The 144,179-nt window shown below is 36.6% G+C and overlaps 1 non-coding gene across 1 annotated transcript; it reads right to left on the bottom strand.

The window, feature by feature from the left end:
• Nucleotides 1-8,441: 8,441 nt before the first annotated feature.
• TRNAC-ACA (transfer RNA cysteine (anticodon ACA)) lies at nucleotides 8,442-8,514 on the bottom strand. Its single transcript has one exon. It is a non-coding gene; the product is annotated as a tRNA-Cys (tRNA).
• Nucleotides 8,515-144,179: the final 135,665 nt, after the last annotated feature.

Below are 144,179 nucleotides of genomic sequence, written 5' to 3'. Positions count from 1 at the left end.
TGTAATAAACTGCACTCCACTATCTGCATTGTCCTTCTGAGTGGGTTTGTTTCCCAGAAGTCATGACTACAACATTTGGTGCATTGGCCAGAAAGCTCCTCACTTTGAAGAGAAAAGTCCCACTTGGGACTACTCTGAGGTCTTGTGGCTTGAATCTTCTAGAGCGGGGAAGGCGCCTTGCCCTTCTGGAAGGATTCTGCTTCTCAGTGCTTGGACCTTTCACATTAGCAGGTAGTGGATGGCAGCAGGGGAATTGAGTGCTCAGGTGAGGAGGAACTCACCCATCAGGGGAGTTCAGGGGGGGTTCAGGGTCAGAGGGGGCCTGATCACCCCCCTGGGAGGCACTAGAAGGGGCATGGACCCACAGGAGCCTGGAATAGGCAGGTGGTGGCGATTTCTTGGTACACAGATTGACGAGCATTTTAGGGCTTTGGAAGGAAATTTGTGAATGCCATTTAGGAGGTGGTGTCCACGCCGTCTTGAGGAAAATTATTACCAAGCAGTTGTCAGGGGATTGTTAGGAGAAGAAACTTAGTCTTTGTGTGCTCATATTCTGCCCTCCCCAAGGAGATGTCCCATGTGCTGTGAAATTCTTGACCCCCTTGGAATTGTCAGGCTAGAAGCAGGGGGATACATAAGTGAGTACAAATTGGCTTTTCCCGAGATGGCCTGGGATGTGGGATATTTAACCTATCTGTGTTTTCATCTGCACCCGATCAAGCTCACCAAGACAGAATGGATTTTAAAAGTTAAGGGAGAAACAGTCTTGGAGCACGTGGTGTTCTGGTTGGGCCATGCCAACTGGCAGGTGAAGACACGCCAATCCCCTTTATCCCTCTGGGATCTGGCAGGTTAAGGCTCTTCTCATCCTAATTAGGAAGGAAGTGGAATGGCAATGTAAGTATTTCATTGAGTGAAAATATCAGAAGTACATAGGGTACGGAGAACTTTGTAGACAGAACGAAATGGAAAAGTAGAAGAAGGTCCGAGAAGGTAAGCAAGATGGGAGGAAATGAATCTAAGGCAACTGTATTGGAGTGCATGATTAAAAATTTAAAGAAGGGATTTGGAGGAGACTATTGGTTGAAGATGATGCCTAACAGCCTCCACATACTCTCTGAGATCAAATGGCCCCCTATGGGAGTAGGATGGCCACCAGAGGACACCATGAACTGGAAAACAGTGGAAGCAGTCTATACAGTAGTCACAAAAGAGCCAGGACACCTGGATCAATATTCATATATTGACTCATGGCTAGGGTTAGCTCAAGACCCCCTTCTTTGGGTGAGGTTCTGTATCCAGAAAGTTAAGGGAAAAATATTAATGGCACAAAAATTGAAATGATAAAAAGAAATTCTACAGTATTAGGATGGGGGTGACCTGCACCCTTCTCCATAACGATGACACACCCGCTGCCCAGTACTCCACCAGGACTGGAGGCCGCCTTAATGCCTAATCCAGGGCCAGGTGAAGTTCATGTAGCAGCTGCTGCTCCTCAGGCAGCTCTTTCAGAGATCGTAGAGCCACAGTTTTGGCAGGCTCCAATCCCAGGGATGGAGACCTCTGGTCAATGCCCCCAGGATTCCACCTCAACGGGATCTCCTAGACTGTATCCACCTCTCCCAGTGAGTATTGATGGGAAGGGGGAAGAAAACACAGGAATTAGAGGCTGTGCTCTGCCAAGGAACAGGGGGAAAGAACCCCACTACAGATGCCCCTCAGAGAACTACAACAGCCTCCAATTCAGGACGCATGTGGGCACTACCATCAGCCCCCTGTAGCCTATTATTGCCAGCCATTTTCCTCTATGGATATATTAAACTAGAGAGACACACACTATACTCAGGGGAGCCACAAGCCATGATTAAGCTAATGGAGATTATTTTTCAAACCCACTGCCCTACATGGGATGACATAATCCAACTACTGGTCTCCCTTTTCAGCACTGAGGAAAGACATAGGACCCTAACTGAGGCCAGAAAATGGTTAAGAGAAATGGCACCTGAGGGTACTGCAAACCTTCAGTGGTGGGCAGAACTAGCCACCCCAGATGAGAGGCCCAAATGGTACTGTAACACAGAGGAAGGGAGGGGCCTCCTGGAGAGATTTTGGACAGCTATTTTACAAGGACTCAAGAGGGGGGGCCCGAAAACCTATGAGTATGGCAAAACCCTCCAAAGTGATTCAAAGGGAAAGCGAATCACCCTCTGACTTCTATGAAAGACTGTGTGAGACCTCTAGAGTTTATATGCCAATAGATCCAGAGGCTACTGGGTCTCGGATGGTGATAAATGCAGCTTTGTGTCTCAATCCTACCCCGAAAATGTCAGAAGGGGGGACACCAAGTGATTCATGGATTTTTACATATCCCTGAATACCCAGTACCTTTGTTTGGAAGAGACTTTCTGTCTAAATTGGGGGCACGAGTGACTTTTCCCCCATGAAAGACCCATTCTTTGAATGGACTCAACCACCTATTTACTCCTCCTCTTGGTAACCTCTCAAGATTAATGGCAGAGAAGGCAATGGCACCCGACTTCAGTACTCTTTCTTGGAAAATCCCATGGATGGAGGAGCCTGGTGGGCTGCAGTCCATGGGGTCGCTAAGAGTTGGACACGACTGAGCGACTTCACACTCACTTTTCATTTTCATGCATTGGAGAGGGAAATAGCAACCCACTCCAGTGTTATTGTCTGGAGAATCCCAGGGATGGGGGAGCCTGGTGGACGGGGAAGCTTACTACAAAGCCGCAGTCATCAAGACAGTATGGTACTGGCACAAAGACAGAAATATTGATCAATGGAAAAAAATAGAAAGCCCAGAGATAAATCCACACACCTATGGACACCTTATCTTTGACAAAGCAGGCAAGAATACATAATGGAGAAAAGACAATCTCTTTAACAAGTGGTGCTGGGAAAACCGGTCAGCCACTCATAAAAGAATGAAACTAGAACACTTTCTAACACCATACACAAAAATAAACACAAAATGGATTAAAGATCTAAACATAAGACCAGAAACTATAAAACTCCTAGAGGAGAACATAGGCAAAACACTCTCTGACATAAATCACAGCAGGATCCTCTATGACCCACCTCCCAGACTACTGGGAATAAAAGCAAAAATAAACAAAGGGACCTAATTAAAATTAAAAGCTTCTGCACAACAAAGAAAACTCTAAGCAAGGTGAAAAGACAGCCTTCAGAATGGGAGAAAATAATAGCAAATGAAGCAACTGACAAAGCACTAATCTCAAAAATATACAAGCAACACCTGCAGCTCAATTCCAGAAAAATAAACCAGCCAATCAAAAAATGAGCCAAAGAACTAAACAGACATTTCTCCAAAGAAGACATACAGATGGCTAACAAACACATGAAAAGATGCTCAACATCACTCATTATCAGAGAAATGCAAATCAATACCACAGTGAGGTACCATTTCAAGCCAGTCAGAATGACTGCTATTCAAAAGTTTATAAGCAATAAATTCTGGAGAGGGTGTGGAGAAAAGGCAACCCTCTTATACTGTTGGTGGGAATGCAAACTAGTTCAGCCACTATGGAGAACAGTGTGGAGATTCCTTAAAACACTGCCTTATGACCCAGCAATCCCACTACTGGGCATACACACCAAGTAAATCAGAATTGAAAGAGACACATGTACCCCAATGTTCATCGCAGCACTGTTTATAATAGCCAGGACATGGAAGCAACCTAGATGTCCATCAGCAGATGAATGGATAAGAAAGCTGTAGTACATATACACAATGGAGTAGTACTCAGCCATTAAAAAGAATACATTTGAATCAGTTCTAATGAGGCGGATGAAACTGGAGCCTCTTATACAGAGTGAAGTAAGCCAGAAAGAAAAATACCAATACAGTATACTAAAGCATATATATGAAATTTAGAAAGATGGTAACGATAACCCTGTATGCGAGACAGCAAAAGAGACACTGATGTATAGAACAGTCCTTTGGACTCTGTGGGAGAGGGCGAGGGTGGGATGATTTGGGAGGATGACATGGAAACATGTATAATATCATATATGAAATGAATCGCCAGTCCAGATTCAATGCAGGATACAGGATGCTTGGGGCTGGTACACTGGGATGACCCAGAGGGATGGTATGGGAAGGGAGTTGGGAGAGGCGTTCAGGATGGGGAACACATGTAAACCCATGGCTAATTCATATCAATGTATGGAAAAAATGACTACAATATTGTAAACTAATTAGCCTCCAACTAAAATAAATAAATTAAAATAAAAAGAAAACTAAGATCATGGTATCCAGTCCCATCACTTCGTGACAAATAGATGGGGAAACAGAGGAAACAGTTGCTGACTTTATTTTTTGGGGCTCCAAAATCACTGCATATTTTGATTGCAGCCATGAAATTAAAAGACACTTACTCCTTGGAAGGAAAGTTATGATCAACTTAGACAGCATATTAAAAAGCAGAGACATTACTTTGCCAACAAAGGTCCGTCTAGTCAAGGCTATGTTTTTTCCAGTGGTCATGTATGTATGTGAGAGTTGGACTATAATAAAGAAAGCTGAACACAGAAGATTGATACTTTTGAACTGTGGTGTTGGAGAACACTCTTGAGAGTCCCTTGGACTGCAAGGAGATCCAACCAGTCCATCCTAAAGGAGATCAGTCCTGGGTATTCATTGGAAGGACTGATATTGAAGCTAAAACTCCAATACTTTGGCCACCTGATGCGAAGAGCTCCCTCATTTGAAAAGACCCTGATGCTGGGAAAGATTGAGGGCAAGAAGAGAAGGGAACGATGGAGGATGAGATGGTTGGACGGCATCACTGACACAATGGACATGGGTTTGGGTGGACTCCGGGAGTTGGTAGTGGACAGGGAGGCCTGGCGTGCTGCAGCTCATGGGATTGAAAAGAGTTGGACAGAACTGAGCATTTGAATTGAGCTGAATTATCTGTGTAACCAAATAGAATAATAAATTCTATTGTGCTTATTGGAGTTGACCACAGGCCTGTTGATAATTGTCCACTGTTAACTACCTAGGCTTAAGGCATATGAGTCATGGGTTAACTTTGATTGTATCTTTGTTTCCTTTCTTCAGACTAGTTTCAGGGAATTTGGGGAGGTGGGTTTGAGCACATACACTTAGGGTATATGCTGTGACTGCTGCTAAGTAGCTTCAGTCTTGTCCGACTCTGTGCGACCCCATAGATGGCAGCCTAGCAGGCTCCCCCGTCTCTGGGATTCTCCAGGCAAGAACACTGGAATGGGTTGCCATTTCCTTCTCCAATGCATGAAAGTGAAAAAATAAAGTGAAGTCGCTCAGTCGTGTCTGACTTGTAGCGACCCCATGGACTGCAGCCCACCACGCCCCTCCATTCATGGGATTTTCCAGGCAAGAGTACTGAAGTGGGTTGCCATTGCCTTCTCTGTAGGATATATAAGGTTTTCACAAAAACTGGCCGGGGTCCTTGGCTAAGAGGAGACTCTGCCTTGGGCCCACCAATGTAATAAACTGTACTCCACTATCTGCATTGTCCTTCTGAGTGAGTTTGTTTCCTGGAACATGTGGCTACAAGACTATAAATTCCAGACATTTTTCTTCAATTTTCATTATTTTAAGAGTCACTGCAGCCTTCAGGATTTTTGTAAGAATTTTAAGTGCTTTCATTCTACTTGGGATTCATACTTTTCACAAAATAAATTTCAAATTATTTTGTAAAAAATTTTTGTTCTGTATTTGTGAATTTTTATCTTTAAAATAATAGGAAAATAAGTCAATCTGAATTCTCCTCACAATTCATTTATCAATGGTTTATAATCTGTCCTTGAAACAAATGAAGACTCAATGGGTAAAAAGTAAGTGGTGGTGGTGGCTGGTGAGAAGTGTTAGAGTATGCCAAAAACAAAACAAATATTAAGTAGGACCACTAAATATAGAACATTTTGAAAATTATACATGTGTGTGTACACATAAATAAAAGTTATTCAAGAGATTGTAATTACATACAAGCCTTGTGCTGTTCTTAGTCATTCAGTCATACCCTACTCTTTGAAACCCCATAGACTATAGCCTGCCCGGCTCCTTTGTCCATGGGGATTTGCCAGACAAGAATACTGGAATGGGTTGCCATGTCCTCCTCCAGGGGATCTTCCCAACCCAGGGATCAAACCCAGGTCTCCTGCATTGCGGGTGGATTCTTTACCAGCTAAGCCACCAGGGAAGCCCAAGAATACTGGAGTGGGTAGCCCATCCTATCTTTAAGGGAACTTTCCCACTCAGGAATTGAACTGGGGTCTCCTGATTTTGAGGCAGATTCTTTACTGGCTTAGGTACCTGGAAAGTCCATACAACCCTTATGTATCATATAAAAACATGTATTGCAAAAAACTGGCTCAGTTCTAAAAAACTGTTCTGTTTTCTTTGAATGCCACACTAAAATTCAGGAATTCAACTCAAAAAATGACTATTACATTTATGCTTTAAATACATCAAGATATTTCTAAAACTTAAATGGACAAGCCTCAAAGGATAAAAATTTATTTGGCTACATGATTACAAATTTAAATGGCCCTATCATTCAACTGATTTGTAAGTTTTACTGTCTATTAGAAAATAAACCACGTTCAAAGTGAGAGGGTTTTAGATCATCTAAATTCTGGATTCTAGCCCCAAAGAAGCTTTTGTAATGAAATCAGAACGTGCTACTGTCTACATGCTGAGTTTTAACCTCTGCACTTTAATAGCTGTTGCTGCTGCTAAGTCGCTTCAGTTGTGTCTGTCTCTGTGCAACCCCATAGATGGCAGCCCACCAGGTTCTCTGTCCACAGGATTCTCTAGGCAAGAATACTGGAGTGGGTTGCCATTTCCTTCTCTGACTTTAATAGCTAGGTGCATTATTTGTACCAGAACTACTCCAAAGGAAAGCACAGGGTACAATGTCTCAAACTAAGCTTTAATTAAGAATCACTTAAGTCACTTAGTTTACAGTTTAAAACAACTGACAGTTACAGTGAGGATTGTGACTCCCCATTCTCCCACTCTTCAAAAAACTATGGAAAACTATTCCAAGGTCTGTGGTATATGCCCTAGAGAACATTTAAAAATATGGCAGAAGCTATAAACTGAAGCAGAGATATTGTAATATCTTCATGTATATAATTTTTCTCTTCTTCTACTCTCATGTAAAAGTAGTAGCTTGAATTATAGAACTGCATATGGTTTTATAAGCAAAGATATAAAGGTTAACTTTCAAAACTGACAAATATTCTGCATGTTGAATCTGAATCTAATTCTTGAAACAATGTTCCCTGCTATATTGCACATTGAACGACTATATGCGTTGGCAGGTGTTGTAGGAATTGAAGGAAGTTAAACTTGGAAGATAAAGGAAGCTTTACTTTTCAAGCAACTCAGCACATTGCCTGAAAATATCTACAAGCCTGTGATTTGACTAATCCATTAAATTCCTGTGGCATTTTCAGTGAGGATTTTAAAGCTCTAGTGAAATCCATTACAATGAATAAAAAGAATCAAGTCAAAATCTTTAAATCTATTCATTTTTGTTTAGACCCAATCTGAAAAATCATCTCCTATGTACATCCAAACTTGGGAAACCAAGGTAACATTTCAATGATGAACCATATGTTGGCTGTGCTTGTTCATTCTGCTTCTTCCAGTGAACTTGTAGTGTAATGGTGTGTCACAGTGAAAAGGAGTACATAAAAAATCAGTTTAGATTCAGTTTTATCCGGCCACTTTTTTCTTTTTTGCCACACCAGCATGTGGAACTTCCCCCACGAGGGATTGAACTCATGCTCCCTGCCTTGGAAGCATGGAGTTCTAATCACTAAAGCACCAGAAAAATCTGCCACCTCTTTTCCTATAATTTTAAGACAGTTACTTTGACTGTTAAATAGAAAGATTACAATGTTTTAACTAAAAAAGGAAACCAATCTAAATAATTTCCCTCATGGAGTTGTAAATTGGAAAGTTCTTATTTGAGGGATTTTAGCTTATCAAAAAGGAACATAAATACATGCATATTTTTTTGTACTTGTGTGTATTTTTCAGGGAGAATATCTTCTTCAGTTATGCATAATTCATATGTGCTTCAAAAAGTTAGAAATTTTAGGTAAAGGTGCCTAAAATTTGAATCCTTTTTGTCTGAGCATACACACACACACACACACGTATATGTGTGTGTGTGTGTGTGTGTGTGTGTGTATATATATATATATATATATAAAAATACATATGCAAATCTATTATTTTTTAGTTCTTTTCCATTATAGGTTATTGAAGAAGTGCAGTGAAGTCACTCAGTCGTGTCCAACTCTTTGTGACCGCATGGACTGTAGCTTACCAGGCTCCTCCATCCATGGGATTTTCCAGGCAATAGTACTGGAGTGGGTTGCCATTTCCTTCTCCAGGGAATCTTCCTGACCCAGGGATCGAACCTGGGTCTCCTGCATTGTAGACAGACGCTTTACCATCTGAGCCACCAGGGAAGTCTCTATTATATGTTATTACAGGATATCAAATATACTGCTGTGTGCTATACAGTAGGTTGTTGGTTATCTAACATTTGAATATTATAGACCCACTAGGAACATTGAATTAATCACCCAAAAGTATGGTTTATTCTTCATGACTTTCTTGCAAAATCAGATTTCCACACCCCCCCGCCCACAACAAGTATATTGAACTGTATGCTAGGCTGTATGAGCTTCCAGGATGGCTCAGTGGTAAAGAATCTGGCCACAGTGTGGGAGACCCAGGTTCAATCCCTGGGTCGAGATGATCCCCTGGAGAAGGAAATGGCCACCCACACCAGTGTCCTTGTCTGAAAAATCCCATGGAAGAGTTGGACATGACTTAGCAACTAAACAATGGCAACAATGCTAGGCTGTAGTAGTTTTGCAGGGAAGCTGCATATTTACAATGTCTACCTTTCTTTTCCTTGAACGATTAAAGGACACTGTTTTCAAGCAGTGGAAACATCTTTGGTGGTCTCCATTCCAATAATGTTAACTCAAATCCAAGAAAGACTCTAGCAAAATCATATTCTCTTCCAAGTCAACCTGTAACATCTTTACCTTTTGCTCTGTTATTCACCTTTGCTTACTTACAACTGGGTATAATAGGTTTATTATCTGTTTGTACTACTAATTTTAATCACTCTTTTATATAATCTCCTATTTTTAGGATCACCTTTGACACTAAAAATAAAAGTAACTTCTCCTTTGTCCCAATTTCCATCCAAGATTCTGTGGACTATTTCATTTGTTTTTTTCCTTAATGGATTTGCTCTTATCTTTATTCTCATTTATCAAAGTTTCTTGTTTAGGTGAACAATTGTGTTCCTGATTTATGCTTCTCATTACATGGTTTAAATTATTTTTTTAATTGAGGCAATGTTGATTATATAAGTTTCACATGTGCAACATTATATTTTTACTTTGGTATACACTACAGAATTACAAATATATTTGGAAGTCAGATTTGAAAATCAGATTTTCCAGGAAAAATTATTTGTGCCAATTAAGTAGAAAAGCAAGATTCCTTTGTACTCTTTTTTCTACATGTCTACTTTCCTGGTTAATATTGAAGTCATCATGAATATATGACCTAATCAATTTTGGCTGTTTGTCTTCAAGAAGGAGCTAAATGATAGTCTTTGACTTGTCAGATTATGTCATTATAACTTCTATTATATCTAGAAGAAGCTTAGAGAATCAATTGCCTCAAACAATGCAGGACTTCCCTGGTGATCCAGTGGTAGGAATTCGCTGCCAATGCAGAGGACATAAGTTCAATCCCTGCTGCTGGAAGAGTTCATATACTGTGGGGCAACTAAACCCATGCACCTCAACTACTGAAGCTGGGCTCCCTAGAGCCATATGCTCCACAACAAGAAAAGCCAGGTGATGAGAAGTTTTCACACCAAACTAGAGAGTAGCCCCGCTTGCTGCAACTAGAGAAAGCCCATGCACAGCAACAAAAATTCAGTGCAAGCAAAATTAAATACATAAATCAATAAAAACAGCTAAACAAACAAAATTAAAGGCTCTTTTCATCTTCTTTATTCTGAAAAATCACATAGTAAGAGTTATTTCATGGTTGAGCAAGACTTTAGCAGTGAATTCAGTACAGACCTACCTGCAGTAAGTCCTAGACTATTAGAATATATCATCAGAAAGAAATGTAATCTCAAAGTCAATAGCCTGCATTGGTTAATGTTTTGGGACCCCCAGAAAGAAAGGTTAATGCCTTTCCTGGCATTATTTGGGTAAAATAGTCCTTCAATTACAACCTGGTCATAGAAGATTAAGATAATGAAATAATTTCTTATAAAGATATATTAAAAAAAAAACTGTAAACAATTTCAATATACTGAGGCAATTTTCTGGATAATTCAAATATAAATCTGTTAATCAATTGGATATTTTATTTCCTCAAGAAAATTGTCTTGAGAAAGAAGTCAATGACCATAATTATATGTGCAACTGTCTTAAATATTTTTTGAATAGACATGTCTAGTGAGCGCTATTCTTCCAAACATATAAAGAGAAGATTCATTCATTTAAAGAAACCTGTATTCACAGAAAGAAACCTGTATCACCTTAAGAAAAATCTCATTTTCTAAACAACTGATTTTATTTTGAATTCATCCACTCCTCAGATCTATGTTCTTCACCTAAGCCAGCTACATAGCTAGCTTACAACACTACCTGCTGAGATGTATATGGATTAAACATTTTGCCCACAAGTTTTTTTTTTTTTTTTTCTTTTGTTTGGTTTTGCTGCTCCTCTACTGAATTACTGAGCAGTGGACATAGAGTTTCACCAGTAATCGAAAGTGAAATAGTTTTTTTAACTATAATCTCCATGAAGCCAACACACTTTTGGTGATAAAAAGATAAACAAGAACTGTAAGGAAACTCCTGTAACCTAACAAAGGACAACTGTAAAATAACCGCAGCTATCATCATACTAAATGCTGAAAGACTGATGATGCTGCTAAGTCGCTTCAGTCGTGTCCGACCTTGTGCGACCCCAGAGATGGCAGCCCACCAGGCTCTTCTGTCCCTGGGATTCTCCAAGCAAGAATACTGGAGTGGGTTGCCATTTCCTTCTCCAATGCATGCATGCATGCTAAGTCACTTCAGTCATGTCCGACTCTGTGCGACCCCATGGACAGCAGCCCACCAGGCTCCTCTGTCCACAGGATTCTCCAGGCAAGAATTCTGGAGTGGGTTGCCATTTCCTACTCCAGGTGAAAGACTAAATGTTTCTTTACTTAGATCTAGGGTATCTGGCCTCCCACTGCAATCCAACATTGTACTAGAGATTCTAGCTAGAACAATTAGTCAAGAAAAAGTAATAGATGGCATCTAGATTGGAAAGGAAGAAGTACAGCTACTTCTATATGAGAATGACATATAAAAAATCTTGTATATAGTCTTGTATATAGAAAATCCTAACTGAACTACTTTATGGTAGCAATTCTTATCAATAATGAAATTAAAATAATTCCACTTACAATAGTATCTAAAAGATAAAATATTTAATAAATTTAGCCCAAAAAAGTGCAAGTTATTTGTACAGTGAAGATTCAAAATACTGTTGACATAAATCAAAGAAATATTAAATAAATAGAGAGATATTAAATATTTATGGAACAGAACACTTAATATTGTTAAGATGACAAAACTTTTCAGATGGATCTATAGATTCAACATAATCTCTATCATAATTCCAACTGCATTATTTTGAAGAACTTGACAAGCTGATCTTAAAATGTATGCTATGGTATGCTATGCTAAGTCACTTCAGTTGTGTCCGACTCTGTGCGACCCCATAAAATGTATAGGGAAATACATAGAACTTATTCAAACAATAAACAATATTGAGAAAGAAATAAAACAACATTGGAGAACTCATACATCTCAATTTCCAAATGTACTACAATGCAAGAAAGAGCAGTACTAAAAATAAGAGACATATAGGTCAATGGAGCATAACTGAGTCCATAAATAAACCTTCACATTTTAAATCCGTTTCTTTTGTACAGGGTTATACTAAGACAGGCTTCCCAGGTGACACTAGTGGTAAAGAATCTACCTGCCAATGTAGGAGACACAAGAGACGTGGGTTCAATCCCTGGTTTGGGAAAATCTCATGGAATAGAAAATGGCAACACATTCCAATATTCTTTCCTGGAGAATCTCATGGACAGAGGAATCTGGAGGTCCATAGGGTCATAAAGAATCAGATATGACTGAAGTGACTTAGCACACAGCACATACTAAACACAATGGGGAAAAAGGGTCTTCTCAACAGATGTTCCTAGAAAGAATGGATACCTACATTAAAAAAATAATAATAACATTTTGGAATCCTTTCTCACATTGTATGAAAAATTAAATCAAAATGGCTCATAGATCTAAATTTATGAGCTAAGACTTTAAACTCTGATAAAAAAAAATATAGGAGGAAATTTTCACTACTTTGGGTTAAGCTAGCAGCACAAACATCAGTAGAAAAATAAGTAATATTGGAATTAATCAAAATTTAAAACTTTTGTGCTTTAAATTATGCCATAATAAAAGTGAAAAGACAAACCACAGAATCGGGGAAAAATTTGTAAATAGTGTATCTGATGATAGACTATGTCTATAATGCATGCATAAAAAACCCTTAAAAGTTCATTAAAAAGGATAAATAAGAATAGAAATTTTTTCAGAGATTATGCACAAATGAACAAAAAGTGCATGAAAAGATGATGAATGCTGTTAGTCATCAGGTAAATGCAAATTAACACTGCTATAAGTTACCATTTTACACCTACTACAGGATTAGTTGTTTTTGTTTAGTTTCTAAGTCATGTCCAACTCTTTGCAACCCCAGGGACTGTAGCCCAGCAGGCTCCTCTGTCCATGGAATTTTCCAGGCAAGAATACTGGAATGGGTTGCTATTTCCTTCTCCAAGGTATCTTACCAACCCAGTGATCGAACCTGCATCTCTTGCATTGGCAGGCATTGGCCAGCAGATTATTTACCACTGAGCCATCAGAGAAGCCCCATACTATAGGATGGCTACAACCAAAAAGACAAACAATAGCATGTTTTGAGGATATAGAGAAGTTGGAACTCTCAAATATTGCTGATGGGAATGTAAAGTGGTACAGGTGCTTTAGAAAATAGTTTTGCTCAAAATGTTAAGCATATCACTGACCCAACAATTCCACATCTAGAGAATTGAAAACATGTCCATACAAAAGTTGTACACAAATAAATGCTCACAGAGCACTATTCATAACAGTCATAAAGTGAAAATAATCCAAATGACCATCAACTGATGAATGGATTTAAAAAAGAAAAAGTTATATATACATATGATGGGCTTCCCAGGTGCTACTAGTAGTAAAGAACTTGCCTCCCAATGCAGAAGACATAAGAGACACAAGTTCAATCCCTGGGTCAGGAAGATTCCCTAGATGACAGCATGGCAACCCACTTCAGTATTCTTGCTTAGAGAATACCCTGGACAGAGGGTCCTGGAGGACTACAGTCCATAGGGTCACACAGAGGCAGACACAACTGAAGTGACTTAGAACGCATGCACACATATATAAAATGGAATATTATTCAGCCATAAAAAGGAAGAAGTACTAGATACATGCCAAAATATGGATAAACCGTGAGGACATTATGTTAAAGGAAAGAATTTAGATGCAAAAGACCACTTATTATTTGGTTACACTTATGTAAAATGTCCAGAAGAAGTACATCTTATAGAGATAGAAAGTCCATTAGTGGTTGCCTTGGCTTACAGGGATTTGGTGATTGAAAGCTAATCTACACTGGGTTTCCTTGCTCTAAATTTTTTGTGTTGGTGGTTGCAAACTTTGAATACATTAAAAATCATTGAATTGTACACTTTAAAAAATGGATTTTTACAGTATGTGATTTGTATCTCAAAAATGCTGTTGTAAAAAGCGATTGAAAAAATTACTCTGCATTCATTTGTCAACCGATTTTTGAACACCTACTTTGAGTTTCTCAAACTTTAGTGTGCATTAGAGGAGCTGCTCCACCTTCAAGGTCAGGAGGGGCGACCGTTAGGAGATACCCCTCATCCAAGTTAAGGAGCAGCAGCTGCGCTTTGCTGGAGCAGCGGTGAAGACATACCCCACGTCCAAGGTAAGACAAACCCAAGTAAGACGGTAGGTGTTGCCAGAGGGCATCAGAGGGCAGACACAAGAAAACCACAATCACAGAAAACTAGCTAGTCTGATCACATGGACCACAGCCTTGTCTAACTCAATGAAACTAAGCCATACCGTGTGGGGCCACCCAAGATAGGAGGGTCATGGTGGAGAGGTCTGACAGAATGTGTTCCACTGGAGAAGGGAATGGCAAACCACTTCAGTATTCTTGCCTTGAAAACCCCATGGACAGTACAAAAAGGCAAAATGATAGGATACTGAAAGGGGAACTCCCTGGGTTGGTATGTGCCCAATATGCTACGGGAGATCAGTGGAGAAATAACTCCAGAAAGAATGAAGGGATGGAGCCAAAGCAAACACGATACCCAGTTGTGGATGTGAGTAGTGACAGAACCGAGGTCTGATGCTGTAAAGAGCAATAATGCATAGGAACCTGGAATGTCAGGTCCATGCATCAAGAAAAATTGGAAGTGATCAAACAGGAGATGGCGAGAGTGACTGTCAACATTCTAGAAATCAGTGAAATAAAATGGACTGGAATGGGTGAATTTAACTCAGATGAACATTATATCTACTACTGTGGGCAGGAATCCTTTAGAAGAAATGTAGTAGCCAGCATGGTCAACAAAAGACTTCAAAATGCAGTACTTGGATGCAATCTCAAAAAAGACAGAATGATCTCTGTTCATTTCCAAGGCAAACCATTCAATATCATGGTAATCCAAGCCTATGCTCCAACCAGTAAGGCTGAAGAAGCTGAAGTTGAATGGCTCTATGAAGACCTACAAGACTTTTTAGAACTAACACCCCAAAAAGATGACCTTTTCATTATAGGGGACTGGAATGCAAAACTAGGGAGTCAAGAAACACTTGGAGTAACAGGCAAATTTGGCCTTGGAGTACGGAATGAAGCAGGGCAAAGGCTAATAGAGTTTAGCCAAGAGAACACACTGATCATAGCAAATGTTCTCTTCCAACAACACAAGAGAAGACTCTACACATGGACATCACCAGATGGTCAACACCAGAATCAGATCGATAATATTCTTTGCAGCCAAAGATGGAGAAGCTCTATATAGCCAGTAAAAACAAGACCAGGAGCTGACTATGGCTCAGATCATGAACTCCTTATTACCAAATTCAGACTTATATTGAAGAAAGTGGGGAAAACCACTAGACCATTCAGGTATGACCTAAATCAAATCCCTAATGATTATACCGTGGAAGTAAGAAATAGATTTAAGGGACTAGATCTGATAGACAGAGTGCCTGGTGAACTATGGACGGAGGGTTGTGACACTGTACGGGAGACAGGGATCAAGACTATCCCCATGGAAAAGAAATGCAAAAAAGCAAAATAGCTGTCTGAAGAGGTCTTAGAAATAGCTATGAAAAGAAGAGAAGCAAAAAGTAAAGGAGAAAAGGAAAGATATAAGAATCTGAATGCAGAGTTCCAAAGAATAGCAAGGAGAGATAAGGAAAACTTCCTCAGCGAACAATGCAAAGAAATAGAGGAAAGCAATAGAATGGGAAAGACTAGAGATCTCTTCAAGAAAATTAGAGATACCAAGGGAATATTTCATGCAAAGATGGGCTTAATAAAGGACAGAAATGGTATGGACCTGACAGAAGCAGAAGATATTAAGAAGAGGTGTCAAGAATACACAGAAAAACTGTACAAAAAAAAAATCTGCACGACCAAGATAATCACGATGATGTGATGACTCACCTAGAGCCAGACATCCTGTAATGTGAAGTCAAGAGGGCCTTAGAAAGCATCACTACAAACCAAAGCTAGTGGAGGTGATGAAATTCCAGTTGAGCTATTTCAAATCCTGAAAGATGATGCTGTGAAAGTGCTGCACTCAATAGGGCAGCAAATTTGGAAAACTCAGCAGTGGTTACAGGACTAGGAAAGGTCAGTTTTCATTCCAATTCCAAAGAAAGGCAATGCCAAAGAATGCTCAAACTACTGCACAATTGCACTCATCTCACAGGCTAGTAAAGTAATACTCAAAATTCTCCAAGCCAGGCTTCAGCAGTATGTGAAACACGAATTCCCAGATGTCCAAGCTGGTTTTCAAAAAGGCAGAGGAACCAGAGATCAAATTGCCAACATCTGCTGAATCATCAAAAAAGCAAGAGATTTAAAGAAAAAAAAACATCTATTTCTGCTTTATTGACTATCCCAAAGCCTTTGACTGTGTGGATCACAGTACTCTGTTGAAAATTTTGAAAGAGATGGGAATACCAGACCACCTGACCTGCCTCTTGAGAAACCTATATGCAGGTCAGGAAGCAACAGTTAGAACTGGACATGAAACAACAGACTGGTTCCAAATAGGAAAAGGAGTATGTCCATGCTGTATATTGTCACCCTGCTTATTTAACTTATATGCAGAATACATCATGAGAAACGCTGGGCTGGAAAAAACACAAGCTGGAATCAAGATTGCCGGGAGAAATATCAATAACCTCAGATATGCAGATGACACCACCCTTCTGGCAGAAAGTGAAGAGGAACTTAAAAGGCTTTTGATAAAAGTGAAAGAGGAGAGTGAAAAAGTTGGCTTAAAGCGCAACATTCAGAAAACTAAGATCATGGCATCTGGTCCCATCACTTCATGGGAAATAAATGGGGAAACAGTGTAAACAGTGTCAGACTTTACTTTTTGGGGCTCCAAAATCACTGCGGATGGTAATTGCAGCCATAAAATTAAAAGACTCTTACTCCTTGGAAGGAAAGTCATGACCAACATATATAGCATATTAAAAAGCAGAGACATTACTTTGCCAACAAAGGTCCGTCTAGTCAAGGCTATTGTTTTTCCAGTGGTCATGCATGGATGTGAGTGTTGGACTGTGAAGAAAGCTGAGCACTGAAGAATTGATGCTTTTGAACTGTGATGTTGGAGAAGACTCTTGAGAGTCCCTTGGACTACAAGGAGATCAAACCAGTCTATCCTAAAGGAGATCAATCCTGGGTGTTCATTGGAAGGACTGATGCTGAAACTGAAACTCCCATACTTTGGCTACCTCATGCAAAGAGTTGACTCATTGTAAAAGACCGTGATGCTCTGAGGGAATAGGGGCAGGTGGAGAAGGGGACGACAGAGGATATGATGACTGGATGGCACCACTGACTCGAAGGGAATGAGACTGAGTAAACTCCGGGAGTTGGTGATGGACAGGGAGGCCTGGCGTGCTGCAGTCCATGGAGTCACAAACAGTTGTACATGACTGAGCGACTGAACCAAACTTAAGTTAAAAGCTTCCACTGTTTCAATCCATAAAGTATCTGCCCACAATGTGGGAGCCTCAAGTTCAATCCCTGAGTCAGGAAGATCCCCTGAAGGAGGAAATGGCAATCTACTCAATATTCTTGCCTAGAGACTCCTATGGACAGAGAAGCCTGGTGTGTTCCAGTCCATAAGTCACAAAGAGCTGGCCACACCTGAAGCACACACTGGGTCTATACTGCTCTCTGTTCATACTCCACACTGTAAAACGTTCTTGTAATTAATATTTTTTATATGTGTCTCCTCCACTAGATTGTGAGATCCTTGAAGGCAGGAACTGTATCTTATTAGTCATTTTATCACCCTTCCAAAACTTTTTTCTCAGTGTTTATTTTCAATCAAATACAATGGCAGTTGGTAGAAATTCAATGAAGTTAATGTTTAGCACACTCCATAGCTTACAGTGAGCAGTGAAAAAAATTTTATGGACATAGAAGAGGGAATAGATACAATAATATATTCCAGTGTATCAAAAATACAAAATACTGAAGAGGTTATATTAAGAACCATCCAATCAATTGTTCATGAAGTTGGCTAAATTAATTACAAAGAATAGATATGCAGTCTCTTTCTAAAGTTACTGGCCCAGAAATATATGGGGTTGGTGCAATTAATATAATAATAGTTGGCATTTGCCATTTGGATTAAAACCTAAATGTAAGTTCACTAACTCTTTTCCTATGAAATTGAATCTCTGTGCTTCAGTCTCCATCTGTTGTGAGCAGTACTTTGGATGAAAACTTTCAGAAGAGTAAGAATGTTTCTGAAATTCATTCTTAGCTCTAATTTTGTCGTATAAATTTATAAATTTTTTTTTTATATCTCTGAAAGCATTGTACTATAGCCCCTTTTCTCTCACAAGAGTTAGAAGACTCACCTGAAGTCTATAATTTTCACAATGCTTCAAGGCATTGAACCAAATTTAGACCTGCATTGGAAATGAATGTAACTGACTTCCACAGTACATGAATTGTGAACTTCCAGATGTTCAAGTTGGATTTAGAAAAGGCAGAGGAACCAGAAATCAAATTGTCAATATCCGCTGGATCATTGAAAAGCAAGAGAGTCCCAGAAAATCATCTACTTTTGCTTTATTGACTATGTCAAAGCCTTTGACTGTGTGGATCACAAGAAACTGTGGAAAAATCTTAAAGAGAGGAATACCAGACCACCTTACCTGCCTCCTGAGAACTCTGCATGCAGGTCAAGAAGCAACAGTTGGAACTGAACATGCAGCAACAGATTGGTTCCAAATTAGGAAAGGAATACCTCAAGTATATTGTCAAGTCAAGTACATCTTGTATATTACCAAGTGTGTTGTCAAGGAGTATGTCAAGCATATTGTCACCCTGCTTATTTAACTTTTATGCAGAGTACATCATGAGAAATGCTGGACTGGATGAAGCACAAGCTGAAATCAAGATTGCTGGGAGAAATATTAATAACCTCATATATGCAGATGACACCACACTTATGGCAGAATGCAAAGAAGAACTAAAGAGCCTCTTGAAAGTGAAAGAGGAAAGTGAAAAAGTTGTCTTAAAACTCAACATTCAGAAAACTAAGATCAGGGGGAGGAGCTAAGATGGCTGAGGAATAGGACGGGGAGAACACTTTCTCCCCCACAAATTCATCAAAAGAACATTTAAACGCCAAGTAAATTCCACAAAACAACTTCTGAATGCTGGCAGAGGACATCAGGCACCCAGAAAAGCAACCCATTGTCTTCGAAAGGAGGTAGGAAAAAATATAAAAGACAAAAAAAGAGACAAAAGAGGGAGGGACGGAGCTCTGTCCCAGGAAGGGAGTCTTAAAAAGAGAGAAGTTTCCAAACACCAGGAAACATTCTCACTGCCGAGTCTGTGCCGAGCCTTGGAAACACAGAGGGCAACATAACAGGGAGGAAAAATAAATAACCAATTAAAACCCACAGATTACGAGTACTATGGTAACTCCCCCAGCGGAGAAACAGCGCAGACACCTGCATCCGCCATTAGCAAGCCGGAGCTGGGCAGGGAGGCACGGTGCAGGCTGCATCACTTAGAGTAAGGATCTGGCCTGAATACCCTGAGTGCTACCTGAGTGAAATAATTTGGGCTAGCAAACCAGACCTTGGGATATCTAAAACGCAAAAAGCCAGCTGTAGCCTAAGACACCGCCAGGCCCACGCACGGAACAAAGGACTGTACAGAGATAGCCAGCTGCAGACCATCCCCCTCCGGTGACAGGGAGCCAGAGCCTGAAGGGGGCAATCGCAGCCCCAGAAAGACATTATCTACAAAACTGAAAGCAGGCTTCTTTGCTAACTAAAACTTCTTGGGGTTCTGGATAGTCAACATCCTCCTAAGAAGGTGCACTGGTTGTACACACAGATAACCGAGTGGCAGGGAGGCAATAAGTCGCAGCAACCACACTCACCAAACACCTCATCATTGAAAGACAAGTATATGTCTTGTCTTTCTTGTCTGAGCTGCTTGGATCTGGGAAGGGTCTGTGAAGGGTCTGGGAAGGCACAGATCCGAGTCTGTGCCTCTGACGACTACCTGAGTGCCTGAACCTGAGTGGCTTAGACCTGGGAGTGCAAGCAGCCCAGGGCCGGCCGCAGATGATTCCCAGAGGAGCAATGTAGAGCCTGAGCAGTGTGGCAGGGAGGCTACACGTGCCATGAGCAGGGGCAGGCCCAGTGTGGCTGAGGCACTGCGAGCACACACCAGTCTTATTTATTTGCAGCATCCCTCCCTCCCCACAGCACGACTGAACAAGTGAGCCTTAAAAAAAAAAAAAAAAGGTGTCCACCACTGCCCCTTTTGTATCAGGGCGGAAATCAGACACTGAAGAGACCAGCAAACAGAAGAAGCTATAACAGAGGGAACCACCTTGGAAGCACCAGGCAATAGATTAAAACCCCGTGGTTAGTACCGACTACGTAGGAAGCGGCCTAGATCTTGAGAAATATAAGCCGGAACAAGGAACTAGCTGAAAATGAACTGAACCCACAATACCCACAACAACATCAGAGAAAGTCCTATATATATTTTTACTATTTTTACAATCATTCTTTCTTTTTTTTTTTTTTAAATTTTTAAAAAAATTTTAAGTCCACTATTACTCCTTTAATTTTCACTTTTATAACCTACTATTACTTTGCAAAAAACAAAAGACCTTTTAAAAAAAAAAAAAAAAAAGCTAACTTCATATATATATATTTTTATAACTTTTGTGACCTTTTTTTTTTTTTTTTCTTCTTCTTCTTTTCTTCAACATTGTATTTTTGAAATTCCAAACTCTGCTCTACATTTTTAATTGTAGCTTTTTGGTATTTGTCAATTTTGTACCTATATTTTATAACTTTTGTGACTTTTTCCCCCCTCTCTTTCTTTCTCTTCATCTTTTCTTTAACATTGTATTCCTGAAATTCCAAACTCTACTCTAAATTTTTAATTTATGCTTTTTGGTATTTGTTATCAATTTTGTACCTATATCTTGTTTATAATTTTTGTGACTTTGTTTGTTTTTGTTTTTTTTTTCTCTTTCTTTTTCTTCTTCTTTTCTTTAACATTGTATTCTTGAAATTCCAAACTCTAGATTTTTAATTTTTGCTTTTAGATATTTGTTACCAATTTTGTACCTTTAAGAACTCAATCTTCAGTACCCATTTTTTTACTAGGGAGCGAGATTACTGGCTTGACTGCTCTCTCTCCCTTTGGACTCTCCTTTTTTTTCCACCAGGTCACCTGTGTCTCCTCCCTAACCCTTCTCTACTCTACCCAACTATGTGAATTTCTGTGTGTTCCAGACAGTAGAGAACACTTAGGGAACTGATTACTGGCTGGATCTGTCTCTCTCCTTTTCATTCCCTCCTTTTATCCTCCTAGCAACCTCTGTCTCTTTCCTCCCTCTTCTCTTCTCCGTATAACTCTGTGAACATCTCAGAGTGGTCCAGTTGTAGAGTGCACCTAAGGAAGTGATTACTGGTTAGCCCACTCTCTCCTCTATTGATTCCACCTCATCTCATTTGGGTCATCTCTAACTCCCTCCTCCCTCTTCTCTTCTCCATGTAATGCTGGGAACCTCTCTGGGTGACCCTCACGGTGGAGAAACTTTTCATCTTTAACCTAGATGTTTTATCAGTGGTTCTGTATAGAAGGAGAAGTTTTGAGACTACTGTAAAAATAAGACTGATAACTGGAAGCAAGAGGCTTAAGTCCAAACCTTGACTCCAGGGAATATTAACTGACAGGAGCTCATCAAACGCCTCCATACCTACACTGAAACCAAGCACCACACAAGGGCCAACAAGTTCCAGGGCAAGACATACCAAGCAAATTCTCCAACAACACAAGAACACAGCCGTGAGCTCCAAGATACAGGCTGCCCAAAGTCACCCCAAAACCATAGACATCTTACAACTCATTACTGGACACTTCATTGCACTCCAGAGAGAAGAAATCCAGCTCCCCCCACCAGAACACCGACACAAGCTTCCCTAAACAAGAAACCTTGACAAGCCACCTGTACAAACCCACACACAGTGAGGAAATGCCACAATAAAGAGAACTCCACAAACTGCCAGAATACAGAAAGGACACCCCAAACTCAGCAATTTAAACAAGATGAAGAGACAGAGGAATACCCAGCAGGTAAAGGAACAGGATAAATGCCCACCAAACCAAACAAAAGAGGAAGAGATAGGGAATCTACCTGATAAAGAATTCTGAATAACGATAGTGAAATTGATCCAAAATCTTGAAATCAAAATGAAATCATAGATAAATAGCCTGGAGACAAGGATTGAGAAGATGCAAGAAAGGTTTAACGAGGATCTAAAAGAAATAAAAAAGAGTCAATATATAATGAATAATGCAATAAATGAGATCAAAAACACTCTGGAGGTGACAAATAGTAGAATAACAGAGGCAGAAGATAAGATTAGTGAATTAGAAGATAGAATGGTAGAAATAAATGAAGCAGAGAAGAAAAAAGAAAAACGAATTAAAAGAAGTGAGGACAATCTCAGAGACCTCCAGGACAATATTAAACCCTACAACATTCGAATCATAGGGGTCCCAGAAGAAGAAGACAAAAAGAAAGACCATGAGAAAATACTTGAGGAGATAATAGTTGAAAACTTCCCTAAAATGGGGAAGGAAATAATCACTCAAGTGCAAGAAACCCAGAGGGTCCCAAACAGGATAAACCCAAGGTGAAACACCCCAAGACACATATTAATCAAATTAACAAAGATCAAACACAAAGAACAAATATTAAAAGCAGAAAGGGAAAAACAACAACACACAAGGGAATTCCCATAAGGATAACAGCTGATCTTTCAATAGAAACTCTTCAAGCCAGGAGGGAATGGCAAGACATACTTAAAATGAAGAAAGAAAATAAACTACAGCCCAGATTATTGTACCCAGCAAGGATCTCATTCAAATATGAAGGAGAAATCAAAAGCTTTCAGACAAGCAAAAGATGAGAGAATTCAGCACCACCAAACCAGCTCTCCAACAAATACTAAAGGATATTCTCTAGACAGGAAACACAAAAACGGTGTATAAATTCGAACCCAAAACAATAGAGTAAATGGCAATGGGATCATACTTCTCAATAATTACCTTAAACGTAAATGGGTTGAATGCCCCAACGAAAAGACAAAGACTGGCTGAATGGATACAAAAACAAGACCCCTACATATGTTGTCTACAGGAGACCCACCTCAAAACAGGGGACGCATACGACTGAAACTGAAGGGCTTGAAAAAGATTGTCCATGCAAATAGGGACCAAAAGAAAGCAAGAATAGCAATACTCATATCAGATAAAATAGACTTTAAAACAAAGGATGTGAAAAGAGACAAAGAAGATCACTACATAATGATCAAAGTATCAATCCAAGAAGAAGATATAACAATTATATAAATATATATGCACCCAACATAGGAGCACTGCAATATGTAAGACAAATACTAACAAGTATGAAAGGAGAAATTAATAATAACACAATAATAGTCAGAGACTTTAATACCCCACTCACACCTATGGATAGATCAACTAAACAGAAAATTAACAAGGAAACACAAACTTTAAATGATACAATAGACCAGTTGACCTAATTGATATCTATAGGACATTTCATCCCAAAACAATGAATTTCACCTTTTTCTCAAGCGCACACGGAACCTTCTTCAGGATAGATCACAACCTGGGCCATAAATCTAGCCTTGGTAAATTCAGAAAAATTGAAATCATTCCAAGCATCTTTTCTGACCACAATGCACTAAGATTAGATCTCAATTACAGGAGAAAAACTATTAAAAATTCCAACATATGGAGGCTGAACAACACGCTGCTGAATAACCAACAAATCACAGAAGAAATCAAAAAAGAAATAAAAATTTGCAAAGAAAGGAATGAAAATGAAAACACAACAACACAAAACCTGTGGGACACTGTAAAAGCAGTCCTAAGGGGAAAGTTCGTAGCAATACAAGCATACTTCAAGAAACAAGAAAAAAGTCAAATAAATAATCTAACTCTAAACCTAAAGCAACTAGAGAAGGAAGAAATGAAGAACCCAAGGGTTAGTAGAAGGAAAGAAATGTTAAAAATTAGGGCAAAAATAAATGCAACAGAAACAAAAGAGACCATAGCAAAAATCAACAAAGTTAAAAGCTGGTTCTTTGAAAGGATAAATAAAATTGACAAACCATTAGCCGGACTCATCAAGAAACAAAGGGAGAAAAGTAAAATCAATAAAATTAGAAACGAAAATGGAGAGATCACAACAGACAACACAGAAATAGAAAGGATGATAAGAGACTACTATCAGCAATTATATGCCAATAAAATGGACAACATGGACGAAACGGACAAATTCTTAGAAAAGTACAACTTTCCAAAACTGAACCAGGAAGAAATAGAAAATCTTAACAGGCCCATCACAAGCACAGAAATTGAAACTGTAATCAGAAATCTTCCAGCAAACAAAAGCCCAGGTCCAGACAGCTTCACAGCTGAATTCTACCAAAAATTTAGAGAAGAGCTAACACCTATCCTACTCAAAATCTTCCAGAAAATTGCAGAGTAAGGTAAACTTCCAAACTCATTCTATGAGGCCACCATCACCCTAATACCAAAACCTGACAAAGATGCCACAAAAAAAGAAAACTACAGGCCAATATCACTGATGAACATAGATGCAAAAATCCTTAACAAAATTCTAGCAATCAGAATCCAACAACACATTACCAAAGATCATACACCATGACCAAGTGGGCTTTATCCCAGGGATGCAAGGATTCTTCAATATCCGCAAATCAATCAATGTAATACACCACATTAACAAACTGAAAAATAAAAGGCATATGATTATCTCAATAGATTCAGAGAAAGCCTTTGACAAAATCCAACATCCATTTATGATAAAAACTCTCCAGAAAGCAGGAATAGAAGGAACATACCTCAACATAATAAAAGCTATATATGACAAACTCACAGCAAACATTATCCTCAATGGTGAAAAATTGAAAGCATTTCCTCTAAAGTCAGGAACAAGACAAGGGTGCCCACTTTCACCATTACTATTCAAGATGGTTTTGGGAGTTTTGGCCACAGCAATCAGAGCAGAAAAAGAGATAAAAGGAATCCAAATTGGAAAAGAAGAAGTAAAACTCTCACTGTTTGCAGATGACATGATCCTCTACATAGAAAAACCTAAAGACTCCACCAGAAAATTACTAGAACAAATCAATGAATATAGTAAAGTTGCAGGATATAAAATCAGCACAGAGAAATCCCTTGCACTCCTATACACTAATAATAAGAAAATAGAAAGAGAAATTAAGGAAACAATTCCATTCACCATTGCAAAGAAAAGAATAAAATACTTAGGAATATATCTACCTAAAGAAACTAAAGACCTATATATAGAAAACTATAAAACACTGCTGAAAGAAATCAAAGAGGACACTAATAGATGGAGAAATATACCATGTCCATGGATTGGAAGAATCAATATAGTGAAAATGAGTGTACTACCCAAAGCAATTTATAGATTCAATGCAATCCCTATCAAGCTACCAACAGTATTCTTCACAGAGCTAGAACAAATAATTTCACAATTTGTATGCAAATAAAAAAAACCTCAAATAGCCAAAGCAATCTTGAGAAAAAAGAATGGAACTGGAGGAATCAACCTGCCTGACTTCAGGCTCTACTACAAAGCCACAGTCATCAAGACAGTATGGTACTGGCACAAAGACAGAAATATAGATCAATGGAACAAAATAGAAAGCCCAGAAATAAATCCATGCACATATGGACACCTTATCTTTGACAAAGGAGGCAAGAATATACAATGGATTAAAGACAATCTCTTAAGTGGTGCTGGGAAAACTGGTCAACCACTTGTAAAAGAATGAAACTAGAGCATTTTCTAACACCATACACAAAAAGAAACTCAAAATGGATTAAAGATCTAAATGTAAGACCAGAAACTATAAAACTCCTAGAGGAGAACATAGGCAAAACACTCTCTGACATACATCACAGCAGGATCCTCTGTGACCCACCTCTCAGAATATTGGAAATAAAAACAAAAATAAACAAAGGGACCTAATTAAAATTAAAAGCTGCACAACAAACGAAACTATAAGCAAGGTGAAAGGACAGCCTTCAGAATGGGAGAAAATAATAGCAAATGAAGCAACTGATAAACAACTAATCTCAAAAATATACAAGCAACACCTACAGCTCACTTCCAGAAAAATAAATGATCCAATAAAAAAATGGGCCAAAGAACTAAATAGACATTTCTCCAAACAAGACATACAGATGGCTAACAAACACATGAAAAGATGCTCAACATCACTCATTATCAGAGAAATGCAAATCAAAACCACTATGAGGTACATTTCATGCCAGTCAAAATGGCTGTGATCCAAAAGTCTACAAGTAATAAATGCTGGAGAGGGTGTGGAGAAAAGGGAACCCTCTTACACTGTTGGTAGGAATGCAAACTAGTACAGCCACTATGGAGAACAGTGTGGAGATTCCTTAAAAAACTGGAAATAGAACTGCCTTATGATCCAGCAATCCCACTGCTGGGCATACACACTGAGGAAACCAGAAGGGAAGGAGACACGTGTACCCCAATGTTCATCGCAGCACTGTTTATAATAGCCAGGACATGGAAGCAACCTAGATGTCCATCAGCAGATGAATGGATAAGAAAGCTGTGGTACATATACACAATGGAGTATTACTCAGCCATCAAAAAGAATACACTTGAATCAGTTCTAATGAGGTGGATGAAACTGGAGCCTATTATACAGAGTGAAGTAAGCCAGAAAGTAAAACACCAATACAGTATACTAACGCATATATATGGAATTTAGAAAGATGGTAACAATAACCCTGTATACGAGATAGCAAAAGAGACACTGATGTATAGAACAGTCTTTTGGACTCTGGGAGAGGGAGAGGGTGGGATGAATTGGGAGAATGGCATTGAAATATGTATAATATCATATATGAAACGAGTCGCCAGTCCAGGTTTGGTGTACGATACTGGATGCTTGGGGCTGGTGCACTGGGACGACCCAGAGGGATGGTATGGGGAGGCAGGAGGGAGGAGGGTTCAGGGTGGGGAACACATGTATGCCTGTGGCAGAATCATTTTGATATATGGCAAAACCAATGCAATATTGTAAAGTTAAATAAAATAAAATTTAAAAAAAAGAAAACTAAGATCATGACATCAAGTCCCATCACGCCATGGAAAATAGATGGGGAAATAATAGAAACAGTGACAGTCTTTATTTGCTTGGGCTCCAAAATCACTGCAGATGTGACTGCAGCCATGAAACGAAAAGACACTTGTTCCTTGGAAGAAAATCTATGACCAACCTAGACAGCATATTAAAAAGCAGAGACTGTACTTTGCCAACAAAATTCCATCTAGTCAACTTTGGCTCTTCCAATAGTCATGTATGGATGTGAGAGTTGAAATATAAGGAAAACTGAGAGCCAAAGAATTGATGCTTTTGAACTGTGGTGTTGGAGAATACTCTCGAGAGTCCCTCAGACTGCAAGGAGATCCAACCTGTCCATCCTAAAGGAACTCAGTCCTGAATATTCATTGGAAGGACTGATGTTGAAGCTGAAACTCCAATACTTTGGCCACCTGATGCGAAGAACTGACTCATTTGAAAAGACCCTGATGCTGGGAAAGATAGAAGGTGGGAGGAGAAGGGGACGACAGAGCATGAAATGGATGGCATCACCCACTCAATGGACATGAATTTGAGTAAGCTCTGGAAGTTGGTGATGGACAAGGAGGACTGGAGTGCTGCAGTCCATGGGGTCACAAAGAGTTGGACATGACTGAGAGACTGAACTGAGCTGAACTGACTTCCCCTAATTGAGTGAAGATAGAAAGGGGAGAGATTAAAGTAAGGAAGAAAGAATACAATGATGCATTCCTAATTCTGCTACTGTATACTCTAGCTGCCTTACATTCCTCCAAGTGGATTTAAACATTCTCAGTTTTTGTCCCTATAGTTCATTTCCCAGAAATGAAGACTGACTTGCATTTCCCAATTTATTTTCCTTCCATTCAACTTGAGAAAGTATTTTTATAGATACTGTCTTCAGTCTGAAGAAAAGAATCAAGAATGTAGTTTTCTAGTCTTTCGTTAGCAAAATAATCCTTCAATGGTTTGCCATAGAATCTAACAACAATTTCATAAAACACACACATAACATGTTTTAAATAAGGCACTATTACCCAGCTTTGAAAATTTGAAGGAAAATTGTCATGTCACCAACCTAGATCCAGAGCTGACCTATTAACCAGAAAATATATGGAACTTGATAGAACTGTGATTCAACTTCTAGTTTGCCTTTGCCCAAGGATGTGAACTTAGGAAATTCACTCTGTCTCTCTGAACCTAATTTTTCTCTTCTTTTAAATGAGATTATCGGACAGATGATATGTTAAATTACTTTCAATGGTAAAGCTCAATGATTTTATGGTAAAAAAAAAAAAAAAAAGGAAAACTGGTCATTTGTCCTCAAAACTACAGAGAATAGGCACCCTCACAAGTTTATTTTCTGTCCTAATTTTGGAACTTATATAGTTTAAGAGATTATTGTGTACTCCAAATTTGTTGCAAATAAGGCAACAATGTTAACCTCTGAGTCACAGGTTGATCTAGTCCTCATCCTAGCAAGCTATAACTTTTCTCAATAATCTCAATCAGAACTCATCAGATATGTACTTACCCATTTTGTATTATAAAATGAATAATTTTATTTAAATATAAATTTATAAACAGATTGTAGTGATATCACACTCTCTAATTTTTTCCAACTGACTTATTTTTAGGCGAGGAAGAAAACAGATGACCAACAATTATGATAAGAAATCACTAAATAACATAACAGGTAGCAAGATCTTTCCAGGAATTTAACTAGTCAAAGTCATCTATCATTAAAAATCAAGGAAATACCTATAACCATTTTCTATGATAAGAATTTTGTTTTCATCCTAAGGCAACAAAGGAAATTAGTAGTTACAAAGAACATGAATAAAAAGCAGACTTTGGAAAATGAGATTTGATTTTGACTGTTTCAAGAACAACACAATTCCCTGAAATTAAATATCATTAGATGTTGTCTTATAAAATAGACAGCATATATTTTACTGAAATAAATTATTACTATATTTACATTTTCCACTGAAATGTAAATAAATATTTCTCTTCATGATTCTATGGCTGAGAGTCTCTAGATTGCTTATTTTCTGATTTAGACTTAAAATTACTCATCTACAGTGCTATTCAATGCTTATTTTAAAACTTCAGAGAAGTTTCATTTTCAGCCATATAACTCCAGTTTTTATAGTTTTTTGGAGAATCCTTTTAATAAATATTTTAATGTTTAATATGGCACTTCATATTGAATGAGTAAAAAGAAACAAAAATTAGCAGGTAAAACTACAATATACAATTGAGGTTAAGATGTTTCAGCAAAAAGAAATGCAGGTGCAGGTTTAAATGACAGGAAAGTGATCATTTTAATGTTCATAATAAGAAGAGTTGCCAACATGATAATGAATAGAATCATTGATTTACAACCATTGGTGATATTTCCTGTTGTCATTCCTCAAACTAATTGACTCCTTTGTCAGATGAATTTCTTAGAAATATTGCAAGAAATTCTGTTTGGGCAAAAGAAGTTCTGAAATTTAAAATTTTCTGCTTAGGCAATTTTTTATATATATATAAGTAGTGTTCAGATGATCAAGGTGGCATTTATCAGCAAGAGTTCCATGTGAAATGTTATACAAAGTATAGAATTGTGAAGTTTGTGGAAACCCATACTTTAAATAGTTTATAAAATTAAAATTATTTTCTTTTACTAAAAGCAGTCATATCTACTCAAAATAATTATGGATCAGAAGTAACATCAAATTAAAAGTAGAACATCATTAAAAATAAGATTGATATAATAATTACACTAATTGAATATAGTACAGTGTGTACATTGTCTGAACACCTAATCTCATAAGTACTAATATATACCAGTGATAGCTTTTTTCCCTTTAAAATATTGAAAATATATTTCATTATTATATGATGAAATAAAGCAATGCAGTGGTTAGCTTCAGAGTTTTAATAAGAGCAACAGATAGTATATAAAGAAATACTTGGAAACTCAATTTATATTTAAATATTTATATTATTGTATACTATATTTAGCTATACATTGTTTTAACACATATTTTCATAAGTTTACAGGACAGAAGTAATTTCATTCACACATGCTATCCTCACAGTAACTAAAAGAATCAGGTAAACGTCCTTGAGTTAATGTTGGGCATTCAAGTATTTTTCCAATGCAAATGATATAACTTTATTAGTTTGTCTTTTTTGGCCAAATTCCCTTTGCAAATTCTGTGTGTCTAGTGATAGTCACACAATCCTTTTAGGAATTTCATGAAAATTACTTCCTGTTATGGAAGATGCATTTGTAACAGGAAGTACTAGAAATGCAAAAGTGCAAACAATGATTTTTCACTAGCTGGAAAGCCATCCTTAAGCATTTAAATATAACACGAGACACATTACCAAAGCAATTACCAGGCATATAACTACTCAAATCTGAGCATGGACCAGTTCTAAATTGCTTTAAAATCAATAATATATATCACTGGTCATAATTATAGAACATCAGTAGCAATGTAGGGTTATATATAATTATGGTACCTCCATGGCACTTTACAACAAAGCCAATAGCCCCTTGGACTGAATCTCTTTCACTTGTGCTGCCTAATTCTATTTAAATGGGGCATTACATATGTAATAGAGCAAGAAAAAGATAGATGTTATGACAAATACCCTGTATAGACATCAAAATCCCATAGGCAAGATGATTTGAGAATACATTAAGGGTAGTACAGAGGATGCTTTATTTGAGGGAGTCCATGTTCATTGTTAACAATATCAACCAAATACAAAATAAGATTGTGATCTCAACTCATTTTCATCTTTCAAAATATACATAGAGATTGGTGCTTATCAGAGCATATTTAAATTATAGAGATTTTACACTGAGTCTGCAATGCAACTCTTTTTGTGTTCTTATATATTTGGAACTCTTTGTTACATCTAGTCATGATATTTTAAAATTACTTTTTTTCAATACTTAAATATTCAATCTGATACTCAATACTCAATCTTAAAATACTATCATGAGGATAGTAACTCTACATCATACTGTAAATCGAGTTCTTGCATCAAGAATGCTGTGTTTTTTAACCCAAGAATTCATGGTCAGATGGATGTGTTAATATTTATTTGAAGCAACTGACTTTGTTTTTAGTCTTTTTCACATTTTCATTGCTTTTTTATGTATGTTCATACTTCGCTTCAAAGCTTCCACTCAAAAACATTCATAAATACGTCATTCACTCCTGGCATATCTCAGACTACTTCTAATAAGATAATACACAGCAAAATTTAGTTACTTATAATTAGTAAGAAAAATGAAGAAAAATATTTATTGGTACATTCCTCCCTAAACAATTTTCTACTTTGTCCTCTTTATATGGGCTAAATGTTACTTTTCTAACATTCTGACTCCATAATAAAGTCCTTCTAGTTAGTAAACCAAAATAAAACAAAACAAAACTAGGGGGAAAAAAAAGCAGTGTAATGGATATATGTATATGTATAACTGAACAACTTCACTGTACACCTGAAACAGCACTACTTTTTGCAAATCAATTATGTGCTAAGTCACTTCAGTCCTGTCCAACTCTTTGTGACCATATGGACTGTAGCCCACCAGGCTCGTCTGTCCATGGGAATCTCCAGGCAAGAGTACTGGTTGTGTTGCCATTTCCTCCTCCTGGGTATCTTGCTGCCCCAGGGATCAAACTGCAGTTACTTAGGTCTCCTGCATTGGCAGGCAGATTCTTTACCATTTGCAACACCTGGGAAGCCAGGTGGAACTAGTGGTATACTCTAATATAAAACAAAACTTAAAAAGCCCAGCAATCAGACTTTTAATTAGTATATGTCAGTAACTGGAAGGTGGTGCTATAAATATTATTTATAAGTTTCTCAAAGGTACAGGATACTTGAACACTAGATAATAATACTAATTAAAAACTATCTCATAAAATTATTGATTTAAAATTGGAAAACAGAACTTATTACTTAATTTAAGAGGACTGTAAAGATAGTGGAGGTGATAGAATTCCAGTTGAGCTATTTCAAATCCTGAAAGATGATGCTGTGAAAGTGCTGCACTCAATAAGCCAGCAAATTTGGAAAACTCAGCAGTGGCCACAGGACTGGAAGAGGTCAGTTTTCATTCCAATCCCAAAGAAAGGCAATGCCAAAGAATGCTCAAACTATTGCACAATTGCAATCATCTCACACGCTAGTACAGTAATGCTCAAAATTCTCCAAGTCAGGCTTCAGCAGTATGTGAACTGTGAAATTCCAGATGCTCAAGCTGGTTTTAGAAAAGGCAGAGGAACCAGAGATCAAATTGCCAAAATCCGCTGGATCATGGAAAAAGCAAGAGAGTTCCAGAAAAACATCTATTTCTGCTTTATTGACTATGCCAAAGCCTTTGACTGTGTGGATCACAATAAACTGTTGAAAATTCTGAAAGAGATGGGAATACCAGACCACCTGACCTGCCTCTTGAGAAACCTGTATGCAGGTCAGGAAGCAACAGTTAGAACTGGACATGAAACAACAGACTGGTTCCAAATAGGAAAAGGAGTACATCCAGGCTATATATTGTCACCCTGCTTATTTAACTTCTATGTGGAGTACATCATGAGAAACGCTGGGCTGGAAGAAGCACAAGCTGGAATCAAGATTGCTGGGAGAAATATCAATAACCTCAGATATGCAGATGACAACACCCTTCTGGCAGAAAGTGAAGAGGAACTAAAAAGGCTTTTGACGGAAGTGAAAGAGGAGAGTGAAAAAGTTAGCTTAAAGCTCAACATTCAGAAAGCTAAGATCATGGCATCTGGTCCCAACATTTCATGGGAAATAGATGAGGAAACAGTGGAAACAGTGTCAAACTTTATTTTTGGGGGCTCCAAAATCACTGCAGATGGTGATTGCAACCATGAAATTAAAAGACGCCTACTCCTTGGAAGGAAAGTTATGAGCAACCTAGATAGCATATTAAAAAGCAGAGACATTACTTTGTCAACAAAGGTCCATCTAGTCAAGGCTCTAGTTTTTCCAGTGGTCATGTATGGATGTGAGAGTTGGACTGTGAAGAAAGCTGAGCACCAAAGAATTGATGCTTTTGAACTGTGGTGTTGGAGAAGACTCTTGAGAGTCTCTTGGACTGCAAGGAGATCCAACCAGTCTATCCTAAAGGAGATCAGTCCTGGGTGTTCATTGGAAGGACTGATGCTGAAGCTGAAACTCCAGTACTTTGGCGACCTCATGGGAAGAGTTGACTCATTGGAAAAGACCCTGATGCTGGGAGGGTTTGGGGGCAGGAAGAGAAGTGGACGATGGAGGATGAGATGGCTGGATGGCATCACCAACTTGATGGATATGAGTTTGAATGAACTCGGGGAGTTGGTGCTGGACAGGGAGGCCTGACGTGCTGTGACTCATGGGGTCGCAAAGAGTCAGATATGACTGAGTGACTGAACTGAACTGATGCAAATAAAGCACCTGTCTTATTTAACTTAAGTGAAGTGAAAGTTTCTCAGTCGTGTCTGACTCTTTGAGACCCATGGACTACAGTCAGAATACTAGAGTCAGAATACTGGAGTGGGTAGCCTATCCCTTTTCCAGGGGTTCTTCACAACCCAGGGATCAAACCCAGGTCTCCCACATTGCAGGTGGATTCTTTACAGCTAAGCCACAAGGGAAGCCCAAGAATACTGGAGTAGGTAGCCTATCCCTTCTCCAGCAGATCTTCTCAACCCATGAGTTGAACCGGGTCTCCTGCATTGCAAGTGATTCTTTACCAGATGAGCTATCAGGGAAGCAGCTACTAACCAAAAGTATTTTAAAATATGGTATGCATGTCATGTAAAACTCATCCAAGTAGTTAAATTCAAGTACCATTGCTATCTTTTGATTTCTTATGCAACAGGAAGTCAGGATATTAATTTCATGATTGTGAACTTATTCTTTGTGGATGATTTTGAAGCAGTAAAGTTCACCTATGTACAAAGAAACAGAGTGACTTCTCAAGCCAAAGTTTTTGACTTGAGCAACTGAAAAGACAGTATTGACATTTGCTGATTACAAGATTACTGAAAGACCAGGTTTGAAAGTAAAATGCTAACTTGGATTCATTCTAGAAATATTTCTCCTTGATTTAGCCTAGAGTTACAGCTTGACATGGTAGACCTTTGTCTATCATGCACAGTCCTCCCATGAAATATTTTGTTATGAGAAAGTAATAGATAAAGAGAACATATGATTGATCATTAAACCAGTAAACTCTTGAAAGTGAAAGGCAATGTAAATATATTATACTGCAGCAACAGACATAAACTGCACCATCCCAGAAAAAGACGCAAAAGTAGATTAAGACAAAGACTACTTGAAATTTAATTTGTCATGTACTAAATGGAATCCTTCTTCATGACACAGAAGAGATTTTATATAGGAACTCCTTAAATATCTTTTCCTGAAGTTTCTCCTGTTGTATCTTAAATCATTTAAACTATTTTAATACCATTATATAACAGGTTTAATCAAAAATGGAATGAATCTTGAGAAAACTGATGGTCAGCTTTCCTACTTCCCAATCAATATATAGGCAGATGAATTTCCATCTACAAATACATGGCTAGTCACAGCAGATTTTATTCATTAAAGTTGAATAACAAATTTATGGTATAGATCTTACATGGTTTTTATAACCTAAATATGCTGACGCTTCATTTGTAGTGATGCTGCTCATTTATGTCTTACTTTTTAAAAAATTTCCACAGCCATTAATTTTTGGTATTTTCCTCATTGTATAACTACCTTTATTGTTGTTTGTTTTTATGGTGCTTTTATCCTCTTAATAAAGAAATCTTCAATAAATCAGGTTTATTTACAGAAAAGAATATTTTGTTCTTATTACTTCTGTTATGTCTGTTGATTCTTGTAAAATTAGTGTTGATATTAAACGTATATAGTCCTTATAAAAATCTTAGATTTATTTAGTGATAGAATTCTTTATAGTCCCTGCCATATTCACCACCCCAATACCTATGTCTTTTGTAAGCCTCTCACTTATAGTGAATGGGGAAAATCCTTTAACTAATAAAAGCAATACAAATTTTAAATACAAACTGCCTACAAAAGAAGTGTCTGGGATTTCAATACACCCCTAATTGTTCTTAAATTTGCTCTTACATTATCTAAATTTTCAACCTGATCAAAATAAGCCACAACAAATCACTGAAAAAAAAAATGATTGTTTTCAAGCTGCATACAAAGTCTAAAGAGGCTCTGTTTCATAGGATTATATTCCTTGCATAGGCCACCATATAAGATGGCATCACAGTCTAAGATAGGAATGACATTTTATTCCAATTGTATTTGCTTCATAAAAATGAAAGAGAAGATTCCATATAAGGAAACTGTACAGATGCACCTTATTGTGTGTCAAATATCAGACTTTGCGATATAGATTTTAATGTGTCCCCCAAGTACACCTTCTGGCAGAAAATCGTATTCTCAAAAGATTTTCACTGTATCTCATTAGTAATAATAATATGACTATTATCAAAAAGGATGAAGTGAATCTTTACATGTTTTTAGACTTTTGTTCATGAAGCTTGAAGAAAGCTTTGCTGTTCTGAGGTGGACTTCATAAAATTATCCATCAGTATTTTGTGGCTGTGTATATAGATAAACTCATAAAAACATTCATCTACTTTAAATAAGCAAAGGCTCTTGAAATAAAAGTTTAAAGTACAATTCTAAAGCACATTTTCTTTATGACTTCCTTTCCACCATTCTAAACATTTTAGTGTTCCAAGTACTCATAAAGTGAAGTGTAACTGAAACTAAACAAGCGAATATCAGTCTTTCAGTATATAAGCTTTTGGGAGTGTCCTATGTTGAATTACAACTGAAAAGGACATAAAATTCAAGTATTTTTACTAGATTATTTGACTAATGTTAAAAACAAACCAAAAAATAAGTGATATCTTAATCATTTTCTCCTGTGCTGTGGTTTTGTATTGGATGGAACTATTCAAATATAAAAATGTGTTCATTGATGTTTGTAAAAGCAGTTCCACACTGCAGTGAAGTAGTCTTAATCATCAGCACAAATTCTTTCCAGTTTTAAGCACATTCTGTTTCATTGACAGGTATACACAATTAACACATCTGTTAGCATGACATGATGCCCATCCAGAAGTTGTAATGTCAGAGTGAAAAGATACAGGTGCAAAACAAACATAGGTGAGGTTTTAAACCCCATCTACCTTTGCTTTCATCACCTTATACTTTTCTTACTTCTTGTAATGCATTTGTGGTATCTAATGCTATTTGTCTCCTGAAATTTTAGATCTAGAATGTTAAAAGCACATAGCCATATGTAAACTGTCTCAAGTTTTCAGAGATATAGTTCTACAGAAATGTATTGGATTGATATAATATCTATTAATATTCATATGTAAATGAACTCTATAAGATTTGCTCATAAGGGTGAAAAACCTTTTCATCTAGTCATGTCTACAATTATGGTGAGATAAACTAAATGTAATAATAATAAATAATAACTCTTCAGTTCAGTTCAGTTCAGTCACTCAGTCGTGTCCAACTCTTTGTGACCCCATGAATCGCAGCACGCCAGACCTCCCTGTCCCTCACCAATTCCCAAAGTCCGCCCAAACCCATGTGCATTGAGTCGGTGATGCCATCCAACCATCTCATCCTCTGTCGTCCCCTTCTCCTCCTGCCCTCAATCTTTCCCAGCAGATACCAAAATGTAGCTTTGTTCAGATTTTATCTCTAAAACAGAAGCAAAAGATTATAGATCAATAACTTGTTTCACAAGCAAATTACACTAAAAAAATAAATATAATATACCATGTTAACAAAATAAAGAATATTATTTCAGTAAATACAGAAAAAGCATTTAAAATTTAAGATCCAATCATATTAATATTTGCATATATGTCAAATTATGCAAGTTGAATTCCTGAAATTATTCTTGTAGATGACCTTATAAAGGAAAAAGGTTTTTAAGTGGCTGAAGAACATGTTTGTGAAATAAAATAATTTCCTAATGTATATTTTATGTAAATCTAGATGTGCTTGCAATAGGTGTGCTAAGTAAGTGGTTGTATTGTAGTCTATCATAAATGTTATTCCTGTACACCAAGAAGAATTTCAGTAAGTGAGAAATATAGCTGCATAGAAGGAAAAAAGAAAATTTTTAGATTTATGTTAGGGCAACATATACCATTTTTGAAACAAATTTTGTATTTTTTAACACAAACAATAACATACCATAGTCTATTATGTACTAATGAAAAACTATGGCCTATTCTAAAGAGAATTAAATAGGTAAAGCTCCCAAACAAGTTGCTGTCTTCTGAAGCTAAAAAGAAAACAAGAACATAAAATCTTGTTTACTTAATACATAAAGGAGTAAAAATAGGGTAAAGGTATAGTTTAAAATGTCAAATTCAAATTACATAATACTGTATCTTTTATTACAATTTGGGTACTTAGGTGACCTAGTTGAACAGCTGTTAGAATTAAGATTGTATAATTTTAAGGTTAATTTAATTTCTTAGATTTATATTTCTAAAATTGCTTCTACATAAGTAACCTTTTTGAGATGAATATTTTGTTCTGTCAGTAAGGATTGCCACAAAGCTATTACCTGCTTCCATTTTTGCTTGCTCATTTTTATTACCTCTTCCCTTCTCCTTGGACCTTGCCTGTGACTACTATGTTTCTAATTGACAAAGTACAAAAGAAGCTTCTGATACTCAAGATTGCCCTACTAACCTTCCCTTCATTAGAAGTTTTTCCACCTTAGAAAAGTAACTTTGCTTCTACCTTTTGACTAGCATTATTCAATAGAAATATAAGGCAAATCTCAAATGAAAGACATGTATTCAGTTTTAAAATTTCTATTAGCCACACTATAAAAAGTAAAAAGAAATGGGTGAAATTAATTTTAACAATATAGTTTATTGAACCCAATACACAAAAATTATTTCAAAATATCATCAATATGAAAATTATTCATGAGGTTGTTTTTCACACTAAATCCTTACTATCTGATATATATATATATATATATATATATATATATATATATCACATATATATATATATATATACACACACATATATATATATATTATACTCAGCACATCTCAATTCAGACCATTATCATTTCAAATGCTCAATAAACATATGTGGCTGAAGTTTCAGTACTGCCAAGATTTCAAAGATTTTAGAAAGTTTTCCTGGCCTAAGACCCTGAAATATATTAGAGTGCTAACTATGTACAAGTCTAGACAGAGTCTATAATTTAATAGAAAATATTACAGAAATATATTATTCTGCCACTAATTTATAAATAGTTGCACTTGCTTGTATTTATCTCAAATCTATGCTGCACTGAATACAACAAAAATTTTTAAATTCAGGTTTTTTTTTTTTTGCCTGATAATAAGAGTAGAAAATGAGTTACTGTCTTTTATCACAGCTCTGATACTTCTCCAGTGTTCTGTTCCAAAGTTGTCAACGAGTCTGGCAATTTTGGTAATTTCCCTCTTGATACATAGGTGTGTAGTAAATTAAGAAATTCAATTAACTTTAAGTAAATTATTTATCACTAAAAGAAGTCAAACTGTCATCAAGTTCTCTGCTGGATTTTAGAAAAACCTCTGAACATCTCGCCAATAGGCTAAACAAGCAAACAAGATTTACAAGAAACATTCTTCCTTTTCCCCCTACCATGTCATTATTTGTCATTGTCAAACCAAGCTTTGTTGGCCCAAAGCCCAATCAATACCCACAGTCTTCTTTTTTAATACACATTAAAGTAGAATCTAAACATAAGTCCTCTAGAAATTAAATTTGAAAAGGTTTCCAAAAAATCTGAAGACATAAAGTTATCCAGAAAATGTTGCAATTAGAGACTATGATCAAATAAGAGTATTAAATTTATCAGGTTTTATTGTCATTTAAAAAGATAATTCTGTATAATCGGTGGATTCATGTTGATATATGGCAAAACCAATACAATATTGTAAAGTTAAAAAATAAAAAAAAAAAATGGATAACAAAAAAAATAAATAAATAAAAATAAAAAGATAATTCTTTTAGACCTAAAGTAGTTCAATAGTCCCAGTCACAATTTTATTTCTGCTGATGGTTTTAAAAATATATATTATCTCAAACTCCAATTTCTTCCTCCTCAAATTAAAATAATAATAGGCCCTCAAATAATAGTTATCTCTTTCCCATTTAAGAGAAATCAATATATACCCCTATATCATATCAGAGAAGGCAATGGCACCCTACTCCAGTACTCTTGCCTGGCAAATCCCATGGACGGAGGAGCCTGGTAGGTGGCAGTCCATGGGGTCACACAGAGTTGGACACGACTGAGCAACTCACTTTCACTTTTCACTTTCATGCACTGGAGAAGGAAATGGCAACTCACTCCAGTGTTTTTGCCTGGAGAATCCCAGGGACGGGGAAGCCTGGTGGGCTGCCGTCTATGGAGTCGCACAGAGTCAGACACGACTGAAGTGACTTAGCAGCATGAGTATATATTACTAAAGTATAGATTAACCTCCAAATTATCCACACTGCAAATTCTATGTGGCATTTATGCTATATTAACAGGTCTTCTACAATTTTAAGAGTGTACTTAGACTAAGAATTACCAGAAGAATTCTGCAATGTGGGCTTGCTCATAGATACCTCAAAAGTCCACCCCAAAATGCTTAATGAAGAGAAAGAAGAAAAAAAAGAAAAAAGAAATAAGCATTTGAAATAATAAAGACCTTAATTAATGGAGAAAAAGCCAGTATTGTCTATTGTTCCTTTCTGTGATATATTTTGACTTTTAGCTACAACACAAGCTGCTCATATATAAGGGATCTACATTGCCCTTGCCATCTCCAAAAAGCAAGCAGTTGTACACAGCAACATTTTCCAGTTTAATAGACTCCCAGAGTGAAAGAAAAGATTGTTGTCCCTGACTGGAATGTCTTTGGGGATTCTCAGTTGTCAAAATTAAATTTCAAAATAATAGTTCAGTTTTTATTGGCTTATTCTTCAGCATAGGCAGGAAGAAAAGAAGAGTATACTAAAATACCCACTAATTGTGATGTTTATGAAAAAACCTAGGTCTTAGGATTTTGACGATGAAAAAATATATATTCAGGGGTTGTCTGTTATGTACAAAGCACATTTACAAGGCACTAGACCAGAGGCAATGGAACATTTTAATGCTTTTGCATCCTCCAAATAGATACATTATACATTTTTTAAAAAAGCAAAAACTTTGAAAAAGCTTGACATTTTTATTTGAAAAATAGTTTCTAAGCATGTGGAACTGAACCATCTTTCAAGAGATTATAAAACTGCTAAAAAAACAAAATTAAGTCATCATAGAATGTATTCAAAAATCCAGTGGTGTAAGGGAATTCTGGAGCTATACAAAATTAAATCTGACTTCCAAGTCTCTATTTTTCAAGGAAATTAGTAAAGTTTTATAATGATAGTTTAGTGTATAAGACCATTTCAGTCATCTATTTATTTACAAATTTCAAGTACCTGCCTGTCAGGCACTGATAAAACTTGGTTCTGTGTTATTGTTTTGCTTTAACTGATAATATTGAATAGGAGTTTCAGTCTGCTACCTCTAATTAAAATGCAGACTTTAAAAAAAATTTAGCCACAATTATATATTTTTAAAATAAAATAACTTGGGCATTTTCTACATGTGTCATTTATAGAGCAAAAAGATATTATTTGATACAAGAGTCTTTTGCTAATACAGTTTTAAGTCTTTGGGAAATGTAGACTTTACATGCAAAGTCAGATAATTTCCATGAAGTCTAAATTCTGTTCTACAATTTCCTGCAAAACAGTTTTCTGTTTCTACAGTTTCATCACAAAAAGCAAGATAAATTATAAAAGATAAACAAATAACAGCTGCAGATATTTAGATTGATAAATATTCATCAAGTGACTATAACAACACTTCTCCAAAAGTTCCAATTCTTTTTCATCTGTTCAAGGGTTGTCTTCACACTTTCCTGATTCCCTTTGTTTATATTTAATGAATATAAAATTTGAGCCATTGTATATGTATTTGAATTAAATACAAGCAGTCATTTACTTTGCACAATCATCTCACTGTCAACAGGTAATGTTCATGTGAAAGCCAAGCTTATTGCCCAAACTGACACTATGGTGATTATGCAATTATTTTAAACAGATAAAGCAATCAAAATAGCCAAATAAATGTTGGGTAGAATGGTAGCACTGTTTGGCAGTTCCTCAAAGATGTTATATATAATCAGTGGCATGATGTCACTTAGATTTTCTATATGCATCAAGCAATACTGTAGCTCCAGTTCAAAGTTTAGAAGTTTAAATCAATGGCCAAAGTCAAGGTAGAAAATTATCAACACATATTTTTAACACATCAGTAATATCAAGTCATCCCTCTCCACTGATATCACGAAAAATAAAGAAAAATTCAGATGTAAAGAATGAAGTCCATGAAATCCTAGTAATAGTGACATTAGGATGGCTGGCTATCCAGGATTATACAATAAGAGGAGAACAAATCTGAAAGTGTTTGGGTGATACTGTCTGAAAATGTCAAAGTATAAAACTGCCAAATAACCAAGAGAAAACAGCAAAAGATAACTAAATGTGTAATGGTACTTTAAAATATAATATTTATTTACATGTAGAACTAATAGAACAACAGCATTTCTTGAAATGAGCTTTGTAAAGTACATATTCCATCCTTTTTTTTTCCCTTCTCTTCAATTAACTGGACTTGTTTGAATATGACTTACTCTCTATTACTCTCTCTATGACTGGCTGAAAGTGAAAGTCGTTCAGTGGAGTCTGACTCTTTGCCACCCCATGGACTATACAATCCATGGCATTCTCCAGGCCAGAATACCAGAGTGGGTAACCTTTCCCTTCTCTAGGGGATCTTCCTAGCCAGGGATCAACCCCAAGTCTCCTGTATTCCAGGCGGATTCTTCACCAGCTGAGCCACAAGGGAAGCCCAAGAATACTGGAGTGGGTAGCCTATCCCTTCTCCAGGGGATCTTCCTGACCCAGGAATTGAACCAGAGTCTCCTGCATTGAAGGCAGATTCTTTACCAACTGAGCTATCAGGGAAGCCCTATGACTGGCTGAAATAACCACAACTTTCAGGACTTTAGTGTAATTGACCATGAGAAGCAGAACACTAATGTATGAGTTCTGTGTTGTCACATCAGAATGATGCTCAGGTTATGTCCTGGAAAAAAAAAAAAAAAAAAAAGTTTCCTGAGTAGATTCAAATTCTATTGTCTTCTGAGAGAATGATAATTCTAGGAAATTGGCTTCTATCTCCTCTTATAGAAAGAAAGGGACTTCCCTGGGGGATCAGACGATAAAGACTCTGTCTGCTATGCAAGAGACGCAGGTTCAATTCCTGGGTTAGAAAGATCCCCTGGAGAAGGGAATGGCTACCCACTCCAGTATTCTTAGTTTCCTGGATGGTAAAAAGCAGAACAGAAACCTATGTGTTATCACATCAAGATGATGTTCAGATTATGTTCTGGAAAAGAAAAAAAAAAAGTTTTTGAAATAGATTTAAAATCTTTTGTCTTCTGAAAGACAGTGAAGATCCTAGGAAATTGGTTTCCATCTCCTACTATAGAAAAGAAAAACTTGGCAATTGAAATGATCTCTCTGGAGTTTTCTCATGAATCTACAGGTATCACTGTTAAAACACTTACACCAAAATAGAAATTTACTAACATAAGAATATTCAGGGTATTCACTCATTTGCATTGTCAGTATATATTCTGCATGTTGAGATCAGTGTGCAATCCATGCACACAGCAATCCTCTTTCTTGATTTTAAAATTTCTACAATGCCAATGAAAAAAATTTCTCCTTTGACCAGAATAATACTTTTTTAGAAATTTTATAATATTGAAAGGCATTTTTTGGATGAGTTTTTTAAAAAGATAAGTGACCTGGGAGGTCCTAAGATGTCAGAAGAATAGGACAGGGAGACCACTTTTCCTCCCACAAATTCATCAAAAGAACATTTGAACACTGAGCAAATTCCACAAAACAACTTCTGAACGCTAGGAGAGGACATCAGGCACCCAGAAAGACAGCCCATTGTCTTCAAAAGGAGGTAGGACAAAATATAAAAGATAAAAAGAGAGACAAAAGAGGTAGGGATGGAGATCCATCCCAGGAACGGAGTCTTAAAAACGAGAGAACTTTCAAAACACCAGGAAACACTCTCACCGGCAGTTCTGTGGTGAGCCTTGGAATCTCAGAGGGCAACATAACCAGGAGGAAAAACAAATAAATACTTAAAACCCACAGATTACGTGCCTAATGGCAACTCCCAGCGGAGAAGTAGCATAGAAGCTCGCATCTTCCACTACCAAGCGGGGGATGGACAGGAAGGCGCGGGCTGTATTGTTTAGGGTAAGGACCGGGCCTGAATGCCCTGAGGGCAATCTGAGGGAACTAACTTGAGATAGCAACCCAGACTGTGGGATAGCTGTCCCGTGAAAAGCCATAACCTAAGACACCCCCAGGCCCACTCACAGAAGAGAGGACTGAACAGAGCTAGCCAGCTGCGGACCAGCCCATCTCCCAACGGAGACAGGCAGGTGAGGGCAGCCAGAGCTGGAAGGGGGCAACAGCAGCCCCAGGGAGGCATCCTCTACCAAACTGCAAGCAGGCTTCGTTGCTAACCAAGACTTCTAGAGATTCTGGATGATTGACATCTGCTAGTAGGGTTGCAGCCAGAGATCAGCTCCCCAGAAGAGACACATGGCACACCTGAGAAGGCACGAACATTGTACACCCAGAAAACCTAGCAACTGGGATGGGGAAGGCAATAAGACACAGCCTCAAACTGGGGGCAACTGCGCTCACCAAGCACTTGGTCATCTGAGCTGCTTGGACCTGGGAAGGGCACAAAACGCAGGCCCAACAAAGTCTGCACCTTTGTGGAGTACCCAAGAACCTGAACCAGAGTGGCTTAGACTTGGGAAGTGTACGCAACCCAGGGCCCGCCTCAGACAGTTCCCCTGCAGAGCTACCTAGAGCCTGAGCAGTGTAGACTGGGAAAGCACACACACCGTGAGCGGGGGCAAACTCAGTGTGGACAAAACACTGCAAGCACTCCCCACACAAGCCAGTGATATTTGTTTGCAGTGTTCCTCCCTCCCCACAGTACGACTGAACAAGTAAGTGAGCCTTAAAAAAGTGACCACCACCACCCCCTTGTGTTAGGGCAGAAATTAGACACTGAAGTGACCAGCAAATAGAAGATGCTAAAATAAACAGAGGGAACCACTTTGGAAGTGACAGGTGCAATAGATTAAAACCCTGTAGTTAGCACCAACTAAATAGGAAGGGGCCTATAGATCTTGAGAAGTATAAGCTGGATCAAGGAACTATCTGAAAATGAACTGACCCCACACTGTCCATAACAACACCAGAAAAAGCCCTAGATATATTTTTACTATTATCTTTTTTTTTAATCCTCTATTACTCCTTTAATTTTCATTTTTATAACCTACTGTTGCCTTGCAAAAAAAAAAAAAAAGACCCTATTTTAAAGCAAACTTCATATAATAGATTTTATAAGTTTTGTAACTTTGTTTTTTTACTATTGTATTTTTGAGAATCCAACCTCTACTCTAGGTTTTTAATCTTTGCTTTTTGGTATTTGTTATCAATTTTGTACCTTTAAGAACCCAATCGTCAGTACTCATTTTTACTTGGGAGCGAGATTACTGGCTTGACTGCTCTCTCCCCCTTTTAACTCTCTTTTTTTTCACCAGGTTGCCTCAATCTCTTCCCTCCCCCTTCTCTTCTCTACCCAACATGGTGAATCTCTTTGTGTGTTCCAGGCTGTGGAGAACACTTAGGTAAATGATTACTGGCTGGATCTGTCTCGCTCCTTTTGATTCCCCCTTTTACCCTCCTGGCCACCTCTGTCTCCTTCCTCTCTCTTCTCTTCTCTGTGTAACTCTGTGAACATCTCTGAGCGATCCAGACTGTGGAGAGCACATAAGGAAGTGATTATTGGCTAGCTTGCTCTCTCCCCTTTTGATTCCCACTCTTCTCCTCATCACCTCTATCTCCGTCCTACCTCTTCTCGTCTCCATGTAACTCTGTGTACCTCTCTGGGTGTCCCTCACTGTGGAGAAACCTTTCATCATTAACTTTAACATTTTATCACTGGTGCTTTAAAGATGAATAAGTCTTGAGGCTACTGCAAGACTAAGATTGAAAACCAGAGGCAGGAGGCTTAAGTCCAAATTCTGAGAACACCAGAGAACTCCTGACTTCAGGGAACATTAATCCATAGGTGCTCATTAAAAGCCTCCATACCTATACTGAAACCAAGCACCACCCAAGGGCCAACAAGTTCCAGACCAAGGCATACCATGCAAATTCTCCAGCAACACAGGAACATAGACCTGAACGTCAATATACTGGCTGCCCAAAGTCACAACAAACACTGATATCTCAAAACTGACTACTGGAGACTTCATTGTACTCCAAAGAGAAGAAATCCAGCTCCAGCCACCAGAACACCAACACAAACTTTCCTAACCAGAAAACCTTGACAAGCCACCCGTCCAAATCCACCCACAGCAAGGAGCCTCCATACAAAAGAGGAACCATAAACTGCCACAATACGGAAAGGCCACCCAAAACACAGCAATATAAACAAGATGATAAAGCAGAGAGATACTCCACAGGTAAAGGAAAGGATAAATGCCCACCAAACCAAACAAAAGAGGAAGAGATAAGGAATCTACCTGATAATTCCAAATAATATGATCCAAAATCTTGAAAGCAAAATGGAGTTACAGATAAATAGCCTAGAGACAAGGATTGAGGGGATGCAAGAAATGTTTAACAAGGACCTAGAAGAAATAAAAAGAGTCAATATATAACTAATGATGCAATAAATGAGATTAAAAAAAAAAAAAACTCTGGAGGGAACCAACAGTAGAATAATTGGAGGCAGAAGATAGGATAAGTGAGATAGAAGATAGAATGGTAGAAATAAATGAAGCAGAGAGGAAAAAAGAAGAAAAGTGTTAAAAGAAATGAGGATAACCTGAGAGACCTCTGGAACAATGTGAAACTCCCCAACATTCGAATCATAGGAGTCCCAGAAGAAGAAGACAAAAAGAAAGACCATGAGAAAATACTTCAGGAGATAATAGTTGAAAATTTCCCTAAAATGGGGAAGGAAATAGTCACCCAAGTCCAAGAAACCCAGAGAGTCCCAAACAGGATAAACCCAAGGTGAAACACCCCAAGACTCATATTAATCAAATTAACAAAGATCAAACACACACACAAAAATATTAAAAGCAGAAAGGGAAAAACAACAAATAACACACAAGGGGATTCTCATAAAGATAATAGCTGATCTTTCAATAGAAACTCTTCAGATCAGAAGGGAATGACAGGATATACTTAAAATGATGAAGGAGAAAAAACTACAGCCCAGATTACTGTACCCACCAAGAATCTCATTCAAATATGAAGGAGAAATCAAAAGCTTTATAGGCAGGCAAAAGCTGAGAGACTTCACACCACCAAACCAGCTCTCCAACAAATGCCAAAGGATCTTCTCTGAGACAGGAAACACAGAAAGGGTGTATAAACTCAAACCCAAAACAACAAAGTAAATGGCAACAGGATCAAACTTATCATTATTTACCTTAAATGTAAATGGGTTAAATTCTCCAACCAAAAGACAAAGTCTGGCTAAATGGATACAAAAACAAGATCCCTATATATGTTGTCTGCAAGAGACCCACCTCGAAACAAGGGACACATACAGACTGAAAGTGAAGGGCTGGAAAAAGATATCCAACGCAAATAGAGACCAAAAGAAAGCAGGAGTAACAATACTCTTATCAGATAAAATAGACTTTAAAGCAAAGGCTGTGAAAAGAGACAAAGGACACTACATAATGATCAAACAATTATATATATGCCTCCAACATAGAAGCACCACAATATGTAAGACAAATGCTAACAAGTATGAAAGGGGAAATTAACAATAACACAGTAATAGTGGGAGACTTTAATACCCCACTCATACCTATGGATAGATCAACTAAACAGAAAATTAACAAGGAAACACAAACTTTAAATGATACAATAGACTAGTTAGACTTAATTGATATCTATAGGACATTTTATCCCAAAACAATGAATTTCACCTTTTTCTCAAGTGCACACGGATCCTTCTCTAGGATAGATCATATTCTGGGCCATAAATCTCACCTTAGTAAATTCAAAAAAAAAAAAAAATTGAAATCATTCCAAGAAACTTTTCTGACCACAATGCAATAAGAATAGATACCAATTATAAGAGAAAAACTATTAAAAATTCCAACATATGGAGGCTGCACAACACGCTGCTAAATAACCAACAAATCACAGAAGAAATCAAAATATGCATAGAAACGAATGAAAATGAAAACACAACCCAAAATCTATGGGACACTGTAAAAGCAGTGCTAAGGGGAAGATTCATAGCAACACGGACATACCTCAAGAAACAAGAAAAAAGTCAAATAAATAACTCTACACCTAAAGCAACTAGAAAAGGAAGAAATGAAGAACCCCAGGGTTAGTAGAAGGAAAGAAATCTTAAAAATTAAGGCAGAAATAAATGCAAAAGAAACAAAAGAGACCACAGCAAAAAATCAACAAAACTAAAAGCTGGTTCTTTGAGAGGATAAATGAAATTGAAAAACCATTACCCAGACTCATCAAGAAACAAAGGTAGAAAAATCAAATCAATAAAATTAGAAATGAAAATGGAGAGATCACAACAGACAGCACAGAAATACAAAGGATCATAAGAAACTACTATCAGCAACTATATGTCAACAAAATGGACAACTTGGAAGAAATGGACCAATTCTTAGAAAAGTATAACTTTCCAAACCTGAGCCAGGAAGAAATAGAAGATCTTAATAGACCCATCAAAAGCATGGAAATAGAAACTGTAATCAGAAATCTTCCACCAAACAAAAACCTAGGACCAGACAGCTTCACAGCTGAATTCTACCAAAAATTTAGAGAAGAGCTAACAGCTATCCTACTCAAACACTTCTAGAAAGTTTCAGAGGAAGGTAAATTGCCAAACTCATTCTATGAGGCTACCACCCTAATACCAAAACCTGACAAAGATGTCACACACACACACACACACACACAAAAACTACAGGCCAATACCACTGATGAACATAGATGTAAAAATCCTTAACAAAATTCCAGCTAACAGAATCCAAGAACATATTAAAACGATCATACATCATGACCAAGTGGGCTTTATGCCAGGGATGCAAGGATTCTTCAGTGTCCACATATCTATCAACATAATACACCACATTAACAAAATGGAAAGATTTAAACCTTATGATTATCTCAATAGATGCAGAGAAAGCCGTTGACAAAATTCAACATCCATTTATGATAAAAACCCTCCAGAAAGCAGGAATAGAAGGAACATACCTTAACATAATAAAAACTATATATGACAAACCCACAGCAAACATTACCCTCAATGGTGAAAAACTGAAAGAATTTCCCCTAAAGTCAGGAACAAGACAAGGGTGCCCAACTCACCACTACTATTCAACATAGTTTTGGAAGTTTTGGCCACAGCAACCAGAGCAGAAAAAGAAATAAAATGAATCCATATTGGAAAAGAAGAAGTAAAACTCTCACCATTTGCAGATGACATGATCCTCTACATAGAAAACCCTAAGGATACCACCAGCAAATTACTAGACCTAATCAATAAATATAGTAAAGTTGAAGGATATAAAATTAACACACAGAAATCCATTAATTCTTGTACACTAACAATGAGAAAACAGAAAGAGGAATTAAGGAAACAATTTCATTCACCATTGCAACGAAAAGAATAAAATGCTTAAGAATATTTCTACCTAAAGAAACAAATGACCTATATATAAAAAACTATAAAACACTGGTGAAAGAAATCAAAGAGGACACACATAGATGGAGAAATATACCATGTTCATGGATTGGAAGAATCAATATAGTGAAAATGAGTATACTATCCAAAGCAATCTATAGATTCAATGCAATCCCTATCAAGCTATCAAAGGTATTTTTCACAGAACCAGAACAAATACTTTCACAATTTGTATGGAAATAAAAAAAAAAAAAAAAAAAACTCGAATAGCCAAAGCAATCTTGAGAAAGAAGAATGGAACTGGAGGAATCAACCTGCCTGACTTTAGGCTCTACTACAAAGCCATATTCATCAAGACAGTATGGTACTGGCACAAAGACAGAAGTATAGATCAATGGAACAAAGTAAAAAGCCCAGAGATAAATTCACGCACCTATGGAAACCTTATCTTTGACAAAGGAGGCAAGAATATACAATGGAGAAAAGACAAACTCTTTAACAAGTGGTGCTGGGAAAACTGGTCAACCACTTGCAAAAGAATGAAACTAGAACACTTTCTAACATGATACACAAAAATATACTCAAAATGGATTAAAGATCTAAACATAAAACCAGAAACTCTAAGACTCCTAGGGGAAAACATAGGCAAAACACACTCCGACATAAATCACAGCAGGATCCTCTATGACCCACTTCCCAGAGTATTGGAAATGAAAGCAAAAATAAGCAAATGGGACCTAATTAAACTTAAAAACTTTTGCACAACAAAGGAAACTATAAGCAAGGTGAAAATACAACCTTCAGAAAGGGAGAAAATAATAGCAAATTAAGAAACTGACAAAGAATTAATCTCAAAAGTATACAAGCAGCTCCTGCAGTTCAATTCCAGAAAAATAAATGACCCAGTCAAAAAATGGGCCAAAGATCTAAACAGACATTTCTCCCAAGAAGACATACAGATGGCTAACAAACACATGAAAAGATGCTCAACATCCATCATTATCAGAGAAATGCAAATCAAAACCACAATGAGGTATCCTTTCATGCCAGTCATAATGGCTGCTATCCAAAAGTCTTCAAGCAATAAATTCTGGAGAAGGTGTGGAGAAAAGGGAACCCTCTTACGCTGTTGGTGGGAATGCAAACTAGTACAGCCACTATGGAGAACAGTGTGGAGAGTCCATAAAAAACTGGAAATAGAACTGCCATATGACCCAGCAATCCCACTGCTGAGCCTACACACTGAGGAAACCAAAAGTGAAAGAGACACATGTACCTCAATGTTCATCCCAGCACTGTTTATAATAGCCAGGACATGGAAGCAACCTAAATGTCCATCAGCAGACGAATGGATAAGAAAGCTGTGGTATGTATACACAATGGAGTATTACTCAGCCATTAAAAAGAATACATTTGAATCAGCTCTAATGAGGTGGATGAAACTGGAGCCTATTATACAGAGTGAAGTAAGCCAGAAAGAAAAATACCAATACAGTGTGAAGTGAAGTGAAGTGAAGTCACTCCGTCATGTCCAACTCTTTGCGACCCCATGGACAGTAGCCTACCAGGCTCTGCCATCCATGGGATTTTCCAGGCAAGAATACTGGAGTGGGCTGCCATTTCCTTCTCCAGGGAATCTTCCCAACCCAGGGATCCAACCTGGGTCTCCTGCACTGCAGACACACGCTTTACCATCTGAGCCACTAACACCTATATGTGGAATTTAGAAAGATGGTAACAATAACCCTGTATGCGAGACAGCAAAAGAGACACAGATTTATATAACAGTCTTTTGGTCTCTGTGGGAGAAGGTGAAGGTGTGATGATCTGAGAGAATAGGATTGAAACATGTATATTATCATATGTGAAACAGATTGCCAGTCCTGGTTCCATGCATGAGACAGGTGCTCAGAGCTGGTGCACTGGGATGACCCAGAGGGATGGGATGGGGAAGGAGGTGGGAGGGGCGTTCAGGATGGGGAACACATGTAAACCCATGGTTAATTCATATCAATGTATGGCAAATCCACTACAATATTGTAAAGTAAATAGCCTCTAATTAAAATAAATAAATTTATATTTAAAAAATAAGTAAAAAGATAAGTGACTTTGCACATGTGAATAAAACAGAGACAACATATATCAATATAATTCCCAAACATCTTACAAAATACTAATGATCTTAATCTAAACTATAAATTTAATATAAAATGTATATTTAATAATTTATAACAATATGTCATATTTTATCAAACTTTTGAAATATGTCACATGCAGGAAGAAAAAAGACAATAGGAATTAATAAAAGTAGAGTGGAGAAAGTAAGTTGCACAGAATTTTAAATTCATATATGTGTATGTATATTAAAAAGTTTAGGGAAATTTTTGAAATAAAGTTTGGAAGCATCCTATATAAGGCTGTCAAGATTTAAAAATTAAGGGACAGTAAGTAAGGATGTCATATAATCTAGTAAATTCACTGCAAAAAAAATACAAGAAGTTATTTGTCAAATGGATTAAATATTTTAAAGGTGTAGTATGTGGGCATGCCTTGTGTATCTGTGTGTGGGTGTGAAATTCACAGAACTTTTGCCCAGGTACTTCAGTTAAATGCTAAAACTATGAAATACTTTGGTTGTCAAATTGTGTTCTAGTTGTTTCAGTCATTATAATAGACTCATTTACTCCCTATCTCTGCACTTGACCTACAAATAACCAAGCCACTCGATTTTCAGAAGCACTTTTATAAATGGCCATAGTAAGACAGTGGTGTTTTATAGTTATCTGATGAGTTTGAGACAATCTCTCAAAAGTACTCAGCTACATTTATGCATCTAGTTATTATCATAACATTTTATAAATCATGTACATCTACCTTGTCTGATAAGATGTACCTAAACATGTCCACATATAGAACAACATTAGGCAATGATGCAGAACTTTATGAAGTGAATAGTCACATCTTAAAACTTACACATAGTATTAGGACAGGTGGAATATTCAAATTATAGGCAACTAGAAACATATTCTTAAATATATAGCTATTCTTCAAAATTAACTTTGTTGAGTTTTGTTTGAATACCTATCTCTATTCTAACTTGGTTTCCCAGAATACTACTTAATGAATCATTGTATCAATAAAAATATTGCAGTCAAAATTATTTTTTAAAATGCTAATAGGTTTAACTAAAGCACATGGATTCATTTAAACTATAAAATGGTAATGCAATTGATGTGAGGAAGAAAATGGTATTTGAAAGCCAACATTGGACTTAAACGATCTTTTTATTTCATCAACTATCTTACAAACAATATGAAATTTAAAACTGAAGGGAAAATTTTCATTGTTAGTATAGCCTATAGCCTTATTTTTTAAAATCAAAACTGTGTCTTAACCTGACTTAAATTAAGATGTGATCATCTCTTAACAGCATTCCCTTGTTTTGCTTTTATATTTTTAATAAACTAAGTAATTTATCATGTTCGACTTTATACCTACTGATCCAGCAATCCATCAAGATATGGTCCTGTATTAACATGGCTTGCTAATTCGCAATGTTAACACTCTGGTAAATGGCATAAACAATGAAAAGTTGAATCTCAAATAAAAAAAGCTATGCAGCATTCAATACCATTGTTTACCAGTTATATGCCCTGCCATTCATATCAAATTTCAATTAATTTAATTCACTCGTATAATAACTATAAGCATTCTATAGATGCATGGCATTGTATCCAGAAACAAATGGAACAGAATGATGATATCTGACTTCTGCCCTCCCCGGGAAAAAAAAAAGAAAGACAGAGTGATAATGAATAAAAATCTATATTACATACATGAGCTGTTCTTATTAGAGAAGGAAATGGCAACCAACTCCAGTACTCTTGCCTGGAAAATACCATGGACCCTGGTGGATTGCAATCCTTAGGGTTGCAAAGAGTCAGACACACTTAGCAACTGAGCACAGAAGCATGGGCAATTCTTACAGTTCTGTTTACATACTCATCTATCTTTTCTCTGTAACTATAGAAGAAAAACACACATTTAACAGCATATTTTCATTTTGAAACGCTGCCACTATGAGCCATGAACGACGCCTGAATTCTGGGAATTGGGAGGAGAGGAATTGGATCCGGGGCCAGTGATGGGGCTTGATTGCTCAGAGCTTGTGTGTAATAAACTTTTATTAAACTATAAAAGAGTTAGAGAAAGCTTCTGACATAGACATCAGAAAGGAACAGAAACAGTGCCCCCTTGCTAGTTTTTAGAAAAAAGTTATACACCTATTCTGTTCAGCTCAGTCGCTCAGTCATGTCCAACACTTAGTGAACAATGGACTGCAGCATGCCAGGCCTCCCTGTCCATCACCAACTCCCGTAGTTTACACAAAATCATGTCCATTTAGTCGGTGATGCCATCCAACCATCTCATCCTATGTTGTCCCCTTCTCCTGGCGTCTTCAATCTTTCCCAGCATTGGGGTCTTTTCAAATGAGTCAGTTGTTCTCATCAGGTGGCCAACGTATTGGAGTTTCACCTTCAACATCAGTCCTTCCATGAATATTCAGGACTAATTTCCTTTAGGATGAACTGGTTGGATCTCCTTGTAGTCCAAGGGACTCTTAAGAGTCTTCTCCAACACCTCAGTTCAAAAGTATCATTTTCTTTGGTGGTCATCTTTCTTTATAGTCCGTCTTTCACACATATTCATGACTACTGGAAAAACCAAAGTTTTGAATAGGTAGACGTTTGTTGCAAAGTAATGTCTCTGCTTTTTAATATGCTATCTAGTTTGGTCATAGCTTTTTTTACAAGGGGCAAGCGTTTTCTTACTTTCATAACTGCAATCACCATCTGCAGTGATTTTGGTGCCCACAAAAATAAAGTCCCTCACTGTTTCCACTGTTTCCCCATCTATTTGCCATGAAGTGATGGGACCAGATGCCATGATCTTAGTTTTCTGAATGTTCAGCTTTAAGCAAACTTTTTCACTCTCCTCTTTCACTTTTATCAAGAGGCTATTTAGCTCTTCTTCACTTTCTGTCATAAGGGTGGTGTCATCTGCATATCTGAGGTCATTGATATTTCTACCCCAGCAATCTTGATTCCAGCTTGTGCTTCATCGAGCCTCGCATTTCCCATGATGTAATCTGCATGTAATTTAAATAAGCAGGGTGACAATATACATCATTGAAGTACTCCTTTTCCTATTTGAAACCAGCTCCATGTCCAGTTCTAACTGTTGCTTCCTGACCTGCATACAGATTTCTAAAGAGACAGGTCAGGTGGTCTGGTATTCCCATCTCCTTCAGAATTTTCCACAGTTTATTGTGATCCATACAGTCAAAGGCTTTGCCATAGTCAATCAAGCAGAAGTAGATGTTTTTCTGGAACTCTCTTGCTTTTTCCATGATCCAGCAGATGTTGGCAATTTGATCTCTGGTTCCTCTGCCTTTTTTAAACCAGCTTGAACATCTGGAAGTTCACGGTTCACGTATAGCTGAAGCCTGGCTTGGAGAATTTTAAGCATTACTTCACTAGACAGTGAGATGAGTGCAATTGTGAGGTAGTTTGAGCATTCTTTGGCATTGCCCTTCTTTGGGATTGGAATGAAAATGGATCTTTTCCGGTCCTGTGAACACTGCTGAGTTTTCCAAATTTGCTAGCATATTGAGTGCAGCACTTTCACAGCATCAACTTTTAGGATTTGAAATAGCTCAACTGGAATTCCATCACCTCTACTAGCTTTGTTTGTAATGTTGCTTCCTATGGCCCACTTGACTTCACATTCCAGGATGTCTGGCTCTAGGTGAGTGATCACACCATCATGATTATCTGGGTCATGAAGAGCTTTTTTGTATAGTTCTTCTGTGTATTCTTGCCACCTCTTCTTATTATCTTCTGCTTCTGTAGGTCCATACCATTTCTGTCCTTTATTCTGCCCATCTTTGCATGACATGTTCCCTTGATATCTCTAATTTTCTTGAAGAGATATCTAGTCTTTCTAATTCTATTGTTTTCCTCTATTTCTTTGCACTGATCACTGAGGAAGGCTTTCTTAGCTCTCCTTCTTATTCTTTGGAACTGTGCATTCAAATGGGTATACCTTTCCTTTCTTCCTTTACCTTTTGCTTCTCTTCTATTCACAGTTATTTGTAAGTCTTCCTCAGACAACCATTTTGCCTTTTTCCATTCTTTTTCTTGGGGATGATCTTGATTACTGCCTCAGGTACAATATCACGAACCTCTGTCTATACTTTTTCAGGTACTCTGTTAATCAGATCTAATCCCTTGAATCTATTTGTCACTCCCACTGTATAATCGTAAGGTATTTGATTTAAGTCATACCTGAATGGTCTAGTGATTTCCCCTACTTTCTTCAATTTAAGTCTGTATTTGGTAATAAGGAGTTCACCATATGAGCCACAGTCAGCTCCTGGTCTTGTTTTTGCCGACTATATAGAGCTTTTCCATCTTTGGCTGCATAGAATATAATCAATCTGACTTCAGTATTGACCATCTTGTGATGTCCATGTGTAGAATCTTCTCTTGTGCTATTGGAAGAGAATATTTGCTATGACCTGTGTGTTCTCTTGGCAAAACTCTATTACCCTTTGCCCTGCTTCATTCTGTACTCCAAGGCCAAATTTGCCTGTTACTCCAGGTGTTTCTTGACTTCCTACTTTTGCATTCCAGTCCCCTATACTTAAAAGGACATCTTTTTTGGGTGTTAGTTCTAAAAGGTCTTGTAGGTCTTCAAGAACCATTCAACTTCAGCTTCTTCAGCATTACTGGTTGGGACATAGACTTGGATTACTGTGATATTGAATGGTTTGCCTTGGAAACGAACAGAGATCATTCTGTCATTTTTGAGACTGCATCCAGGTACTGAATTTCAGACTCTATTTTTATTAATAGTAATAGCATGCTGCTATTTAGAGAAAGGAAATATCTCAAAACTCAGAGAGTGACACCAGGCCCCTCACCCACAGCATGCATTTTGAGATAGCATTGGGACAAGCTGAGTAATCCAGGGCCATAAAACAGTTGACATGAATCTTGAAGAAAGGCAGATTTCCAAGTAAATACAGAGTTCATTAACATAGCTTAAGAAAAACATTTCCATATGAAAAACTCATTGGTTATCTCAAGGTTTGAGAAAAGTTGAGTTCAGGTGGTGCCAGGTGTTGTCATGCCAACACAGAATTTTAGAAGAAATCTTCTTTTAATTTTGTGTAGATAAGAAAAAAAAAAAAAAAAGAAAAAACATCTGACACGTGTGGTTTGTTTCCTACTGCCAATTAAGAGAGAGAGGGAAAAAAAAGAAAAAAGAAAAAAAAAAAGCTGATATTTGCAGTCTATTTCCTCTGCTTGGGGCCCTTAAAGTACCAATTGGGGACCCTGTGTTACAGGACCCCTGCCTGTTACCCTCTCAATTTCATATAAAATTTCTCGTGTACCTCTTAGATTGAATGCTAAGACACGAGATGAAACACAAGCTATGTATATATTAATACTAACACTAAGCAAACATTTTTGGGCGACCAGACGTTACAGCACAGAGCTGATTGTGTTTATAAACTTTGTTCATGGGGGTTGAGGGGAGTATAAATTCATAGGAAAACTAAATTTGGGGGAAAAAAAGGCCATTTGTTTTGTAAATTTAGTGTTAAGCTTTCTTTTATTTCTCAAGACGTTTGATTTTTCTTGATTGGGTGTTTCTTACACAAGAAAAAAGTTGTAAAAGACCTTCATTTCAAGATTAGAAAAAAGTGTTGTAAAAGCAGTCATTATTTTTGTTTTTATATACTGTTTTATTTCGTTTGCTGTTCTTGGGTGAACTATATAAGAGCTCAGAAAAACATATCTCTTTTAGTGGGTTCCTCCTCAATAAAATCCATAACTAGTAAAGTCTCTTAGATATAACTTCAATTAAAAGTTGAAGACATGCTCAGTCGTGTCTGACTCTTTGCAACACCATGAAATGTAGCATGCCCAGCTTCCCTGTCTATCACCAACTCTCAAAACTTGCTCAGACTCCTATAAACTGAGGCAGTGATGCCACCCAACCTACTCATCCTCTTTTGTTCCCTTGTCCTCCTGCCTTCAATGGTTCCCAGCATCATGGTCTTTTCCAATGAGTCATCTCTTCACATCAGGTGGCCAAAGTATTGGAGCTTCAGCTTCAGCATCAGTCCTTCCAATGAATATTCAGAGCTGATCTCCTTTAGGATGGACTGGTTGGATCTTCTTGCAGTCCAAGGGACTCTCAAGTCTTCTCCAGCACCACGGTTTGAAACCATCGATTCTTCGGTGCTCAGCCGTTTTTATGGTTCAACACTCATATCTGTACATGACTACTAGAAAAAACATAGTTTTGACTATATGGACCTTTTGTTGGCAAAGTGATGTCTTTGCTTTTTAATATGCTGTCTATGTTGGTCATAGCTTTTCTTCCAAGGAGCAAACGTCTTTTCATTTCATGGCTGCTGTCACCATCTGCAGTGATTTTGGAATCCAAAAAAATAAAATCTGTCACTGAAAAGTGAAAGCACTTTTTCCCCTTCTATTTGCCATGAAGTGATGGAACTGAATGCCAGGATCTTTGTTTTTTGAATATTGAATTTTAAGCCAACATTTTCACTTTTCTCTTTCATCTTCATCAAGCTGCTCCTCTTCACTTTCTGCCATTATAGTGGTATCATCTACATATCTGAGGTTGTTGATATTTCTCCCAGAAACTTTTATTCCAGCTTGTAGTCTTCCAGCCTGGCATTTCACATGATGTACTCTGCATAAACATTAAATAAGCAGGGTGACAGTATACAGCCTTGACATACTCCTTTCCCAATTTAGAACCAGTTCATTGTTCCATGTACGATTCTAACTGTTGCTTCTGCATACAGGTTTCTGAAAAGACAGGTAAGGTGGTCTGGTATTCCCATCTCTAAGAATTTTCCAGTTTGTTGTGATTCACACAGTCAAAGGCTTTGACATAGTCAATTAAGCAGAAATTTTTTTGGAATTCTCTTGCTTTTCCTATGATCCAGTGGATGCTGACAATTTGATCTCTGGCTCCTATCTTTTCTAAATCCAGCTGTAAATTCAGATCACATACTGCTGAAGTCGAACTTGAAGGATTTTGAATATAATCTTGCTAGCACCTGAAATGAATGCAATTGTGTGGTAGTTTGAACATTCTTTGGCATTGCCCTTCTTTGGGACTGGAATGAAAACTGACCTTTTCCAGTCTTGTGGCCACCGTGAGTTTTCCAAATTTGTTGGCTTATTGAGTGCAACGATTTAACAGCATCATGTTTTAGAATTTGAAATAGCTTAACTGGAATTCCATCACCTCCCTTAGCTTTGTTCGTAGTGTCAGTCGAGTGTATACTCCTCAGTTCTGTCTCATCACAACAAAGATTTGGAGTGACGGTAGCAATGCTTTCTAAGGCCCACTTGACTTCATACTATAGGATGTCTGGCTCTAAGTGAGTGACAACACCACTGTGACTTTTTGGGTCATTAAGAACTTTTCTGTATAATTCTTCTGCGTATTCTTGCCACCTCTTCTTAATCTCTTCTGCTTCTGTTAAGTTCTTGTCATTTCTGTCCTTTATTGTGCCTCTCTCTGCATGAAATGTTCCCTTGGTATCACTTAAAGGTAAGCAAACTCTAACCATATGAAATAGTGGTGGTAGTTTAGTTGCTAAGTCATATCTGGCTCTTGCAACCCCATGGTGTATAGCCCACCAGGCTTCTCTGTCTATGAGATTTCCCAGGCAAAAATACTGGAGTAAGTTGCCATTTCCTTCTCCAGAGGATTTCCCCAACCCAGGGATCAAACCTGGGTCTCCTGGCAGATTCTTTTACTGTTGAGCCACCAGGGAAGCTCAGTATCATCTGTAGATAATCTTAATGTCAGGAATTTTATAAAGGGAAGAAAATGAGCTTAATTTTCATAAAAAATCATGATATTCATTCACATCTACATTACCAATCAAAGAGGAGAGGTGAAAATAATCTCTGTGTAAATGCATTTTCAAGGACATATGCCCTGCTACTGCTATTAACAATTAGCCAAAACATTTGCATCTGGATTGAACGTTCTCCTCTGTCCAATAAAATTCAAATGTGTTGTGCATGTGTGAAAATCCTAGGAAGAATGTTGGTGAGAAATAAAGTTGATGGTAGTCCTCACCCTAAGATTTCTTATTGCACATGATCAAAATTTGAATCTTGGTTGATTATTTTTGTATGTGAGTGATGTTTAATACATTATGCATATGATTGGAGAAACAAATTAAATAGATTAATATTAAACTAAATATTTGGATCTGAGTAAAATACAACAAATTATTGGCCATTGCGTATTACAATTACATTTTATTCCTTTAATTTCAGGGTTCTGATACAATAGACACTTCTTTAAGTCAAGTCTAGTATAAAAAGTACTAATTACAATTTGACAATCTAGGCTACTCCAATATTCAGAGAGTATACTACATACCACATTTGATGCTGTATTTCCAATGCACATATTAAAGGGTATTTCCACCAAGTGCTATGCTGCAACAATTTTATGAAGTTGAAAATAAATTCTGAGGCTAGAGTAAAACTGAAAGGGAGCATGCCAGTTTGTATAATAGGACACACCATTAAAAAAGTTTCACAAAACATTATGCTAAGTGAAAGAAGCTAGAGACAGAAGACCATGTATTGTCTGATTACATTTATATGAAGCACTCAGAACAAGTAAATCTATAGAGACAGAAAGCAAATTAGTGGTGATCTACAGCAGGATGGGGGAGGGAGGGATGATTGCTAATAGGTGATTCTAAAGTTAATTGTGACGATGATTGCACAACTGTGCAAATATAATAAAACATTGAATTGTACACCAAATCTGTAAATTGTATACCATGTGATTTATATCTCAACAAACATGTTACCAAAAAAAGGACTTCATATACCTAAGCACTTAGAGAAACATCTTATGAGATGTCTGTATGCCTCATTGCCTGCTGGAACCAATATAATTTACAACCATTAAAGTCACTTGAAGTTGAATCTTTGCTACTGTAGATATTCTTCAGCTTGAATTGTAAGCTTGCCAAGGTGATGTTTTTAAAGGACAAATGAAAAGTCTTCCTTCATTCTGCAGTTTAACAAAAATCAGCTCATTATTTTATCAATATACTTCATATTCATACATATATAAAAATATTGGTACACATATGTGTGCATACACAGGTGTTTATGTATATATTTGCATATAGTATAAGAAGAATGTCTGGGAAATCCCATGGACAGAGAAACCTGTCAAGTTACCATCCATGGGGTCGCAAAAGAGTCAGACATGATCTAGTGACTGAACAATGACAAGTATGTAAAATGACCAGCAGAGGGAAAGTTAGACCTATTACAAGATTTGTTTCCTTATTATGAAGATAAACATGTTTAGGAAGAAGAAAATAGAAACTACTTAGAGGGAAAGTTAGACCTATTACAAGATTTGTTTCCTTATTATGAAGATAAACATGTTTAGGATGAAGAAAATAGAAATTACTCACCCTAGCACCCCCACCAAGTTAGTAATACAGTAGGCAACACAGGGCTCCTGATTTTAAAAGGAGATAAGCTGATATCATTCCTCACTCAAAAACCACTGATGGGTTTCTCATCTCATTCTTATTAAAAGTTGGGGTCTTTAAAAATGGCCTGAAAGGCTCTACAATAGGGGTTTCAGTATGCAAACAGTTTCTGTGAAGGGATAGGTAGTAAATATTTCAGTCTTTGCAGGGTGCGACTTCACTTTGACTTTTCACTTCCATACATTGAAGAAGGAAATGGCAACCCACTCCAGTGTTCTTGCCTGGAGAATCCCAGGGACGGGGTAGCCTGATGGGCTGCCATCTATGGGGTCACACAGAGTCAGACACGACTGAAGTGACTTAGTAGCAAGCTGGTTTTAGAAAAGGCAGAGGAACCAGACATCAAATTGCCAATATCCACTGGATCATCAAAAAAGCAAGAGAGTTCCAGAATAACATCTACTTCTGCTTTATTGACTATGCCAGAGCCTTTGACTGTGGATCACAATAAAATGTGGAAAATTCTGAAAGAGATGGGAATACCAGACTACCTGACCTGCCTCTTGAGAAACCTATATGCAGGCCAGGAAGCAACAGTTAGAACTGGACATGGAACAACAGACTGGTTCCAAATAGGAAAAGGAGTACGTCAAGGCTGTATATTGTCACCCTGCTTATTTAACTCCTATGCAGATTACATCACGAGAAATGCTGGGATGGAAGAAGCAAAAGCTGGACTCAAAATTACCGACAGAAATATCAATAACCTCAGATATGCAGATGACACCACCCTTATGGCAGAAAGTGAAGAGGAACTAAAAAGCCTCTTGATGAAAGTGAAAGTGGAGAGTGAAAAAGTTGGCTTAAAGTGCAACATTCAGAAAACGAAGATCATGGCATCTGGTCCCATTACTTCATGGGAAATAGATGGAGAAACAGTGGAAACAGTGTCAGACTTTATTTTTTTAAGGCTCCAAAATCACTGCAGATGGTGACTGCAGCCATGAAATTAAAAGACGCTTACTCCTTGGAAAGAAAGTTATGACCAACCTAGATGGAATATTCAAAAGCAGAGACATTACTTTGCCAACAAAGATCTGTCTAGTCAAGGCTATGGTTTTTCCAGTGGTCATGTATGGATGTGAGAGTTGGACTGTGAAGAAAGCTGAGCACTGAAGAATTGATGCTTTTGAACTGTGGTGTTGGAGAAGACTCTTGAGAGTCCCTTGGACTGCAAGGAGATCCAACTAGTCCATCCTAAAGGAGATCAGTCCTGGTTGTTCTTTGGAAAAAATGGTGCTAAAGCTGAAACTCCAGTACTTTGGCCACCTCATGTGAAGAGTTGACTCATTGGAAAATACTCTGATGCTGGGAGGGATTGGGGGCAAGAGAAGAAGGGGATGACAGAGGATGAGATGGCTGGATGGCATCACTGACTTGATGGACGTGAGTTTGAGTGAACTCCGGGAGTTGGTGATGGACAGGGAGGCCTGGCGTGCTGCAATTCATGGGGTCCCAAAGCATAGGACACGACTGAGCCACTGAACTGAACTGAACTGAAGGTGCATTTTGCAACTGCTCATTTCTGCTCTTGTGGGAAGAAAGCTGCCATAGGCAGCCCATAAAATAATGAGCATGACTGTTTCTCAATAAAACTTTATTTATGAAATTGAAATATGAATTTCATATGATTTTTGCCTGGGAAGTAATATTATTTTTCTGGGATACTTTTTACCATTTAAAAATATAAAGATCATTCTAAACTCTTAGGCTGTCCAAAACCAGGCATAGTTTGCTGCCTTTTGCTGTCTCTCCTGCCTTGTCTCCACTTCCTCTTCTCTTAGCTAATTCGGCTCCAGAGAAGCTGATCTTCTTTCGTCTACCTCATGCCTTTGTAATTTTGTTCCTTCTGCAAGGAACCAGCTTATCCCAGACAGTCACATGGTTTACTCCCTCATCTCTTTCGAATCTTCGCTCAGTTGTGACATACAATATCCACAAGAAGTTTGACTCTTATTTCTTTGCTTTGCTAATGAGTAGTTCTTAAAAGCTAATGTGGGACTAATTAGCATTCTAGTGTCTTAGTTTCAACCCATAAGAATACTTCTTTGCCATGTGCTTGTAATTTGTAAATGAAAACCAATTACTGACTGAATAATAACAATGAGGAACCTATCACCCCCTCCCAAATATTTTTGTTTAGAGCTAATGACATTTTTCCTTATGTCGTCTTCAAATTACAGGATGCGTGTTCTTGGCTCTATCATTTCTTTCTCATTACCAAAGACTGAAAGCTCAGATTTTCTTCACCAAAATTATAATTTTCATTCCAATTACTGTACTCAAAAGTCAGATCCTCCAATTTATTTCATGTATTCCACATTGCACAGATACACACACACACATGTTCACACGTGCTCATACACATATACGCATCATAATCACAGAACTACAGTCTGAGTTACTTGCAAAAAAATATTAAGCCTTTTCACACAGGACCTTTTACTGAACAAAAACATCATGGCCCATTTAGTTAAAAGCACTGGGCTTCTCTGGTGCCTCAGAGGGTAAAGCGTCTGCTTGCAATGCAGGAGACCTGGGTTCGATCCCTGGGTTGGGAAGATCCTCTGGAGAAGGAAATGGCAACCCACTCCAGTACTCTTGCCTGGAGAATCGCATGGATGGAGGAGCCTATTAGGCTACAGCCCACGCAGTCGCAAAGAGTTGGACACGAATGAGCAGCTTCAGTTTTACTTTCACTGTTATTATACTTGAAGAAATTGTTCATTCTTGGATAGGGTATTCATTGAATGGAAATACTGCCCTTAATTTAAGCTATCATTGTGACAAATTGGATGTGATGAGACAATGAATGATTCTAATCTCCCTTTTAGTTAAGCTACATTGAAGTGAGGGACAGACACAGGATAATAATAAACTCTGGACTCAAAGAAGACCAATAACAAAATTGCATTATAAAATACATTAAATATACTGTCTTGTTAGTTCATAGTAAAATGAAGAACCAAAATCCAAACAGACAATCGTCTTTTAAAAGGATGGAAACACTCTCACATATCTTAGTTTTATTTTCAAATATTTGTTACTTTGTAACATCTCTTTGTAACATCTAAAATAAAGATATGTTTTTGAGAAAACATTTTTTTTGAGGGCTGTTTTTCTGAAACATAGTATCATAGCAATCAATTTTATTATAAAGGATGTATAACCTGTTCCAGAATGTGTATTCTGTTCCCTTCTGAAAGAGCCTGCCCATCTATATGTATAGGTCATATACACTGTCCTTATATTCTAAGGTATATGATTTCTAATAAAAATGCAATTATCAAAATAAACAGTGGGAAATATCACATCTTCCTATACACCAGGTATCCATGAAACTTTCAAAATAAATTTTCAAAAGTTTCTGAACTTTATTAAGATTAATGTGAACAAAACTTTTGGACTTGACAGTTGCAAACTACAATCATTCACAAACTGTAGAGAAAGTTGTTACTATTCAATGTAATAGTATTAGACAACCTTGTAAGCTAATTACTATGATTTTGAAAATAAAAACATCTACTCAGTATGATTATATTCTCTTTATATATAAATTAGTGTACAGTGTCAATAATTGGGGGATAATTTTATATGAAACTGAACAAAAGCAAAGTGTTTTCCTTTTAAGAAACCCTCAAAAAACATAAATCAGGAACATTAAATTTGTATTGTTTTGCTTCTAAACATGAACTTACTTGATGGCATTTTTAAATGTTAAGAAATATCAGATTTTTAAATTCTTAATTGAAAACGTGAATTCTTCTTAATTCAAAGGAAGTTTACTTTTCCTATTAATACTTTTGATCAAACTGTGAATAAAGTTGCAAATTAAAAAAATAAAAAATTATTCCATGTAACAGTAGGTTATTTTCTCATCAGACTGAAGAGGAAGTTTCTAATTCTTGCTATGTCTCATTTAAGTAAATCCCCTTACTCTTTATTTATTTATTTTTGCCTTGATTTAACATTCAAATACATAAAAATTTTAGTCTGACCTTAAGACTTTGAAAGGTAAAATGAACACTGTACATATTTTTAAACCCAATAAACATTAATCACAACTTAACACAATAGAATAAAACTATCCACTTTCCAAATGATGTGATACAAGACATTAGAAAATCATCTTGTCCAGACAATAACTCAGTAAGATCAAGTCAAATGATTCATACATGTATTGTTTTCAGTATAACATTCTGCTAAGTGGTAATATATTTTGCACTCATAACTGAAATTTTCTCTAAGAAATTCATAAAAGCATAGAAAATATTCAAACTTGATATGCAAATACTATATTATTATTGTTTTAGCTTTAAAAATCTAAGAATGACCTCAATTTCTTCAGCTCAAAAATTACTCCTAGGTTGATATATGCACAAATCTAATGGAGGTGATGGAATTCCAGTTGAGCTATTTCAAATACTAAAAGATGATGCTGTTAAAGTGCTGAACTCAATATGACAGCAAATTTGGAAAACTCAGCAGTGGCCACAGGACTGGAAAAGGTCAGTTTTCATTTCAATCCCAAAGAAAAGCAATACCAAAGAATATTCAAACTACCTCACAATTGCACTTATCTCACATGCTTCTAAAGTAATGCTCAAAAGTCTCCAAGCCAGGATTCTAAGATACATGAACCATGAACTTCCATATGTTCAAGCTGGCTTTAAAAAAGGCAGAGGAACCAGAGATGAAATTGTCAACATCGGCTGGATCATTGAAAAAGCAAGAGAGTTCCAAAAAAAAAAAAAAAAAAAAAAAATCTATTTCTGCTTTATTGACTATGCCAAAGCCTTTGACTGTGTGGACCACAACAAACTCTGGAAAATTCTGAAAGAGATGGGAATATCAGATCACTTGACCTGCCTCTTGAGAAATTTGTATTCAGGTCAAGAAGCAACAGTTAGAACAGCTCATGGAAAAACAGACTGGTTCCAAATAGGAAAAGGAGTACGTTAAGGCTGTATATTGTCACCCTGCTTATTTAACTTATATGCAGAGTACATCATGAGAAACACTGGGCTGAATGAAGCACAAGCTGGAATCAAGATTGCCAGGAGAAATATCAATAATCTCGAATATGCAAATGACACCACCCTTCTGGCAGAAAGTGAAGGAGAACTAAAGAGCTTCTTGATGAAAATAAAAGAGGAGAGTGAAAAAGTTGGTTTAAAGCTCAACATTGAGAAAACTAATATCATGGCATTCTGTCCCAATACTTCTTGTTAAGTATATGAGGAAAAAATGGAAACAGTGAGAGACTTTATTTTTGCGGACTCCAAAATCACTGCAGATGGTGACTGCAGCCATGAAATTAAAAGACCCTTACATTTTGGAAGGAAAGTTATGACCAACCTAGACAGCATATTAAAAAGCAGAGACATTACTTTGCCAACAAAGATCCATCTAGTCATGGCTATGATTTTTCCAGTAGTTATGTATGGATGTGAGAATTGGACTATAAAGAAAGCTGAACATCAAAGAATTGATGCTTTTGAACTGTGGTGTTGGAGAAGACTCTTGACAGTCCCTTGGACTGCAAGGAGATTCAACGAGTCCATCCTAAAGGAGATCAGTCCTGAGTGTTCATTGGAAGGACTAATGTTGAAGCTGAAACTCCAATAACTTGGCTGCCTGATGCAAAGAACTCACTCATTTGAAAATACCCTGATGCTGGGCAAGATTGAAGGTGGGACTCATTTGAAAATACCCTGATGCTGGGCAATATTGAAGGAGGGAGGAGAAGGGGATGAGATGGTTGGATGGCATCACCGACTCAATGGACATGAGTTTGGGTAAACTCCAGGCATTGGCGATAGACAGGGAGGCCTGGCAAGCTGCAGTCCATGGGGTCACAAAGAGTTGGACACAGTTGAGCGACTGAACTGAACTGATATATGCAACCTAAGATATTTTTGAAGCAATTATTTATTTCCCCAAACCTTCATGGAAACAATACAATCACTTGTTTTTGTTCAGCAAATCTTTAGTAATACCTATCACATACCAGGTATTCTGTTTGTTCCTAGAGATTTACAAATAAACTAAGTAGATATTGTTACAGTCTTCATGAAATTTTTTAAAAGCAAGAATGTCTAGTCACATTAGGGTAGAAGAATGCATTCTAGCTACTGAACCACAAAGAGAGTATTGAATATATCAAACAGTAATGATGTAATGTAGGTTTCATCAAAATAAAAATGCATATTCTGATCACAAATAATTAGAAATACAAATCATAATTAATGTGAAAGATATATAAAAGCTAAGTATCCCAAAGAAAATTTCAATGTCTATTTTTTCTATAATAATAATAAAACTCAGTTACTAATGAAAGTTTCTTAATGGAGATAGACTAATGTCATTTAGTCTACTGATCTAGTAGGAAGACACTAAAACGTGGCTCAGACTAGATGATTATTCAAAGGAGTCTTTTAAGATATAGGAACACAGGAATAAATATGTGAAATAGTTTGAAACAATAATACAAAGAAGAACCTTACCAATATGTGCAACACTAACAGATTACCAATCTTCAAAATTTTTATTGATTTTCCTAGTATTCTATAAATGTGTATATTACATATGATATATATCCTTCTGCTGCTGCTGCTGTTAAGTCGCTTCAGTCGTGTCCGACTCTGTGCAACCCCACAGACGTCAGCCCACTAGGCTCCTCTGTCCCTGGGATTCTCCAGGCAAGAACATTGGAGTGGGTTGCCATTTCCTTCTCCAATTCATGAAAGTGAAAAGTGAAAGTGAAGTCACTCAGTCGTGCCCGACTCTTAACGACCCATGGACTGGAGCCTACCAGGCTCCTCCATCCATGGGATTTTCCAGGCAAGAGTACTGGAGTGGGGTGCCATTGCCTTCTCCAATATATCCTTCTAGTAAGAGGAAAATAATAATAAGAAACCAGGTCTTAAATTAGAAAATGTTTTTAGATATATATGAGCTGTATTACTCATAAAATGGTTACACTCTAAAAGTACAAAACTACCTTAAAAAAAAAATGTTAAGAAATTAATTAGAAATATATATTATTTTAATGTGAATTTATTTATTTTAATTGAAGGCTAATGACTTTACAATATTGTGTTGGTTTTGCCATACATCTTCATTGTTGATATTAATCTCTATATAATAATTGGATAAAAATAAGAAGAATTCAATACTTGTATTAACTTATTTTCTGGATATATAGGGCAACATTAATTCCAACAATGAAAACTAGAATAGCTATTAATGTAATGTTTGGACTCTTAGGTGTGTTTGTTTGAACATTATTCTTTCTTGTTACTGATGATATCATCTGTAAAGATATGTCTTTTTAATAGCAATCATTGTCTTAGAAAATGAATTTTGATGAATAATCTGTCCTCTCTTCAATTATTCAGTTAATTTGTGAAAAATATTTTCCAATGACCCAGGAATCATCTTAAAGAACTAATACTGAGAAATTTCAGATAAAAACCTTTTTTTTAAGTTATCTAGGTCTTCCTTCCCTGTCCAAGGCACACATAATTCCCAGAACACTATTTCTTCACCCAAGTATGTTGCTAACTGACTGAAATCCCAGGAGAATGAATTCAGAGATGTCAGATCAATGATTTCTTTTCTCTTTCTGTAAATACTGCTGAGCCCAGACTCCCACCAGAATGTTTTACATTCATATAGCATTTACTATTTTCTCAAGTTGTTTCCACATGCGTTGTAATTAACTGCAATACCTTACTTGGAAACCCATTGGTGCTGGAGTCTGAAGAGTAGTGATTTTGAGAAGCTACTTACAAATCTTCACATACAACATAGAGAATGAGCCTAATTTGAATCAAAATATTCTCTACTGAGACCATGTAACTCTCTTGGCCATTTATTCTTTTCTAATAACCAGCTCCCCTCTTCTACTTAAATCTGATTCAATAATCACAATAGCAGTAACATAAAACTAATAGCTCTGCATGGACAATATTTTACACTTGGATTGAGAAATACAATTTTTTAATATAAATTTATTTATTTTAATTGGAGGCTAATTACTTTACAATATTGTATTGGTTTTGCCATATATCAACATGAATCTGCCATGGGTGTACACGTGTTCCCCATCCTGAACCCCTCTCCCACCTCCCTCCCCATACCATCCTTCTGGGTCATCCCAGTATATATGAAATTTAGAAGGATTGAGGTATACAATTAAATGTGAAAAAAAAAGTGAAGAGTAAGCATGTGGCTGCTCCTGATGCAACATTTAAATCCTTTTAAATGATTTAAGACTAATATTTCAATTATCAAAATAAAATTTTAACATAATTATAATCAAATACAATAAAGGTAATTAGTCTAATTTAACAGTGGAGAAAAGAAATGAATCCAGCAATAGGAACATTCAAAAATTTTGCAATTTCGGTAAGTCACTCAACTTCTGATATAGAAGTATCAACTTCTATATTGAAGGAAAATGAGAACACTAATAAATTTTGCAAAACATTTTCATAGAATATTATAGATGTTTATTAATATTTATAACATAATTTAATAATAAATAGATTTAGTGGTTTGGCAATGAATACATCAAATAAAATATATATACTTCCCAGAAACAGTAATTAATTAAGCCTACATAATTTATCATATTATACTGAAAAAGCTTTCATTCATCATGTGGAATCAGCTTTCAGACAATTAGGAGCATTTCTGTATCAGATATGCCCATTAGAAAGGTTAAAATGAAAAAGAAAAAACTTTTCTAGGATTAGAACTGAATCAAATGTTGTACGTAATCAAAATCTTGCTACTTGACAACAAAATTCAGCTTTCCTGACTGAAATATTGACATCATTAGCAATGAAACTTTTTGTGTACATAGTTCAAAAAAAACTAAAAGGAGTATATTCTTCCTAAAACATATTTTTTAGGATATTAAAAATATGCGTGCATTCTCTCACATTTTAAACTTCTTTCCTTTAAAATCTAACCTAAAAGATATACACATACACACACAGAGATCTTCATTCTGGTGAAACTATTCCAAATCAAAAGAGGGAATATTTACATTTTCAGCATTTAATTAAAAAATTGTGATTATCTTGATATATTCAATGAAATGTAAGGGTTCTGCTTAAAAAATAGCAGAATAAAAATGCAGATGTGCTTAGGAAACAGCTTGTCCTCTTTTTTTTTTTCAGTTATGATGTCAACCTATTTTTAAATCATTTTATGGAGGTATGACTGATATATATATATTATTCATTTTTAATGGTTAAGAATTAGTTTGGTGCATTCTTGAACTGATTCATAAAGGTCAGATTATAACTAAGCTTACATTTGGAAAAAAATGAGCAAATGTCCTACAACTATTATTTTACTATAACATCTTTTGGGAAGATCAGGCACTTATCATTAGGTTAGTAATAGTTTTGTTCATTAAAAAAATTTCATTTAAGATGTTTGCAATAACCACTGTTGCCTACTGATTTATGCTTTTCTATAAAGCAATGAGATGGAATTCAATAAGGATGAAAATCAATCAGATGAGATGGAATTCAATAAGGATGAAAATCAATGCCATTGCTTGTAGTTACACTTATGTAGCAGTGCTAAACAGAACTTTCCTTTGTGTTTGAATACAGAACAGTATGCTTGTGGCAATGTCACTTTTTGAGATTTTTATATGAATATAAAACACATACAACCAACATAAATAACTTTCTTAGATGCATATACCATTGTAATTTTACTAACTCTACTGTTTTGAGTGAAAGAACATGATATTGTTTGTGTAGAAGATATAATTATGAGCATTAGCCTGTTAATATATCTTCATATATGATTGGGACTGTTTATAGTGGATCATGAAGCTAAATGTTACCTGACTCTACTGTACTGTTTTTTCAAAAAAATTTAATACTAAAGTATATTTTTATTCATTCATTCATTCAGAGTGCATGATTAAACAGTATGTACATAAAATTCAAATATGTACATCCATTCATGAAATAAATATTTACTGAGTTCACATTATGTGCCAGATACTTGTTAGGCACTGGAGATGCAGTTATGAGTAAGACAAACACATTTCTTAATGCACACTGAATATATAATCTAACAGGTAAGACAAACAACAAACAGGAAAACAAGTGGATGAATGAATCGAAGATTACAAACCTAACGCCCAGGGCCAGATATGGGCCACAGACATGTTTCATTTGGACTATACATTGTTCAAAGTACATTGTTTTACCACATTAAAAAATATGGAACATTTATACAAACATTTAGAGTTCATTGTTTATTGAAGATCTTAGACTATTTTCAACATTACAGTTCTGTTTACAAGTGGCCTGATACCAAATATTTCCTGCCTAGTTTAGACCCAGAATGTCATATTCAACTGGCCAGAATCATTGCCAAACTTCATAGAGCTTTATAAGCAGACCTATTTAACACATTTATTTTACCTGACTGGCTCCTGTGGCACTGGAGTTTATAATCTCTGAAGTACATCTTAATTACAATTGTGACACAGACAATAGAAGAAAAAAAAAAAAAAAGAGTGAGGTATTAAGGTGAGATCTACTTAATAGAATAGTAAGGCTCTGTACAATTTTTCTGAGGTTGTTTTTTTTTTTTTCCTAATTTTATTTTATTTTTAAACTTTACATAATTGTATTAGTTTTGCCAAATATCAAAATGAATCCGCCACAGGTATACATGTGTTCCCCATCCCGAACCCTCCTCCCTCCTCCCTCCCCATACCATCCCTCTGGACCACTTTCTAACACCATACACAAAAATAAACTCAAAATGGATTAAAGATCTAAACGTAAGACCAGAAACTATAAAACTCCTAGAGGAGAACATAGGCAAAGCACTCTCCGACATACATCACAGCAGGATCCTCTATGACCCACCTCCCAGAATATTGGAAATAAAAGCAAAAATAAACAAATGGGACCTAATTAACCTTAAAAGCTTCTGCACATCAAAGGAAACTATTAGCAAGGTGAAAAGACAGCCTTCAGAATGGGAGAAAATAATAGCAAATGAAGCAACTGACAAACAACTAATCTCAAAAATATACAAGCAACTCCTACAGCTCAACTCCAGAAAAATAAACGACCCAATCAAAAAATGGGCCAAAGAACTAAATAGACATTTCTTCAAAGAAGACATACAGATGGCTAACAAACACATGAAAAGATGCTCAACATCACTCATTATCAGAGAAATGCAAATCAAAACCACTATGAGGTACCATTTCACACCAGTCAGAATGGCTGCGATCCAAAAGTCTACAAATAATAAATGCTGGAGAGGGTGTGGAGAAAAGGGAACCCTCTTACACTGAGGTTGTTGAAACCTGAAGTTTGAGAAGAATGGAAGGTGCAGCAGTATCCTAGGAAGAAAGCATAGCAAGGGCAAAGACACTGAAGCAGGACAGAGCTTTCCTTATTTCATAAAATAAAGAAAGGAAGTCAGTGTGCCTGGAGTACATATTGAGCAAAGAGGAAAAGGGAATGAAATGACAAGAGTCAATCAAATCATGTAGGTTGTTTCTGTGTGTGTGTGTGTTCAGTTGCTCAGTCGTGTCTGACTTTTTGCAACCCCATGAACTATAGACCATCAAACTCCTCTCTCCATGGATTTTCCCAGGTAAGAATACTGAAGTGGGTAGCTGCCAGGAGCCATCTCCTGGCATATTGCATATTGAGTGCAGCACTTTCACAACATAATCTTTCAGGATCTGGAATAGCTCAACTGGAAGTCTATCACTGCCAGGAGCCAGCGTGAGGAACTCTGCCCGTGGCAAAGGTCATGAGGAAGGAGGTTCGGCATACACAAAGGTGGGATCAAGCCTCAGGAGTCCCCCTGGAAATTCTCGAGCATCTACCCCCCAAACCAGAGTCTGCCTACTTTCTGCTTTGTGCTCTCACCTACACCTCTGACTTTACGGGGGGCTGTCCCCCACTACCTCTCTCTGAAAAAAGAGTTAGCTTACAGCTCCAGTTAATAATTCCTGGGTGTGACAGTGTTTCAACCTACAAACTCCTTTGGAAATCCTCTAGCCTGCCTGAATAGGTTTTTCCGGCCACATGTGATTGTTCAGAGCCTCCCAACTGTGAGAGGCAGGAGATGTTCTAAACTGTCTAAACACAGATTCCTTTGAGTAGTTAAAAGATTGATTAGAAATTGTATTGGTGAAGGGGTTTTTCACTTGTTGGGCCAATGTTTGCTGCTAAGTCTCCATATCCCTTACCTACTGTGTCCCTGGCAGGGTATTGATTGATATAATGGGTGTATAGAAATGTAAGTAGTAGCCTCAATGTTTGTAACCTTGGACCCTTGAGTTAATTCTTTTTATTGTTGTAGCCCACCACACCTTTGCCCTATAGGAATGCAACTTTAATGCTTTTGGAGGGTGGCTCTTGACTTTAGACCTTTAGAGAAAAATAAGTTTTCTGAAGAAAGGGTCTTAAAATGTTAACAGCCCTCTGGGCCAGAAGATGATGCAAATCACCTAAACTTTTGCACATGATAAGTTTGCAGGAAGAAAGCCTGGCTTACTGCATGACTCTATCCCTTTCCTCATTATCCTCTATGCATAACTTAAGGTATAAAAACTACTTTGGAAAATAAAGTGCGGGCCTTGTTCACTGAAACTTGGTCTCCCCATGTCGTTCTTTCTCTCACCTTCTGGCTGAATTATTCAGCCTCTTTTCTCCACTGAATTTCTTCACTGAGCTATCCTCATTCTATTACTGTTTATATCTTTGATGAATATTTAAATAAATAGCTAGCTGATGCTGTCTCTCCTTCGAATACCCTGGATCAGCCAGGGCTGGACCCCGGCAGGTAGCCATTCCCTTCTACAGAGTCTTCCCAACCCAGGGATCAAACCCACATCTCATGCATTGCAGGCAGATTCCTTACCAGCTGAGCTACCAGGGAAATCCATGCAGGGTGTTATTGATCATAGTAAAGATTTGTTGCTTATTCTAAATGTGTTGGAAAGTCATGCTAATCTGAATTATATTTTTCAGCATCACTCTAGCTATTTTGAAAAGAAAGGAGTCGTGAATAGATGTGAGAATTTTAGTTGGGGAGATTTTAAGAAACTAATACAATAGTGTGTACCAGATGGACAAAGCCCTGGCAGAAGCAGTGCAGATAATTAGAAGTTGATGAAAGACAGAATTTTGAGGCAGAATTAATAGGTTTTAGTGATGGACTGAATGGAGGCTGAGTAGTGGAAATAGAGATAAACTCAGCTGATATTTGTACTCTTTATTGAGGAAGGTGTGATGAAGGAGGAACTAGGTTTGTACAGCAGACAGACAGTTAAGATTTAAAGCACCTGTGACCTATGCCAGTGTGGATAGAAAGTAAGCAGTTAGATACATATGTTGAGAGATGAGAGCCATCAGCATATAGATAGTATTTAATGCTTTAGAAAATAACACCAAGAGAGATCACAGAGGAAAAGTAGATGGGGCCTCAGCACCAGGATCTGAGGAACAACAGTATTTACACGTTGAGTAGATGCCACATTGTATGGTTCTTGCTCACGAAGAGATTACAGAGTAATTATACATACACACACACACAGATAGATATAAATTCATTGGATTATGATAAACTAGGGAACAGTAACAGTATAGTGTGGTAGATAAGACATAAGGAAAGAATATTCGTCTTAGTTCAGTTCACTCCCTCAGTCGTGTCCAACTCTTTGCGACCCCATGAATCGCAGCATCCCAGGTCTCCCTGTCCATCACCAACTCCCGGAGTTCACTCAGACTCACGTCAATCGAGTCAGTGATGCCATCCAGCCATCTCATCCTCTGTTGTCCCCTTCTCCTCCTGCTCCCTCTTTTCCAATGAGTCAACTCTTCACATGAGGTGGCTAAAGTACTGGAGTTTCAGCTTTAGCATGATTCCTTTCAAAGAAACCCCAGGGCTGATCTCCTTCAGAATGGATTGGTTGGATCTCCTTGGAGTGCAAGGGACTCTCAAGAGTCTTCTCCAACACCACAGTTCAAAAGCATCAATACTTCGGCACGCAGCCTTCTTCACAGTCCAAATTTCACACCCATACATGATCACAGGAAAAACCATAGCCTTGACTAGACGGACCTTTGTTGGCAAAGTAATGTCTCTGCTTTTGAATATGCTATCTAGGTTGGTCATAACTTTCCTTCCAAGGAGTAAGCGTCTTTTAACTTCATGGCTGCAGTCACCAGCTGCAGTGATTTTGGAGCCCAAAAAAATAAAGTCTGACACTGTTTCCACTGTTTCCCCATCTATTTCCCATGAACTGGTGGGACCAGATGCCATGATCTTCGTTTTCTGAATGTTGAGCTTTAAGCCAACTTTTTCACTCTCCACTTTCACTTTCATCAAGAGGCTTTTTAGTTCCTCTTAACTTTCTGCCATAAGGGTGGTGTCATCTGCATATCTGAGGTTGTTGATATTTCTCCCGGCAATCTTGATTCCAGCTTGTGTTTCTTCCAGTCCAGCGTTTCTCATGATGTATTCTGCATATAAGTTGAATAAGCAGGGTGACAATATACAGCCTTGATGTATTCCTTTTGCTATTTGGAAGCAGCCTGTTATTGCATGTCCAGTTCTAACTGTTGCTTCCAGACCTGCATACAGATTTCTTGAGAGGCAGGTCAGGTGGTATGGTATTCCCATCTCTTTCAGAATTTTCCACAGTTTATTGTGATCCACACAGTGAAAGGCTCTGGCATAGTCAATAAAGCACAAATAGATGTTTTTCTGGAACTCTCTTGCTTTTGCAATGATCCAGCAGATGTTGGCAATTTGATCTCTGGTTCCTCACCCTTTTTTAAAGCCAGCTTGAACATCAGGAATTTCATGGTTCATGTATTGCTGAAACCTGGCTTGGAGAATTTTGAGCATTACTTTACTAGCATATGAGATGAGTGCAATTGTGCGGTAGTTTGAGCATTCTTTGGCATTGCCTTTCTTTGGGATTGGAATGAAAACTGACTTTTTCCAGTCCTGTGGCCACTGCTGAGTTTTCCAAATTTCCTGGCATATTGAATGCAGCACTTTCACAGCATCATCTTTCAGGATTTGAAATAGCTCAACTGGAATTCCATCACCTCCACTAGCTTTGTTTGTAGTGATGCTTTCTAAGGTTCATTTGACTTCACATTCCAGGATGTCTGGCTCTAGGTGAGTGATCACACCATCCTGATTATCTGGGATGTGAAGATCTTTTTTGTACAGTTCTTCTGGGTATTCTTGTATTCTCGTCACCTCTTCTTAATATCTTCTGCTTCTGTTAGGTCCATACCATTCCTGTCCTTTATCGAGTCCATCTTTGCATGAAATGTTCCCTTGGTGTCTCTGATTTTCTTGAAGAGATCTCTAGTCTTTCCCATTCTGTTGTTTTCCTCTATTTCTTTGCATTGATCATTGAGGAAGGCTTTCTTATCTCATCTTGCTCTTCTTTGGAACTCTGCATTCACATGCTTATAGCTTTCCTTTTCTCCTTTGCTTTTTGCTTCTCTTCTATTCACAGCTATTTGTAAAGCCTCCCCAGACAGCCATTTTGCTTTTTTGCATTTCTTTTCCATCGGGATGGTCTTGATCCCCGTCTCTTGTACAACATCATGAACCGCAGTCCATAGTTCATTAGGCACTCTGTCTATCAGATCTAGTCCCTTAAATCTATTTCTCACTTCCACTGTATAACCATAAGGGATTTGATTTAGGTCATACCTGAATGGTCTAGTGGTTTTCCCTACTTTCTTCAATATAAGTCTGAATTTGGTAATAAGGAGTTCATGATTTGAGCAAGAGTCAGCTCCTGGTCTCGTTTTAGTTGACTGTGTAGAGCTTCTCCGTTTTTGGCTGCAAAGAATATAATCAATCTGATTTTGGTGTTGACCATCTGGTGATATCCATGTGTAGAGTCCTCTCTTGTGTTGTTGGAAGAGGGTGTTTGCTATGACTAGTGCATTTTCTTGGCAAAACTCTATTAGTCTTTGCCCTGCTTCATTCCATATTCCAAGGCCAAATTTGCCTGTTACTCCAGGTGTTTCTTGACTTCCTACTTTTGCATTCCAGTCCCCTATAATGAAAAGGACATCTTTTTGGGGTGTTAGTTCTAAAAGGTCTTGTAGGTCTTCATGGAACCGTTCCACTTCAGCTTCTTCAGCCTTACTGGTTGGGGCATAGACTTGGATTCCCGTGATATTGAATGGTTTGCCTTGGAAACGAACAGAGATCATTCTGTCATTTTTGAGGTTGCATCCAAGTACTGCATTTCAGACTCTTTCATTGACCATGATGGCTACTCCATTTCTTCTGAGGGATTCTTGCCCACAGTAGTAGATATAATGGTCATCTGAGTTAAATTCACCCATTCCAGTCCATTTCAGTTCACTGATTCCTAGAATGTCGACATTCACTCTTGCCATCTCTTGATTGACCACTTCCAATTTGCCTTGATTCGTGGACCTTACATTCCAGGTGGAAATGTTCATCTAGGCGGGGGAAATCAAAGAAAAATTCTTGGTAGAGAAAGTCGATATGGTATTAGAGAAGAAAGTCATGTAGGTCAACATGCAGAGGTGATGGCGACAAAAGGAAAAGATATGAAGTCAGGATAAATTTTCCCACAAAATAAGGATGCAGCAGAAATGTGCTCATGTTGAAGGAACCATAGGTCACCCAACTGTTGAAAGCATAGCCTGAATGAAGGGTGATACTTTGAGGTTACAGTTTTCTTAAATATAAACTTTAAGTACTCAAAGAGTATTGCTTGGCCTTCATTCTCACTATACCACCACTTAGTGTGATATTTGTTGATTCCTTTTATCTCTTTTCTTTGTAATTTCTAGCCAAGTTGATAAATATAGTACCCATGGTAAATTTAAAAGCAACAGCGAAGATTATGAACTAGAGATTTCATAGAAATCACTTTGAAACTAGTTACATGTAGACCAATAAAACAACTAGTTCAAAATTCAGTACTTTCAAAAATTGTTTCTGATATAGTCCCGTTATGCTAATTTCTGACATAGGAATAATAATGTGGTTGAAATTCTAATTGAATTTGGTTTTTCAAGAGGTAGCTGCTTCTTTATATTCATTTGTCCTTTGAAGATTGATGTCATAGATTGCCTTTCTACCTCCATTTCAAAGTATTCATTTGTCTATTCACTTGGCATCTTTTTAAAATTTTTTTAATTGCTTTATTTTATGGGGGAGAGGCATTAATCTTACAATGCAATATCACTAAACATATAATGCTTAAGGTCAAAGAGTATAAAATATGAATTTGGCAATTAGCATCTAAAATCGCTTTGTCAGAAATGAAATAATACTTATTGTTAATCTCCATTTTAACTATACTTAGTTTTTTATTTACCTGAACATCTAAGGAAAAGTTAGAAAATGGTGCCATTCTACAAGTGATTATTTTTACTTGAAAATATATATTGTGGATCCCATAGGGATAACTTTGCATTATTGGAAACATATCATAGCATATTTTTCTGCCCCTTTTCGTCTTACTCCATTCTGATGGTGTGTTTTGTAGCAGTTTTATGATATATCATATTGATGTCCTTGACAATCAAGACCACATAATTATTTCTTCCCTCCAAAAGTACAAGAAGACAAAAACATCTTTATTGTGTAAAAACCTCTAGTTCACTTTTGCAAAAAATTAAAAATGTGCCTTTCCTCACAGATAAATGAAGAAATATATAAAATATTAAAAATGCATAAATATACTTTAGGTATTGACATACATTTAAGAGCATACAGAATTTGTTAAGCAGGGTGCAACCCATTCAGTCTAGCTTGAACGCATGTATCCAAATAATTTTATTTGGAAAGAATAGAAATAATGGAAATAATAATGAAAAACAGTGGGATCTACTATTAATGAGTTAACTTCAGTGTAGGAGATTATTGAATTTATTTGGGCCTTCCACAATTCCTCCATTTTTTCTAATTTTCTATTTATTCTAATGAAGTAATTTTGGTTTATGTGGAATATCTATGCCAAATAGTATATTCCAAAAAGTTATGCCATATAGGATTTTGCTGCTGGTAAGGTCTGATTCTATCACATCGCTTTTATTTTTTAAAAATTATTTATCAGCTTTTCTCAATACTGCTTACAACCAAACTAAAAACTGTGCAGGCCTAGTTTGCATACAAAATTCAATAAATTTTTAAATGTGACAAAATTGAAAGAATATGCTTCTAGAACTATTGATTTTTAATTCATATTGTAAAGCACATGTGGAGGAGGGCTGTGAGACTGAAGGCTCATCAGGCAAGACTTCCCAAAAATGGAGATAGCAGCTAAGAAGTTGATATCATTGTTTTCTAGTTTTGAGGTCTTTTAAGCATGCTTAGAAATGAATGAATACATGTGTATATTCCAACATCTCCTTTCTTGTGGGTAGGATTGGAGTTTTTAAATCGCAGGCTGCTAGTAAAGCAGAAAAACACATTTAAATTGCAGCATTTACAGTCTTGTTTAGGAAATGGCAACCCACTCCAGTGTTCTTGCCTGGAGAATCCCAGGGACGGGGCAGCCTGGTGGGCTGCCATCTATGGGGTCGCACAGAGTTGGACACAACTGAATTGACTTAGCAGCAGCAGCAGCTGCAGTAGCATACTGGGCACCTACCAATCTGGGGAGTTCATCTTTCAGTGTCCTATCTTTTTGCCTTTTCATACTGTTCATGGAGAGGGAAATGGCAACCCACTCCAGTATTCTTACCTGGAGAATTTCATGGATGGGGGAGCCTGTTGGGCTGTGGTCCATGGAGTTGCAGGGAGTTGGACACGACTGACCGACTTCACTTTCACTTTAGTTACATGTTAGCTAGATTTTTTTTTTTTTCTGACATCTTGGCTTCTCCCCTTTAAATGAAAGATTTTTATGAAACATTAGGATAATGTACATTATTATGACAGGAAAAGCTCAATTGCCTAAAGGGTATGTTTTTTCCATAAAGCTGTTGGTGGTAGATCTGTGTTGTAGGTTGGAAATCTATAGTAAAAGTAATCCGTGGCTCAAGAAATAAGGTAGGTGCCAAGTACTTGCATATAAATGGGACATTTGTGGCTGTTAAGAGACTACTGTTTTAAAACAGCAGCATTACATGACCATAAATCCATTAGACATTTATATAGCCCAGCTCTAATCTCAATGTTCCTTGCATGTGGAGCAGCAAGATCTATAAATGTTATTACACATTGCTCATTAATATGCAAAGTGAACCTGTATACTCAGTGCATACTGCCTTGGCTTGTTAATGAGCATTTCATGGATTGTGTAGCTGCTGAACTACATTTTGATAGATACACTGAGTTGTTTCTTCAGGCCTTATGTTTCAGCATGCTTGTTCTCAGTTTGATGTATAAATTAGAGCACTACATTGAAGGGACCCAGGGCTTACTGCTGCTGCTAAGTCACTTCAGTCGTGTCTGGCTCTGAAACTCTATAGCCTGTAGCCCACCAGGCTCCTCTGTCCATGGGATTCTCCAGGCAAGAATACTGGAGTGAGTTGCCATTTCCTTCTCCGATAAATGGTACTGGAATTCAATGAATAGAGAGGTCACTTCCAGCTATTATAATTTAGAATACTTCATGGGAGAAGTTTAACTTCAATAAAACATTGGAAGGGCAGATGACATTTGGCTAGAAGTGTAGAGATTGGAGAGTAGTAAAGGAGAGCTTTCAAGAAGGAGTTTTGCAAATACATACAAAAGCAGAGAGCAAAAACAAACAAACAAACAAAAAAACCCACAAGGCATGTTTAGACAATGTCTAGGAAATAAACTTGGATGAGACAAAGTGTTTGCATAGAGGAAGAAACAGAAAAAGTAATGAGAATGTGGAGAACCTTGAATAACTTTGATCTTCGTCCTTTAGGCAAGGGGTTTTCAAAAACTGAAAAGTTTAAACTTTGTAAAAGGTCTTCCCACCTTTTTAAATGGAAACTTTGCAGAATCAAAGCCACAATATAGAAAATAGATAAAAGTGCCACTATTGTGGTTGATGTAGAAGTAGTCCCTGCTCCCCTGTACCTAACCCACATACACTCACTGACCTCCCTGAAACATTTAGGATGTGCAAATATTTTTAAAATGTCCATTTAAGCTAAAAAGTGTCATTATAGGTTCTTGTGCAGAAAAACTGACCAATAAAATACATGTTTCAGATGAAAGCAATCTACCTCCAGTGTTAATCCCTCACACCAAAAATGCAAAATATAAATTACTGTCTTTTTTGAAATTAAATAAATTGCACTAAAACAACTTGAGTAATTCTTCAAGGAATCTCCAAATGATCAGCTTCAAAATTTAATAAAACTCAAATGTCTTAACCCAATACTCCTCTCTATAAAGGAGAAAAATGGCTGAACAAATTAATAGCAAAAATTTTCTTAACTCATGGTTAAAAGTTTAATAATAGTGAATTAATTACCTAAATGGAGTATCCTGGTAGGATAAAAAAGAGAAGCAAATAATTTTTAGAGTAATATAAGCAAAGAACATGATGATATAACAATGACATTTGAAAACATCATAATGAATCTCTTAAAGTAGAAAATGAACATGCTTATTCAAATTATTCACACAAATGACAATAAGTGCAATTATATGATCAAAATCATTAATGTTTTAATTCAGTTGTATTTTTCATTGGGAGAAAAAGAAAAATACTAAATATTTCTTAAACTTCAGGGAATTAAAAAATTTAAACCATATGATATGATACAATAATAACTATAAAGTAATATTTCTCACCACAGTCTCATCTTACTCCAAGATACTACCCATTTGTCAAGCCTTCTGCAATCCTATAAACCCACCATGATATATATTATCTGGCTTCTGGACAAATAACACAAAGATTTCCTGTCCTGATCATTTGCAGTTTTCTTATATGTATTAATATCTCTCCTACTAAATTATAAGATTCATAAGATCAAGGATTATAACATATCATTTTTTGGTTTTTCATTTTTTACAATGATTAGTTGATTGATAGTCAGTGCAGTTTAGGGAAATGAGCATTTGGTTGAGGGCTGCAAGATAAATGTTGGCCCCAGATCTGCCACTAAGTATGTGACTTGGAAAAACTATTTTATCTTTCAGGATTTCAATTTTCTCTTTTATAAAATGATGACATTAAACTACATATTCTAGGGCTCTTTAAACTTAGTGACTCTGTGATTAAAGAAAACAATGAATATCTGATGATTGTTTTCTTTCTTCTGCATTTCCTCCTTACATGCTATCTTATAGTTAAATAACTATATAGAATATTGATTATTATTTGAGGAAATTTACTTTCATCAAATGGCATTAAATTTTTATTTGAGACTATTAGATAAAGTCTTTTAATATAAATTTATTTATTTTAATTGAAGGCTAATTACTTTACAATATTGTATTAGTTTTGCCATACATTGACATGAATTCACCACAGGTGGACATGTGCTCCCCATCCTGAACCCCCTCCCACCTCCCTCCCCATACCATCTCTTTGGGTCATCCCAGTGCACCAGCTCCGAGCATCCTGTATCATGCATCGAACCTGGACTGGTGATTCGTTTCACATATGATAATACACATGTTTCAATGCCATTCTCCCAAATCATCCCACCCTCGCCTTCTCCCACAGAGTCCAAAAGACTGTTCTATACATCTGTGTCTATTTTGCTATCTTGCATACAGGGTTATCATTATCATCTTTCTGAGACTATTAGATAAAGTCTTTTTGAACTGCATTTCTAATAGAGAGACAACCATATTTTCATGAAAAACTTTCTTACTGATAGCTAGAAGCATTAAGGTAAGATATGAAACTTTTAGGTAGATGCTTTTTAATTTTTTTTTTTCTCTGAGTGTTCAAGTGTTTGGGAAAAAGACATATCGACTTCCTAAGTAGTTAAAAAAAAAGGAGAAAAAAAATAAATCTTAAGTGATTCAAATCCAGCTCAGAATGTTTAAGGCTAATACAGAGTTAACTTTTCATAGCCTCCAAACTTATAGAGAGAATGAAAACATTAAAATACCACTGATGCAGGTAGACACATAGTAATCTTTCTTTTGCCAAGAAGGTTAAGGATATAGACACTCTTTTCAGGTGAAACTATTTTTCTTTTGGAGTCACCAAACTTCCAGAAAACCCCAAATACTCACTAGATTTATAGACTAACCTGCCTTAAGAAAGGTTATCTGTGTGCCCTGGTTTCACTAAGAAAACAAAGCAGAAACTGACAGAGATACTGAGAGCTGTCAAATATATGACGTCTTCTGAAATTCAAAATTTTTTCTTTGATTTTTTAGATGTGTAATTTATACTGGCATTCGTATTGTGAATTCTTAATCTTGAATTTTATCTCTCTCTTTCTTTGAAAAATCTAAGATTTCTTCTTCCAGTTGAATTATTTAAACCACATGGACAACTCTCTTCATTTTCAATAAGCTGGAATTTCTAATTAGTTTTACCTATAGGCATAAGTTTAAAATTAAAACTCTTTTAAACATATAATTGATTTATATTTAGGGACTAAACAAAGTAAAAGAGGAGAGTGCAAAAGTTGGCTTAAAGCTCAACATTCAGAAAACTAAGATGATGGCATCTGGTCCCATCACTTCATGAGAAATAGATGGAGAAACAGTGGAAACAGTGTCAGACTTTATTTGGGCTCCAAAATCACTGCAGATGGTGACTGCAGCCATGAAATTAAAAGATGCTTACTCCTTGGAAGGAAAGCTATGACCAACTAGATAGCATATTCAAAAGCAGAGACATTACTTTGCCAACAAAGGTCCGTCTAGTCAAGGCTATGGTTTTTCCAGTAGTCATGTATGGATGTTAGAGTTGGACTGTGAAGAAAGCTGAGCGCTGAAGAATTGAGGCTTTGGAACTGTGGTGCTGGAGAAGACTCTTAAGAGTCCCTTGGACTGCAAGGAGATCCAACCAGTCCTTTCTAAAGGAGATGAGTCCTGGGTTTTCTTTTCTCTCTAGTACTTTGGCCACCTCATGCGAAGAGTTGACTCATTGGAAAAATCTCTGATGCTGGGAGGAATTGGAGGCAGAAAGAGAAGGGGACAACAGAGGATGAGATGGCTGGATGGCATCACCGACTCAATGGACCTGAGTTTGGGTGAACTCCGGGTGTTGGTGACGGAAAGGGAGGGCTGGCATGCTGCGTTTCATGGGGTCGCAAAGAGTCGGACACGACTGAGTGACTGAACTGAACCGAACTGAAACAATCTGTTAAAAAATGGCCGTTTGAATTATGAAGTAACTTTTAGAAAAGAGAAACTGCTAAGAAGAATTGCAGCTCAATTGGCCAATAGCTGAATTATATAATGTGTTCTTCAAAAAAATGGGCCATCAAAGAAAAACTGAAAGTTGCTCAGTTGTGTCCGACTCTTTGCAAACCCATGGACTACACAATCCGTGAAATTCTCCAGGCCAGAATACTGGAGTGGGTAGCCGTTCCCTTCTCAAGGGGATCTTCCCAACCCAGGGATCGAACCTAGGTCTCCCGCATTGCTGGTGGATTTTTTACCAGCTGAGCCACAAGGGAAGCCCAAGGATACTGGAGTGGGTAGCCTATCCCTTCTCCAGAGGATCTTCCTGATCCAGGAATTGAACCAAGGTCTCCTGAATTGCAGGCAAAGTCTTTACCAACTGAGCTATCAGAGAAGCCCAACAAAGAAACACTTAATCCTATTTTAAAATTTGTAATGGTAATAAAGCATTTTATATAGCATTATTCAATGCTTAGAAATGCACATTTTAGACAATATTTGATGATTCTAACCATAATCACCTTTGCACTTTAATTCTATGTACTTACTCCTTACAGCTTATTCAAAACCTAAAGGAATAACATTTTTTATAGCAAGGTTAACATTTAGTAGTTCAAAGGATAGAGGTTATGTTTACAAATGCATTACTGAAATTCTATTTTAAAATTATTTCCTATCATAGTTTCAAAAAAAAAAGTTTGGTCGTAAAGGTCAGAATGGGAAACAGAACACTCTACATTGTATTCATACCACAATGGTGAAACTTTATATTGATAGATTGCCGGATGCTTCAGTCGTGTCTGACTCTGTGCGACCCCACAGACGGCAGCCCACCAAGCTCCCCTGTCCCTGGGATTCTACAGGCAAGAACACTGGAGTGGGTAGCCATTTCCTTCTCCAATGCATGAAAGTGAAAGGGAAGTCGCCCAGTCGTGTCCAACTCTTAGCCACCCCATGGACTGCAGCCTACCAGGCTCCTCCATCCATGGGATTTTCCAGACAAGAATTGATAGATTGAGGGAAAGTTTTTTATCATATTGAGATGTGGAAGGTAAGACTCAATGCAGCAGAAAACTAACCACAGGATAATAGTGTTTTCCAATTTTCTAAGCCTCTGTTGAACATTTGCTTCAGTTCCTTTCTTAATTTTCAAAATTGATGCATGCTGATTGAAAATACAGTGTCTTCCCAAGGCAGTCAGACTTGAAAATACTAAATTCCATTTCTTATCATATTGTTAAATTCTTCTGAGTGAATCCCAAGTCCAGCTTGATTGAAACACTCTCCAGTCTACTGTCATTGCAGCACTTTATTTTAAAAAAAAGGAAAAACTAGAGAAGTAAATTGTAATATATTTCGTTTCATACTTATGCAGACATTGTGAGAAAATCTATGCTTTGAATCTGGTGTCTTTTCAGAGACACATCTTGGACTGTATGATGCTGACAAAGTTAAGTGGCAGCCAAGACTTTATTATTAAATAATTTTTACTCATTTGACTTGTCAAAGAACTCTGCTTCCGAGTAATCACAATTATATTTTCTATTTATCCGTTCATATTATTCACACACAAAACACTTTGCAAACTATCAAATAATCTTGATAAATTAATTCAATTTGTGATTTTTTATGTATATTGTAAAGGTTACTATCTCAAAGAAGTTAAACTTTTAAAATCTGGTGATACAATATTCTATCTAAATATTATACTTCAGCTATTCCATATCTTAATTGAGCTTTTCCTTTATAACTCTTCTTTGGGCTACCATTCCTCACCCTTCTCCTAAAATGTTATACTAAGATTACCCAGCTTCCAATTTTTTGTGAAAAGCAGTTTGTTATGACCAACAACAAAAAATAGTTAAAATTGTAGTTTATGATATGAAACCACACACTTTTTAAAAATGTTTTTAAATTTTGCAATACCATTCTAGTAACTGGGGTGAGCTTGAGTTATTATACAGCAGGAGCTGAGAAAGAGATAAGAGAAAGTCACCAGTTTAGCTCAGCAGATACAAGGATAGCCAGGCTAGCATGTGGACTAGATAGTTGAGAGCAAGTAATGCTGCTCCCTGAAAAATTCTTGTGCTAATTTTCTGCTTCAAGTTTTCACTTCTGACTTAGTCTCTACCTATGCCCAACAGCAGTTCAATTCAAATAGCCACCTTTTCTTACAGTATTGTGAATTACTTGGTCTCAGCAATTTACTGTCCTTCTGCTAAAACAAAGATAAAATTATTTATTCTCTATTTAAAGGTGTTAGTTTTAACGAGTTAGCAGTGATGAAAAGTGCTTAATATTGCTATTGTGTATACATATATATGAAATGAAGTGAATAAAGAAATCTATAAAAAATGCTGCATCTATGACATTACTGCCTCACAGACATGTTATATTTCCAAGCTGCTCATGGACATTTAGGCACTGGATCCCATTAACTGGGTGTCACACAGATCAAAGGGTGTCACACAGCTAAATCCTAGCGAACAACTTGGAAAATGTAAATGATGTTAACTACAGAATTAATTCATTATTTGAATCTATTTAAAGGGACAAATCACTAAACAATAATAAGGCTCTTTTGATTTTATCCAATTTGAAAAGTTTTATGATAATATATTATTAATCAGCAAGTTTTGAGGAATTCCCAGGGCTTTACCATGGTAGCATAAACTTAGCAAGAGAAATAATTATTCAATAAATATTAATGCAAATAAAGTATTTGGATTAGCACATATTTGATAAAAATTATACTGTGTGCTACTACCAATTTTACACAATTATCCTTATATTTCTTACATTCACAGAAATTATTTTGCTAAGACTGCAAGGACATTTACAGTGCATGCATGTGTGGTAAATCACTTCAGTCATGTTCAACTCTTTGCAACTCTATGGACTGTAACCTGCCAAGCTCCTCTATCCATGGGACTCTCCAGGCTAGAATACTGGACTGGGTTGCTATGCCCTCCTCCAGGGGATCTTCCCCACCCAGGGACTGAACCTACATCTCTTATGTCTCCTGCTTTGGCAGGCAGGTAGTTTATCACTAGAGCCACCTGGGACTCCCATTTACAGTAGGAACATATAAATACAACTGGAATTGTGCAGTGGTCATAAGAAAAAAAATTTAAATACTTCAGTATAAAACTTTAAAATGGAACAAGGGAAAATACATGGCTGTAATCTTATAGGAAAGCTCAACATCATAAATCTGATTCTTCTCCTTATATTAATCCCCAAAACAATAGTAACATTTTTCTAGAACTAGATAAGTTGATTTTTAAACTTCATTTGACCCAACAATTTCACTTCTGTGAATATGTATGAATGATGTCTGTGCAATGTTATTTATTACAGCACTGTTTACCATTTTAAGTTTTTAGTTAATCCTTATATCCATCTATTAGGGACTGTGTAAAACAAATAGGATAGATACTATGAAACTGCTTATACCTACATAAAGAAACTTTGAAACACACGTAAGAAAACAAAGTGATTGCTTAGAGAGACAAGGATAAGCGGGATAAATGGGGGCTGTTAATGGAAGTAAGGTTTCTAGATGTGTACCTTGTTACATGGTTTTGATTTTTGAACCACTCAAATACACTATCTATTTAAACACCAAGAAACTAAATTTTAAGACATTAAACACCTGAATAAAGGAAAAGGTTGCAGAATATATAATCTACTAAATGCTGTAAATGGTAGTCCTGACAGTATGGTAGAAATGTTTCAAAAACATATTTGATTTAACCATAATTTGAATTAATCTGTTGAGTTCATTCATCGTTTATTATTGCTAATTGTAGCCTGATTCTGGTTTTCAGAGAATTTACAGAGAAGAGCTCTTCTTTTCACCTAAACATCATACCATACCATGGTGCACATTGCAATTGGTTTTGATGACTATTAAAGATAGTAAAAAAAACCCTGGAAAATTTTTTAGCATGTAAATATAAGCAGATCTTTACTGAGTGACAGTAGGAGACATAGCAATAGACTGAATGATTGAGTTTTGTATAAAAATGTCACTCTGGCTCCTGTTCACAAGGTACTAACAGTCTCAATTTACTCAAAAAAAAAAAAAAAGCAATAATTGCCTTTTTCTTTTCCTATAGTTATTGCAGGCTGAAGGTTTAACAGAATTCAGAAGTGAGAGAATAAAGAATTTAGCAACCATAGCTTCACTCAGATTAAGGTCACTCAATTTGGGGGAATTGTACTCAAAGGATTAAAATGATTAATCTAGCTCAGTATATGGCCTGCAATTGAAGACACCTGGCTCACAGCTTGTTATGAGTTTGATACATGAGGTTCTTCAGCATTTACTGCCACAAAGTTTGAAGGGAATATACTGAAAAGAAGACACAGCAATAAACTTTAGGCAATAATTTCTCTCACAATTTCTGTCAAGCTGGAAAGATATGTCATTCATATTTCTTAATTGGATTCATTTCCAAACAAATACAGACTTTCTGTAAAAGTTTCTAAACAGCCGTACACATGGAATTAATAACAATACAAAGTACTTATTGAACCAAGTTGTGAATGAACAATTCAAACAGAAATGAGAAAGAAATCCAAGAACAAAAAAGTGATTAAAGTATGAGAGCAGTTTTTAGATATGTTTTTCTAAAATAGATATGAATTACAAGGTAGTAGTTTCCTTGATGTGGCCAATATGGCTTGGTGTTATGCTTTTAGGAGCACGCAGATCCTTATGTATTTGCGATGATTAAATACAAGAGGGCATTTGGAGCTTCATTGGACAAACATAGCCTGCTCAGTTGAATTTGGCATTCCTAAGAACATTTTCAGAATTGTGCCTGTGCTTTTAACATGGATAAGGTTCTAGCTAGTGGTCCAAAGGAAGAAAAATACTATGAGCAAATTCAAACATGATGTTTCAGCTTTGTCTTTTGGTTTAAATGGCCAACTACATGTTTATTTAAATAAGGGTTTTTAATATTTACTAAAAACAAAATCAAAATAAAGATGCATGATATCACAATCATTTATCTTATTAGTTCTATGTGTCATACCTTAGAAATACACTTACTAAGAACTTAATTATATTTAGAATTAAGTCTAAATCCACCTAAATTTGTTCCTGTGCTCAATTTCTGATCACATAACTTCATAGCATAAAACGTAATTTTCCACTAGTTTCATTAGTATCAGTCAGAATATGCTAGTTCAACAAGAAAAAATAAATAAATACTTAGGATCAATGAAACAGCATATGTTATATTAATTTTTTCTTAGACATCTGTGTTTTAGGACTGATATAATTGACTATAAATAAAATGTATTTAACTATGACTATATAATATAAAATATATATGTGTAAATATGCATTCATATCGGAGAAGGTGATGGCACCCCACTCCAGTACTCTTGCCTGGAAAATCCCATGGGCGGAGGAGCCTGGTAGGCTGCAGTCCATGGGGTCGCGAAGAGTCAGACACTACTGAGATATTTCACTTTCACTTTTCACTTTCATGCATTGGAGAAGGAAACGTCAACCCACTCCAGTGTTCTTGCCTGGAGAATCCCAGGGACAGGGGAGCCTGGTGGGCTGCCATCTCTGGGGTCACACAGAGTCGGACACAACTGAAGGGACTTAGCAGCAGCAGCATGCATTCACATGCAAATATAATACACATATATATAAAGAGAGAAAGAGAGCACAAGCAAAATAAAGATTCATGTCTAGAAATTGTGTGTAGTTCTACTTAACACCCTTTTAGCTAATAGAATCTTAATCCATAATTTGTATATTAACAGTGTCAATTCTGCTAAATAGTGAATTTTTCTCATGAATATACACTATCATTATAGAAGTAAAAGGCTTAGGAAGAAGTTAAAAAAAAATTTGTTAGTGTTGGGAGAACTGTTTAGTGAAATGTATTTCTTTAATTTTTCCCTGAGGACTTTTTAAATTTTGCTTTCTAATGTGAGAGGAGAAAATAAATAAAATTAAAGGCTGATTGAAATAACATTGTCAATATTTTACACCTTCTTATTAATTAAAATATTATCACAAGATGAACATCTCTGTCTAATAGTGATTGGCTTGTGTTTGGCAGATCTATTAAATTTAGTTCCCATGTTAATTCCAACTTCACTCAAATTTTCATCTAAACTACACACACACACACACACACACACACACACAGACACTACCCTGGGCCTTCTCAACTATATGTAAGCTTAATGCTCATTCAATCTCAGATAGTCTCTGTGAGATCAAGGAGATGTAATGTCTTCAAAGTGCCTTGTTATCTTAGCTCTAAACAGTGAAAGAAGCTTTCATATATATATATATATATATATATATATATATATATATATATATATAAAATTCAGAATGGATCTCTAATTCTTCCATATGTGAATAAGGTAATGTTCCCCTGATTATATTAAACTTGGATAAAGATTGATCTAGCAAGTGACTTCTATTGTCGAATATATGAAAAAATTAAATTCACCTTGTATATATAAGGAAAATCCCTTGTTCTTGATGCCCACTGTGATCAAGTGGTGACTTGTTGGTGACTATTTCTGTTATTTGAAAATTTATAAGTTTTAATTGTTATATTGCTTTCAAGAATTTGCCAACAATGTAAAACACATTAGATTTTTTTTTTCCCCAACAAAAATATGCTTAATGGTTGCCTAAAACCATTCAATGATTCTCTTTGTCCAGGAAATTGAATAGTAAAAAGCAAATCTGAGTCAATAGTATTGCCATTTGAAGAAAATTTCCAAGATTTTCTAGGGAAAAGGGAGATTTCCCAATGTAGAAATCTCTGGCTTGTCAATATTCATAAACAATTTCACAATGTGTATAAATTTAATTATTAGGAAACACAATGTCACTACTGTTGAAGTGCAGGGCACAAGTTTTAAATGGCACAACTTTTAATATTATGGATCTTTTAATTTTCAAACTTCAATATGAGGAACTGACAAGTAATCACTCGATTAGGATTTCTCATGGTTTTAAACTTTGAATTGGACTTAATTTAAGACTATAGAGACCACTACATGAAAAAGAAGTTACTTCTAGATGAGAAATACTGCAAACATTGCCACACTATTGCCAGAATGAAATCTTATTTTTACCAAATACAAACTAAAAACATAACTTTGGGGGGATATATACTTCTAGACAACAATCTAAAATATTCTGAAATAAATAAATTGTTATTGGAGAATAAAAACATATTTTGTATTAAGAACTGAATTCTGAAGACATAGTACAACACTTCATAAAAGTAACCAGAGAACAAAAAGTCAGTCAAAGAAACAAAGATATAAAATACAGAGAAAGCTTGAAAAGTAGTGGATATTGGGGGAGCAAATGCATTAGCTTTTATCAAAACACTAATGGCAACCTAGGTATTTCTGTGGCAAAAATGCCATGGGGGTATGGGGATTGAAAAGATATCAATTGAATGACTTTCAAGTACAGAAATTTAGGATTTGACCTTGCATTTTCTTTAGAATGAGATCTCCCACAGAATTCTGTTGTTAATCTATGTTCACTAGGTGAAACAAAATGTTACCATATACACTGTAATGAAAATGTTTTCTTCTTGAAAAAAGTACTTTTAATATATTTGTGTTGATAATAATGTATAGGTGTTTTTGTGTGTATGCCATTGCAAGCAATCAAATCAAAGGAATTTTAAAATATTTTTAATCTCTAGATTTTAGAAATTATTGTGATACTCTCTCCAGGCATATTTTTTAAAGCATTAATTGTTTTTTTTCTTTCTAAAGCGAGGAAGTACTCATGAAGGCACAGCACATTGTCCTGGTGAATTCTGTTGGCAAAATCAAACTGTTGTGAATTACTGTAATGCTGAATTACTAGCGGCTAAGAAAATTGGAAAGTATGATCATCCAGTTTGCAGACAGCCTAGTATTGGAGATGATAGAGCAGTTGGAAGTTAGAATAGGAGTCTCAAATTGTCTCAGGGTATAAAATGAGAAAGAAATAAGACTTATCTCTGAAGCAGGAGATAGATGGGCTCCAGATTAGACATTTACAGCCAGCCTCCTCTTTACACCTCCTGATAGAAATAATAGGAACAGGCTAAATAGTTGGCCTTTGCCTCAGGTGGACACTTTAAGATAACCGTAATGGCAGGGGCAGAGAGAGGAGCTGAGCCCTGGGCAAATAAAAGATAAAGAGGCCACATATTTCTCATTCTCAAGGTCAAGGAGACCTTCCCAACTACACATGTGCAGAAAGTTCAAAAAAGGAGGGGGCTCCACCGCATAGAAAGTGATGTCAACTTACCCATAAGCCTGTTCACTAGACTCTATCTGGCTAAAAGATGCCCCTGCACACTGGGGAGGACCCTGAATAAAGCCAAATACAGACTCAGAGAATGGAAAACAAAATGATTGGGGAGAGGAAACCAGGGGAAATTGTGCAACATAAATGCTTCAGACTACCATGAGGGTGTGACTCTGTGTGGGTGGGTCTGCTTGTGTCTATTCACATATACTCTTTTTCTTTTTAATAAACACTTTAATTATTTCACTATTTTCTGTCTCTTTGTAAAAATTCATTTCTACAAAGCTGATGGGCCAGGGCCTTGTCACTAGCCACTGTACCTTGTGGTCTAGTGGCTAGGATACAGCACTCTCACTGCCGTGGCCTGATTTCAGTCTCTGACCAGGGAACCAAAATCTTGTTTCAACCTCCTGCAGGCCGAGGCCATCTGAAATCATTTCCACAGTCTGAAAGTATATTGCTTTAGAAGGAAAAGAGAAAAATGGGAGCTACTATTCAAATGTACCTTGATATCCTCAAAGTTACATTTAAGTAATTAAATTGAGTTACACATGCATATCATAGGTCCTCAGAGGGTTTTTTAAACAAGGGATGATGGTTCAAATTGCAATTTTTATTTTAAATACTTACTTCAAATAGATTCAATAATGATTGCTAAATTTATCCCTGTTTTATGTATTTATTACAAATATTTTTCAAACAAAAGTTTTGACAAAATGTTATTGTCCAATTTTTCAGTTATTTAAACCAGTATATGTGGGATGTTAACCAAACCACTATGATGAATATTTTGAAGAGCAAAATATAAATAAGTGGAAAGGAATAAACTTCATGAATAAAAATTTCATATGTAATTTATGTTTAATCAAAACAGGAATATTTAGGACAAAAATAAGGCATGAGTGTAAGCAAATGTGTATTAAATGACTTGCCAAGTAATAGCCTAACTAAATGAGGAATGTGGACATTTTAATGTTTTGGACCAAAATGAGTTTTAAAATTTTTAGAGTTAATCACTTTCATATCACCATATATTGTCCTACTAATGCTGATGGGCTTCCCAGGTAGCTGAAATGGTAAAGAATCTGCCTGCAATGCAGGACACCTGGGTTCGATCCCTGGGTAAGGAAGATTCCCTGGAGAAGGGCATGGCAACCCACTCCAGTATTCTTGCCTGGAGAATTCCATGGACAGAGGAGCCTGGTGGGCTACGGTCCATGGGGTTCACAAAGAGTTGGACACGACTGAGCAACTAACACACACACATACACACACACACACACACACAAATGCTGATACACTGGAAAATTGAGTTGCCTTCTTTGATAAATCAGAGGATACCCTATGCCTCCTTTTGGCATCACTAGACACAGCATTCTTGGTGGCAATCTGCAACTAAATTTTCCAAGGCTACTGCTTTTCACACAGATGTATTCCTAAATAATTTATAGTTGAAGGTCTGAGTACACATTAATGAGCTTCTAGAAGGGACAGTGGTTAGGTACAAAATCATGTGAAATGCCTGTGCCTATTTACTTCTCACAGTGGTGGGGAGATGTCTTTGTCCCAAGCATAAGTGCAGTTTCACTGGAAATGCTTACTACCACTGTGGAACCCATTTGTCTGAGTCTTAAATTATCTATTCAAACATGGCCCAATTCATATTGACATGGTAATAACTTTCTTTAGTTCAAATTGTATATAGCATCTCATAATTAAAATGTTTTCTTCTTGCTAAAATAGTTACCTGGTTTACAATGTGCAAATTATGCTGAAAAAGAAAGACAGTGAAATGCTACCTAGTCATTAAAGCACACTTTCAAATAGATTCTTCTTCTCACTCTTCAAAATGTGAAGATGAAAACCTAGCCACTTGGCACACAAGAGTCACATTTCCCCATATCTAGAGAGATCACCACTATCTCCATTTGTACTCCTTAGAGAAAGACCGTGGAGACGGCAATGGCACCCCACTCCAGTACTCTTGCCTGGAAAATCCCATGGATGGAGGAGCCTGATGGGTTACAGTCCATGGGGTCGCTAAGAGTCGGACACAACTGAGCAACTTCACTTTCACTTTTCACTTTTATGCATTGGAGAAGGAAATGGCAACCCACTTCAGTGTGCTTGCCTTGAGAAACCCAGGGATGGGGGAAACTGGTGGGCTGATATCTATGGGGTCACACAGAGTCAGACACGACTAAAGCGACTTAGCAGCAGCAGCAGCAGCAGAGAAAGACCAGTGTCTTCAGTGCATTATCTTGTCAGGTCCTGAAGGATATACATTACATTTCCTTGCCTGCTGTCATATTGGGCAATTATATAACCACATCAACCTACCTAGATTTGAGAATAATCATGTATAGACCTGAAAAATGCAAAGATAGACATATATGAAAACAGAGAAGATACAAAATCTGAGAACAAATCTATACTGGCAATCTAATCTGGGAGTTTAAATGAAGTATGCAAGCAGTTGTAAGGATGTACTTTACATGCTTCTGCTATCATTGTTGGATTCATAACTCTGCAATCTTCTAAACTGACTTCCTGTTTTAAGAACTAGAAATCCCTGAACCACTTAATCGACTGCAGAAAAAAGCAAAAACCTCACTAAAGCATTACTGCTTACGTTAATATGATAGCAACTCAATTTATTCAAGTGCTGATCAAAGCTAAACAATCAGAGAGATTCATGAATTATGTATTTCAAAAAAAACCTAGTGCTTTTTAGTGGAATGTCACAAGGTTAACCAACTGGTAGACATGGATTCCCTTGGGCACAATTTCACATGCAGTGCTTACTACTCCAGTCGATGGAAGAACAATAGCAAAATAGAGCTTTGTTTGAAATACATAATGAACTGCTCTCATAAACCTCAACTTTCAAAAATCATTATACATGAGAGTTTGATACTGTAGACAATTACTGGATCTCCATTTGTCTGGGAGTATCATCTCTTGTTGTTGTGTCTATTCCTTAACCATATCTCAGTAATTATTGATAGCACAATTGTCATAGATTGCCCTGTTAATACAAAGGCATTAGCAATTAAAACAACTGGTTATATACTTCCTACTTCAGTGGTCTCTAGTCTATCTCCAGTCTGTCTCCATTTCTCAGTAATGCTTACTTTTGAAAAACCTGAAGGTCTAGACTTCACTTTCTTATGTCTGAGTCACTCATGTAACTATTTCCCCACTTTTTGCTTTTATTTGTATTCACATCAGTCGAGCTTTACTCAACCATTTTAAAATCAGGACAATTACCTTTGAAGCTAAAGTTAGAATATCAGTATCAGAACTGGCATTTTCTAGGTGTTTGTAAAGGCTATCAATTGATATGGTTAGAAATTTCAGTAATCTATTAGATCTTAAAATTATTTGGAACCCATTCTTGCAAGAAGTTCCTTTCACACAGCCCTAATTATTGGAAACTTTACCATTATTCAAAACTCTGAAAAATAATGGTGGCAATGTATCTAAATCATATCTGAAAGTGTTCATTTCTCTGTATAGTTCTTCATACACTCAGTGGTAAATCTTGACATTTCTAATGTTTACCACTTTTAGCAATGCCATACAATGAGTCTATTCCTTCCAAATGTTGTTCAGAATAGAGACTGTAGAAAAAACGAATAAAGTAGCTATGTGACTTCACCAACATTATAATGGAGATGCTGATCTTGAAGAAAACTGGGAGTAAATTGCAAAAGATTTACTGCAATAACAATAAGATGCTGAATCAGTCTCTGAGCAGTAAGTGAGTTCATTTAATCAAACTGAAAATCACCTGCTGTCACATGTTTATGCTATATCCCCTTCTAAACAAGCAGGACGGAGAAGGCGATGGAACCCCACTCCATTACTCTTGATCTGAAAAACCCATGGACGGAGGAGCCTGGTAGGCTGTAGTCCATGGGGTCACGAAGAGTCGGACATGACTGAGTGACTTCACTTTCACTTTCATGCATTGGAGAAGGAAATGGCAACCCACTCCAGTATTCTTGCCTGGAGAATCCCAGGGATGACAGAGCCTGGTGGGCTGCCGTCTATGGGATCGCACAGAGTCGGACATGACTAAGGTGACTTAGCAGCAGTAGCAGCAGCAAACAAGCAGGAAAAGGTTGAAAATGACAACTTGTTTAGGATAGGTATGGCCTCACTAACCCCAAAGGAATGTAGAATGTAGGCTTTTATTTTATTTTAGATGTTCCTAATAAGCTAGGTTCAAGAGACCATGAAACATTAAAAAATAAAATGACTAATACCATATACATGTATATAATCATATGATGCAAAAATAATTTAGCATCTACCCATATTAGACTATTCAGAAAGCAAATGAGCATATAATATTTAAATTGATAATTATTTAGGAAGAGTAAATGTTCTTCAGTTTAATTAATGTATACCATAATTCCATCTGCATTAAAGCATGTTATTACCGCCTATATTATATGCATAGTTATATCAGAGCTTGTATTTGCCTTGTAAAAACTTTATATTCAAGGTATAGTATTGGAAAACCAGTATGTTTATGCTTCTTATGAACATTGCTTATAACATTTGTACGTATCTGAAAGGATTGCTGCACACTGCCTAGTAACAAGATATTATCTTCAGATGCTCAGATGAGATGTCTGCTCATTCCAAGGGTTATTTCACCATCCACTTTTATCTTTAATAGAACAATCTGTCATAAGTTTATTTTGTTTTAGCAATTTCTTCTTTTCTGTTATCTGAGCATAACAATGTGAAAATATTTGGGGGACACTGATATGTTGATATTTCTCTCAGCAAACTTGATTCCAGCTTGTGCTTCTTGCAGTGAAGAAGCACAAGCTGGAATCAAGATTGCCGGGGGAAATATCAATAACCTCAGATATGCAGATGACACCACCCTTATGGCAGAAAGTGAAGAGGAACTAAAAAGCCTCTTGATGAAAATGAAAGAGGAGAGTGAAAAAGTTGGCTTAAAGCTCAACATTCAGAAAACGAAGATCATGGCATCTGGTCCCATCACTTCATGGGAAATAGATGGGAAAACAATGGAAACAGTGTCAGACTTTATTTTTTTAGGCTCCAAAATCACTGCAGATGGTGACTGCAGCCATGAAATTAAAAGACACTTACTCTTTGGAAGGAAAGTTATGACCAACCTAGATAGCATATTGAAAAGCAGAGATATTACTTTGCCAACAAAGGTCCATCTAGTCAAGGCTATGGTTTTTCCTGTGGTCATGTATGGATGTGAGAGTTGGACTGTGAAGAAGGCTGAGTGCCGAAGAATTGATGCTTTCGAACTGTGGTGTTGGAGAAGGTTCTTGAGAGTCCCTTGGACTGCAAGTAGATCCAACCAGTCCATCCTAAAGGAGATCAGCCCTGGGTGTTCATTGGAGGACTGATGCTAAAGCTGAAACTCCAGTACTTTGGCCACCTCATGTGAAGAGTTGACTCATTGGAAAAGACCCTGAAGCTGGGAGAGATTGGGGGCAGGAGGAGAAGGGGATGAAAGAGGATGAGATGCCTGGATGACATCACCGACTGGATGGACATAAGTTTGAGTGAACTCCGGGAGTTGGTGATGGACAGGGAGGCTTGGCGTGCTGCAATTCATGGGGTCGCAAAGAGTCGGACACGACTGAGTGACTAAAGTGAACTGAACTGAACTGAATATATGAAAACCTTTAAGATGATGATATTTTGTGGGACATTACCTTTGATGGATATGCCAAAAATAAATAAACCTAAAGATGTAAAGGGAAGAAATCCCAATTCTGATAGAACTGGGAAAATAAAGTAATATAAAAAGTTATTGGCGCATTTCCCAGTCAACTTGCAGAAAGAAACACACTTTGCACTAGGGAAATCCAGTTAGTTTCTATGTCTGTACTCTGGCATTCTGATTTGAATCTATATGATATTTCCCAGATGTACACTGGCTCCTCCAATCACATACTAGCTAATAAATCGAAAGTGTCTTTGGGCTTTAGAGCATAATTTTGGGGAACTGTAATAAGCAAAAGTAATTTCTCTTCTTATAGCCTGTTTCTTACTTATTTAAAATGAGGATTGTCAGATAATTCTAGGACTAAATAAATGAGCAAACATGCAGGCGAGTTAATGATTTCCCAGGATGCAATCAAAGTATTAAAAAATATTAATAATTTCTTAGAAAGATGAATATTTAATACTTAATCTAAAATAATGACATAATTGTTATCATAGTTTTTTACAAAGTAATAACTAAAAGGAAAAAAAACTGCTGCAACTATTAAGGCAATTGAAAATATTCAATGGAAAAGATGTGTTGCTCAGAATTATATGGTCTCCTGGTTCTATAACCATGCAAATTTATTAAATCCATTTAATCTCTTACTTTTAAATCAGTTTTTAAAATTATATATATATATATATATATGCTCATATGTATATCATTATTTACTTCAACATAAAATGACTGACAGCTTTAAATTTCCATGAAATGTAGTCAAACTACAAATCTCACACTCAAAATTATTGGGACTTTAAAAGAACCCAAGTGATCAAGACCTTCTTTATGGAGTTAAATTGTTTACTAATCAAGTAAGAAAATTTCAAACTAAGTAAGTAAAATCAGTATTATTTAAATCCCATTAGTCATCCAGAATAATCATTATTTGCCATTGCAAGAACATACTTGGAGGGTAAAACAGTATACATGCTATAAGATGAGTAGCTTTTTCAGCTGGCTCAGTCATAATTCTAACAGTAAATGATGAAGAAAATGATCAACAAACATTTGGAAATATCATAGGTCAATTATTAAATAATTATCATGAATCACATGCAAATTTGTCAGAAAATGTACTTAACATATTAAGATAAAGACATTTGTGTGGTTGTCTTTCTCATAGTTCTGAGATAACTAATAAAAGAAAAACTTGTACTTTTGAGTGCAAGAAAATATGAAATACAAGGGGGCAAAATGAGTATGTCCTCTAAAAATATCTATGTTTTACAGTTCATTTATTATTTTGGGGTTCAGATAGCTCCTTAATATCAACAGATAAACTTTTCATGAACATTATTTTTAATTAGGCAGTTATCACCATTTCTGCGGCCTAAAAAGTAATCCCTTTTAGAAGATACTGTGAAGAGAGGCTCAGTCCCTAATTAACTTATAAGCTTCTGGATCCTTAAAAGCATATTTAATGTTAATATGTACTGATTAATAGTAATTCTATATTAATATTTAATATTACAATCCATAGATAGTATATGCCTTTGCCTTTGATATTATATTTTTAATCAGCCATGATATAATTAGCATTAAGTAACTTTCAAACAAAGTCTTCCTTACTACTTTTGGTATAGAAGACAGTTGTTCAGCAAAAACATGTGTAATTTCTAATAGGTACAGTAAAGAAAGCAAGAAGAAATGTGAAATTAATTTAGCCCAATATATCTAAAATGTTCTCACTTCATTATGCAACTAAGTGGATTAAGAGGTACAAACTATTAGGTATAAAATAAACTACATGGATATATTATACAACTTGAATAATATAGCAATTATTTTATAATAACTACAAATTGAGTATAACCTTTTAAAACTGTGAAGCACTATATTGTACACCTATAACTTATATAATATTGTATATCAACTATAATTCAATACAATTTTAAGAAATTATTAAGGAGATATTTTACATTATTTTATCCATACTAAGTGATCAAAATCTGGTAAATATTTTACACTTATAGCATATCTGAATTCAATCTTGCTGTATTTCAAGTGCTTAACAGTCACACATGACTCCTAGCTACCATACTGACCACCACAGATGGAAAAGATCTTCTGCAACAGTATTCTACTTTGATAGATATAAGTGAATTAAGCTTCTGAAGTTCCAGCTTTGTGATATTTTTGTTTTGGTTTCTTGCATAGGTGCTATTTGAAAAAAAAAAGAAAGATGTTCTGATCATAACTTAGGATTCCTTCTTTAGTTTTCAGTGTCTCAATATGCCAGATGGTTGAAATTCTCTGAACTATTTTTGTTGTTGTTTTTTGTTTTTTTGCTTTTGCTTCTACAATATGAGGGTGGGGGTTGTAAAAGATTTAACAAAACTGAGCACATACTGTTCAGTAATGGTAGAATTCCAGGGTAAAAGAACACAGGGAGCCATGGCATGTGGGTGGCTTTTTTTTTTTTTTTGCAACCAGTTAAGAAGAGAATTTAGACAATAAATTTCTATCACAAGGGGAATCAGATTGGAGGTGGTAGGGGAGATAGTTTTAACTTGAGGTTTCACAACCCAATGAAAGGTTAATTTTAATTTCAAACAAGTAATTCAGTTCAGTTCAGTTGCTCAGTCATGTCTGACTCTTGGCAACCCCGTGGACTGCAGCACGCCAGGCCTCCCTGTCCATTGCCTACTCTTGGAGTTTACTCAAACTCATTTCCATTGAGTCGATGATACCATCCAATCATCTCATCCTCTGTTGTCCCCTTCTCCTGCCTTCAATCTTTCCCAGCATTGGGGTCTTTTCCAATGAGTCAGTTCTTCACATCAGGTGGCCAAAGTATTGGGGTTTCAGCTTCAGCATCAGTCCTTCCAATGAGTATTCAGGACTGATTTCCTTTAGGATTGACTGGTTGGATCTTGCAGTCCAAGGAACTCTCAAGAGTGTTCTCCAACAACACAGTTCAAAAACATCAGTTCTTTGGTGCTCAGCTTTCTTTTTAGTCCATCTCTCACATCCGTACCGGAGAAGGCAATGGCACCCGACTCCAGTACTCTTGCCTGGAAAATCCCATGGGTGGAGGAGCCTGGTAGGCTGCAGTCCACGGGGTCCCTAAGAGTCGAACACGACTGAGTGACTTGGCTTTCACTTTTCACTTTCATGCATTGGAGAAGGAAATGGCAACCCACTCCAGTGTTCTTGCCTGGAGAATCCCAGGGACGGTGGCTCCTGGTGGGCTGCAGTCTATGGGGTCACACAGAGTCAGACATGACTGAAGCGACTTAGCAGCAGCAGCAGCACATCCATACATGACTACTGGAAAAACCATAGCCTTCACTAGATGGACCTTTGTTGGGAAAATAATGTCTCTGCTTTTTAATATGCTGTCTAGGTTGGTAAATAGTATTTAACTTATATCAATTAAAAAACTTATGGATAAATGAGTAATTGATTCAGATGGTGTTAACGAAAGTAAGCTAACTTCATTTATAATCAGAACTACAGTTTCAAATAATCATGTAACTATATCCGCCAATGTGCCATTTTGTACTGGCTCTTTTAAAAACACTCTTATCTAAAGAACCCCTTGAAGAAAGTGAAAGAGGAGAGTGAAAAACTGGCTTAAAACTCAACATTCAGAAAACTAATATCATTGCATTTAGTCCCATCACTTCATGGCAGATAGATGGTAAAACAATGGAAATATTGAGAGAGTTTATTTTGGGGGCTCAAAATCACTGCAGATGATGACTGCAGCCATGAAATTAAAAGACACTTGCTCCTTGGAAGAAAAGGTATGACCAACCTAGACAGCATACTAAAAAGCAGAAACATTATTTTGCTGACAAAGGTCCGACTAGTCAAAGCTATGGTTTTTCCAGTAGTCATGCATGGATGTGAGAGTTGGACCATAAAGAAAGCATCAAACCATCAAAGAATTGATGTTTTTGAACTGTAGTGTTGGAAAGACGGCAGGCTAATTATTTTACAATATTGTATTGGTTTTGCCATACATTGACATGAATTGGCCACGGGTGTACATGTGTTCCCCATCCTGAACCCCCCTCCAACCTCCCTCCCCATCCCATCCTTCAGGGTCATCCCAGTGCACCAGCCCTGAGCATCTTGTATCATGCATTGAACCTGGACTGGCGATTCATTTCACATATGATAATATACATGTTTCAATGGCATTCTACCAGGTCATCCCACCCTCGCCCTCTCCAACAGAGTCCAAAAGACCGTTCTATACATCTGTGTCTCTTTTGCTGTCTCTCATACAGGGTTATTGTTACCATCTTTCTAACTGAGGGTCCCTTGGACTGCAGTGAGATGCAGCCAGTCAGTCCTAAAGGAAATCGGTTCTGAACACTCATTGGAAGGACTGATGTTGTAGCTGAAACTCAAATAGTTTGTCCACCTGATACAAAGAACTGACTCATTGGAAAAGACCCTGATGCTGGGAAAGATTGAAGGCAGGAGGAGAAGGGGACGACAGAGAATGAGATAATTGAATGGCATCATCGACTCAATGGACATGAGTTTGAGTAAACTCCGGGTGTTGGTGATAGACAGGGAGGCTTGGCGTGCTGCAGTCCATGGGGTCGCAAAGAGTCGGACACAACTGAGTGACTGAATTGAATTGAATAAGTTATGATGAATTCCACCTCTGGTAGTCCAACCAAGTGCCTGTAATTCTCAAGAGGCGCAATTACTGTATGCTAGCTATATACACCCCTGAATTTTCTTATTAGTATAATAAAATCTTTTTTTAAATTTAATTTAATTTTATTTTTTAACTTTACAATATTGTATTGGTTTTGCCATATATCAAAATGAATCTGCCACAGGTATACATGTGTTCCCCATGCTGAACCCTCCCCCCTCCTCCTTCCCCATACCATCCCTCTGGGTCGTCCCAGTGCACCAGCCCCAAGCATCCAGTATTGTGCATCGAACCTGGACTGGTGACTCGTTTCATATATGATATTATACATGTTTCAATGCCATTCTCCCAAATCATCCCACCCTCTCCCAAATTTCATATGTATAAATTATTAGTCAAATTTTTTTATCTCTTGTTAATATTAGACTATTGCAGTGAAGCAAGATGTTCAGAAGTTAGTTCAATTGTATTAACTGAACTCTTCTAAGTTCTCCAAAACACTAGACCACTTTGATTTAGAATGGGTGATCACAAAAAATATTCCAGTAAATAATATAAAGTAAGCTACTCATATGGTTTTACCAAATGCTTCTTTCCTCTGTAAAATGCCTTTTGTAAAGTAGTGGTTATTACATATTCACATCTTGAAATCAAGTAAAACAAAATTTAATTTGGGGTTCAAAAGTAGGCCTTATTAGTTTAAAAATGAAAGTCTTTTAGCAGTGTCTGACTCTTTGCGACCCCATGGAGCCCATGGAACTCTCTAGGCCAGAATACTGGAGTGGATAATCTTTCCCTTCTCTAGGGGATCTTCTCAACCAAGGGATCAAACCCAGGTCTCCTGAATTGCAGGTGTACTCTTTACCAGCTGAGCCACAAGGGAAGCCCAATAATATTGGAGTGGGTAGCCTATCCCTTCTCCAGGGGATCTTCCTGACCCAAGAATGGAACCAGGTTCTCCTTCATTGCAGATGGATTCTTTACCAACTGAGCAACCAGAGAAGCCCAAACAAAACCTGAAATAATGGTTAGATAAACTTAGAGTTCTTTGACCTTTGTTAATGCAGATATAAGAAATAGTGCTGTGCAAGGGGAATGTATGCTTAAAATTTGTACTTTTTCTAGTTTACAGTTTACATTACTATGTATTTAAAAATTCATTTTTCTTATTAGTATAATAAAATCTTTTTTAATTTAATTTTATTTTTTTAACTTTACAATATTGTATTGGTTTTGCCATATATCAAAATGAATCTGCCACAGGTATACATGTGTTTCCCATCCTGAACCCTCCCCCCACCTCCCTCCCCATACCACCCTTCTGGGTCGTCCCAGTGCACCAGCCCCAAGCAGCCAGTATCATGGAGAGACGTTTTTTCTGGAGACTCAAACTATGCAGAGCAAGTGTGATTTAGTTTAATTTTCAAAGTCAAATATTCCTTGTGGTTGGAATTTTGTAAGTTTGTTTCAGTTTATTTCTTGGGTTTATTCTATACTCTTCTTAAATGGGCACAGAGCTTAAATTAGGTGCAGTTTCAAGGATGAAATACACTTCTCTTAACCAGTAGGGTAAGCCAAGATCACATTACAGTAAGGTTTTCATGACAGCGTCAGCACTTGGCACAGTTTAAAAATAAATAATAGATAGTAAATTAAGAATTGCATACTTCACAAAAAATTCTGGTGGCTCCTACCAGTTCTGACACAATTCCACCTGACCATATTTGTCCTAGATAAATGCATCATACATAACAAGACACCCATTTCAAATATTACAGTATTAGTATTAACTGTGATCATTCATAGTGTTAATATGATCCAGGCCTGCAACCATAACAGTGATCCTGTCATTTAAGCACTGCTGTGGTCCTGAAACATTTAAAATCCATATTCCACTAAAATTATTTTGTAATATGAACTGTTATCATATATTAGAATCTCAAGATCCAATATTTTGAATTGCTTAACAATGTCAATAATTTTTCCTCATTAATCTTGAAGTTATTAATTTATAATTTCTATTAACATTAAATATCCAGGAAAGTGTGATCTTTACCAACACAGAAGAAATAAATGTGTCCAGTTTTACTTTTCAAATATAGACAACTGGGTTTTATCATTTTTTTGAGAATGTGGAATGCTTGACATGAGCCAATATCAACAAATTCAAAGGATCTTAGCAATTTAGAGCAAGCTCCACCTAGATAGCATATTCAAAAGCAGAGACATTACTTTGCCAACAAAGGCCCGTCTAGTCAAGGCTATGGTTTTTCCAGTGGTCATGTATGGATGTGAGAGTTGGACTGTGAAGAAGGCTGAGCACCAAAGAATTGATGCTTTTGAACTGTGGTGTCAGAGAAGACTCTTGAGAGTCCCTTTGACTGCAGGGAGATGCAACCAGTCCATCCTAAAGGAGATCAGCCCTGGGATTTCTTTGGAAGGAATGATGCTAAAGCTGAAACTCCAGTACTTTGGCCACCTCATGTGAAGAGTTGACTCATTGGAAAAGACTCTGACGCTGGGAGGGATTGGGGGCAGGAGGAGAAGGGGACGACAGAGGATGAGATGGCTGGATGGCATCACTGACTCGATGGACGTGAGTCTGAGTGAACTCCTGGAGTTGGTGATGGACAGGGAGGCCTGGCGTGCTGCGATTCATGGGGTCGCAAAAGTCAGACACGACTGAGTGACTGAACTGAACTGAACTGATACCCTGGATAAAAATCTAATCAATCATCTCACTTAAAAGATGAAGAAATGAAGCTAGTAGACTTGAGAAGTTCATTTTCCAAGGTCACACTAGGTAGAAGCTGTGATGATACTAAGTGACAAGTGTTCTAATGCTGAAATTAAAACACAATACTGGTTGTTTAGATTATTCTGAAATTAGCATTAGTCTAATTTGTTTCGTGTTCATCAGTTCAGTTGCTCAGTTGTGTCCAACTCTTTGTTACCCTATGGACTGCAGCACTCCAGGCTTCCCTGTCCATCACCAACTCCCAGAGCTTGCTCAAACTCATGTCCATTGAGTCGGTTATGCCATCCAGCCATCTCATCCTCTGTCATCCCCTTCTCCTCCTGCTTTCAATATTTTCCAGCATCAGTGTCTTTTCCAGTGAGTCAGTTCTTCACATGAGGTAGCCAAAGTATTGGAGTTTCAGCTTCAATATCAGTCCTTCCAATGAATATTCAGGAATGATTTCCTTTAGGATTGACTGGTTGGATCTCCTTGCAGTCCAAGGGACTCTCAAGAGTCTTCTCCAACATCGCACTTCAAAAGCATCAATTCTTTGGTGTTCAGCTTTCTTTATAGTTTAACTCTCACATCCATACATGACTATTGAAAAATCCATAGCTTTGACTAGACGGATATTTGTTAGCAAAGTAATGTCTCTGCTTTTTAATATTCTGTCTAGTTTGGTCATAGCTTTCCTTCCAAGGAGCAAGTGTCTTTTCATTTCATGGCTGCAGTCGCCATCTTCAGTGATTTTGGAGCCCCCAAAAAGAGTGTCTTTCAAAATTCCATTGCTTTCCCATCTAGCTACCATGAAGTGATGGAGCCAGATGCCATGATATTAGTTTTTTGAATGCTGAGTTTTAAGCCAGCTTTTTCACACTCTTCTTTCACTTTCATCAAGAGGCTCTTCAGTTCCTCTTTGCTTTCTGCCATAAGGGTGGTGTCATCTGCATATCTGAGGTTATTAATATTTCTCTTGGCAATCTTGATTCCAGCTTGTGCTTTAATCCATCCCAGCATTTCACATGATGTACTCTGTATATAAGTTAAATAAGCAGGGTGACAATATACAGCCTAGACATACTTCTTTCCCAATTTGGAACCAGTATGTTGTTCCATGTCCAGTTCTAACTGTTGCTTCTTGACGTGCATACAGATTTCTGAGGAGGCAGGTAAGGTGGCCTGGTATTCCCATCTCTTTAAGAATTTTCCAGTTTGCTGTGATCCACAGAGTTAAAGGCTTTGGCATAGTCAATAAAGCAGAACTAGATGTTTGTTTGGAACTTTTTTGCTTTTTCAATGATCCAGTGGATGTTGGCAATTTGATCTCTGGTTCCTCTGCCTTTTCTAAATCCAACTTGAACATCTGGAAGTTCACGGTTCACATACTGTTGAAGCCTGGCTTGGAGAATTTTGAGCATTACTTTACTAGTGTGTGAGATGAGTGCAATTGTGCAGTAGTGTGAACATTCTTTGCATTGCCTTTCTTTGGGATTGGAATGAAAACTGACCTTTTGAAGTCCAGTGACCACTGCTGAGTTTTCCAAATTTGCTGGCATATTGAGGGCAGCACTTTCACAGCATCATATTTTAGGATTGAAATAGCTCAACTGGAATTCCATCACCTTCACTAGCTTTGTTCGTAGTAATGCTTCCTAAAGCCCACATGATTTGGCATTTCAGGGTGTCTGGCTCTAGGTGAGTAATCATACCATGGTGATTATCTGGGTCATGAAGATCTTTTTTGTACAGTTCTTCTGTGTATTCTTGCCACCTCTTCTTAATATCTTCTGCTTCTGTTAGGTCCATCCCATTTCTGTCCTTTATTGTGTACATCTTTGCATGAAATGTTCCCTTGGTATCTCTAGTTTTCTTGAGATGTCTAGTCATTCCCATTCAATTGTTTTCCTTTATTTCTTTGCAAAGATCGCTGAGGAAAGCTTTCTTATCTCTCCTGGCTATTCTTTGGAACTCTGCGTTCAAATGGGTATATCTTTTTTTTTTTTTTCTTCTTTACCTTTAGATTCTCTTCTCAGCTGTTTGTAAGGCCTCCTCAGGCAATAATTTTGCCTTTTTGCATTTCTTTTTCTTAGGGATGATTTTGATCACCACCTCCTGTACAATGTTAGGAACCTCTGTCCATAGTTCTTCAGGCACTCTGTCTATCAGATCTAATCCCTTGAATCTATTTGTCACTTCCACTGTATAATCGTATTGGATTTGATTTAGGTCATATCTGAATGGGCTACTGGTTTTCTCTACTTTCTTCAATTTAAGTCTGAATTTTACCTTCATGGTTCATATCAAATACCTTACTAAACATAGTGACTGTACTTGTTTAATTTTAGTAATAAATATAGTGACGTAACTATCAGGACTTGTTTTTCCCAAATGTCTTCCCATTGCAGGGAAATACATAATGAAAATTAACAGCAAGTTTCTTTTTTCATTTACATATAGCATTAGTGCTCTAAAAGATGAATGAAAACTCTTATATCCAATATACTTCATTCTTTTATGTATTTGATGAGCTCTAATACTTCAAATATCAAACTTTACATATTCATAGTTTGTTTCAAATACATTACCATATTCTATTGCATCTTCTTTAAATTCTGCAATAATTGTGCTACTGACATCTGCACATTTTTGAAGGTAATAGTTTTTTTGTTTATTTGTTTGTTTAAAACAGTGAAGAAAAAGTTGGAAAGCCTAGAAAAGCTGATAGTTGTCAAAATACATTTTTATTCCACTTCTCAACCTGAGATTAATAGTACATTCCATAATTTGTTAATGTCTCTATAATTATTGACAATAAAATTTTGTACACTTTCTGAAACATTTCATATTTCATATTTAATAATTGGTATTTTTATAGGCTATTAGTCATGTACTAGCTTTCATATGCAGTGAAATTTCTCTAATTCAAGTCATCTACCCACTTGCTTTAAGGAATATTAATTGACATTTCTTTACTTCTTGAAAAAGCAATATCCCTAGGGACACTCATCTTTTTAGTATGATTTATAAAGTATTCAATTTAATCTTATTATCCTATCATTTCACATATTCCAAATTATTCACATACTCCATATTATCCTTGTGAAAACAACAGTAAAGCTTATCACACCATTAACTTTATTTATATGACATTCAGACAAATGATGTTATTTTTTGTTTGTTTTTTAAATTTATTTATTTTAATCGGATGCTAATTACTTTACAATATTGTAGCAGTTTTTGCCATACATTAACATGAATCAGCCATTGGTGTACATGTGCTTCCCATCCTGAACCCCCTTCTCCTCTCCCTCCCCATCCCATCCCTCAGGGTCATGCCAGTGCACGGTGATCCCTGAGCACCCTGTCTCATGCATCACACCTGAATTGGCAATCTATTTCACATTTGATAATATACATGGTTCAATGCTATTCTCTCAAATCATCCCACCATAGCCTTCTCCCACAGAGATAAATGATTTTAGATGTTAATGTGTACCTCTGCAGTTTACATAGTTATGTCAAAGAAATATAGAAACCTCCTGTATATTGCTAATCTATTGAAGAAATAATAATTCCTCAAAGGTTAGGTGTGTATACATGCAAAGATATGCCTTATTTGGAAGTATGCTTACCTACAAACTGAATGAAGTCTTTATTAAGTGTTTGAAACCTACCCAATCTTAGTTCCTCTCTATATCCCAACTCCTCAAGTGTATGAGAGCAGAATGATATCAGGGTGTCAGACAGACCTGAATTTCAGCCCTAGCTATGTCACATAATAGATCCATGACCCTGAGAAAACTGTTAAATTATTCTAGGTCTTGTTTCTCCATCAAGGAAACAGATAGTAAACAGTACCCACCCCAAAGGATTGTTACAAAGATATAATTAAATAAATAATGTAAGGAGCTCAGCCTGTAAGATATTTTTTGCTTTTTCTAAATCAAGCCATTCCTTATGGTATTGTTTTCCATCTATTGTTCCATTATTTGAATGGCTGCTGCAAATTAAATAGACATCACATCATAGTCATCTCTTAAGTCGAAGACTGCATCTTACCTCTTCTATGATGCCAATATCCAATTCTTCATTGTGTTATTGGTTAAGCTAAAGCTGAATCTTACTATCTTATCCTCTAATTTCCAGTGTCTTACATATTAGTGCTTAATTATGTATTAGATCATACTAATGATGATATGTCTGTGTGCATTTTATCTTCCCAATTAGACTGTAAGTTATCAGTGAAATTGGAGTGAGTCATAGATCTCTTTTGTAGCCACAATGATTAGCCACATAGTAAGTACTTAATTGATCAACACTAGACGAATTATGTATTTGGTTCCAGTTCCCCATCTCCATCTCATCCCTCATATATTATTGTCACATGAATCCTTCACAATAGAAAATGAATTTTGAGAGGAAAACATGCACAGGTGTACATGAGACACAGGTGTTTCATTTTGCTGACATATTTTTGGTCAGAGTCGATCCCCCACCCCTCTCTCTTTCTCTCTCTCAGTTTCCCAATTAGGTATTCAAGCAGGGTTGCATCCAGGTTTGAGGGGTCCTGAAAATTATGTGAGAGACACTTTCTATTGCTTTAGTAATATTACTTTAATTATATTGTATTTGAAATTTTACAAAAATGTATGATCCATGTTACACATTGATAGGAGAGCAACCTCTTCTGTGACTTGAAATGAGAGGTCTGCTTTTATTAGTATCAAGGTAAATCATTATCTGTATCCAATAATTGCTCCTGGTAAAGTTCCCAACTTGTGCTATCATATTCAAACTTTTCTACTCCATGATACCAAATAATATTGAAAGGGAAATTGTTTTCAGCTAAAAGCTTGTTCTCATTTGACTCTTTTTTAGTGCCAGTTAATTTTATCATTTTGACAAAAATGACATTAACAACAGCAAAAAAAAAAAACAACTTATCATTTGAAGACATTTGTATTTGTTTTGTTAGATAGTTAGAATAGGAAAAAGAAGTGCAAAAGACAAAGAAGGGAAAAGCCCATGAAAATAGAACAAAGGAAGTTCCGGGGACCGGAATGAGAACCTGAGGTGAGGCAAACAGGCCTCCTGGTTAGTCCAATTTATATAGGGCAGGCTCAGGGGGGAGGAGAAAAAATGATATTAAAAAAAAGGAGACAAAATTGAGCTGGAGGCTTCTCTTCTCTTCACATTTTTTGAGTTGGCATGCCCTCATGCCTCGAGGATGTATTTTCCCTTACTTGCCAAATAAAATTGAGCTATAACACAGAGCTATAACATTGGTCCATCCATCCCTTCAAAGATTTGATGTGGTGAGACAGAACTGAGGAAATTATAAACTTCCCTGAAATTTTCCTATTATTACTGTAAATAATTTACTACAGACTTAACTGTTTAAAAAAACCACAAATTTATTACTCTGGAGGTCAGAAATCTGAAATGGATCTCATGTGCATAAAATCAAGGATTGCATTCCTTTCTGGAAACTCTAAGGGAGATCTGTTTCCTTGCCTTTTCCAACTTCTAGAGACCACTCACATTCCTTGAATAACGGTCCTCTAGGAGAAGGAAATGACAACCCACTCCAGTGTTCTTGCCTGGAGAATCCCAGGGAAGGGGAGCCTTGTGGGCTGCCTTCTATGGGGTCGCACAGAGTCAGACACGACTGAAGCCACTTAGCAGCAACAGCAGTAATTTCATAGTCAGCAGGGTTAGGCTGAGTCTTTGTCACACTGTCATCTTTTGTTCTCCCTCTTCTGCCTCCTCTTCTACTTTTAATGATCTTTGTGATTACATTGGGTGCACGAAGATAATCCAAAATAACCTTCCTTTTTTTTTCTCTCTTTTGGCCTCAGTGCACAGCATGCAGGATCTTAATTCTCTGACTAAAGATTGTCTCCTTACCCCCTGCGGTGCCAGCACAGAGTCTTAATGCTGGACCACCAGGAAAGTTTCTAAACTTCCTATTTAAAGTCAGCTCAAGAGTAAGTTTAACTACATCTGCAACCATAATCCTCTTTTGCCATGTATCCTGACATATTCACATTTACCAGAGATTAGGATGGGGACATCCTTGGGAGGCCATTATTCTGCCTACCACAAGGTTCTTTGGGAAATCACTGAGCTATAATTAGAGTTCATTCATGTAAACTTATCATTAAATAAATAATATGAATTACAGTTTCTGGGTCAGTGATTCATTCCTTCATTCAGCGATTACAATTGTTTCTATTTTCAATAGTTCTATAAAGTTGCTGTGAACACTGAAAAAAAGGCAATGTGAAGTGAAATCGCTCAGTCAGGTCTGACTCTTTGCTACCCCGTGGAGTATAGCTCACCAGGCTCCTCTGTCCATGGGATTTTCCAGGCAAAAATATTGGAGTGGGTTGCCATTTCCTTCTCCAGGGGATCTTCCCAACCCAGGTATCGAACCCAGGTCTCCTGCATTGCAGGCAGATGCTTTAACCTCTGAGCCACCAGGGAAGCCAAAATAGGCAATAGTGAATCATTATTCTAGGAAGATTCTGTGTGAGTATGTGTATATACATATATATATATATATGTGTGTGTGTGTGTGTGTGTATGTGTGTGTGTGTATATATATACACACACACATATATAGGCTTGTATATATATATATATAGGCTTGAAATATGTGTATATATATATGTATGTATATATATATATATATATAGGCTTGAAATGTGAGAGCTGGACAATAAAGAAGGCAGAGAGCTGAAGAATTGATGCTTTCAAACTGTGGTATTGGAGAAGACTCTTGAGAGTCCTTTGGAAAGCAAGGAGAACAAACCAGTCAATCTTAAAGGAAATCAACCCTAACTACTCCTCAGAAGGACTGATGCTGAAACTCCAATATTTTGACCACCTGATTTGAACAGATGACTCACTGGAAAAGTCCCTGATGCTGGAAAAGATTGAAGGCAGAAGGAGAAGAGGGTGTCAGAGGATGGGATGGCTGGGTGGCATCATCAATTCACTGGACATGAACTTGGGTAAACTCTGGGAGATGGTGAGGGACAGAGAAGCCTGGTGTGCTGCAGTTCATGGGGTTGCAAAGATTTGGACATAACTTGTGACTGAACAACAACAGGCCTGAAATTCCCTGTAGATTCTATTTGACAAAAGAGAAAAGGACTTTCATTCACATTAAATGATTTGCCTCAGGACAACCATTAACAGGTACCATAGTTGAGATTAAATTCCATTCAACTGGCCCCAGTCAGTGCTTGTGTTACACTGCAGTGCCCCTCCACCACCCCCATCTTCTGGTCATTTCTTAGAGCTGAGACAAGACAGAAAGGCATCTGGTGAATCTCAGCTGAGTGCACACACTAGCAGCTCAAACTTTTCCACTCTCTGCATGTCCACAACTGATTGTGAAAATGCCACAATTGTTGCTTTGAAGGGTACAAATAAATTTTAATGAAGTATATTTGCAAATGTAGACTACAAATAATGAAGATCAGCTCTATTTTCTAAGCACTTACTGTGTAGCAAGCATTGTTTTATGATCTAGAAAGAGAGAGAGAAACAGATTTGGTCTTACAACACAGAGGATAAGTTAAATAATAAGAAAATAGGTAGATAGATAGACATCCATGGAAGTTCTATGTGGGTGGCACTAGTGGTAAAGAACCCACCTACCAATGAAGGAGATGCCTGAGACTTGGGTTCAATCCCTGGGTCGGAAAGATACCCTGGAGGAGGGCATGGCAATCCACTCCAGTATTCGTGCCTGTGAAATTCATTGGACAGAGGAGCCTAGCGGGCTACACTCCATACAGTCACAAATAATCGGACACGACTGAGGCAAGATCATGGAAGAGCTGGACGATATCTCCAGAAATGTAAATATGCAAGAATACACTGAATGACAATGCCAATGAAACAACGATGTAATCTCATTTTCTCTAACCTTGAACAATTTCATTTTCTTTTGCTATTCCCAGAAAGTAAGACTGGGCAAGGTGGGGGGGGGGGGGGAGAGGGAAATGAGTGAGGCTTAACACAACTCTGAAGAATTAGCATAGTCAGCTGCTCAGCTGAGCAAAAGTTTTAATGTAAAGTACCATTAACAGGGAGAGTGGTACCATGCTATACAGACAGTGTTGCTGTTCCTTTTTATAACTGTCCTCATTCTGCCAAAAATTCTAAGAATCACTCATTAGCAGCCTTTAAACAACTTGAAGCTGATACTCCTTGCAAATATTACAAGCAAATTGCAAGAAAACTTACCTAAATCAACAACACTTGAATTTGTATCTAATTTTGAATTTCAAAAAGTAAAGCAAATGTGCCTAAAATGAGTATACTATCTATACAAGTGAAAAAGGAAAAGAGACAGAATGGCTTTAAGCTTTCTATACTATTGGGATTTAGCTAAAACATTTTATAAATATTTTGCAATGTGAGCAAATCTTTGCAATGCTTAAACTAAAATATTGTAGGGATACCAAATTTTCCAGCATCTCCATTTTAAAAAAAATTCAATTTTCAATAAGAGACAAATTTATTCATAACTATTATTGTTACAAAAATTAAAATAAAAATGAAGGCTTAGCAATATACATATTTCTGCTCAAAGAATGGTGAGAATATTAACTTTTTTAAAGCATGCAGGAAATAGTGAAAATAGTTTTAATAATCTGTTGAGTCCACAGGGAAAAACTACTCTACTTTATTTCCAGGAACAAGCATAGTGCTAATGAGAATAGTAATAATAATAGTTATAAGGTACTCATTTTCCTTACTGAGGCACTCAAAATATGACAGTTTAAATATGATTATAAATAAGAATTTAACCTTTTTATTACTATAATGAAAAATTGTGAAAATGTTTGATTAAGGTTTTGGAGGTCCAAAGTCTTGACAGAAGCAAAGCTATTCCTGATTTTGCCTAATTGGAAATATCTAGCTCCAAGCTTTAGTTTAAATTCCTTTAAAAAATTAAAAGTTATACCTTTCTGTGTTTCTTATTTTTTTGGAGTTTATGAACTATATCAGAGAAGGCAATGGCAACCCACTCCAGTCTTCTTGCCTGGAGGATCCCAGGGACGGGGGTGCCTGGTGGGCTGCCATCTATGGGGTCGACATGACTGAAGCAAGTTAGCAGCAGCAGTAACATGAACTATATGCTAAGGTGGGATTTATGTGACCAGTTTGTTTACACTTGTTTCTTTACCCTTCTTTCCTTCTACCCTTCCTTCCTTATCACCCTCTTCTTTTTGTTTTTGAAGTATTTATTATGTGGTCAATAAGGATGAGAACTGCTATGGAAACAATGAGAAATACTTTCTTCCAAATGACGTTCTCAGTATTACATCATTCTATATTGGTGAAGCTGCTGCTGCTGCTAAGTCGCTTCAGTCATGTCCCCATAGATGCAAACCCATAGATGGAAGCACACCAGGCTCCCCCATCCTTGGAATCCTCCAGGCAAGAACATTGGAGTGGGTTGCCATTTCCTTCTCCAATGCATGAAAGTGAAAAGTGAAAGGGAAGTCACTCAGTCATGTCTGACTCTTAGGAAACCCATGGACTGCAGCCTACCAGGCTCCTCTGGCCAGTGCCTTCTCCGATTGGTGAAGCTAGAAGGAAATAAATCTCATGAAGTTCACTCTCCTGATTTTACAGTTAAAGAAGTCGAAGACCATGAAGTGGAAACAATTTCACAAATATCACATGGCAATTCAATAGTAGAATTAAAGCTAGAATGACTATTTCCTTATTTCTACTCAGGTGTTCCTTCAATTGCATAACTGCATTATGCTGTCTTCTATTCATGCAACAAGGATGCACTGACTGCTTACTATGGTCCAAGAATCACGTGAAAGCTATAGAAAAAAATGCATGGATTTTCTACAAAATTTACTATGATCATGGGGATGACTCATCTCAGTACTTAAAGTTTTGAGATTAAGGTTTTAAAAGATAGTAATTACTATTTGTATGCAAGTCAGGAAGCAACAGTTAGAACTGGACATGGAACAACAGACTGGTTCCAAATAGGAAAAGGAGTACGTCAAGGTTGTATATTGTCACCCTGCTTATTTAACTTATATCCAGAGTGCATCATGAGAAATGCTGGGCCGGAAGAAGCACAAGCTGGAATCAAGATTGCCGGGAGAAACATCAATAACTTCAGATATGCAGATGACACCACCCTTATGGCAGAAAGTGAAGAGGAATTAAAAAGCTTCTTGATGAAGGTGAAAGAGGAGAGTGAAAAAGTTGGCTTAAAACTCAACATTCAGAAAGCGAAGATCATGGCATCTGGTCCCATTACTTCATGAGAAATAGATGGGGAAACAGTGGAAACAGTGTCAGACTTTATATTTTTGGGCTCCAAAATCACTGCAGATGGTGACTGCAGCCATGAAATTAAAAGACGCTTACTCCTTGGAAGGAAAGTTATGACCAACCTAGATAGCATATTCAAAAGCAGAGACATTACTTTGCCAACAAAGGTCTGTCTAGTCAAGGCTATGGTTTTTTCAGTGGTCATGTATGGATGTGAGAGTTGGACTGTGAAGAAAGCTGAGCACTGAAGAATTGATGCTTTTGAACTCTGGTGTTGGAGAAGACTCTTGAGAGTCCCTTGGACTGCAAGGAGATCCAACCAGTCCATCCTAAAGGATATCAGTCCTGGGATTTCTTTGGAAGGAGTTATGCTAAGGCTGAAACTCCAGTAGTTTGGCTACCTCATGTGAAGAGTTGACTCATTGGAAAAGACTCTGATGCTGGGAGGGATTGGGGGCAAGAGGAGAAAAGGACAACAGAGGATGAGATGGCTGGATGGCATCACTGACTCGATGGACTTGAGTCTGAGTGAACTCCGGGAGTTGGTGATGGACAGGGAGGCCTGGTGTGTTGAGATTCATGGGATTGCAAAGAGTCGGACACAACTGAGTGACTGAACTGAACTGACTGAACTGAATTGCTATTTAATTTTAGACATGTGAAACAACTGCTAATGACTTAAGACACGTATAAACTCACCAAAGAAAGTTGCATACTAGAGTAATTATTTTCTGACCATGATACCAGCTGTATGTTGTTGGTGTTCAGTCACTAAATCATATCTGACTCTTTGGGACCCCATGGACTGCAGCACATTAGGCACCAGCTATATGTGAGTAGCTTTTGTCATAACATGTACCACCAACAAAGAGATGAGAGCAGTTAATGGCTGTGGAGAGTCCTGAAAAGCTGTCTGGAATAGCTATGAGGAACTCAATGAGGGCTAGTAACAATTTTGTCTTGCTCACCTTTATTTCCTTGTACAATTCTCAGCCCATGGTAGTTCCTAAAGAGTTTTGTTGTTTGAATGATGTGTATGAAAAGGTTTACTAACAAGATAAATGAAAGACAATGAGCCTGTTTCATTGAACATTACTATTTTAGAAGATAGAGGGAGTTTATGAAATTATTTGTAATATTCCAAGTGAAAAGAGCTTTCTTTATCAAATAAGTCTATTCCTCCCAAAAGATTTTCAGCCTATACTTCTAACACACTAGATCTAACTTTGCATCTAGGAGATCATTTTTATGCACTGAGAAAGGTTTTTCTGTATTTTTAGTGCCAGAAAATAAAAACTGAGGATCTAGAAATTTTGAGTAAATCCAGATAGGCAGATGTCAGTTTCATCGTATTTATGAAATGGCAACCCACTCCAGTACTTGTGCTTGGAAAATCCCATGGACCAAGGGGGCCTGGTAGGTTACAGTCCATGGAGTCACAAAGACTCAGACATGAGTGAGTGACTTCACTTTCAATATGTATTCAGATAAGAAGAATATTGTGTTAGCTGGCAGGAAACAAAAATGCCAAATGCCAATAAAAATAGATGATTCATATTGGGTTTTACTGAAATAATGTCATTTGAAGATTTTACATGTTTGATAAGGGAAACTTCAGTCCCACAAAGGCTATGGGGCTCCTGTTATATTTCCCTTTTGGTATAATTCTGTTTTTATGATGCTGATCCTTTTCCAACCCTTTTAATATGGCTGTTCCACATTGTGAGCATCAAAGTCTGATCTCAGTAAAATCCAAAAGAGGAACCACTTAATCGATCACAGACTGTACTGGAAAAATTCCTGACCAAATTATAACTGGGTCCTTTGCTTCCCTTTCTGGGTAATAAACATTGGCTTCTCACTACATTGCACTCGGAATGATTTCTAACTTTGGCTCATCTTCATTTGATGATGACAATAATGAGCAGTTGCTGTAGTCTTTCACTGGTTTTCTCTTGGAGACAGGCTAAATGTTAGGAAAAGGATTCAAGTAAAATGATGCATAACCTTTTTAGATACCATAAACCTGCTGCCATTGGAACAATATTTGAGCTAGAGGCTAACATATTTCCTTCCACAGACTTCCTTTCTCTTCATCTTTGACTAGTAAGTTTCTCTAATATCTCCTTTGCTCATTCAGAGAGATAGTTGTAGTTATAAGGATGGTGCCACAAGTCTTCTAGCTGGATTGATTTCACTGAGGTTTTACTGTTACTTCATTTCCATGATAAAGAATGATTCTACCAACAAGAGGGCACTCATACTTTCCAACAGCCTCTAATGTACTATCCACTATGTCTTTGTACACAGAGCTTAATACAGTGGAAAGAGTCATGGTCTACAGTGGATATACCTGAAACATGGACTTCTTTTTACTAAATGTTTGGCTTGGGAAAATTGATAACACTGAAGTTCTATTTACCCATTTGTAAAATGAAAAGGTTGATAGTTACTCTCATGAATTTTTGTGAGGATTAAATCAGATTTTTAAAATGCCATTGAAATTTGTTCAATTCTTCCAAGTTTGTTTCATGGTTCTGTTTGAATTTGTTTTGAAGAACCAGAATGACCTTGGAATAGATACTTTATTTAAGTTGGAGAAACTTAAAAATATGCTTGAAGAAAGTAAGGTTTGCTCAAAGGGAAAAAAAGAAATCTCTAAAGCAATATATAGTCTGAGTCACTTTCTGAAAGCTGCTTTTCTTCAAGACATTTTTTTTTCACACTACGGCATTGAGGTGCCATAGAGGGGAATATGATTTGTTCATTCAAATAGAAATCCCATACAAAATATTTGCTCAGGATCTTGCTTCTTAAAGATGAGTCCAAGAACCATCTGTTGTCAGGGATGCTGAGGTACCTTTTTACAATGCAGCTTCTTGTGCATGACCTCTGACCTACAAAATCTATGTGTTATCAAGATTCTCAGGTGATTTTCCTGAACTCTAAAACTTTGAGACTACATATTCTAAGGAAATAAAATGGCTAGTTATTATATAATTTCGGTTTAGGCCTCTATGATGAGATTTAGGTAAAAAAAAATAAAAAGCATTTCAAGGATCTTTGAATTTGGAGTCCAGCATTGCATGAGGGAGAAAATAATTCCACTTTATAGTTACTATCAAGAATGAAAGTATCCCCATGCATATATCATAAAATTTGGCTTTACCTCATTTTTGATATTGCTTTTTAACTTATAAGATCTATATCCTTTGAGTACATAGATACAGAGACAGAATTGGGAAAGGCTGTTAACATGAATTCGTTCAGTGGCTGTGATGTCACATCACACAATAGCTTTTAACTGCAGAGTAAACTCCAGGAGTAATGTATGGAAATGGGAGTAGGACCATAAAGAAGCCTGTTCAGTTCAGTTCAGTTCAGTTGCTCAGTCATGTCCAAGTCTTTGCAACCCCATGCATTGCAGCATGCCAGGCCTCCCTGTCCATCACAAACTCCCGGAGTTCACTCAAACTCATGTCCATCGAGTCGGTGATACCATCCAGCCATCTCATCCTCTGTCGTCCCCTTCTCCTCCTGCCCCAAATAAAGCTGAGTGCCAAAGAATTGATGCTTTTGAACTGTGGTGTTGAAGAAGACTCTTGAGAGTCCCTTGGACTGCAAGGAGATCAAATCAGTCCATCCTAAAAGAAATCAATCTTGAATATTCATTAGAAAGACTGATGTTGAAGCTGAAGCTCCAATACTTTGGCCACCTGATGCAAATGGCTGACTCTTTAGAAAAGACCTGATGTTGGGAAAGACTGAAGGCAAGAGGAGAAGGGAATGATAGAGGGCGAGATGATTGGATGGCATCACTGATTCAATGGACATGAGTTTGAGCAAGCTCTGGGAGACGGTGAAGGACAGGGAAGTCTGGCATGCTACAGTCCATGGGGTTGCAAAGAGTCGGACATGATTGAACAACAACAACCAGAGTAAATAGAATTAAGAATATTGCAATACTATTATGAAAGAAAACTAAGAAAGGGGAAAATAAAAGCAATTTTTCTAAATACAGAAAATAAAACAATGATTTTAGTTGGAATTAACACCCTTCAAATAAATATATGAATTATTACTTGTGAAATTAATTATTGGGTAGGAAAAAATCTCAGAAGAGCATTATATGGAAGCACTATTCATTATTTAGAAATGGAGTAGATGCTCTATTGCATTGTTTCCATCCTTGATTTATGTCTCTATAACATCAGTTGCACAAAAAAGGATGTTTTCCAATAAGCTAAACTGAGTGGACAATAGGTGAATAAGTAGAACGATTTCTACACAAAGACCTACAGGTAGTGGAAAATGAGGATTAAAACACACCAAGAAAGATAATTCTATTATAAGATACACTAATATATTTAAAAGTTTTTTTTTTTAACTAGATCATTATGTACAGTAGGAAACATGGATGTTTGTTTTTCTTCTTCAGTTTTAGACATATATAAGTTCAGTTAAATTTCCTAAAAATAGCAAAATTTTCCTAGCACAAGCTTTACTTTATATCTGAAGCTGAGCTATGTCTCTTAATTTGGCCTCATTATAACTCTATTTTATTGAAATATAGAATAATTGTCATCCTTTCTGTACTTCTCCAATGTCTCAGTTTGCTTTTAAAGTATTTTACATTACAGAAGTTTCACAATCAAATGCTAACAAGAGAAAAATTTGATACAAAATAGCACTTTGGCATAAAGGAATCAAAGAGATAGATGTTTCTTGTTGTGGATCCAGCAATCACTTGAATCAAAATTATGCTTTTATCATGTTCCCCAGAGAATTCTTATTCATATTTTTACAGATCATGTTTTGAGAAACATATTTAATGGAAATAAAGCTGCTTTCAATGAGCAGTTCAGAATGACACCATAATAAATAAATGAACCCAGTGAGCATCAAGTTGTATTCTATTACATATATAATGCACTTGGAAATAGCACCATAACATACATGTTTATAGCTTTTGCTTCAGCTGGATTGATCTATGTTACTCTCACCTTCTACAGTTCCAAAATAGGTACACTCTTCCAGTATTTTAGTCATCCAGCTGTTTTCCTATACAAAGCAAACGACTCCCACCATTCTTGAAACATCTTGATTAATAGTCTCATCACCAGTGAGTCTACCTACCTCATCTGGGCTCATATTGTATCTAAAAGAAATGACCTTCTAGAAAATAACCAACAGATACTTACTGATCTCACAATCTGTCCTGCATTTGTTTACACACACAAGTCTATTCCCCTCCATCACCTCAAGGTTCCTCTATGAATGCTTTGCAGACACTTGGAAAATAAAAAGTGGCTAAGGTAGATGAAACATGGTAATATAGCCTACCTTATTATTACTCTTTTTGTCAGTTGGCTTTCTGTGTTCCACTTAATATTAGATAGGAAATGATCAATGTCTGCCTCATTTTCAGCACTGGTTTAAAGTAAAAGAATCAGGGTACACATTTTTCTTTAAGAAGTACATTGCCACTTTTCCTGGTCACAATGGGCAGTGTATCTGGTCCTGTTTTATCACTACTGTATGGCTTAAATTTTATTTCTGAAAAATTTCTGATAATTTATTTTATACCAATGGCTATATTTTGAAGAGCCAATGCATATTTGAAGGGTCAATGCATATTTCAGGGCTCAAATATGCCCTGAAAATTTATAAGAACAGGACTTTGCAAGTTTGATAAACTATTATTCATAGGCATGTCTGACATATTATAAGACAATTCTTCACAACACTCTAACATCTCTAGATTGAATCTTCGTAGACACTATAAACTTATTTTTTAAACTATATGCATAAGAAATTGATTTTAGAGGAAGTATGGAGATTTAAATATCTATCATTTTAATGTGCCTTTAGGGGCTTCATGACTGAACAGATAAATGGTGGTTAAAGTAAGCAAAACTTTTGTAATGCTAAGAAACGAAAACAAATTTGATTCATAGCAGTGGCAGGTTTGTAGTAGCAACTGTACCAATTAGCATCAGAAAAACAGCTCCTCTTCCATGGGGTAATGACTGATATAGATAATCACAGGGATAATATTAAATGATATTGAGTCTAGCTTCCCCTGATGTCTCAGTGGTAAGGAATCACCTGCAGTGCAGGAGGCGCAGGAGATGTAGGTTTAGTCCATGGGCTGGGAAGATTCTCTGGAGGAGGGCATGGCAACCGACTCCAGTATTCTTGCTTAGAGGATCTCATTGACAGACGACCCTGGTGGGCTACAGTCCATAGGGTACAAAGAGTTGGAAATGACTGAGGTGACTTAAAGTGAAGAGGAACTAAAAAGCCTATAGATGATATTGAAAGAGGAGAGTAAAAAAGCTGGCTTAAAACTCAACATTCAAAAAACTAAGATCATGGCAACTGGTCCCATCACTTCATGGCAAATAGATGGGGAACAATGGAAACAGTAAAACAGACTTGATTTTTGGGGGCTCCAAATCACCACAGATGGTGACTGCAGCCATGAAATCAAAAAATGCTTGCTCCTCGGAAGAAAAGCTATGACCAACCTTGACAGCATATTAAAAAACAAAGACATTACCTTGCCAAAAAAGGTCCATCTAGTCAAAGCTATGGTTTTTCCAGTAGTCATATGTGGATGTGAAAGTTGGACCATAAAGAAGGCTGAGTGCCAAAGAATTGGTGTTTTTGAACCTTGGTGTTGGAGAAGACTCTTGAGAGTTCCTTGGACTGCAAGGAGATCAAACCAGTCAATCCTAAAATAAATCAATCCTGAATATTCATTGGAAGGACTGATGCTGAAGCTGAAGCTCCAATACTTTGGTCACCTGATGTGAAGAACTTATTGATTGGAAAAGACCCTGATGCTGGGAAAGATTGAAGGCACGAGGAGAAGGAGACGACAGAGGATGAGATGGTTGGATGTCATCAATTTGAGTGGGCTCTGGGAGTTGGTGATGGATAGGAAAGCCTGGCTTGTTGTAATCCATGGGGTCAAACAGTTGGACACAACTGAGTGACTGAACTGACTGACTTTTTGTTCAAAAATAAAATTCTAAATTTGTTGTCAATAGATGCTTCTTAAATTGGTCTTTTTCTAACAGACACATAGAAATAAAATGGTCCTGCAATGAGTATACTAATATGTATTGAGTGGTAGTGTAAATCAAAGTTAAATAAAGGACCTAGTTCAAATTTTATTCAGGCATATTTATTCATTGCCAATATATCCCAGTAGGTCTATTTCCTCATTATAGAGAGTCTCCTCTAGGAAAAGTTAAAGTTATGAGACTACTTTAAAACTTCCACTTTACCTTTTCTGTAATAGGAAATGCAAGGCTTTGGGGATACCAGTTAAGAGCTCTTGATATCCACATAATGGGTATTTTCTATCTTTACAATGGAAATTCTCTTATAATTTTACATTTTGAATTTCTCTAGAGCAACTCGTTTCCATTAAATATTTTGTTTTGTTTTCCATTTCAAAGGTAAATAAATCACATTGAGCTTACTTTTTAATCCCAAGTACTTTTCCCTTGAATTGGAGGAGTAACCATGACCACACTAAACTAAGGTAGAAATTTCTTATTGATGAGGCTTTGAATGATGAAGTAAAAATTTTCATATGAAATATTTCACTAGAGTCCTACAAAATCCTGTGAGTTGGGCATATGTGATCCCCATAGGCCACTTTAACAGATGAAGTGACTTTAAAAAGTTTGCACAGTCAGGATATGGCAAGAACACTGATCTTGTCCATTCCTTATAAAGTGCACTGTTTTACTTCTGGGTCCAAAATAAATATAAATAGATAAATTTAAGCCAAATTTACAACTTGTAAATGGTTTAGGAACTAATGAGGCATTTATATAAGCTATTGACACACTTCAAATTATCCTCATAGTAATGTTAAGTGTTGAGAGGTTAGACATTTTTAATTAAATGGTTGTCTAGGGAGTAGAATCAGGAGCAAGGGTCTAGGTTCTACTAAGTATGAGTTCTGTGACCTTGGCCAAGTTTCATACTATTTCTGAGCCTTCATTTTCTCATTTGGAAAATGGGAATAGCAGCATCAACCTCAACTATTCTGAACATCTAAATGACAATGACTTAGTAAGCACAGATGAAAATGCTTAGCATGAAACTTAACAGGTATCAAAGTCTCATTTCAATGTTAGCTGGGCCTTCTGCCACTTATCTGAAAAATTGCCACAAAAATGTGAGTTATTCAAACCTCTTAGGGTTTTGTCATTTTCAGAACATCCCTGACAATGCCATATTATGAAATTTTTAATAATTATAGAAGTATAGGTCACTAATTCTGAATCACCATTGAGAAGAATACAAAATGCTATGAATCTGATATGAAGTCAATTTTATAGCTATTTTTAAAAATAATAGGTTGACTCCTGGGGTTTATTATTATACCATTGCCTGTTGAGTTAACATAGTTCGTGGCCCTATGCCTCCTCATGCACTTAAAGCATGTATTCAATATGCCAATAAAACATAAATCGTCTTCTGTTAACCTAATAAATAACACACTCAGGAGTTTTGAGAAACACCTGAAATGTATTAAAGCTGTGTATAATAACTTTCAAAATTCGGATTACAAATCAAACATGATTGGTATCATAATTAACATTAGCACACATGAAATAAAAAATTCCGTGAATAAACATAGATTTACCACTCAATGAACATATATTAATAAAATGAATATTGACAGATCTTTCTTTTCACAATAGAAAAATATTTCTGCATCTAATTTCAGCATTAAAAATAAAATATTTATTTTTTTATTTTTTGACTTTAATTCAAAAAGTTCATAGTAAATAAGAAAAATTTCTTACTTCATAAAACTTTGACAGAGAGTACACTAGAAAGCCTAAAAAGAGAGAGAAAGCTAGAATTCCTTGGGAAATAATATTTTTAAAGAATCAAAATTATAAATATAATGGAGTTCAAACACATCACAGGTAGATATAATCTGCAAATTTATTTTTTAACATAGTGTTTGCTATGGTTTATAAAGAAAAAACTAAATTCAGTAAATTATAGAAAAATCTATACCTATTAGGTTGACTGAAATTTTGAAGAATGTGTTCAGGAGTTTAATTTCTACTCTATTTCAGTAGCCTTAGTATAATTCTAGAACTGAATTGAGAGAGAGAATGAATGATTCATAACTGGGCTATACATACAATACTGTTTTCTGCACAGTTCTTTTTCCACTCAGAATTTAATATCTTCACCATGATTTTTATTATATTAAAGAAGGAAAATTAATCAATGAAGAGTTGAAAATCAGCACACATTTATATATCTTTTATAAAACAAATCATTTCCATGACTAGTATTCCTCATTCTAACAAAACTCACATATAACTATAATTTAATAAATGGTCCCTTGTAAGAATATTTCCCATTTTTCCTGCAATAATCAACAATTTTCAAAAATATTGTGACTACCAGTTTTTATAATTATATGGAATTTAAATTCAAAACCATGAGTCAATTCATACTATCTAAACAAGCAGGTTTACCAAGGCAGGAGAAATGGAGGATGGGATATTCATTCTAACTGCTTTGTGCTACTTAGGGATTTAAAAATGATGTGAGGGACAAATTGGGAAGAATGAAAATAAGGTTTTACTACTTTGTTACTCCTCAGTGTGTCAGTATTGGTTTTCACTGGAGCCAGAGGGAGAGACTAATGTAGAGTGCTTTATATGGTAGTTTAATTGAAAGTGTTCAGAATACAGTTTACATTTTTTAAAGTGTTTCTATGAGTACCTTAACAGATTTATTGAGATATAATAAAAAGGCCATAAAGTTCACACTTTTATGTGTATAATTTATTGTTTTTTTTTTAATTTCAGCACTATCAAACATGGTCTTTTGGTTATTCACTTGAATGCTCAAATTTATTTACCCAGACTCTAATTTCTTATCATGTTTTAACATCCTTTAGCTTTAAAAACTACCACCCTAACATCTATCTGATGCTTTGGGGATTGTTGAGACCAACAACAACAATAAAAAAAAAAATTGTACAGTCTTAAGAATGAAATCCCATACATCCTCACAGTTTCCCATATTGCTAGAAAAAAGAATGCACATTTTCATATTTTCATTGTATTGTTACTGACAATAGAAAAAAAGAATACCAACTGCATGTATTCATGTGTCTCAACAATTGATATTTTGTTCCTAAGCATATATAATAAACAATTGATTAATATATAGTGCATTTTCATCAGCTTGGAATTTAGAACATATTATGTTGGAAATCCTTTCTGGGTCATTTATCATAATAATCATATAATCATAAAAAATCATAACCAGAGAATGTGCTAACCATTGGACAACTGCACTCATCTTCCATGCTAGTAAAGTGAAAGTTGCTCAGTTGTGTCCAACTCTTTGAACCCATGAACTGTACAGTCCATGGAATTCTCCAGACCAGAGCACTGGAGTGGGTAGCCATTCCCTTCTTCAGGGGATCTTCCCAAACCAGGGATCAAATTCAGATCTCCCACATTGCAGGCATATTCTTTACCAACTGAGCCACTAGGGAAGCCAAACGATACTGAAGTGGGTAGCCTATCCCTTCTCCAGTGGGTATCCCCGATCCAGGAATCATACCAGGGTCTCCTGCATTGCAGGTGGATTCTTTACCAGCTGAGTCACAAGGGAAGCCCTCCGTCTGACCTACCGTGACCCCATGCTAGTAAGGTCACGCTTAAAATCTTGCATGCTAGGCTTCAACAATATGCGAAAAAAAGAGCTTCCAGATGTCCAAGCTGGGTTTAGAAAAGGAAGAGGAACTAGAGATCAAATTGACAACATTCACTGGATTATAGAGAAAGCAAGGGAATTTCAGAAAAAAATATCTGCCTGTTTTATTAACTACACTAAAGTCTTTCTGTGGATCATGACAAACTGTGGAAAGCTCTTAGGAAATGAGAACACTGGTTCATCTTACCTGTCTCCTGAGAAACCTGTATGCGGGTCAAGAAGCAACAGTTAGAACCCAGTATGGAACAACTGTTTGGTTCAAAATAGAGAAAGGAGTACGACAGGGCTGTCTGCTGTCACCCTGTTTGTTTAATCTATACACTGAACACATCATGAGAAATGCCAGGCTGAATGAGTTACAGGCTGGAATCAAGATAGGCAGGAGAAACAACAGCCACAGATTTGTGGACGATATCACTCTAATGGCAGAATGTGAAGAGAAACTAAAGAACCTCTTGATGATGGTGAAGGAGGAGAGTGAAAGAGCCGACTTAGGACTAAATACTAAAAACAAAACAAAACAAAACAAAAAACTAACCCAGGTCTCCCGCATTGTAGACAGATGCTTTACCATCTGAGCCACCAGGGAAGTCCTAAAATCAAGGCATCCAACCCCAATACTGCATGGCAAATAGAGGGGGAAAAGGTGGAAGTAGTGACAGATTTCCTCTTCTTGGGCTCCAAAATTACTACGGAAGGTGACTGCAGCCATGAAATCAGAAGACCATTGTTTCTTGGCAGGAAACTGATGACAAACGTAGACAGTGTGTTTAAAAGTAATTCTATATTTTGCATCTGATTGTCCTTGCATCCAACCATTTATCCCTCCATTCATCTATCCTTCAGCCTATGATTTGGTTTTATTGAATTATGGAATACTAATTTCCATGCTATAGAAATTAGTATGAATAAACTCTTGAACATTTATTGTATAAAAAAGAAAAAGAATATCATCTAATGGTGTTGATACAAACAGAGGAAAGGGGACCATCATGTTATGAAGTTCTTTAAAAAATATTTCTTGCATTGGATTAGAATGTAAACCAGCAAACATGGTACAATATGATGTTACATTGGGTTCCAGTGCAATTTGAGCCAGAAATTACAAGGAAATTATAAGTAACTTCCAACATGCAATGGAACATTTATTTTCATTCAAAATATTTATTATTTGCTTATCATACTTAGTAGGTATGCTCCTAGGTACTGAATATATAAAGACAGTTATGTAAAAGCCTTACACTTGCAGGATTTATAACCTACTTTCCTGGTATTTAGGTTAAATACTCTTTTATGGGAAGCAAAGTACTATTATTAAAAAGTCCATTTAAAAACATGAGGAAACTGATGCTCAGAACTGTCCATTGACTTGTCCCAGGTCACAGAACTAGAAAGCCTCAAGGAGCAAGAATTCAGACTCAAACAGTCTAGCTCCAGAGTCCATACTTTTACAAAAATGGGCTCTGTACATAGAGTGTTTTCTATAGTGAATACTTAATAAGTAAAGAAAGCATTAGAACATAATTCCAGTGGACTATGGAATTTTATGCTGGGAAATCATTCGACCATGGTTTAAATTTATGTCAATAAAATGATAAGCAATATAAAAAAAAGACAAACCTTCTATTCACATCAATATCTTGCTGTATGCTCTGAAAATATATTTTTTAAAGTATGAATTCCAGCTTTCCTACAAAGTAAAAATAATTGAATTTCTCATTGCTATAACACTTAATGTTGTCCATGCGTGTGTGTTTAGTTGTTCAGTCGTGTCTGACGCTGTGTGACTCCATGGACTGTAGCATGCCAGGCTCCTTTGTCCATGGAATTTTCCAGGCAAGAATACTAGAGTAAATAGCCATTTCCTACTCAAGTAAATGAAAAAGAACAAATGAATGAACTTGTCTTTCAGGTCATTGAAACTTTGGCATATAAGTATCAATAAGAGCTCTAATTTGATGCCAAATACTTGTTAATTTTAAAATTTAAATCACACCAACAATCATTAAGGTTAAACTTAATATAATTAACAAAATGTTCTTCAGTTGTGCTAAAATCATTAACTTTATATAATAAATTATGGAAAATGCTATAATAAATATGAAAAGGAACAATCATTTTAACAAATATAAAATGTTGGTGATACATTTATTTTTAATAAAAAATACATTTTTCTCTACAGATGTCAGTATTTTCCATATATAAATGCAATTCATATCTTTCAAAGGCTAAATTCACTATTGCTATAATAGGAATTTGAATTTTGTGAATCTCTTTAAATTCCCTAGGAGATCCCTTAAAACTGCACTCAACATGAAAATATAACAGCTAATGCTATAAAATGAATTTATTTTCTAATAGATATTTTCAGATGGTATTTTTAACAAAAAAGTGTGATCTTTAACCAAAAAGTCAGAAACAAAAATTGGCAGCCAAAAGTTGCCACTTTTAGCTTCTCTGGGTAAGAAAGTATGCAAAAAGTAAGTACATCCCTTTTTAGTACTTACTATAACAAAGCTTTGAATTGTCTGGTAATAAATATGTGACTCATATATATTCAGTTCAGTTCAGTTGCTCAGTCATGTCTGACTTTTTGCAACCCCATGAATTCCAGCACACCAGGCCTCCCTGTCTATCACCAACTCCCGGAGCTTACTCAAACTCATGTCCATCGCGTCAGTGATGCCATCCAATCATCTCATCCTCTGTCATCCCCTTCTCCACCCGCCTTCAATCTTGCCTAGCATCAGGGTCTTTTCCAGTGAATCAGTTCTTTGCATTAGGGGGCCAAAGGTTGGAGTTTCAGCTTCAACATAAGTCCTTCCAAGGAATATTCAGGACTGCTTTCCTTTGGGATGGACTGGTTGGATCTCCTTGCAGTCCAAGGGACTCTCAAGAGTCTTCTCCAACACCACAGTTCAAAAGCATCGATTCTTCGGCACTCAGCTTTCTTTATAGTCCAACTCTCACATCCATACATGACTACTGGAAAAACCATAGCTTTGACTAGATGGACCTTTGTTGGCAAAGTAATGCCTCTACTTTTTAATAAGCTGTCTAGGTTGGTCATAGCTTTTCTTCCAAGGAGCAAGCATCTTTTAATTTCATGGCTGCAGTCATCATCTGCAGTGATTTTGAAGCCCCCCAAGAATAAAGTCTCTCACTGTTTCCACTGTTTCCCCATCTATTTCCCATGAAGTAATGGGACTGGATACCATGATGTAAGTTTTCTGAATTTTGAGTTTTAAGCCAATTTTTCACTTTTTTTAAATTTTTTTTTTTTATTTTTCACTTTTTAAGCCTCTTTCACTTTGATCAAGGGGATCTTTAGTTTCTCTTTGCTCTTGCCATAAAGGCGATGTCATCTGCATATCTGAGGATATTGATATTTCTCCTGGCAATCTTGATTCCAGCTTGTGCTTCATCCAGCCCCACATTTCACATGATGTAATCTGCATATAAGTTAAATAGGCAGGGTGACAATATACAGCCTTGACCTATTGCTTTTCCAGTTTGAAACCATTCTGTTGTTCTTTGTCCAATTCTAACTGTTGCTTCTTGACCTGCATACAGATTTCTCAAGCAGGTCAGGCAGTCTAGTTTTTCCATCTCTTTAAGAATTTTCCAGTTTGTTGTGATCCACAGAGTCAAAGGATTTGGCATAGTCAATAAAGCAGAAGTAGATGTTTTTTCTGGAATTCTCTTGCTCTTTCAATGATCCAGCAGATGTTGGCAATTTGATCTCTGGTTCCTCTGCCTTTTCTAAATTCAGCCTGAACATCTGGAAGTTCACAGTTCACGTGCTGTTGAAGCCTGGATTGGAGAATTTTGAGCATTACTTTGGTAGTGTGTGAGATGAATGCAATTGTTCCGTAGTTTGAGCATTCTTTGGCATTGCCTTTCTTTGTTATTGGAATGAAAACTGACCTTTTCCAGTCCCATGGCCACTGCTGAGCTTCCCAGATTAAATGTTAAGTACCTTGAATTCACTCATTAAAACTGGATAGCTTGGTCACCAAGAAAGAATTCTTTTTTGTTTCATTTATTTTGAGTTGTATCATATAAACTGGAAGTTCTGCAGTCTCAAAACTTTAAAAGGAATGAGTTTTTGAGAGAAAGGACACTTTTCACATGACTAAAGTGAGAAAGTAGCTGTAGAGGAGGAGATAAAATGTATTTTCTTGAAAACAAAAGTTTCTCATCACTTTGTAAGCAATAATTAATAGTATTTTGGAAGGATATATTTTCAGATGATCATACGACATTTCCAAACCTCAGTAAATTAGACTATCCATCATTTCTCCTGAACTATGAAAGTCCTGCACTTGAAGACATTCACAAGTTGGTATATAACTAAGAATCAACATGTGATATTGAGATTAATATTACTTTAATCTGAAAAAAATTAGTCAGCAAACACTCTTTTCCCTCCTGTACACCCAATTGCAGTGAATCCATCCATCTTTCATTTAAGGTGCATCCACAAAAGGAGGACTGTGTAGCCCAAAGTGGCTCCTGTGCATATATCTACTTTGATTTTGACAATTCGTTGAGCTGGATAATGTGTGCTTTCTTCAAGGCTGTTAAAACCTTCTTTTCTAGCTGCTTGAAAATGCATTGTGTGAATGTTTCTAAATTCAACTTCCAAAAATCTGTCTCTGTATTCTTACCACCATGGGTTTCAAATTTCTCTCTTGAAAATGGATAGGGGAAACTATTTACTATGACTTTTTAGAAACAACAACAAAAGAAAAAATATTATTCACCTTTCTATATGTTACCTGGAAATGTAAGCCATAAGTAAACCCTGTTTATGTTACAGTATGCCACATATCAGCTTTTAATATATAATATGATCACACATGGGGACTTTCCAGGTGGTGCTAGTGGTAAAAATCCTGCCTGCCAATGCAGGAGATATAAGAGATGTGGATTCCATCCCTGGGTATAGAAGATTCCCTGGAGGAAGTCATGGCCACTCACTCCAGTGTTCTTGCCTAGAGAATCCCATGGACAGAGGAAACCAATGGGCTACAGTCCACAGGGTCACAAAGAGTAAGACATGACTGAAGTGACTTAGCACGCATGCATGCATGATCACACCACATCCCAGAACAAGTGAAAATACAACTAAGCAAAGGGACAGTGCTAAAGTACATAAAAACAGAATCATCTTGAATGTATTGTTGATCAAAGAAGCTGGAAGCTAGATTGATCCAGAGGCCCAGTAGTGACTCAATCTATGTGTATAGAACAAGACTAAATAAGACAATAAGAGAATGGCTGAAGTGTAATCCCAGTGTTTCCCAGGAAAACCTGAAACACAAATATATAATTTGCATTGACCCTAAGGAATGCAATGGTGTGGCTGGAGCTGACTAGTACCTGCTTGTGAGAGTAACAAGATATCTTATATTTTAATGTTTTTTGAAATGTTATCTCCTTTGCTTGATATATCGTCTGTTATAATATGCAGTATAAGGCTATATAAAATATGCTAAAGTGATTACAGTAATAATAATACTACAATTTATATTTGGAAATGTAAGATTATTATCGATTCTTTCAAGATTTAATTTAAAGTTTATCTTTCTTGGTTATTGTTAAATACAATGCCTAAGGATCCCTTCTGTAATTCAGTGAAAGATGAAATGGGCATGAGAAGGCTGAGAACATGTGACCATATAGATGTGGTTATATACCATACACATTATTTGATGCAGATAAAGGAGTCCCCAAATAACTCATTTTCCTGTCTAATGCTTTGACTTTTAACATCATTGTACTTACATTAATCAGAAAACATTGTAGTGGTAACTGCACTAAATCACAGGACATTTCTTCAAATAACAAGAATTCACTCATTTGATCTTGACCATAGGTTGATAAGAAACATACCAAATGCTTGTGTATTTTCCTCACAGCTACTGGCTACGAGCAGGTAGATAACCTACATGCAGAGAATAACAACCACCACAACAAATACAATAAACACCTGCGTAATCAAAAGTATAAGGTGGGAAAAAGCAAACTCAAAGTCAGAAGCTAAAGTTGAACAGATTTTTAACTGCCACATATTTACACTTTAAAAGTCTATGTTTACTTAGCATTATAATAAAGCTATGGAAACTTTCTGCCTCCTCTTACTTATATTATTAGTTATGCATTTAGAAATTCAGGAATCCCTAACCTTTTTTTTTTTTTAATATATATATATATATATATATATATCCATTAAATATACAGATATATGATCTCATTTTACCTAGAAAGGGAGGAGTTGACAACATTATAAAGCATTTGCAACTAAATTTCTTTTTGGAAAATAAATCAAAACAAAAACAAATCCTGTAAACACAATATACATATATTCATCTCAATTCCGCCTTCAGCTCCTGTCAGTGAAAACATTAATAGACAACATAGTCATCAGAATTACTTTGTCACAGTTCTGCAGAGATTTTGCTAATTCTTTTCAAGTTTATTTCATTAGTTGGAAAAAATAAATATTTTGAAAAGTCAAACCCTGATTTATAAGTGGGGGATTTGAATAAATTACATCTTTCCCATGTTCAATGAACTTTAAAAGAATTTCACTACAACCCATTGCCAGACAACTAGGCTCAATCCTTAAGAATTTCAACAACATACTTATGTTAAATCAACAAGTTGAACAAATACTTTACCGAGTATTTCAGCCTTGTAAGATTTTAAATAAGTGGAAATTCTCTCATTAACTCTATCAATCATCTATAAATACAAGATTATACATACCTAATACACTGATGCTGCTATTTTAGACCTCCAGAAAGTTATGTCTATTACAGTATGGTTGTCAGTAAAGCTCAACCACTTAAATGCAAATTAAAGTTTTATATTGGATTTGTATATGACTGAACTTTTGTGAGGATTATATGTCATTTTGACTGATAAATTGACAACTTGCTATTTCTGTGAAGTTTTTTTTTTCCATAGTGAACATTTGCTTATAAATTATAGCAGCCAATTTTCATTCTGTGTGTATTGATTTTCTTTTTCTAGCTCTAGGTTTTAAATTTATCACTGTGAGCCAATTGCCCATGAAAGCTTGAGAAGGAAAGATAATTTAGTGCTCTGATGAAGGACTCATAGAATATCAGTATATCTATTTTGGAAAAATGTTAATTCCTAAACACAAGGTTTGAAATATCTTCAAAATTATGGGCCTTATGGGAGAGCACACCTAACAGTCTCCTAAAGACATTTTAGGCCCTCTGCTGTGCATACATTCAATGATTTACACCCCAGTCCTCTACATTTTATAAACCATTACACAGTTGCACTGACAAGGAAACAAATAGAACAATAACCACTAATTGCAGTAATTGCAATGAAACTTTATTAAAAAAAAGTCAATAGAAGTAAAATGTGTTAAAGAAATTGTTTGTATATTTAAGCACTTTTGTTCTTAGTGTGCTAACATACCAGAGACAATAATTAATTTCTAAAAAAATAATATACTCTATTGCTTTTTAACTATATATGTATCAACATTAATATATGAGTGTCATCCCTTTTAAGCAGAAAGCTAGGGCATTCAATAACAGTATGAAAGTTTCTACCATCTGAAAAATGCATAGTTATATGTAAGTTACCTACAATGGTACAATAAACTGAAAATCACTGAAATGTGTTATTTAAAAAATTAACAATGGTACTGCTTCCTGAACTATAGGGTTTTGGTTTTTTCAGAATTATTTGCATTTGGAAATAGCTACTCACTATCAAAATATAGTTCATTGATAGAAAATCATTGTATAGTATATATGCTACTATAAAAACCCATGTTAGATGTTCATTAGAAGAAAAGAACAGATGTGTTTTCATCTGAGTCATGTATTTTACATAAAGAACTCTTGAGAAAGATATATTTAATACAGATTAATTTTCCAGTAACATCTATACATATGTTTTTAAAAGGTAAGCATAGCTCATATTTATTCAAGACAGAAATTCTGATCATTCATTAAAGAACATGACAGCACCCCACTCCACAGTATATACTAATTTAGTAAGTGAATATTTTAAGATATTATAGGCTTTTTATAGACACTATTTCCTAATGTTCAACATTAAAATTTAATGCATTACATGGGAAATATTCACACTCATGTTCTTATCACATATATTTTAATTAAAAAGCATTTTGGTAAATCATTTGTTTTATAATTATATCACATTTATGAAGAATTATTTTTTTAAACTATAATATTGGTTATTTACATGGTACTCATTCACCCTTTTACGATATCAAATGTATACAATTTATTACTGTAAATTGAAGTTCAGGGAATATAACCCAGAATTATTTACTCTTTTACTGACCTAACTACCAAAGCTCATCAACTTACACTGCCTTTTACTAATGTGAAAACTTAAGGAGTGCTTCCTTGGTAGTCCAGTGGTTAAGAAGCTGCCTTGCAATGCTGGGGAAACTGGTTCAACCCCTGGTCCAGGAAGATCCCACATACCACTGGGGCAGCTAAGCCCTCACACCACAACTGCTGCTGCTACTGCTGCTACTAAATCGCTTCAGTCGTGTCCGATGTGTGCCACCCCAGAGATGGCAGCCCACCAGGCTCCCCTGTCTCTGGGATTCTCCAGGCAAGAACACTGGAGTGGGTTGCCATTTCCTTCTCCAGTGCATGAAAGTGAAAAGTGAAAGTGAAGTTGCTCAGTCGTGTCCGACTCTTCGCGACCCCATGGACTGTAGCCTACCAGGCTCCTCCATCCATGGGATTCTCCAGGCAAGAGTACTGGAGTGGGGTGCCATTGCCTTCTCCACAACTGCAGAGCCCATGAACTCTGGAGCCTGTGAAGTCACCAAAATGAGGATCCCACATGGCAACTAGAGTGTAGCCCCACTCGTCACTACTAGAGAAAAGCCCATACAGCATTGAAGACCCAGCACAGCCATTAAAAAAAAAAAAAGATACATATTTTTAAACAATACATATCTTTAAAAGAAACTTAGAGAGAAGCAGATATCCTGGACTGTGATTTCAAAACTCTGAATATTTGTATAACCAAATTATGATATGGTTTGCACTGGATTATTATGAGACAAAATATCAAGTTGAAAGTAGAAAAATGTTCTCATCATGAGACAGTACCAATAAGGTGATTTTGTAAGAAACAACTTTACTTAGGTTTTATATTTCATAGTCTACTATATGAACAAGTCTACTTTTAAAAGTGTTATTTTTTAAAAAATTATCAATAACATAAGCAGTAACTCCTAAAACATTCAAAATCATGAACCATAATGCCAAAGTTTTGAAACTACTGAAAAAAGAACTGTTTTTATCATTTTCAAAATGCATTAATCTTTAGTGCAATCTTTGCCCCACCAGAAAATGTAAAAATGTAAAACATCTCAGTTATTATTTAGAAATACAAAAGCTTAAAATTTACTTATTGTAGCTTTTTATGTTTTTTTGACATGATTTTTCAATATTAATCAAGACCTCATTGTAAAATGAGCAAATAAATCAGGTAAGATTTCTTTTTGTATAATAAGTGATAAAATAAGGTTTTACCATAAAAAAATTATGAATTAAATATTTGATAACATTTTTGAAATTCAAAAGTTTTCCCTTGATTTCCAGAAACACTTAATGCTACCTAAAGGTAATAACAGTTTCAAAATGTACTCCTTCTTCCTGATTTCTTTGCAAAGAAGATTCCTGAAATAGCATATGTTACAATAAGTCCAAAGAATAACTCACCTAATATCAGACTGAATTGGTAACCTAAACAAAATAGATATGGTAATCCCTGAAATATGGTGGATCTGGAACATTATGACAAAAAAATCTAAATGATATGGCATCCCCACAATCTCATATCCATTATAAACGCCTCATCTACTCCAATTTCTGATGATGTCACATATTTTAGATTTTAACTACATAGAGGGAGAAATTTCATCCTCACTTGACTGCCCAAAATGAGGTGGAGATGAGTAGTAATACAGTGAACTGAGATGAAAAGGCAGTTAAAAAGGAATGTGGGGAGGATTTGAGCATTAAAGTATTACTGATTATGTTCACTTAATTACCTGTGGGAGGGATGATAAAAGGCACATTGGACTTTGAATATAATCTTTAAGCACTTCATAATCAGTAAACTTGCTTTGCTAGTGCTCTCCTAAGGAGCAGAGTCACTAAAGTCTCTTTTAATCAGTAGTCATCCCTATCCTGTCTTGTAGAAGATGTGCATTTTACCAACAAACTAAGCCAGATTCTCTAGATACATAAGCTACTCCTGGGGAGTGTAATAATCATTTATGGAAGCTACATTAACTCTTTCAGACACTGAAGCAGTAATTTTCAATGGTATCCTCTGGCCACCGAAAAGACAAGAAAATGTCAAAATCAACAGTGTATGTAGGTTGCTCACTCCATTCCAACTTGGCGTAATTTGTAGTTTAAGCAAAAAATCTCAAAAGGAGAGAACAGACAACATGTTGTTGCTTTGCCTGTGTTTGGGGCCTCCTTTGTACCATTGTTTATACCTGTTGAGTCTTAGGAAAACTATTCAGAAGACCACAAGGCAGAAAGTAATTGGTGACTATTTCAGCTTTATGGGGTTCAAAACAAGGAAATATGCAAAAGAACTCAACACAATAATTCGTAGAGAAGAGAATAGAGCCTAATTTGAATAAGGAAAAGGTAGAAGGAGATGAGTTAAATAGAAATTACTCATATTGGTAATTTGAAGGAAGATTGTATAAGGCTAGTCTAGACTATTGTAAAGACCTTAGGTTTTGGTTTAAATAAGGAGAGTTATTAGAGATATGAACAGAAGGATTAGCTGCTTTCTTTTTGAGAGTCTTTCTATGGAGGCTCTTTTGAGAATAGAGTGTGGAAAGCAAGTGGGAAAATACAGAAATGATTATGAAACTATTGAAATAATTCAGGTGAGAGATAGTGGCTCAGGTTAGCCCACAAATAGTGAAAGTGAAGAGAAATTGGTTGCTTAATAAATTTGGGTCTGACTTAAAGTCACAAGCAGGAAGCTTTAAAATAAATCAGATTGTTAAGCTGGCTCTAATTTTTGTTATCACTGTCTTACAGAATATGAAATATGTAATGGAACTCACAGAGAAGCTTTGGGGAAGTTTCAGCCAATTTTCAGAGACTTCCTTTACTGTGATCTTTAAATAAATTTTAACATTTACTTTTGTTTCTCTTAATTAGTTAATAAGCTTTTGATGGCACTTATTGTGCAGGAAGCTTTACACTAGACATTGTTAGATAATTAAATAATAATATTTAGAAAACTCTGTACTCAGACTGGAAAGGAAGGTTAGTTGATAGTAAAGCTGCCAGAAAACTTTTTTTTTTTTTAATTTATTTTTACACATTTTTTAAATTTATTTTAATTGGAGGTTAAGTACTTTACCAGAGAAGGCAATGGCACCCCACTCCAGTACTCTTGCCTGGAAAATCCCATAGACGGAGGAGCCTGGTAGGCTGCAGTCCATGGGGTCGCTAAGAGTCGGACACGACTAGGCGATTTCACTTTCAATTTTCACTTTCATGCATTGGAGGAGGAAATGGCAACCCACTCCAGTGTTCTTGCCTGGAGAATCCCAGGGACAGGGGAGCCTGGTAGGCTACCGTCTATGGGGTCACACAGAGTCGGACACGACTGAAGTGACTTAGCATAGCATAGCATAGCAAGTACTTTACAATATTATATTGGTTTTGCCATACATCAACTATTAAGGAATTTAATGAGAAAGAGACAACTCAGTCAGGATTTATCTATGACAAACTGTAAGGGAGAAAATGAAATTAATTGGTAAAGGCCTATAATTTTTAGCAAAAAACATTAAAATGCATAACTCAGATGGTAAGGAAATTATATAGCATATTTTCTTGCAATTCAATGTCATTGAAATGGACACATACACATATAACAATAACTTAAGTTCCATATCCTAGCCGAAACATTGAATGTTAACTCAGTTCTCTCTGGAATATTATAGTTTGGTTTATATAAGTGAGTGTGAAATACTTAACTATATTTTTGCAGCTATACTACAGGATTACATGGGTTTTCTAATGCCTCTTTCATGCATGGACTAACCACTAAGCATAATTGATAAATCTAATATTCATGGATGAATGAAAAGAAAAGTGATACGGTATCACTTTCATGCTTCTTTTGCTATAACATATACAAGATATAATAAACCTAATTTATGACTCACATTCTGTCTTTCTTGGCGATAATACACACAGTCCCTAGGGCTATTTAACTTGTTCTGCATATTTCCTATCCTTCAACTAAGAAGCAATCAATGAAAATTTCTTTGGCTCCCCGTGCTCTATATTATTTGGCTTCTATACAGCTAGTAGATGGAAATTTAGCTACTGTGAGGGCATTTAGATACCAACTAGGAGTTTTGTTAAACAGATCAACAAGACCCTTGGCTTTTGTATTCCAGTGAAATAAGAAAGCTAAATTTTATTAGATCATACCAATAATCATCAGGTTGCTATGACAATGATAGAATCATTGGGACATATACATGCATAAATATAATATTCAAATAATCAACATTATGTATATGCACACATTTATATGTGTGCTGTGGGTATGCACAAATACACATGAATACACTCACACACACAGATTTTACCACAAGAGAGAAGTTAGAACATATTCCTCAAAAAAGATTAGACATGGTCACAAAAATGGCAGTAAATAACGCTGAAGATTGTGAGAAATAAATATTCATCACAATCACATTTCCATGGAATAAAAGGCAGAGGTTGCTCAAACAGGATTAAGTGCAAACAGATACAATTCTCCTCTTTGATTCTAGAAGAATTTCTTTGCAGCTTCAGAGCAGCTACTTACCTCCCAATACCTGCATTCCAGTCAAGCAATCAGACGCCCAGGCAACAACCAAACTCATCTTGAAGCAGATACAGCTTCTACCCTCATATGAAGGAAGAAGAATAAATCAGACAATAAGGTAGAATCACAAGCTGTATTTTCTTCCTTCTACCCACACCCTACCCTATTTGATATAAGAACCGCAATACTCAGAAATACACACTCATAGTGGTTTAATGCCTAAAATTTGGAAAGTATTTTTCCTTCAAGTCCCAAGGGAAACCCATGAAGTTACTACATTGCTTCATTCATCAGTTCAGTTCAGTTCAGTTCAGTTCAGTTGCTCAGTCATGTCTGACTCTTAGCAATCCCATGAACTGCAGCATCCCAGGCCTCCCTGTCCATCAGCAATTCCCAGAGTTCAGTCAAACTCATGTCCATCGAGTCGGTGATGCCATCCAGCCATCTCATCCTCTGTCATGTCCTCTTCTCCTCTTGCCCCCAATCCCTCCCAACATCAGGGTCTTTTCCAATGAGTCAACTTTTTGTGTGAAGTGGCCAAAGCACTGGAGTTTCAGCTTTAGCATCAGTCCTTCCAATGAACACCCAGGACTGATCTCCTTTAGAATGGACGGGTTGGATCTCACTGCAGTCCAGGGGACTCTCAAGAGTCTCCTCCAACACCACAGTTCAAAACCATCAATTCTTCAGCTCTCAGCTTTCTTCACAGTCCAACTCTCACATCCATACATGACCACTGGAAAAACCATAGCCTTAACTAGACAGATCTTTATTGGCAAAGTAATGTCTTTGCTTTTTAATATGCTGTCTAGGGTGATCAAAACTTTCCTTCCAAGGAGTAAGCGTCTTTTAATTTCATGGCTGCAATCACCATCTGCAGTGATTTTGGAGCCCCAAAAAAAAAAGTCTGACACTGTTTCCCCATCTATTTCTCATGAAATGATGGGACCAGATGCCATAATCTTAGTTTTCTGAATGTTGAACTTTAAGCCAACTTTTTCATTCTCCTCTTTCACTTTCATAAAAAGGCTTTTTAGTTCCTTTTCACTTTCTGCCATAAGGGTGGTGTCATCTGCATATCTGAGGTTATTGATATTTCTCCTGGCAATATTGATTCCAGCTTGTCCTTCTTCCAGCCCAGCGTGTCTCATGATGTACTCTGCATATAAGTTAAATAAGCAGGGTGACAATATACAGCCTTCACGTACTCCTTTTCCTATTTGGAACCAGTCTGTTGTTCCATGTCCAGTTCTAAATGCTGCTTCCTGACCTGCACATAGGTTTCTCAAGAGGCAAATCAGGTGGTCTGGTATTCCCATCTCTTTCAGAATTTTCCACAGTTTATTGTGATCCACACAGTCAAAGGCTTTGGCAGAGTCAATAAGGCAGAAATAGATGTTTTTCTGGAACTCTCTTGCTTTTTCCATGATCCAGCAGATGTTGGCAATTTGATCTCTGGCTCCTCTGCCTTTTCTAAAACCACCTTGAACGTCTGGAAGTTTACAGTTCCTGTATTGCTGAAGCCTGGCTTGGAGAATTTTGAGCATTACTTTACTAGTGTGTGAGATGAGTGCAATTGGGTAGTTTGAGCATTCTTTGGCATCGCCTTTCTTTGGGATTCGAATCAAAAGTGACCTTTTCGAGTCCTGTGGCCTATGCTGAGCTTTCCAAATTTGCTGGCATATTGAGTGCAGCACTTTCATAGCATCAACTTTCAGGATTTGAAATAGCTCAACTGGAATTCCATCACCTCCACTAGCTTTGTTTGTAATGATGCTTTCTAAAGCCCACTTGACTTCACATTCCAGGATGTCTGGCTCTAGGTGAGTAATCACACCACCATGATTATCTCGGTCATGAAGCTCTTTTTTGTACAGTTCTTCTGTGTATTCTTGCCACCACTTCTTAATATCTTTTGCTTCTGTTAGGTTCATACCATTTCTGTCCTTTATCGAGCCCACCTTTACATGAAATGTTCCCTTGGTATCTCTAATTTTCTTGAAGAGATCTCTAGTCTTTCCCATTCTGTTGTTTTCCTCTATTTCTTTGCATTGATCACACAGGAAGGCTTTCTTATCTCTCCTTGCTATTCTTTGGAACTCTACATTCAGATGCTCATATCTTTCCTTTTCTCCTTTGCTTTTCACTTCTCTTCTTTTCACAGCTATTTGTAAGGGCTCACCAGACAGCCATTTTGCTTTTTTGCATTTCTTTTCCATGGGGATGTTCTTCATACCTGTCTCCTGTACCGTGTCACAAACCTCCATCCATAGTTCATCAGGCACTCTGTCTATCAGATCTAGTCCCTTAAATCTATTTCTCACTTCCTCTGTATAATCATAAGGGATTTGATTTAGGTCATACCTGAATGGTCTAGTGGTTTTCCCTACTTTCTTCAATTTAAGTCTGAATTTGGCAATAAGGAGTTCATGATCTGAGTCACAGTCAGCTCCTTGTCTTGTTTTTTTCTGACTGTATAGAGCTTCTCCATCTTTGGCTGCAAAGAAGATAATCGATCTGATTTTGGTGTTGGCCATCTGGTGATGTCCATGTGTAGAGTCTTCTCTTGTGTTTTTGGAAGAGGGTGTTTGCTATATATCAATTGTTAAATCCATACAATTTTATCTCAAGCCTGGATAATAAGTGTTCCTTAAGTCTAGGGGAAAATATATTGCTTGTTACACTCACCTTATCTTTTTACTTCAGTAGATGACTTTAAAACTTGCTAAGTATTCAGCATTTTTTTTTCTATAAATGAATAGATCATAAATAATTTAGGCTTTGTAGATCATAATTTGTGTTGCAACTACTCTAGTGTGGCATAATATTGTGAAAGTGGCATAGACAACATATAACAAATATGACTGTGTTCCAATAATAGTTTTCTTATAGACACTGAAATTTGAATTTCACATAACTTCCACACATCACAAAACATCATTACCTATGGACACTGAAATTTGAATTTCATATAACTTCCACACATCACAAAGCATCATCCTTCTTTTGAATTTTTTTCAACATTTTTAAAATATAGAAACAGTTCTTAACTCACAGGAAAACTGGATATGGCTCAAGAATCATAGTTTGCCAATGCTATACTTACAATCTGAGGTCCTCTCTTGCACATATAAGATATTGACTAAAAGCAGAGTGGAACTGAAAGACAGGCAATGAGTTGTATGCATGCTTCTGCACACACAACACTGTTAGATACTATATGAGATACGGCTTTATGTTAACACAACTGGTTGTTAACAAACTTACCAAAACATTCATAGTTGAATAAGTGCCATTTCTAAGTGATTATCCTGAGAAGTTGTAGTCATTACTCACAAGGAGGCTTCCATTGCTCACACCATTTTTGGAATGTTTAATTTGAAATTGTATTTCAAAGTAACTGCTATGAAGGCAACAGCATTTCTGACTCTGTACATTCTGGTATATTTGTTTAAACACTATTAGCATTATCTTTATATAATATCTTACTTAATGATGAAAGTAAAAGTGAAAAAGTGTCAGTCTTTCAGTTGTGTCCAGCTCTTCGCTACTCCATGGGCTTAGCCCTCCGGGCTACTCCATGTAATTCTCCAGGCCAGAATACTGGAGTGGGTAGTCATTCCCTTTTTCAGGGGATCTGCCAGACCCAGGAACTGAACTCAGGTCTCCTGCACTGAAGGCAGCTTCCTTGGTGGCTCAGACGTTAAAGCATCTGCCTGCAATGTGGGAGACCTGGGTTCGATCCCTGCATCAGGAAGATCCCCTGGAGAAGGAAATGGCAACCCACGCCAGTACTCTTGCCTGGAAAATTCCATGGACGGATGAGCCTGGTAGGCTACAGTCCTTGGGATCACAAAGAGTTGGGCATGACTAAGCAACCTCACTGGTTCACTTACCATCTGTGCCAGATGCATAACATTGTATTTCCATTTATACTCCCATCAAATATAAACATTGAGTTTTTCATTCTTTTAGCTAAATTCTGAATTATCTTTAAAACTAAAAATGATGTACACAATTTTATTGACATTTATTTAATATATACATAAAAACAAACTTTAATATAATTTAAGTTAGAGACTCAACTGATAATGCATAAGGGCTTCAGATAATCTTTCTCCAGTCATTTCTGTGGTAAATCCCTTTAAATACTCCCCATCAGCTCTGGAAGCAAACATTAATAGTAAAAATGAGACAAATAAGTGCCAAATCTCTACTAAAGCCTCCAGGTAGTTGCCTCAGTTTAACCATTTGGCTAATTTTACTGTTGTTGGTATCCATACATTTCATAACCTGGTAAAGTATAAATGTCTCCTATTTTGTATAAAATGTAAATATTTATTTACTATTAATATGATGCAGTGTAACATTTCCATTAAATCTAGGGGATTTTTCCCAATGAGACTATGGACGCATACCAGGCTTAG

The sequence above is a fragment of the Bos mutus genome, chromosome X, assembly GCF_027580195.1.
Source record: "Bos mutus isolate GX-2022 chromosome X, NWIPB_WYAK_1.1, whole genome shotgun sequence".
NCBI classification, from domain to species: domain Eukaryota; kingdom Metazoa; phylum Chordata; class Mammalia; order Artiodactyla; family Bovidae; genus Bos; species Bos mutus.
This window is presented reverse-complemented; position numbering and strand designations above follow the sequence as displayed.